Source organism: Sander lucioperca, chromosome 3 (genome assembly GCF_008315115.2).
Source record: "Sander lucioperca isolate FBNREF2018 chromosome 3, SLUC_FBN_1.2, whole genome shotgun sequence".
Classification (NCBI taxonomy): Eukaryota; Metazoa; Chordata; class Actinopteri; order Perciformes; family Percidae; genus Sander; species Sander lucioperca.
Window position 1 is genome coordinate 6,879,405 of NC_050175.1, and position 144,179 is coordinate 7,023,583.

The 144,179-nt window shown below is 40.5% G+C and overlaps 5 protein-coding genes across 7 annotated transcripts in view; 1 reads left to right on the forward strand and 4 right to left on the reverse strand.

Moving 5' to 3' along the window:
* Positions 1-20,488: 20,488 nt before the first annotated feature.
* On the reverse strand, positions 20,489-102,017 carry otog (otogelin). The gene is made up of 51 exons (XM_035999898.1): positions 101,967-102,017; positions 101,755-101,876; positions 100,804-101,012; positions 99,107-99,237; positions 98,896-99,002; positions 97,769-97,878; positions 96,411-96,536; positions 96,072-96,180; positions 95,590-95,636; positions 93,824-93,969; positions 90,277-90,409; positions 87,586-87,763; positions 85,728-85,852; positions 83,612-83,824; positions 81,461-81,626; positions 78,911-78,985; positions 78,141-78,184; positions 77,250-77,415; positions 66,596-66,703; positions 65,824-65,962; positions 65,101-65,235; positions 64,728-64,874; positions 60,141-60,260; positions 59,605-59,721; positions 58,777-58,933; positions 58,493-58,519; positions 57,362-57,538; positions 49,575-49,853; positions 47,616-47,733; positions 45,862-45,941; positions 42,631-45,452; positions 41,844-42,021; positions 41,430-41,581; positions 41,252-41,341; positions 40,953-41,139; positions 39,448-39,668; positions 38,907-39,045; positions 37,676-37,864; positions 37,108-37,317; positions 36,889-36,993; positions 34,501-34,605; positions 34,282-34,383; positions 32,367-32,465; positions 32,110-32,150; positions 31,637-31,712; positions 31,036-31,214; positions 30,603-30,707; positions 29,753-29,872; positions 28,028-28,073; positions 24,042-24,121; positions 20,489-22,063 (listed from the first exon to the last, which is right to left on the reverse strand). Exons 1-51 carry the CDS (start codon positions 102,015-102,017, stop codon positions 21,863-21,865), a joined length of 9,309 nt encoding a protein of 3,102 aa, XP_035855791.1. The 3' UTR covers positions 20,489-21,862.
* Positions 102,018-107,541: 5,524 nt separating this feature from the next.
* LOC118494781 (flocculation protein FLO11-like) lies at positions 107,542-112,330 on the reverse strand. The gene is made up of 3 exons (XM_035999899.1): positions 112,161-112,330; positions 110,767-110,824; positions 107,542-108,702 (listed from the first exon to the last, which is right to left on the reverse strand). Exons 1-3 carry the CDS (start codon positions 112,328-112,330, stop codon positions 107,542-107,544), a joined length of 1,389 nt encoding a protein of 462 aa, XP_035855792.1.
* Positions 112,331-116,965: 4,635 nt separating this feature from the next.
* Positions 116,966-125,147, reverse strand: aph1b (APH1B gamma secretase subunit). 2 transcript variants are annotated; one of them, XM_035999212.1, is made up of 8 exons: positions 124,854-125,147; positions 122,853-123,023; positions 121,793-121,866; positions 120,338-120,460; positions 119,580-119,707; positions 119,026-119,283; positions 118,899-118,983; positions 116,966-117,972 (listed from the first exon to the last, which is right to left on the reverse strand). In XM_035999212.1, the coding sequence occupies exons 1-6, from the start codon at positions 124,964-124,966 to the stop codon at positions 119,116-119,118; spliced, it is 777 nt and encodes a 258-aa protein (XP_035855105.1). In that variant the 5' UTR covers positions 124,967-125,147; the 3' UTR covers positions 116,966-117,972; positions 118,899-118,983; positions 119,026-119,115. The 2 variants fall into 2 exon arrangements, with proteins under 2 accessions (XP_035855105.1, XP_031179484.1); XM_031323624.2 differs by lacking the exon at positions 116,966-117,972 and having other exon boundaries at positions 118,904-118,983; positions 119,024-119,283.
* A 764-nt stretch (positions 125,148-125,911) lies between these two features.
* LOC116067254 (troponin I, fast skeletal muscle-like) lies at positions 125,912-133,106 on the reverse strand. Its single transcript, XM_031323626.2, has 6 exons — positions 132,977-133,106; positions 132,837-132,873; positions 130,986-131,114; positions 127,651-127,740; positions 126,674-126,850; positions 125,912-126,150 (listed from the first exon to the last, which is right to left on the reverse strand). Exons 1-6 carry the CDS (start codon positions 132,982-132,984, stop codon positions 126,064-126,066), a joined length of 528 nt encoding a protein of 175 aa, XP_031179486.1. The 5' UTR covers positions 132,985-133,106; the 3' UTR covers positions 125,912-126,063.
* A 2,969-nt stretch (positions 133,107-136,075) lies between these two features.
* The window catches only part of LOC116067232 (Golgi apparatus protein 1-like), a 32,284-nt gene continuing 24,180 nt past the window's right edge, over positions 136,076-144,179 (forward strand). For both annotated transcript variants that reach the window (XM_035999210.1, XM_035999211.1), the window contains exon 1: positions 136,076-136,434. In XM_035999210.1, coding sequence (XP_035855103.1) covers positions 136,105-136,434 — 330 coding nt within the window. In that variant the 5' untranslated portion in view covers positions 136,076-136,104. The remainder of the gene's footprint in view (positions 136,435-144,179) is intronic.

Genomic DNA, 144,179 nt, shown 5'->3' on the forward strand with positions numbered 1-144,179 from the left:
GTGTGGTAATGTGTGGATCCTATAAAGTAAAAGCAAAAAGCATGTCAAAATTGACATTACTGTATGACAGATTGATAAAACATCTGCATTACTGTAGACACAGTTTGTTCTGCTAACAGGGAAATACAGTAAAGCTGAAATACACAGTGGTATACATTACAGTAACACTGTGAATTACCTGTTCTCATTCCGAAAAAGCCTGACAATAGATGCCACAGTGCTCCGAGTCAGAATGGGCAGGACCCTTTGTCCAGCCTCTCTAAAGGACAAGCCATGATTGATGACATGGTCAATAATTGTTGCCCGAATTTCATTTGAAACTTGAGCTCGATTTTGTCCTCTTGCTGCTGCAGCTCCTCCACCACGCATACAGGCTCCTCTTCCTCTGGCCCCTCTGCCATGGCCTCTTACTCTATGACCTCTTTGATCCATGCTTGCAAATAGCAACACAGAGGTGGCATCTTTTATAGATGGATGAGGACTGATTGCTGATTGAAGAGTTGTGCAAATGAGTTTCACACAGGTGCATAGAGTTTTCTAATTATGCAAGTACTTTCTATCAGCTGTGAATAGATGTTTTCCTTTTGTTCACCACAGTGAATCCAATAGAGTTCGGGGTCTTTCAATGAGATCTGTGGTAACTGTTTTGACAAAGGGTGTGAAAAATGTGTGAAACAAATGAAAAAGTGTTAAAACATTTGCAAGAGAAGACTTCTGCTGTGCTAATAATGTGATGATGAAGATAAAGCGGATCCCAGTTTCATTTAGTGTGTCTTAGCAAATGAGAAAAACTGTAAATTAGAAACATAATACCCAGTAACAGAGAGTCAGAGAGTGTTGTGGGCGGGATATTGAGTCAGATTCAGTGGTGAGTGAAACCGAAGCACAGGGACAGACACAGATCTGTAGAAGAGCCAAAGTAGAACACTTTTTAATTCATTAACTTTATCGGTTATCAGGCAAGTAAAACGCTGACACAGATAATCTGCAAACTGCCAAAAAATGGCCCGATAATCGGTCTATCCCTAACGTGTCCACATATCCACTCGCTTGGCTCTTGACAGGGCCTGGCCAACAAGCCGCAGGCACAATACACACAAACATGCATAATCACACACACACACACACACACACACACACACACACACACACACATACAAACACACACACATAAATGCCCTTGGATGTTGAATTTGTTTTCCAGTCCAGAAAAGCGTAACTGACCATCAATCATTACTGAATCACAATGGTGCAATGTGGCTCTAAATATTGAGTTGTTGCGTTTTGTCTTTGGGCCCTCTGCAGTCTACTCAGCGGTTAGATTGAAGAGGGTTAAACAATGATTTATCAGTTCATAGTATGTTCAGCTGATCTTCCAACAGTGCTAACCCTAGGCTAACCTTCTGTTTCTATTCTGAAGTTTGAAGAAGAGTTTTGCTAAAGCAACACATTGCCTGGTAATCCCAGCTTCTTATTGGCTGCCTTATTGTGAACTTGACCCTGAAACCTGAAGCTGTTCCTGTTTAAATCTGCACACATTTAGATGCCGAGCTTCCTGTTTCTTTTACCAACGACTGTTGATTTCTTCTCTTCTTGTTCAGCTGTTGCTCAGAGGGATCTTTGTCTCTTTCTGCCCTTTCAGTTGTCCGTCTGGTTGAACCGTTGTACAGCGTTTTGTTCTCCATGTACAAAGCAAACCCTTCATACAAAATAACATCTATTTGTAAAGAGGACTTTCTGCAAAACTAAAAACATCAAAGACCATTCAGACATATAGAGTAGTCCTCTCAGACATCTGACTGCACCCAATCAAGCTTTGTGGCAAGAGATTATAAAACTTCTGAACGGTTGTTACAATTTCTATTTAATAAGTCAAAAATACAACATCAATGAGTTGCTCAAGTGGACTCTTCTTGTAAATACAACTGCACTCAAATGTGTAACTGTGCTCTTAATGTATTATATATAAAACAAATTGCAGTTATACCATTCTGTTAGAAAGTAACTTAAATTTGGTGATAACATACATTAGCTTGATTATAATGTATCCTAATCATTATGAAAATAGAACGTAAGCGTCTGTAGCCTTCGGCTATAAACACTTAAAGGAAACTCTATATATTGTATCTAGGGATGGATCTGGATATTTGACTATTAAGATATTTGTTCATTGGGCTCAGTTTTGAATTCTGGGATTTAGTTATTTCTTTATGTTTTCAATACTGTACAATAGGACTGAAACAATTCCTTGAGTAACTTGAATAATTCAATTACAGTAACTTCACTGTAACTATAATATAGTAATGTAGTTTGTTAAGCTGTATGGTAACTGCGCTATAAGTACTAGAGTAAGTGAGCAGGCAGCTGCGGTCTGATCTGTGTGACTCCTCGCTGCTCTGGGACTTTTCAGTCATTGTTCCTGACACTTCTCACGGTTTTCCCCTCTCTTATGAAACAACTCTGCAGTTATGAATCACCACGACTGAGAGAAAACCACAGGAATGTATTTCATCACTTGGTAACACAGAATTTGAGTGGGGGGATGGTCAGTCACAACAACAACCCAAGAAACAGAAAATTCCTTGTACATTTATTATTATAAGTAATTTCAGTGGTGGAATGTTTACTCATATACAGTACTTCAGTATTTAAATTTTCTGCACATTTCAGAAGGAAATATTGTATTTTTTACTCCACTACGTTTATCTGACTGCTTAAGTTATAGTTACTCTACAAATTATTCTACGTTTTTTTTAACCAGGATAGGTCCCATTGAGATAAAAAAAAAAATCAGGTCCTGGCCAAGATACACAAAACAGAAGAACAGACAATACTACAATAAAAAAACCATCCCTGAACAAAGTGCAGTACAAACCACGCATTCAAAATATCAGTTCAAGCACCGACACCCACGATTCTGTCTCCAGGCCTTTCAAAATGGATTTAAAAGTATTTAAAGGACAATTCCGGCGAAAAATGAACCTAGGGGTTAATAACACATGTGAACCTAGTTGACCGTTCTCTGGGATATGTTTTCATTCTAATCGAAAGTGTCTCTAGCTTGAAACAAGATAGTACAAACTGCTCATTAGCTTATAAAGCTAGTCGTCGGAGCATGAGTAAAGTAAAAAAAAATCACTATTTCTATACAACTGACAAGGCTCAAAATAGCACCACACTTCAACGGTAGCATAATGAGGGTCCCTACATGTAAACTGAAGGATTGAGAACTTTGTAAGTGTACAGACAGTTTGTTAAAAATATAGTTTAAAAAGACAGTACCGTTCGCGTATACAGGCAGGCGCCATCTTAGGAAAACAGTCATGACCAGTCGAACGACAAACGGCGTGCTTGAGCTGCTGGTTACTGGTTGCACGGCGTTCGTCGTTCAACTGATCGTGACAGTTTTCCCAAGATACTTTACCAGTGCCCCGACAACTAGCTTTATAAGCTAATTAGCAGTTTGCGCTAAAACTGGTCACATTCGATTAGCATTAAAACATATCCCAGAGAACGGTCAACTTGGTACAAATGTGTTATTAACCACTAGGTTCATTTTGCGCCGGAATTGTCCTTTAAGGAACTGGCGTGTTTATTCATAGGCTACGCCATTTGGTGATACCAGGCTGTTTTAGTACGTTTTGTTGCTAATATATCTGTAATTTCCTTATTCTTAAATTTTTACTTGTAAATGAGTATTTTTAGTGGGGTATTGGTAACTTTACTTAGAAGTAGAATATCTGAACACACCATTACAGAACATCATAATCATTTCCAAACTGTGATTTACAGTTTAAGGAAGCAGCAGCGTCTATCTCTCCGCCCACACTGGGCTCCTCCTCTGTGTTTTGGTTCTTGAGAACAGATCAGGTCAGCCTCTGTCTTCACTCCTCTCAGGGGTCAAAGGTTAAATCAGTTCAACCTGCTCTCTCTATCTGCTCCTGCTGTGACAAAGCCATCAGGTCACTTCCTGTAGAGGGGACAAATGTCCAGCGCTCTGTCCCATAACATTGTTGGGTCTGGCCTTGTCGTCAGCTGCCTCTGACGGCGGGATGTTTGTTCACTCCTCCTCCTTCTCCTCCTCCTAAATCAGAGCGACGCTGCTGTTCTGTTCAAAGCCGCAGTGACAAAAGGAGCACTGATTGAAGTGGTGACAGTGCTGACGTGAGTTATGAGCTTCTGACCTGAAACAGGAAGGAAAAGTGCACTCATCAGCATGTCGAAGTAAAAAAAACCCTGTAGTTTCTTTGATTGTATTCTTTTGGCCAAAGTTTGATCAGAAAAATGACTTGTTTCTTTTTTTTTTTTTCTTTTTTTTATATATATGTTTATTCAATTTTCAAAGGTAAAACAAGTATATATATGACAGAAACAAACATAACCTACATACAACATAAACATACATTTGGCTCACACATACATTTAAATTTGAATTTATACAGGCAGAAAAATTACTTGTTGAATTGTCATAAATTAGTGCTCGTTTTGGCTAATTAACTATTTCTATCTCAGTACAGGACATTTTTTCAAAGACTAGGGAAATCATATTTGCTCAACTTATCCAAAAACATAGGGTTTTTACTCTTTCTCTCTTACTACTACTACTACTACTACTACTACTACTAATAATAATAATAATAATAATAATAATTATTATTATTATTATTATTATTATTATTATTATTATGTATATATACATTTTATGACCTCAGTTATTATCCCATATGGCTAGTATGACACTATGACATAATATGCCTTTATTTCCACACAAAAATAACTGAATTGGGTTAAAGATCATTTTCTGTCAGAACTGGAGTAATCTGATTATTCTGGGAGACTTTTTTATTCAATATAAAAGGATTCATTTAAAACTTTCATAATCCATTCAACCAAAGACAAAGTGGTCACGTGAAAAAAGCTCTTTCTGATTGCTTCCTAACTTTGAATGGAAAGTATATTACATTGTCAGCAGGCTTTCATGACTTTCTGATGGGAGATTCCAAGTCATGCTGGGCGTTGCTTGCATGAGATTTGCGTGTCCGAATTCTTGGAGCACGGATACAGGACACCATGCTTCGTAGGAATCCTCATTCAGATTCATTTCAGTCACTGTAGATCATAAACTGTATCATATTACCGGGGAATGGCAAGGTTGCTTAAAAATTGTACTCAGATACAATTGCTAATCTTTTTTAAAGATTTTGTTTTGTGCATTTTCGGCCTTTATTTTTATAGGACAGCTGAAGACATGAAAGGGGAGAGAGAGGAGGAATGACATGCAGCAAAGGGCCGCAGATCGGAGTCAAACCCTGGCCCGCTGCATCGAGGAGTAAACCTCTATGTATTGCTCTACCAACTGAGCTATACGGGCACCCACAATTACTAATCTTTTGCATGAATGTGATCAGAAATGCAGAAAATCCTGCAGCAGCTGATTGCTGGCGATGACCAAATTACCTCAGCTCGTCTCCACCACGTGTCCCACGCTTGTGTTTCACTTGCACTGAAGAACCAGAGTCACACACACCAGCACAAGAGAGCAGGTGTGTGTGTGTGTGTGTGTGTGTGTGTGTGTGTGTGTGTGCGTGTGTGTGTGTGTGTGCGTGTGTGTGTGTGTGTGTGTGTGTGTGTGTGTGTGTGTGTGTGTGTGTGTGTGTTTGTGCAGCTGCTTTGAGCTCATCACTTTCCAGTAATGTCACTGTGAGTCTTTACCCACAATGCACCTCTCTCTGACTGGGTTTCTGCTGGCCAGCTCATTGCTGAGCTGACGATATGTTTTGGGAATCCCTACTGTATGGAGCATGTTGGCTGAGACAAATCCCCAAATCTTTACATTTTATTGGGTTGGATGTTCATGTTCATCCCAGAGGACAGTATGAGCTTTTCCTTTTCAGCCTTTAGCCTGTTTAGACATTTATTACAGCTGTGATAAAGCTTCTCAGTGGTTTTTACAGACGGCAACACATTACTCCAATCCAAGCTTCACTTCACTGGCTCCCTGTCCGTTTAACCCTCCTGTTGTCCTCGGGTCAAATTTGACCCATTTTTTAAAAGTTTCCATATCAGAAATGTGGGTTTCTTTCCACCATATTGTCAAAGAAACTAACGTGGATGGTTCCATACAGCCGTTACTCTTCACAGGTAAAATAAATGATCAGTTTACTACTTTTATTGAATTTGGGTGTTTTATTTAATTTAATAGCATTTGAAAAGAAAAATGACAAAAGAATTTTGAATTAAATCGACAAAAACGTCAGAAAAATCACTGGAAAAAATCGACAAAAACGTCAAATAGTGATAAAAAAAACCTGGAAAAAAATTCACTAAAACATCAGGAAAAGTGTCGAAAAACAAACAAAAGGTTGAAAAAAAAGTTTTCAAAAATTTGAACCCAGAAAAAACAAAAAGTTGCGTGGTCGACGGGAAGACAACACAAGGGTTAAGAATTGATTTTAAGATTTTACTGATCACTTTTAAGACTCGTCAGGGTCTGGCCCCCGACTATATCTCGGAGATGCTTGTCCCATACGAGCCTGTTCACAGCTGTAGGTCCTCTGGCGGGGCCCTTTTAACTGTCCCGAGGTCGAGGCTTGTAACCAGAGGTGATGGTGCCTTCTTGATCAGGGCGCCTCGGCTTTTGAACGACCTGCCTGAGGAGATAAGGCTTGCTGAATCAGTGACTTCTTTTAAATCACTTCTTAAAACACAATTTAATAGACTTGCTTTTATGTGATGCTGTCTTATCGTTTTATCCTTTTGCCTTTTCTCTGTTCATCGCCACTTACAGACTGTATGTCATCCTATAACTTGCTATTTCCACTTATTTTCGATCTACTTGTGAATTTTTGTTTCTTCCTGTCCTTTAGAGTTGTCCCATCTTTTGTTGTGTATGTATAGTTATGTGTATTGATGTACTGTGTATACTTATACTTGCTGTGTATACTTTTGTTTATGCTTTTGTTTCTTCTGTTAAAGCACGTTGTAAGCTGTTGTTTTTAAAGGCGCTATACAAATAGTTATTATTTGTATTATTATTATTAGTATTACTCTCATAACTATTAGTCCTTTTTATTTGTATTTTATGCTCTTATCTGACTGTGTTTGAAGCCACAGTTGCAAGGACGTAGTTACTAAAAAGGTATTATTTTGTTCATGTACCCGACATGCTGTACTTACTACTTTAAGCCATACTGTATTGTGGATTTGGTTTACCTCCTTCCCTTAACTACTACTAATGCAATTAACATTTTTGCAAGTAGCTTCTGGAACAAACTCTCAGAAGACTTCCCCAAATTCTCAGTTCTTTTAATTTGAGGCTGAAAACTTTTTGTTTGCCTTTTATTAAATTAAATTCATGGCTATTTCTTTCATACCTTGCTCTGCCCTTTATATTGCTTATGTCTTTATATTGCTTTGTGTTTCTTTTATACATTGTCTGAATGTACTTCAAAAGTTAACAATACATGCGGTAACACGTGCCAAATAGTAGCTGTCTAAAATGACTAATGAATACGAATCAGATTAATTGCCAAGCAACTTTGCAGTTGCAAGGAATTCTGTTCTGTTCTATTTTTTGGAAGCATTTCAATGCTATAACTTTGTTGACAAAATTAATATAAGCATGCTGCTGTTAAATGGTGGGAGAGTGGGGGTTTGGAGTTAGAGGGGGTGCAGCTGTTGGAGCCGGATTACCAGAGCAAGATGACCCTTCAGAAGCCCCCTCACACCCCCCACCCATAACACAACAACACCCAAGCAAACCCTCCATGCCAGCACACAGCAAAAATGGAAGATATGGGCATCAGTGGTACCTGAAAGCACTGACTGTTGGTTTAAAGTGATGACATTTGTTTCTGTATCATTCTCAGTAAATTGAGGGGCATTTAAGTTGTATTTTAATGTTTAAAAACTCAACATTTGCACTTTGTTTTCCCCAAGGTCTATGCCTTTTCTATTCCTCGTTCTTTTGATAAATTGAAGTTTAACTGGCGATCAGATGAGTGTTTTTTTCTTCATTCAACATCTCAACATCAACATCAATCAACAGTTGAACTGTTGTAGAGAATAAGAACAGAACATGACTTCATCTAGAAATCCAGGCTGTTTGAACATGATACTTGATGATAGTGGTGGTAGAAGTATTCAGATCCTTTACTGCAGTAAAAGTACTAACGCCACACTGTGGAAATACTCCACTAAAAGTAAAAGTCCTCCACTCAGAACCTTACTAAAGTAAAAGTATCATCAGAAAATTGTTGCATTTTTACTGCTGTAGACGTTTAAGGTTGTGCTCGTTTTAACTGTTGGGTACAGCAATACATCATATTCCATAATATCATCATATGTTTGTAGTGTCGCTGTCCTGTGAGAACCACGTATCGCTAAAAAGTCAACTTTTCACAGTGTCAGAAAAACAGCCCTGTATTCAGAATTGTGACGATGCATTTTCCAGCTGATCCAGGAGGCTTTTTAAAGACTTTATTTAGCTTAAGAAACAGAAGAATTCTCTCAACATAAAGCAACATTTCATCCTTCAGTTCATCACAAACATACATCAACACATCTGGAGATACCGGGTTTTCACTGGAGAAGACGGGGGATGAAAAACTTCATCTTCTGAAAAGTAACTAATGCTGTCAGACAAATTTAGTGGAGTAACAGTAAAAATGGTAACACTTTACTTGAAGGTATCAACATAAGAGTGACATGACACTGTCATGAATGTGTCATAAACATTATAAACAAGTCATAAACATTTATGACATAACGCTTCTTTTAGTAAGTGTCATTCGGTTTTTGTCAAAACAAGTTATGGTTAGAGTTAGGGTTAGGGTTATGGTTATGGTTAGGGTTAGGGTTATGGTTAGGGTTAGAGTTAGAGTTAGGGTTAGGGTTCATGTGTCATGACAGTGTCATGTGCTCATGACAGTGTCATGTCACTCTTATGTAGATACCTTCAAATAAAATGTTAACAGTAAAAAAGTACAGTAGGCTGCTTGAGTAAATGCACGTGTTTCCATGATTATTTGTGAATATTTATTATTGCTGTCCATCCCTGTCTGTCTGTTATTTATTGTATGTTAAAGTGTATTTTTATGTGCTGCCTTCTTGGCCAGGGCTCACTTGTAAAAGAGATTTTAATCTCAATGTGATTTTTCCCTGGTAAAATAAAGGTTTAAAAAAAAAAAAAAATGATGTTTCATTCCACTGACTGAACACACAAGCATCAGACGCCAGTTTGGCTCTCAGCAGTTCCATGTTTGGTGACACCAGTGAGTGTTTTGTCGTATCAGCTGCTGCTGCATCACTGCTTCACAACATCCAGGCCAATCAGAGGATCACTAGGTGCCCTTCTCAGGCCCTGCAGACTTCCAGGAGAGGTGTCACAACGCCAGCCAACTCTCAGTCACACATTCTTGTTTGCTTTTCTTGCCACACACAGTGGTGAAACAAGTACTCAGATATCTTAGTGATATATGTTTAGTCAAAGTATCAGTATGTGAAGAAATACTCCATTACACGTAAAGGTCCTGCATTAAAAAAATAATTAACCCTTGTGTTGTCTTCCCGTCGACTGTGCAACTTTTTATTTTTCTGGGTCATGTACTTCTTTTTTTCAACGTTGTCATCTTTTTCGACACTTCTGTCACTTTTCCCCAAAGTTTTTTATAATTTTTTTTTGTCACTTCTTACCGATGTTTTAGTCACATTTTTACTGCGCTTTCTTTGATGTTTTTTTTGTTTTTCCCCCACGTTTTTGAAGCTATTTCCAACATTTTAGTCACTCTTTTCAACGTTCTTTTATCAATTTTTTTTCTCCAAATACTATAAAATTGAATAAAACACCCAAATTCAATGAAAGTACTGAGCTAATCTTTTAATCCTGAAAGAGCTGTTTGTTTACATGTGTGTATATATGCATGTGTATGCATATGAATGTGCATATACACTCTTTATTTACAAACTTATACCTGTACATAGTAGTCAAGTGTTTATGTTAACCTTGTTCAGCTTTGTTGTCCTTGTTTTTAGCCGTATGTCTATTTCTGTTTATACTGTGAGAGTAACAAAAAGCCAAAGTCAAATTCCCTGTATGTGTTCACAATTACATGGCCATTAAAATGATTCTGATTCTGATCATTATTAAGTACATTTTTAATGAAGTACTATACTATGACGATTTGTATGACATACTATACTTTGACATTTTAATTACTTTTTGTGGCAATATACTATGACTTTATCATGACTTTTTATGACTTTTTTTACGACATACTATACTATGACTTTGTTATGATTTTTTAGAACATACTATACTACAACTTTTTTATGACATACTATACTATGACTTTGTTATGATTTTTTAGAACATACTATACTACAACTTTTTTATGACATACTATACTATGGCTTTTTTATGAATTTTTTACGACATACTATAGTATGACTTTTTTGACACACTCTACTATGACTTTTTATGACTTTTTATGACATACTACACTGCGACTTTTTATTACTTTTTATTACTTTTTTACAACATAGTATACTAGGACTTTTCTATGATGAACTATACTATGATTTTTTTTATTAATTTTCATAACATACTATAATATGACTTTTTCATGACTTTTTGCGACATAATATACTGCGACTTTATCATGATATTTTATGACATACTATACTATGACTTTTTATTACTTTTTTACAACATAGTATACTAGGACTTTTATATAATGAACTATACTAGGACTTTTTATGATTTTCCTGACATACTATAATATGACTTTTTCATGACTTTTTATGACATACTATACTATGACTTTTTTACTTTTTCCGACATACTATACTATGATTTTTTTCATTTTTTTTCGACATCTATACTATGAATTTTTTTATTTTTTTTCAACATGCTATACTATGACTTTTTTACTATTTTCGACATACTATAGGCTACTATGACTTTTTATGACATTTGTATGACCTACTATACTATGACATTCTATGACACTATACTATGACTTTATCATGACTCTTTATGACTTTTTTCGACATAATATACTATGACTTTTTATTACTTTTTTTTACAATACTATGACTTTTTTCTGACATACTATACTATGACTCTTTATTAATTTTTATTTTTTTTATAACATACTATACTATGACTTTTTATTACTTTTTAATTACTTTTTTACAACATACTATAATATGACTTTTTATGACATTTTTCCACATTCCATATTATGATTTTCTTTTACTTTTTTCGACTTTTTTTTTTTTGTCGTACTTTACTATGACTTTTTTTTTAAATGTTTTTCGACATCTATACAATGACTTTTTATGACTTTTTTTCTTCATACTATGATTTTTTTTCCATTATACTATACTATGACTTTTTTCGACATGCTATACTATGACTTTTTTACTATTTTCGACATACTATACGATGACTTTTTTGCTTTTTTCGACATACTATACGATGACTTTTTTACTATTTTTGACATGCTATACTATGACTTTTTTACTATTTTCGATATACTATAGTATGACTTTTTATGACATTTGTATGACATACTATACCCTGACATTTTTCGACATGCTATACAATGACTTTTTTCGACATACTATACTATGACTTTTTTACTATTTTTAACATACTATACTATGACTTTTTTGCTTTTATCAACATACTATACCAATAGTAATTTTTTTACCTTTTTTGGACGTACTATACTACATTCCAGGTCATCCCCTGAGTATGTACATAGGCCTTGTAAGTCTGGAAAAGCACGGCATGTAGGGGAGGAAGAAGAGACCTTCTGGACACAACTACAGGAGTATTCCTTTCACTGGGAAATTAGTCAAATGGTGGAGTCCTTCCTTAGCATGTGAGAGGTAGCGGGATCGATTTCCAGAGGACTTTGTAATCTTCTGTGTTTTTGACTTGTGACACCAATAAAACTAAATCCTGCAACAGTGTGTTGGTTTCTTGTTGACTTTCTTAACATACTATACTATTGCTTTTTTATGACAGTTTTTTTGTTTTTTTGTTACTTTTTTTGACATACTATACTATGACTTTTTTTGTGTTCCTCAGCATCTATACTATGACTTTTTTTTTCGTTTCTGCCGTACTTTACTTTGACTTTTTCCAACATACTACACTATGACTTTTTTCGACATACTATACCATGACTTTTTTCATTACAATACTAAGGAAACACAAACATTTCTGTGGGAGAAACTGATACTAGTGATCCATAGAGAGTTGTTAGAATGCAGATAGTTATATTCTTACCATGGAAACTGGTAAGAATAACACATTGCAGTGCAATTAGGATGGGGGACGAACCCACGCGTGCAGAGAACAATGGATTGCCAGTCCATCACTTTAACCACTCGGCTACGTCATCTGCTTTGAGCTGTTGTCATAGTAAAAGTCCGATCCAGGTCATCACCTGAGTACATACATAGGCCTGGTAAGTCTGGAAAAGCACGGCATGTAGGGGAGGAAGAAGAGACCTTCTGGACACAACTGCAGGGGTATTCCTTTCACTGGGAAATGAGCTCAAATGGTAGAGTCCTTCCTTAGCATGTGAGAGGTAGTGGGATTGATGCCAGCATTTTCCAGAGGACTTTATAATCTTCTGTGTTTTTGACTTGTGACACCAATTAAACTAAATCCTGCAACTGTGTGTTGGTTTCTGGTTACCTTTCTTAACATACTATACTATTGCTTTTTTAGTTTTTTTCGACATACAATACTATGACGTTTTTCGACATACTATACTATGACTTTTTAAACTTTTTTCGGACAAATTATACTATGACTTTTTATTACTTTTTATTACTTTTTTAAAATACTATGACTTTTTTGACGAACTATTAAATGACATTTTTATGACTTTTTATGACTTTTTTTCTTCATACTATGATTTTTTTTCCATTATACTATACTATGACTTTTTTCGACATGCTATACTATGACTTTTTTACTATTTTCGACATACTATACGATGACTTTTTTGCTTTTTTCGACATACTATACGATGACTTTTTTACTATTTTCGACATGCTATACTATGACTTTTTTACTATTTTCGATATACTATAGTATGACTTTTTATGACATTTGTATGACATACTATACCCTGACATTTTTCGACATGCTATACAATGACTTTTTTCGACATACTATACTATGACTTTTTTACTATTTTTAACATACTATACTATGACTTTTTTGCTTTTATCAACATACTATACCATGACTTTTTTACTATTTTTGATATACTCTACTATGACTTTTTATGACTTTTTATGACATACTACACTGCGACATTTTATTACTTTTTATTACTTTTTTACAACATAGTATACTAGGACTTTTATATGATGAACTATACTATGACTTTTTTATGAATTTTCATAACATACTATAATATGACTTTTTCATGACTTTTTGCGACATAATATACTGCGACTTTATCATGACATTTTATTACATACTATACTATGACTTTTTATGACATTTGTATGACATACTATACTATGACATTTTATGACACTATACTATGACTTTATCAAGACTTTTTATGACTTTTTTAACAACTTACTATACTATGATATTTTTTAAGACTTTTATGACATATAATGTGACTTTTTTATGATATTTTTATGACAAACTATGCTAAAACGTTTTTATGACATATTATACTATGCATTTTTAATGACTTTTTCATCACATCCTATACTTGTTTTATGACTTTTTTGACATACTCTACTATGACTTTTTCTGACTTTTTATGACATACTATACTATAACTTTTTTTACTTTTTTCGACATACTATACTATGACTTTTTCGACTTTTTTATAGTATACTATACTATGACTTTTTTATGACTTTTTAGGACATACTATACAGAGACTTTTTATGATATTTTAAAACATTTTTACCACTTAATATACTATGACTTTGTATTACTTTTTATTACTTTTTTACAACATAGTATACTATGACTTTTTTATGATTTTTCATGACATACTATAATATGACTTTTTCATAACTCTTTTGCAACATAATATGCTATGACTTTATTATGACATTTTATGACATACTATACTATGACTTTTGAGAACTTTTTTTATATACAATGCTATGATTTTTTTAATGTTTTTTGCCATATTATGACTTTTTGCTTTTTTCGACATACTATACTATGACTTTTTTGTTTTTTCAACATACTATACTATTTACTTTTTTTGACATACTATACTAAATTTTTTTACCTTTTTTGGACGTACTATACTACATTCCAGGTCATCCCCTGAGTATGTACATAGGCCTTGTAAGTCTGGAAAAGCACGGCATGTAGGGGAGGAAGAAGAGACCTTCTGGACACAACTACAGGAGTATTCCTTTCACTGGGAAATTAGTCAAATGGTGGAGTCCTTCCTTAGCATGTGAGAGGTAGCGGGATCGATTTCCAGAGGACTTTGTAATCTTCTGTGTTTTTGACTTGTGACACCAATAAAACTAAATCCTGCAACAGTGTGTTGGTTTCTTGTTGACTTTCTTAACATACTATACTATTGCTTTTTTATGACAGTTTTTTTGTTTTTTTGTTACTTTTTTTGACATACTATACTATGACTTTTTTTGTGTTCCTCAGCATCTATACTATGACTTTTTTTTTCGTTTCTGCCGTACTTTACTTTGACTTTTTCCAACATACTACACTATGACTTTTTTCGACATACTATACCATGACTTTTTTCATTACAATACTAAGGAAACACAAACATTTCTGTGGGAGAAACTGATACTAGTGATCCATAGAGAGTTGTTAGAATGCAGATAGTTATATTCTTACCATGGAAACTGGTAAGAATAACACATTGCAGTGCAATTAGGATGGGGGACGAACCCACGCGTGCAGAGAACAATGGATTGCCAGTCCATCACTTTAACCACTCGGCTACGTCATCTGCTTTGAGCTGTTGTCATAGTAAAAGTCCGATCCAGGTCATCACCTGAGTACATACATAGGCCTGGTAAGTCTGGAAAAGCACGGCATGTAGGGGAGGAAGAAGAGACCTTCTGGACACAACTGCAGGGGTATTCCTTTCACTGGGAAATGAGCTCAAATGGTAGAGTCCTTCCTTAGCATGTGAGAGGTAGTGGGATTGATGCCAGCATTTTCCAGAGGACTTTGTAATCTTCTGTGTTTTTGACTTGTGACACCAATTAAACTAAATCCTGCAACTGTGTGTTGGTTTCTGGTTACCTTTCTTAACATACTATACTATTGCTTTTTTAGTTTTTTTCGACATACAATACTATGACGTTTTTCGACATACTATACTATGACTTTTTAAACTTTTTTCGGACAAATTATACTATGACTTTTTATTACTTTTTATTACTTTTTTAAAATACTATGACTTTTTTGACGAACTATTAAATGACATTTTTATGACTTTTTATGACATACTATACTATAACTTTTTTTACTTTTTTCGACATACTATACTATGACTTTTTCGACTTTTTTATAGTATACTATACTATGACTTTTTTATGACTTTTTATGACATTGTATACTATGACTTTTTTTTACTTTTTTATGACATACTGTACTGTGACTTTTTATGCCTTTTTTGCTTTTTTACAACCTACTACATCATGACTTTTTAATGACGTTTTTATGACATACTATGAAAATGTAAGTTAAAGTGTGTCATTGATGTAACCGGTCACAACTAAAATCAACAGTGATCTCTTAAAATGAATGCAATACATTTTACTACAGCTTACCTGCACATACAGTAGATTCTTTATTGTCCTTTTCCATGGAAATATGTTACCACAGTCTATGCAAAGCCTCACATAAAATACATGAATAAATTATACACCCCAACATAACCACATGAAATACATCAAATACATCCACATTTAGACACACATACGTAATATGCACGACCATAAGATATCTTGCTCCTGGATAAGCTGTAAAATGTATCATCACAAAGCTGAAAACAGGGCTGTGTTTCTGACACTGTGAAAAGTTGACTTTTTAGAGATACGTGGTTCTCACAGGAAAGCTACGCTACAAACATATGATGATATTATAGAATATGATGCATTGCTCTAGATTAAACTACCCAACAGTATATAAAGGAGTTAAAATGAGCACAACCTTAAACATCTACAGCAGTGATATGCAACATAAACGTTAAGCAAGCAGTCATATTAATCAAAAAAACATCGGATAAAAGAGAAAAACACTGACATTGTACTGCACAATACATACTCTGATTTTAAGTACTTTAACCCTCTGGAGTCTGACCATGTTTTATTATCAATAACACAACTTCATATCATTTAGAGATATAAGTTTCATGGTTTGATTTCTCACATCATTCTATTGTCTTTGTGTGTATAAATAGTGAAACAACATTTTTCACAACCTACAAATGTTCTATAATAATATTTTGAGTGATCATCACTAAAGATTTGTGCATGTTTAGGGTTCCTGACAGCTTTATTATTTGTTCAATTGACATAATGAGATGCCAGACTTGTAGCTGAGTTTGTACTGATGCACTTGGGTTAAGGACAGTTTAAAAGGTGCTAAACAAAGACAAAAAGGAATGCAAGTTAAAATCAGGCTAGACTCCAGAGGGTTAAGTACATTTTGCTGATAATACTCTTACTTTAGTATTGTTTTGAATGCAGGTCATTTGCTTTTAGTGGAGTATTTCCACAGTATGATGTTAGTACTTTTACTGCAGTAAAGGATCTGAATACTTCTTTCACCACTATCATCAAGTATCACGTTCATACTACAGCCTGATTTTCTAGATGAAGTCATGTTCTGTTTTTCTGTTTTTTTCTGACAACATTTTATTTCACAATGAACACTTTTACTTTAAGTACATTTATACACACTAAAAGTTTTGAATGCAGTAATTGTACTTGTAGTGGAGAATATTCACAGTGTGATATTAGTACTTTTACTTAACTAAAGGATCTGAATACTACACAATAATACACCACTGTTCACCACTTCACCTGAACTCCAGCACACCTCAGCACTGTTCCTGACTTCATCACTTCGTTCCTAGTCTCGCTTTGCCAGATCCTCCTCCACAGCGCTGCGGAGGAGGGTCTGGCGAGTCCACACAGCATTCCGGGATGGGAGAAAAACGTGCTCTGGTTTATTGGCATTTCTTTAAACCAATCACAATCATCTTGGGCGGTGCTAACCTCCGGACGGAGCCACAGTGCCTCTGCAAAATAGCCTCTGGGAAGAAATTTGTTTTGGTGGAACATGTGTACGTAATACAGTTGTTTGAGCATCATGGCACCATGGTGGCCCAATGGTTAGCACTGTGGCCCCACAGCAAGAAGGTTCTGGGTTCAAATCCAGGTTGTTCTGGGCCTTTCTGCGTGGAGTTTGTATGCTCTCTCCATGTTTGCGTGGGTTTCCTCTGGGTGCTCCAATTTCCCCCACCATCAAAAAACATGTACTAGGTTCTCCAGTCAGTGCCCTTGATCAAGGCACTGGCTCAGATCTGGATCTGCTCCTTTGAGGGATGGGTTAAACACAGTGAATGAATTTCACTATGTGTCTGTGACAATAAAGTACCTTTACCTTTAGTCGTGCAACAGAAACTCAGGTTGGACAGATAGTCTAGCTAGCTGTCTGGATTTACCCTGCAGAGATCTGAGGAGCAGTTAACCATAGTCCTCAGAAATCCACTGGAGTTTAAAATGCCAACACAAAAAAGCCCTAGGCAACGGATATCCGTCCTAAATGAGTGAAATCCGGCGGAATTTCCGTCAGCAACGGAGCAATCCCTGAAGTGGAACGTCGAGGATATAGACTACTTCATTCTGGACTCCAGTCACCATCTGAGGTCTGTGTGATCTCCTCGCCTGGTCTTGGCAGCTCATTAGATATAAACTGGTGTGACCCCGGCTTACATGTCTGCTAAGAAATCCCTGGATTTTGCAGGTTCACGACTCTGTATCATTTTCCCGTCTGCCAGTGCCAGCATGCTGCAGCAGCATGTAATCGGCCTTGTGTTCAGACCAGCCAGCCAGTCTGGAGTCTGAGATACGAGAGGAGGAGAAGCAGATTTACTGGTCTGACTTCCTCTGAATATCCATCCTCACACAAACATCTGGTTTAGTATTTGATTGATACTGGACACTGAGTCTCTGAAATTAAAGAAGCAACTGCAGTGTTTTTTAATATGTTCTGAACAGTCCCAAGTGTTATTCTCTCACATCTGCTCAGGCGTAAACACTCCAGTGAAGTGGGAACAAAGATTTACATTTACAGATTAAGGTGTAACAGCAGGGAGTCTGACTACCTAATATGAAAGCATTAAAGCAGTTTCATACTAAAACAAAACTTTCATTGTGTTAACTAACTTTATTTTTATTTTTTCTTGATTAGATCTTACAAAAGTGAAGCCTCTCTTAATCAATATTAACACAATGGACAGGATGCCTGCAGGTACTAAAAATGTTTGAAGTCATTAGTTTATTATATAATTACAATATCAAAATACAAATTCATGGTTTCTAAGTTTCAAAGTGCATTTCATCCCACTTTCTTCTACAGCTTATGTTTAACCCACTGATATTACAGCCCTCACAGATAGTTTCTTTTTTCTTAATAATAACTCATCACCCATAACGTGTTGAAATAAGATAATAACTACCACAGCAGCAGAGACTGATCTTTTAAAGGTCCCATGGCATGAAAATGTCACTTTATGAGTTTTTTTAACATTAATATGAGTCCCCCAGCCTGCCTATGGTCCCCCAGTGGCTAGAAATGGTGATAGGTGTAAACCGAGCCCTGGGTATCCTGCTCTGCCTTTGAGAAAATGAAAGCTCAGATGGGCCGGTCTGGAATCTGCTCCTTATGATGTCATAAGGGGAAAGGTTACCTCCCATTTCTCTGCTTTGCCCGCCCAGAGAATTTGACCCGCCCATGAGAAAGAGAAAGAGAGAGACATCATGGCTTGAAAACAGGAGAAGCATGGCAGTTGGTCAAGGCCACACCCCCACCCTCCACCTTGCCCCCCCTCCTCCTCAATAGCTACAGACACAGAAATGGCACATACTAAGGAAAGCTCATTGTGGGACTGGCTCTAGTGGCTGTAATTCTGCACCAAGGCTGAATTTCGGGAAAGAGACTTCAGATACAGTATTAGGGGACCACTAAGGCCTATATAAAAGAGACTTCAGATACAGTATTAGGGGACCACTAAGGTCTATATAAAAGAGACTTCAGATACAGTATTAGGGGACCACTAAGGTCTATATAAAAGAGACTTCAGATACAGTATTAGGGGACCACTAAGGTCTATATAAAAGAGACTTCAGATACAGTATTAGGGGACCACTAAGGTCTATATAAAAGAGACTTCAGATACAGTATTAGGGGACCACTATGGTCTATATAACAGAGACTTCAGATACAGTATTAGGGGACCACTAAGGTCTATATAAAAGAGACTTCAGATACAGTATTAGGGGACCACTAAGGTCTATATAAAAGAGACTTCAGATACAGTATTAGGGGACCACTAAGGTCTATATAAAGAGACTTCAGATACAGTATTAGGGGACCACTAAGGTCTATATAAAAGAGACTTCAGATACAGTATTAGGGGACCACTAAGGTCTATATAAAAGAGACTTCAGATACAGTATTAGGAGACCACTAAGACCTATATAAAAGAGACTTCAGATACAGTATTAGGGGACCACTAAGACCTATATAAAAGAGACTTCAGATACAGTATTAGGGGACCACTATTGTCTATATAAAAGCATCCAAAAAGCAGCATAGGACCTTTAAAGCTAGGTTAATTGACATTTCACCACTAGAGGACAGAAACTGTTATGATAATGAATCTTTATCAATGTCTGGGCTATGGTCACTCTCTAACAGCCTATTCATTACACACTGCCCATATTGTATATAACTAGCATATTCATATATACTTATTTATATTACCATATACGTACATTACTCCGCACTGTTTTTTGCACTTCTGGTTAGATGTTATAACTGCATTTCATTGTCTCAGTACATGTACTCTGAATCTAATATTTATGTGCCACAAGTGTTAAAGTTATAGCGTGTAGTTTATGTTGCCCCCATGAGGAATTCTAAGTAATGACGACAAAATTGTCGGCGTGTCCACATGATATAAGCATTCCATGATGGGTGACTCAAATAAGTTTAGCTGCTGCCCCCGTCCACAGCAGTACATTGATTAGCTTCCATGTCGGTACTCCTGCCTGCTTTTCCAAACTTAGGGCTCGCAAACCACCCTCTCCTGTAGGTAATGCAAACAAAGAAGGGAAAATGTGAGCCTAATATTCAATATAACAATAATAGAAGAAACACTGTCCTGTTATCTAATATATATATATATATTATTAATAAAGAGAGAGATTTAGTTTTTCCAAAGGAAATATTTATTGAAAATGCAAATGTACATTTGTATGATACAAATCCTCTTTAACTCGACTATCCAGGTGGGTCTGTTTGAACAAACACATTAAGAATTTAGTCCACAGAGAAACATCTTTTACACAATGCCAAGCACTCCTAATATATTTCTTTCTGTAATCGGGAATAAAACCAAATCAAAGTGTTGCATCCTGTTAGGTCTTTTTGTTCTTTAGTTGGGCCGAATGCTTCTCTTCTCTCTGTGTTGTCGTCCATAAATATCAGAACGGCTGTGCTCTATCAATCTCCAATAAATAAATAAAGTGCTCCACGTACGGCTGGATTTAATCAGTTAATACACCTCACTAGTGTTGATTATATAAAGTATACTTCACATCACTGAATATACAGTTTATTGTCATCTTTCTAAAAGTGAAATATCTAAGAATTTGATTTTGCAAATCATTTTAAAAAGTTAAATTATTTACAAAAACAAGGCACGACATGAGACATTCTGGGTAAAATATGATCTCCAAATGATGATGATGATGATGATGATGATGCACTAAACTGAGAAGGTGTCACAGCTCCTCTCCTGATCGTCTGCATCACAACCTCGTTTTAAAATATATATTTGATTTTTTTTTTACTTTTCTGTCCTGGCTGCACAGGAGCGCTCTGAGGAGACGAGCAGAGAGATTAGCTCCCTCTCTCAAAAACAAAAGATTAACTTCCTTTTTTCCTTTGCTGAACATTTTCTTTTCTGTGTAGACTGGCGGGGAGGTGGCACTGCAGTAAAGCAGAGAGCTTTAGCCCTTTGCAGCGTGTTTCTAAAGGTGTTCATGTATCATTTGGATATCAAGTAGTTATTATACTCCATAAAACTGCCTCTGATTTGTATTTCACATCATAGGCAAGAAATCTGCTGGAGTTGTGACACAAAACAGGAGAGTTTCCGATGACAACAAAATTGCCGTCAAAAGAAAACGTTGACGTTTTCTGTGACTTCTATTTCTGTGCACTAACAATTTACCATCATGTTCAATTTACCTGCACCTTCAGTGCCCTGCATTACCACCTCCCTGCCAGCAGAGGCACCACGAAAACTGACTGGAAGAGGAAGAGCATCAGTCATGCAGTCCAGCCAATCACAGCACAGTATTCCACTCTCCCAACATCCTAAAGCAACATGGCTGAGGTTTCTTCTTCTTCCTTTTGTTCTTTGTTTTGTGGTTTTACAGGATGTAGATGTGAACACCGTGTGTGTGTGTGTGTGTGTGTGTGTGTGTGTGTGTGTGTGTGTGTGTGTGTGTGTGTGTGTGTGTGTGTGTGTGTGTGTGTGTACGTGTGTGTGTGTGTGTGCGTGTGTGTGTGTGTTTAGGACCACTGGCAGGAGCAGTCGGTGGGCTCCTGGATGGTGTAGCTGACCCAGGTGGCATTGCTGCTGCAGTAGAGCTGCACGGAGCGCCGCTGGAGCCCCGTCTCCCTGCAGCACTTGCAGAAGCGCGCGTACGTGTTGATGTTGTAGTTGTAGATGCTGGCGGACGGACACTTCCCGTCACATGACACGATGTTCACCTGCGGGACACAGACAGTCAGTAGAGGTACAGGTTCAGAAGGTGGCAGGGCTGCAAAACGAACCAGCAAATTAAAGTAGAAGTTAATCTTTATAAACGTCATCAAGGGCTATTTTGAAGTCACTGCTTTTTATGGTTGGTTGTTTTTGTCGGCTGTATGTCGAATGTCTGCTGTTCCACTACAAACTGTTTTTGACTTAAATTAAATTTAAAACTCTGGACTCTGCTGCTTTATCCTACAGGTGTGGTGTGAGGCTGAGTTGCCCACTGCCCATCTTACTGTGTATTCTGCCCGCTGAACCTTTAGCTGGAAAACACTGAATACAGTATGTGTATCTTCACGGGTACAATTTCAAGTTAAGTGTGTATGCAGATGATATATTGCTCTCCTACGGTCACTTTTTTTACCTATGATTAAAGTTACAATCTCAAAGATCTCCGTTTCGTTCTCTTATGGCGATAAGCGGTAACTGCAGGTGCGTTTTTGGATCTCACTATTACTTGTTTTTGAAGTTTCGCCGTCTGTACTTGTCGCTCTTTTCTTTGTTTGTTTGGCCATAGTAACGGTTTACTCGCAGTGCTGGCAGAGAACTCACAAGTGGGTTGAAGAGCAAGTCTGTTGCCTTAGCGCCGCCTACCCTCTCTGGCGGACCAACCACTGCTGGGTGATGCAAAAATAGTCACTAACTGTGCACCGCTTGTGATTTCTTCACAGACACCCAGTTATACTGTGGTGTTGCTACTTTTACTTAAAGGAACACGCCGACTTATTGGGACTTAAGCTTATTCACTGTATCCCCCAGAGTTAGATAAGTCCATACATACCCTTCTCATCTCCGTGCGTGTTGTAACTCTGTCCGACGGTTCCACCGGTAGCTCAGAAAGGCGAAGCATTGCTGATCTGCTCGGGGCTTCTCAGGTGCTGCAAGCATATCACTCCGCCCAAGTAGCAGAAGTAGCACTGCTTTGCCTTTCTGAGAATTGAGCGTCAGCGTCAGTTCTGGCAGGCCAGGTAGTCAAGACGCTGCTAACCGCTATTGGTCAACAACACGGTCTCATCAGCTGATCTGCATCAGCTAAGTTGCAGCAGCTGATCTGCATTAGCGCATCAGCTGGTCACTCCCCTCGCTGCTAAATGGCTACACTCAACAGGGCGCGCTACTTAAGCTGATTCAGTTGGCTCCTTCTGCTTGCTGCCTTAGCTGCTCCTAAATGCTGCTACTTTAGCTTGTTCCTACTGCTGCTTTAGTTTGCTCCAAATGCTTGCTGCTCGCTTTTTGCTACCCACCTCCTCCCCTGCTCCACCTTGTCCTGTATAACGTGGCATTTGCTTCTATGTCATTGTTGCTGCTCTGTTCATATGGGGGAATAGTTTAGCTCTCCCAGTATTAAACTGTGTGAGCGTCCCCTAATGCTGCTGCTGTCCCCTGACTCTCTGCTTTTTCATGGTGCTCATGAAAGGTCAGGGGACTCCTCTGAACAGAGCCATATCGCCAAATTTAATTCCTAATTTATTCAATAAATTCTTAAACCTTTCATTGTCTGTGTTGTTCTTGACATTATGGACCTGACAGAAATATAGTTCCCAGTTTATATACAGTTAGAAGATGGCTGTGTCTCATGTGACCTTGTTATTTGTACACGCTGTGACTATACAAATCACAACATGTAAATAGGAAAATGTTGGCGTTATTTTGTCACTTATTCGGAGCAGTAGGCTAGTTGAAGCCGGTTACCTCCAGGATCTGTGCTAGGCTAAGCTACCGGTGGAACCGTCGGACAGAGTTACAATACACACAGAGATGAGAAGGGTATGTATGGACTTATCTAACTCTGGGGGATACGGTGAATAAGTTAAAGTCCCAATAAGTTGGCGTGTTCCTTTAAGTAACATATGTGAGTACTTCCTCTACCACTGTGTGGAGTGTTTTCTTTGGAAAGCAGAACCAGCATCACATCACAACAGGCATGGAACATACCGGCCTGTTGCTACGACAGTCGTTCTTCCTGATCGTCATCCGCACCGTCACCTTCTGACACGACTTCCCGTCTTCTTTGCCTGTTCACACGACAAAAAAAAACAAATCAGTTGGAACACCGTTAACATGAGATGCTGAAAACAAAACATCGGACCTGCTGCACGTAGAGTCACAACAAACACCAGGGAGGAGAGGAGGATGTCGGAGGAGAAAGAGGCTGTAGATCATGCGCAAGCTGTTTAGTGGATGGATGAGTTAGATGAGGGATATAAATCACATATAAGAGCTTTAGAGTCAGAAAGCAAAAAAAGGAGGAAGCTTCGCAGTCAGGGAGCAAAGACAAATTAGGCTTCTTGCAAATAAGAGAAAAACAAGAATATTCCAAAAAATATAAAAGGGATGATGAGATCAATTCATGCATTTATCGTGTACACAAAATGGCGTCAAACTAATCTTTTCAATCATCTTTAGAAATGTGTAAATAAATAAATAAATTAAATACATGTTTAAAGACAGTTTCCGTAAACATGCTCCGTCAACTTTTGTGCCATTTAAAAAAAAAAAAACGAGCATAAACTTCAAGCTGCTGTGTCGCATTTAGTCTTTCTCCACATTAAGATCACAGTTTTTGTTAACTCTTTTCACCATTTGAGTGTGACACACAGTGAAATACTGTTTGCTCTCTCCAGCTGTTTTAGAGTAAGTTGTATATATCACAGTTTTATTTCGATAAAGAATCATTCATATTTATACAAAAATTATATTATAGTATTACAACTATTCTATTTAATGTCCCGTTTCACTTGTTAACTAATGTGAGGTAGTAGAGACCAACTCAAAAACAAATCAAAATACTATTTGAACATGATGAGTAAGCTAGAATTATTTACTTTGTTAGCATAACTAAATAAAATGGAACCAGCTGTCTTCTTCAGATCTTCCTCAACCATACAGCAGGTACAATGTGACTTTCTTTTCTTCACTATGACTGGTGGTCCTAATCTGGTTACAAGGACCAATCGGGTGAGAATATAGCAAAGTGGGAGCAAAGTAGCACATAAACTCAACATAAACATTTAAAGATTATACTTTTGGTTCTGTTATGGCAATTGGTTAGTTGCATGTTGAATTTTCTCCATCAGTTTGGTATGGTGACTGGCTCTAAATGCTAAAGATACCCATCAGCCTGAGAAGCCGTTGTTGTGGTAAGCACAGGCACGAATCTGATCGTCATTCAACAAATTGCAGATAAATGTGCAAGTCTTATCGAGCTCTCCCATGCTAATGCATGGATTGCAAGTGGGCTGTTTGTTTTGATTGGTGAAATGTGACAAATTAAGTGAGAGGAAATGATTTTATGTTGCAAAGAGTAGGTTGTATTTTGCAAATTTTGGGGAAAAGACGCTAGAGCTGTAGCCAATTAGAATACAAATGTTTGTGCAGTTAATTAAGAAGAAAACACAGAATCATAGTTGCAGAATTCTTCTAATATCGACCCAGAATACCAAAGTGAACTTATTTAAAATATGATGGTTTAAATATAAAATGTAATCTTTAGCTTCAGCTCTTCATTAGCAGTACAAGCTTGATAATTGGATGTTTCTTACCAAAATGCTCCTTGGGAGTCGCAGTTTGAATTCTTTCCCAGGCTTTTACAATTGAAAATGATGTTTTCTAAAACAGTTGTAGTCTTTGTCATCGTTTGTACTGAGAGGAGAGTTTTCATGTCCATCCAAACCTCAAGTTACCTACCGCTGTCTATGCAGAAGATTTTACTTCAAGAACTGTGGGTGCTCACAATAACTCCTTCCACTTCGCTACTCTATTATCAGAGTGCTTTCTAAATACATATACAGACAATTGTTGAAGTCAGGGTTTCTACAGGTTTCACCAAGTCAAATTTAAGACTTTTTAAGACCTTTTTTATAGTCTATATACACAACGTTCCATTTCCGAGGTTGCTCCAGTCCCGCCGGAAATTCCGCCAGATGTCCCTCATTTAGGCCGGATGTCCGTTTCCTTCCTCTTTCTTTGTGTTGGCATTCTAAAATCCGGTGGATTTCTGAGGACTATGGTTAACTGCTCCTCAGATCTCTGCAGGGTAAATCCAGACAGCTAGCTAGACTATCTGTCCAATCTGAGTTTTCTCTCGCACGACTAAAACTACTTTTGAACGTACACGTTCCACCAAAACAAGTTCCTTCCCGAGGCTGTTTTGCAGAGGCACCGTTGCTCCGCACAGCTGTTAGTGCCATCCATGACGGTTGTGATTGGTTTAAAGAAATGCCAGTAAACCAGAGCACGTTTTTCTCCCATCCTAGAATGCTGTGTGGACTCGCCAGACACTCCTCCGCAGCACCGCGTTGGAGGAAGATCTGGCAATGCGAGACTACCTTTTTTTTTTTAAAACCATTGTAAATGAAATTTTAGACCTTTATCACGACATCATTTGCATTGTAGGACTGGTGTCTAGATTGACTGCAATATAAGTTGCATGTTGGTCTCGATTGTAGTTGTAATACAGCGGATTATACTGTATTTGGAATATCAACAGAAAGAACTACAACACCACAGAATTTAAAAAATATATATTCTAAAGCGCTGCGCATTAGAGGTAGCGTTACATTGACGTAGGAAGATTAAGACCTGTTTAAAATTATTTAAGATCAAGAACACAAGACTTCAGTAAATTTAGGCCTAAATTTTGATTTTGAAATTTTAGACTTTTTTTTAGACTTTTTAAGACCCCGTGGAAACCTGTGAAGGGTTTTGCACTAATGATTCTTTGAGGGTAAAATGCCTCACATAGCAGCTTGAGTTTCCCACATAGCTCCTCGTGGTGGCGGAGCAGCACACAGATCTTCTACAGCAGCTACGTGTTGGGTGAAAAGACCCCCCCGACACCAACCCACATCAGTATCTAATGACACATGCAGACGTCTAAGCCCGACTAGTGGGCCACTACCAACAGTACATTGTTGGCAATCAACAATGCACTGCCCAGACAGTGCTAAATGGGGAAAGAGTTTGGCTGTCGTGTACAGTACATGTACGTGATCCACAGGGAGGGGGCGGGGGGTAAATTCTTTGTTTCTGTCCTCTCAAGTGTTGACATCATTTTTGGCCTACATAAAGGATTGTCTTCCCGCCTCCTTTAAGTCGCAAAAATCCCCTTTAATGACATCGTTGTGACATCTTTTCTAACTAAACTTACCAAAAAAAGGGAATTCACAAGCTTATTTAAGAATTTGACAGCTTCATTAAGAGATGAGAATGCAACATCTGCACCGTAAATGTAATTTTGGTGGCATGTTTTGATTTTGTTGCATATCATTTCTGCAGATTTGTTTTTCACTGAGACCTGAAATGAGACAGCAGTTGAGAGGACTGTTCTGCAGAGGGCAGTAGGTTGCAGTCAGACTTCCTGTGTGTTTAATGATCTTTTTTTTTTTTTTGGAGGGAGTACATTGTTGAATATCAACAATGGCACTGACAAGCCTTGTTGTTTTGGTACCTCGTTCACAGTTTGTGTTAACTGTGGGAGTCAGGGGGCTAACGGGAAAAGGGAAGAGAGGGAATCCAGTACCTGGTGGGATTGGTACATGATGGTAAGCTGCAGCACATAAACCACAAACCCACTTGCATGTGATGCTTTTCAGTGACTGCTACTTCTATCATCTGGCACTTTGAAAGGAGTTATCTGTTGCCAATATATATATATATATATATTTTTTTTTTTACTGAATTCACTGAAAAGCACACTGACATATCTCTCTAATCTGAATAAACAGCAGACAAATGTAACAGAAAACAATTGCTAGGATCCAATTCAGACAATGTGGTTGATGATTTTGGACTGAAACGGACAAACTGAAGGGCAAACATGTTGGAAACATGTTGAGCGGCAGGTGAAGGTGCTCTTCAGTGTCAGCCTACAGCTCTACGCTAACTACAGGACTGCTGCTACGCTCAGATCAGATACTCACATGTCTTGCAGCATCCGTCCATGTAACTTACGACAGTTCCACCGACCTGAGTGCAGAGGAGAGTCAAAATGTTAAGAGAGAAATAAAGAAAATCTCCTTCTTGAGAGAAACCCTCTGTCTTTGCATCTTCTGCCACAGCTTTTACCCCGCGTTTGTGCTGCATTCCGGCTGCGCCGCGGTTTTGTTCTGTCCTCCGCCACGCGCCATACCACATTGGGGGAGCATGTCTTGCCTGCCCTATTCACACATTTTATTGTCTCTACAAGTACTATCCAGAACAATCACATGTTTATTAAGCTAGTATCTTCCTTCCACTCCAAGCATTCCTGTAATTAAACTCCACGCCTTCTCTTTTGTGGGGTTGTCCTTATAAAAAGGATCTCTGTTGTATTATGTTTTTCCACCTCCAAGAATCTCTGTTGTCCATGGTGTAGTAGAGGGGACATTAGGATATTGGGGGGTGTATTTTGGTAAACTGACTGGATTCTCTCACTGCCCGGGTGTCCGAACGCCACGCTGCTCGTGTGAAAATAGACCTGGTGCGTATCTTCAGCGGAGCAGAGAGCTGCTTCACGCACGCTTTTGGGACGCCGCCGTGACGCAGCTGGGGGAATATCAAGCATTGACTTGAATTGCCACGATTGTTCGCAGGGGTCGCGGCACCTCCGGAACCAGCGCCGACGCGATCGGTGGAAAATATTGATTAGACACAAAAGAAACAAATATCTCCCGTTTTATTGATAAAGAACTCCAGAGTGAGATAGACCTTGTCATATTTCTTTTCTCTGTCTAGTACATGTTGCTGTTGGAATAAATCTTGCAAACCTGAATTCTTGATTACCTTGCAAGCATCGGGCACACTCTCGTGGTTACTGTTTTTTAATTAATCATATTTGTTCAACTTAACATGCTCTGAGAACACTGAGAACCACAGTTGTATACCACTGTAAAACAACTGAGTGCTTTCATGAACTGTTAATGTTAAAGATACGTTTTGGCTGTTTTAATGTTAAAACCACGCTCTTTCCTCTCTTTTTTTTTAAATGATTGTATAAAGTATGTAAAAAACAGTCCAATAACATGCAGCATTACATGTAAAAAATGCAGGAAAAGAGTAATTACTAGACTTAATTTAGCTATAAACATGTTTGTAAAATTGTGTATATAATGACAAAATTAAGCAACACCATTGTGAAACAAAAACAGTATCATTCGGCGTAAAAACTAAAACCAAAAAAAGCCTCAATCTTTTTAAATTTGCTAAATAGTATGTACCCATCAAACCACGGAAGAGAATAATGATTTAAAAGTAATTTAATTTGATCTTAAAGAATTAATTTCTGCCCTCTGGGAGGTGCTTTAGGATGCCAAGTTGCAGAAAAAAATCACTACAAGCGCTCCCTTGCTCTATAATACTGCTCAACCAAGCAAAAAGGAGTGCAAGGAAGTGTGTGTGTGTGTGTGTGTGTGTGTGTGTGTGTGTGTGTGTGTGTGTGTGTGTGACCGAAAGGTGTGTCAGATGTTTGTTGAGTGACCATACAGATGTACAGTTGTTGTGTTGTGTTTTTTAATGTTATCTGTTGATTGTTGGAGCAGACGATGCAAGAAAATTTGAACAGACAAAAGAGTTTTATCCTATCTTATCTTAATTTAATGAGATGTGTGACTCTGGTGTGCGTGTGTGCGTGCGTGCGTGCGTGCGTGCGTGCGTGCGTGCTGACAGACCTTCATACACTCTGTTTCATTGAATGGTGGGCAGCTATAGGAGTAGGAGATGAGCGTGGGTCCGGACAGAGTGTCTGCGCAATCAAACTTCATGCAGTTTGAAACCCAGGACTTCCCCGGCTGAAAACACAACGACAGCATTAAAAACATCAACTGCTACTACTACTGATGGCTTATCGGCTGAGTTACACCTACAGGGACTAAAACCACATTTAAGGATCGTCTAAGTCTCATTGAGCCAAGATTGTCGTTAATACAAACTGCAGTGCAGCATTTAGATTAAATTAACAAAGATGAGATTACTTTTTACTCTTATGGTTCATGTGTATTAAATTGGGACAACATGACCAACATGTGTTATTGAAAACCATCATATAGGGTAGTATAATCATCATTCATCTTATGGTAATTAATGCTAAATTAACAAAAATTAAATTGAATGAATCAATATTTTATAGGAATGAGTTACATTGTATATTGGATATATAACGACTAATGTCACATTGTTGACAAAGCCTGACAGCTGATTTCTTGAGCGTAAAAGTTCAGTCGTTGCCAAATTGATCTTCAAAACAAACAAGCAAACAAACAACACTCCTAACCAAGTCACAAGAAATTAGAAAGGAAAAAGAAATAAATTAAATTAAAGTCAGGAGTTCTTGATGAAGACTGTGAGATGCGATTGAAAGCTGTGGAAAAAAAGCTAGTAAGTGGAAGTTTTTCTTTTAAAGGACTCACTTTGGTAGAGCAGCTCAGTTGAAACTACACATTATACGACGTGTTTAAAGAATGCATGTTAAATATTCAGGGTTACTGTTAATATATAATTAACAATTAGTTGACTTCCTACCTTGTAGAGAACAGTTGTCCCGTTCTCGTGTTGGTAGAGGCAGGAAATATTTTGACAAACACCGCAGCATGTCCTCTGGTCCTTCGGGGGGACGTAGATCTGATTCTGAAACACAGACATCCAAGATTAGTTTTGTGGAAATATGAAGAAAAAAAAATTAGAAACATACAGAATTTGATCTTGATGCTGCAGATATTAGATATATGCATGTCGGTGTGTACGTGTGTGTGTGTGTGTGTGTGTGTGTGTGTGTGTGTGCGCGTGTGTACGTGTGTGTGTGTGTGTGTGTGCGTGTGTGTGTGTGTGTGCGCGTGTGTGCGTGTGTGTGTGCGCGTGTGTGTGTGCGTGCGTGCGTGCGTGCGTGCGCGTATGTGTGTGTGTGTGTGTGTGTGTGTGTGTGTGTGTGTGTGTGTGTGTGTGTGTGTGGTCTTACTGGTTGGCAGTGGGCGGAGCAGTTGATGCTGCTGGTGCGCAGCAGATAGAAGCCGCTGACCGGGTCCAGGCTGCGGCTGCACTGCCTGCTGTGACACACGCCGTCGTCAAGGTGCTCCACCAGAGCTTGACCTGGCCGCAACACGCCGCGCTCACCTAACACACATACCGCCTCGCGCACTGAACACCCACACAACCACACACACACAGAGCCGAGGTCAGAGGTCACAGTGTACACAAGGTTTTTTTTGCACTTTTTCTGATGGACTTTATTGTTTTTGGAAACTGGAAAAAAATCCATTTGATTAAAATCGTTTTTTGCTTTATTTTCCTATTAACTCTTGAGATTGTATTTGTCTGATTTTTTCTCTCTCTCTTTCTCCCTATATGATGTATGCCTGTGTTAGCCCATTGTTATTTAATTGTGTTTATCCCATTATAATTGTGAATCAGTTTCCATGTTTTTTTGAAAATATGAATTAAGTCCATGTGAAGTTCATGATTGTTGTATTGAGAGAAATTTGTGCAGCAGCTGTTGCAGGACGTGCAGCCTATGGAAGTCACTTGAGTTTGAACCAGCAACCCTCCCCAGCAGTTCTCACCACACTTGTATCTTTTGCAGGCGCACTGGTTCTGTGCGTCGGACATGTAGGCCCGGTCCAGCTGGGCGGCCTCTCCCTGCAGAAAAACAAAGACAACCGATAGAGTCACATAGAGTGTACACAGACTATACATGAAAACACAAAGAACCAGGGACACTGCTAAACAGAAAATGCACAGAAAATGAGATCAAAACAGTACATATAATGCATATAGTCAGTTTTAAGTTGTGTTGTCTTGTAGGATCTTCAAAATGTCTGCAGCTAAGATTAAAGCTTTGTTGGCATTTTCAGTGGCCTCTCTCAGCTGGCACATGATGGCCTTCTATTAATGTTAAAACATTAAGTCACTAAAACCCAGAGAGCGGGAGAATATATACATTAAACTGACTGACCCAGTTAGTTCTATACATCATTTAAAATATTTTAATTAGATGACCAAACAGACAGACTGAAAATTAAAAGTCACGACCTACCAGGCCACATTTTGGGGAGGCGATCTTTTCACAGGAACACTCTGAAAACAAATAAACATGAATCATCTTCACATTTCAACTGTGTTTAGGCTTCAAGACTTTAAACTGACAATACCAAAATGATGTATCATCATAAACCAAAGTGCCATGTCAGGCTCCCAAAAGCCAAAATGAAACCTATTCAAAACTGATTTAACCGCGCCTTTGAATTCATTTGAACATGTTCCTGCTGTGGGAGGTTTTTACGAGTATCGTACCGCATGTTTGGTTTGGACAGCAGCGGCCCGGACTGGACACGGACACCACCGACATCCCAACAGGACAACTAAGCAGAGGACACCTGTAGGGCTCACACACTGCACACACACACACACACACACACACACACACACACACACACACACACACACACACATACACACACACACACACACACACACACACACACACACACACAAAGCAAAACCAGTCATTTCACAGCTGTTAACAGCTGTGTGCATTAGGGCACAGGTGTCAAACTTAAGGCCCGCGGGCCAAATCAGGCCCCTCGCAAATTGTGATCCGGCCCGCATATCAATTTATGCATCCGGCGTTTTTTGTTAATTTTTTCCACTTTTTTGTCCCTTTTTTAATGTTTTTGTCACTTTGTTCTATGATAGCTGAGGAACTGTTTAGGGCTTTATGTCGACCAAACTGTGAAAGTTAGAAGACTATATGAGACATAGCAATAACACAGTCAAAGATATTTGACTTTTTCGATTAAATAAAAGTCTGTCAATAAACAATACATGTCTGGCCCTTGTGATTCATTTTTTTTAGTATGGCCCTTAGTGAAATTGAGTTTGACACCCCTGCATTAGAGCATAGTATATCAGTCAATTTTAACTTATCAATCATTATCTCATCATATCAGAATATTGTTATGGGCATATTTTAGTAAACTGCAGTAATCCCAAACATATGTTTCAATTTAGAAACAGAAAACAGGAATATTTAGAAACAGTGTCTCCATGATGTAGTTTGTAGAGCAATGGTGTTAAATATTCGTGTTTCTAGTTGTTATTGTCTTTAGTAATTTAAATGTCCTCGATTTTATCTTGATTCTTTTATTATTTATTTGATTCATACCCTTGGTTTTACAAAATTGGATTAGTGACTTGCATGTCCTTGTTTCTATTCCAGTCATTGTATTTTGCACTTTTTGCTCTGTTGGTGTATTGTGTTCTGAATTTTATTGTATTTGTATTTCTCTTGGCTACACCAAAAATGAGGCCTTGCCCTCATTTGTACCTCTGAGAACTAATGGCGTTTTTCCATTACATGGTACCTGCTCGACTCGCCTCGACTCTACTCGCCTCGACTCGACACACTGTGCGTCCGTTTTCCATTGCAGATTTTAGTACCGCCTCAGCGTGGCTGGTCGTTATGCCGTATCGATGCACACACCAGCGCACAAGTATAAACATCAGACCACTTGAGTTTGTTTTACAGTTCTGTGGAGGCTCCGCGCAGAGCTTTCGCCGTAGCCTGTGTAGCCTATGTAAAAGTGGCCTGATGTTTATACTTGTGCGCTGGTGTGTGCGTGGAGCCGGCCATGTGTGTGTGTAGTTAGGCCACGGCGAAAGCTCTGCCGGAGCCTCCGCAGAACTGTAAACAAGCGGCGCCGCAGTAAACTACTGTGACCTAACGCGACACACACACAGAACGTCCAAGATGTGTGTTGCCAGAAGACACATTTTGTTTCAAATTAAGCTGGAGGCAGCAAAAAAAAACAGCTGGCTAAACTGTTTAAAAATAGCGGGTTTGTTCAGGACACCCCCGTCTGTCGCTTTCACGTCACCTTTTCGGCTCGCCTCAGCTCGCTTGGAACCTCGACTGAGGAGGTACTAAAAAAAGTACCTGCTAGCAGGTACCAGGTACTTTTTTTCGTAATGGAAAACCAAAAAAGGCGAGTAGAGTCGAGGCGAATCGAGCAGGTACCATGTAATGGAAAAGCGCCATTAATAAAGGTTGATAATGGTGATAATATCATGGTCCCAATTCTTTGATAAACAAATGTAAGAGACCCTTATCAAAAAAGTAGTTTTTTTGTTATGCATCTATTTTAAAATCACATTTTTTTTAAATGTTGAAATATCCATCCTGTAAATGTAAAAATATAAGTTCTCTGACCACACTGGTAGGTGGGGCAGCAGCGGTCCGTGGTGTTAGCATCCACCGTCAGCACCTCGCCGCTCTGGCAGAGAGGGGGTGTCTCCGGACAGGAAGAACACACTGCAGAAAACACACACTTCACACATGAAGACACTGACGGCTTTAAGGAAACCTGCTGATGATTCGCCGACAGTTGAATGTGACACAGAAGATGGAGAAGTTAAGTTTTGAACTGACCGCAGATGTGAGCAAGGCAGCAGCTGCCATCGGCTCTGGTGGCGATCACAGTCTGGTCGTCTCTGCAGGTGGGAACGTCCGACTCACAGAGTTCAGGATCACACTCTGTAAACACAGAAACATTAAAGGAATAGCTCCACATCTTTAGCTTAGAAATCTAGATGCACCCTAGCAGCAGCAAATTTAATTTGCAGCCAGCTGGGTCTAGGCGCTCTCCGTTGGCTTGCGAGCTGGAAAAACCAAACTCTGGTCAGGCCAATCACATTGTGTATAGAGTCGGTGGGCGGGCTTATGGCTGCTGCTGCTGCTGGGAACAGCGGTCTTCTGGAAGACTTGGAGTTAAGATTTTCTTTGAGAAAAGAACAAAGAACGGCACAGAAATCATTCTTAAGAAAGGAAGATGTGTTCAGATTTTGCCGACCAGATATGGCAAAAGTTTAATCTATCAACTACCTTTGCTACCTTCTTCGTTGCTCTGCCTGGTTGTAGCGCTATCCTATTGTGTGCAGAGGGAATTTGAAAGACAACCGTTTATCCCGCCCCTCGGATTGAGCCCTGCCAATGGTGAGTGCCCAGACCCAAAATCTTGATGTGGGTCTGGCTTGTCAGGCTACCACATCTTAGGAAATATGCTTATTTGATTTTTTTGTCGAGAGTTAAACGAGAAAATATACCTTTGTCATATCTGTACGTTGAATATGAAGCAGGAGACGCTTAGAATAGAAACTGGGGGAAACAGCTAGCCTGTCTCCATCAGAAGGTTAAAGCTCACTAACATGTTATATATATACATTAGAACAAAGTGTAAAAACGAGTTGTGGTTTTTTATGGGGAGTAATGTGCCAAACAATTTCTTGGCCTGACACAATCCCCTCTTCTCATTATTCAGTTTATACATCCTTGATTCTTTTCCTCACTTCCTCCCCTCTCGTCTTAGTCCCTCCCGCCTGAGATGTGAGTGGAGGAGGCGAGGAAGAGACACGAGATGAAATGAAAGAGAAGTCGAGGCAACAGGCATTTAACAAAATTACATCAATTAAATGACGTGTGAAACAGCTGTTGGTTTGCATATTCCAGCTGTGTGTCACGCCTCTTTTATACATCACACATGTTGAAAAAGTCTTCCGCAAAGGATACACCTGTGCATCCTTTAAGATGGTGCGCTAAGATTGATTGAAATAGCAAATGCACCTGTGCCCATCTGTGCGCCCATGGGTGTGCTGGTCTTACAGGGAGGTGTGTTCAGGTGCATTCTTGGTATATTAGTATCTTGAGGCAGTGGAAAGTGATCGCGCCATTGACCAAAAACACCTATGAATTAAAGAAGACACTAAGTACAAACCTTTTGAACCATGCGCCTGGAGCACGGACCCTTTTGTGTGGATTTGTACACGCCCTAAACGCACCTGCCCTTAATCGTTAAAATAGGGCCCTAGACGTGTTATTTAGTGAGCTTTAGAGGTGCTGGTAGACACATTTTTGCTTTCGGTACAGTTACTACTGAAGCTGTGTATTCAAGAAAGGCACTAGTTTAGCCTGCCTCTCTTAGTTATGCTATTGCTGCTGGGGAAGTTCCTCCCTTCCAAGGACACAATGAGCTGCTCCCTCTTCTCTCTTTTCACTAGTCTCCTTTTGTGTGCACCTTAGTCCCAGAAATGCTTGTTACTAACCTATCTCTGGGGAGTTTTCTCCCCGGAGTCCCTATGTTTCTTCTTCACCCAGAATATCGCCTTGGAATAGGGTGGCACCTAGACCGGGGTCTCGGGTGCAGCTGTCGCTATGGACCTACTACACCCTGCTACGCTCTGCGATTCCCCGCAGTGTCCGACTGCGTCCTGCTGCGTCCAACCACATCCACCCAGGCTGCTGTGCCACACCACACCCCATAACGCCCTGCTGTGCCCTACTATGACATGAACTACTACGACTACCACTGTGGCCACTGTTCCACTATCTTTATTGTGACTATTATTGCCACCATTCAACCGGTGCCGTCAGACACCGCCTACCAAGAGTCTGGGTCTGTCCGAGGTTTCTTCCTAACAAAAAAGGGAGTTTTTCCTCGCCACTGTCGCACTAGCCACTGCTAATGCTTGCTCTTGAGGCAACCACTGTAATAGTTGGGGCTTCGTAAACTACAGAGTGTGGTCTAGACCTACTCTATCTGTAAAGTGTCTCGAGATAACTCTTGTTATGATTTGATACTATAAATAAAATTGAATTGAATAGTCACTGTGACAGTGGGTAAACTCCAACTGGTGGAAAGAAAGACACAAAATATCTTGTGCTGGTATCACAGTTGGTTGGTAACACAGTGCATCCCTTGTACAATAAAGAGAAGCCATAACTCTATTGATCAGAGTTTATTGATCAGAGAAGAAAACTCACCGCACACAAAGTCCGGACAGCAGGATTCCTGTCTGTAGTACGACACCAGCTTCTCCCCGTATTTACACTCAGGAGGGAGCAGGTCACACAGGCTCTGGTTACACACTGCACACAATAAAACAAAGAGTGAAACATGTAATGAGCCTCAGATATGCTGTTCTCTGATACATTTTAAATTAAAGAGCGCGTAGCAGGCTCAGGAACCCCCCGCGGCCTCACCGCAGACTTTATGCGGGCAGCAGCTGGTGTCGTCGGCCAGACTGATGATCATCTCCCCTGTTCGATGGCACGCCGGCGCCGCCATGCTGGAGCAGTTGTACTCCACGGGAACGATGGTGTCGTTGTCGCAGCGGTACATGCAGCAGGCGTCTTTCGAGGCTTTCCACACATCACCGTGTGCGCGAGGAACGCCGGAGCTGTCAGTGCAGGCTGCAGACACACACACACACAAACAGCCATGTTTCTAGTTCTGACGGTGCTGAAGCAGACTTTAAGCATTGATTATCTAGAACATTATCAACAGTTATTTTATAATTATGTCAATACGTTTGTGATTCTGCAACAAGAAGTTTAGGGTTTTGTACTTTCAAGAACCTACTATTCAACTACTTTGCACTTTTGTGTTAGAAAAAAAATGAAAAGCATCATTCAAAAAGATTAAAGACAGATAATTTGGAGATGTATTTTTTAGGTTCTCTAACAATCTAATGCCATCAATATCCAATGTTGTTGTCTCCAGTTCAAGACCTCCTGCTCTTTTGTACGGACAGGTAAACTGGTGTCTTACCACACTTCTCAGGTGAGATGCAGAGGGCGGTGTACGGTCGGTGGAGGAGCGTTCCCTCGGGGCACACGCAGCCCTCAGTCAGGCCTGAACACTGGTCCGGATCCGAGTCAAAGTCGTTGTTGGGGCAGGACTGAGACGTGCAGGCCGGCAGACAGGCCTGATACCGCAGACTGTCAGGACACACAAAGGCTGCAGGAAGAGACACAAACATGTCAGTGCCTCAAACACATCACTTTACCTTTAGTCTATTTAGTGAAAGGAGCAACTTTTGATGAAAATTCGGATCTTGCAATAAGGCAGGCCTGCTTGGTTCTTTCGGTGAATAATTGAAGATCTACAAAGAATATGTTTACGGCATTTCCTCTCTAACTGGGACGTTTTGGGAGCAATTGGTGGGATTGCTATGGACAAAGTACACACGGCGATACACTGGTAAGAGCAAATTACATTTCACCATGTAACCAAGCTAATTTAAATAGCTCACGTTACTGTATTGTGTGAACTGTTAACTTCATTTAATATTTTATTTGGCGTTTTCTTTTGCGGGGTGCAAATGTTCCACCAAAACAAGTTCCTTCCCGAGACTATTTTCAGAGCCACCATCGCTGCGTCAGGAGCTTAGCGCCGCCCAAGACGATTGTGATTGGTTTAAAGAAATGCAAACAACCAGAGCGTCTTTTTCTCCTATCATAGAATGTATCTGTGGTGTAGCCAGACTTATCTCCACAGCGCTGTGGAGAGAAGTCTGGCAACGTGAGACTACTTTACTTTAAACTTTACTTTAACAGATAATGGTGGAATGAATAGTTCTGAATTGTGCTGAGTGGAATCTAGAAAATGGACTCACCAATGCACACCATCACGTTTTGTTACATTTCAAGAACTACACACTGCCTTAAAGACTCTGCATAACTGACGAAACTGATCGCCTGTGTGGGTGACAGGCGATCAGTTTCGTCAGTTATTCTGGCTGATTCAACTTCTGCTCAGTTTCAAGTTGGTTGATGAACTCCATGTCTACTAATTACAATGATACCATGTACAAAGTCTGTCCCAACAGATGCAGGAGACCTAACAGGTGTGTGAAAGATATTTAACCAGATCTTGTAACTGCAGTCTTTCCTGGCAGAGTTGCAGTATTTTAAAGCTCTGTACACAGAAGAGTATCCCTCCTGCTCAAAGAGCAGCTGCGAGTGCTGATTAATGTTTTAACGGCAGACAGCAATCTTACGGCAGTAATCTGGACTCCTCCACTCAATGCAGATGTTGAATTTGTGGCAAGAAGCCGCGTAGGCAGCCAGCGCCACACACTGGTTGTTGACGTACTCTGCATCTCGTACCCAAATCTCACAGAAGGTGCTCGGCGGGACCTGGAAACAAAGAAACAATCAAATAAATTATTTTAAAAGCTACTGATTTTTATTATTACCACATTGTATGTTAAGCTAGAAGTTATATTGATGTTTACATCGTTAGCTCTTCTTCACCAATAATTCATAATTATAATTATTATAAGAGGTAATGTCATTTAACATGATCTCATTAATACACATCATTGACCTATTTGTCAAACATGTCTTTAACTGAAGAGAAGTGAGAGCAATAATGGTACAAAAGTGCTAGTAGGATTTTGAGGAACTGGTTGATATTCATTTAGACATTTGTTATCTTTTGTAATCCTGCCAAGAAATAAAACTTTGATAGCAGCCTTTCAAAGGTTTCAGACATTAAAAACACTGGCTCCTGTGTAAGGAGAGGATGGGTTAACGTACGAAGGCGTGGCAGGGGGAGAAAGCTGGGTTCTGCAGCATGAGCAGGCAGACGGAGCAGTCGCTGGTGGAGCAGTTGAGCTCGCGGCGGCGGCTGTGGCTGACGTAGCTGGTGGTGTTGGGAACCTGCCAGCTGTCGATGAAAATAGCCGGATCCTCGCCCGCACCCACCGTGGTGCCGTCGGCCAGAGTCAGGTCGTTTGTTGGGTCTCCATCACAGAAACCTGAGGTGGGTGGTGAGAGGCGGATCACAAAAACACTACATTTACTACAGCCATGATATACTGTATGAATCCCTCAATGTGACAAATGGATCCCAGGCAAGCTGGCAGTGTCACCTGGTCACATGGTGCAACACAGGGTGTATATTGACACCAGGGAGACGACATTGGTGCTCCTTGGTGTCCATATTCCAGGTTTCGCTCATCTTAACAAATGATCATTTGTAAATAAAATTACACTTTTTCTCCATCCCGAAGTGGTAACATTTATCTTTCATATAAAGGACAAAATACCTGAACTTGTGTTTCGCCCGATACCGAGTACTGATCTGATACTAGTGTGTCATATATTTTATTATGTTTTAAAAGCTGTATACTACTGTCCCTGTATGGATGTGATATGATTTCTATCATTGTTGTTCGGCCTGGCTGGTTAAACCTTTTGTGAAACCTGAACAAACACAAACGATGAAGACCGTAGAACTTTCTTTCATTATAAAGTTTGATAGTGAGTCATAACGGAAAAAGAACATAAATAAACTACTTTAACGTAGATTTTCTTCGGGGCTAAATTACGTGGTATCGGATTGGTGTATAGACCAGTACTTTTACGATACCGATACCAGCATTTTAGGCACAATCGGAGGCCTTTCCGATACTGGTATCGGTTTCGGAACATCTCTAATTTTTAGTGACTTGTTTCTGTGTGATCACTCTATTAAGATAAAACTGTGTGGAATACAAGCAAGACAGGTGTTTTAAAAGGAACTATTACAATGTAAATTGTGCGTGGCGTACGACTGCCTGAGTAAGACTACCCTAGTCTATATCCATGCCGTTCCGCTTCCGGGATTGCTCCGGTGCCGCAGGAAATTCCGCCGGATGCATGTCTTTTCGCTGATGTCCATTTTCTTCCGCTTTCTTTGTGTTGGAATTTTAAACTCCGGTGGATTTATGAAGACTATGGTTAACTGCTCCTCAGATCTCTGCAGGCTAAATCCAGACAGCTAGCTAGACTATCTGTCCAATCTGAGTTTTCTGTTGCACGACTAAAACAACTTTTGAATGTACACATGTTCCACCAAAACAAGTTCCTTGCCGAGGCTATTTTGCAGAGGCACGGTGCGGAGCTTAGCGCCGCCCATGACGATTGTTATTGGTTTAAAGAAATGCCAATAAACCAGAGCACGTTTTTCTCCTATCCCTGAATGCTATGTGGACGAGCCAGACCCTCCTCCGCAGCGTCTGGTGGATGGTCTGGCAAAGCGAGACTAAGACTACCCTTACCACAGAGACCCATGGTGTGAAGCTTGTTGTGGGAGCTGCCACTGTCGATCACCATCATGCCGGTGCTGTGGTACCACTGCAGCTTGAGACCAGCCGGGCTGCGGATCAGGTACATGTTGCCTGTGTCGTAGATCTCAAAGCCAAACTTTTTGAATCGAGGCTTAGCGTACCGCGAGTTGACGTAAAGCTGAAAGAGTGCATGTTGCATTAGACAGATTTTATCAGTTAGAAAGCTTTAATATGCCAATGTGACAGTTACAATACAAAGTAAAAAGGGATAAGAAGAGAGTGCTTCTAACCCTCCTCTGCAGCCTGTTGATGATGATTTGGTTGGATTTGTGCGTGATGTTGAGCGCCACCAAACACAGATTGGTGAAATTCCAGAGGAGCTTTGAAAAGAAAATCAGGTTAAAAAAAATCAAAAGTCAGTGACTTCTGTTCCAATCACTCTACCAGCTAAGTGTGATATTGACTTACTGGTGACTCTGAGTCAGCGGGACACTCCTGAACCAGGACACTGACAGTCTCATTGGGCAGCTGGGTCACTATATATGAGGCGGCCTTGTAGATGGCAACGCTGTTCCCATCAAATGTGATCACATTCAGATCCGGAAACATCGAGCAGCGACCTGGAACACACAGGTGAGATGACAATGAAAGCTGAAAGCAGCAAAAAAAAATAATAATTATCTGCCGCAGCCGTACATCTTAAGAAAACATCACTGGTCTGGAGAAATGTAAAAACAACATCAACATTTAGTCCAGTCAAATTTAAAAATGCAAAGCTATGGGCTGAGTCTGAAACTGCAAGTGTGTTTTCTTTGATTTTAAGTGACACAAGATTATAAATTCAAAAATGGAACATAGTGTCATTTTTAAGTTTTTCCTCACATGGACAGTCCCACTTTGGGCAGCACTTGTCTCCATTGACCAGGATGGCAAAGCCAAGCAGGCCGCAGTTCGGACGGTCGGAGGTGAATTGGCAGCTCTGAGATTTGTTGAACAAGACGAGCTGGTTGTTGACGCAAATGTACTTTGTGCATTCATCCACGATCTCTGCATACGGAGGCTGGACAAAAAAAAAATGAAAACCCAGAAGTCACAACAAAAAATAAAACACAGAGATGTTTGTAAGCAGGAAAGCAAACTAATATTTAGTGTGTCATAGAGACTGATACTCAACTCAAAATGTACCTAATCTCTATGTCAAATGTTGAGGTTCATTTCAGACCTTGGAAGCGTATCTGTGATAAAGTATTATACGACCACGTGAGACCGAAGTGTCCATTCAGTGGACCATGAATATGGTTGAATGCTACAAAAAAACTAGCAAGCGAACCATTTAGAATATTTCAACACAGATTAACTGTATGTTTTGCAAAATGCACATAGTACTTCTGTAAAATATAAATAAACATGTCTGCTGCTCTAGAGCAGAAGAAACACTAAAAGAACTTTAAGCTTGAAGCTGAAGTCGGTGCTCTTATTTTGAAATTTAGCTTTCCAAATGTTCCTGTATGGCTTTTTTTTGGTACAAATGTAAATATAAATGGGTCAGCTTTGACAATAAAGTGATGGAAATCATATATAAATTACAAATAAATCCATGATAGAAGTTGTCTTGTTACTAATTATGAATTATGTGAGTGAAATGAAAAGGTATAATAACTGGACCTACAGTGCACATCCTTGTAGATGATACAGCCAAGGATGTTATGCCCTCTGTGTGTATGGTCGTTTCCAGTGGTGTGTAAGGCAACGCCGGCTCACGAGGCGTCGTCGGACCTGGACTGGTGCGATCAACTCTGTCCTGCTCAGTTTGGACCGAGGTGGCTGCTGGGAGTGAGGTCGGAGTGGAAACACCAGGCGTCTGGGTGGAGATCAGGTGTGTGTCAGGTGGAGATGTCACCGGTTGGGACGTGGATGGTGACACTTCACTCTCTTTGGTTGTCAGGGTTTTTTCAGATGTGGCTGGCTCTCTGGCGGTTGTCGTGGGGACGGCTGAAGATACCGTGACTGCTGTTAAAGTAGGAATGGGTGCTGAAGCGGTTACGGTGGTCCGGCCGGTAACTGCTGCGCTTGTGTCGACGCGGTCAGTCGTGCTCGCTGTGGTGAACGACTCGGCGGACGTTGCGACAGTTGTAGGCGGCACTCCTGACGTTGTTGTCATGCCAGGGCTCGGTGTGACAGTCGGTGGGCCGAGAGTGGTTGATCTGGAGATTACTGTTGGGGGCCTTGTTGCTACGGTAACCCTTGCAGTGACCGGCCCGACGGTTGAGCTCTCAGTCGACGTGATTCTGGGGGTAACTCTTGTTGTGACGGGAACTCTGGGCGTCGTTCTGACGGTGGTCGTCCGTGCGACGGTTGTAGTTGTTGTAGCAGGTGTAGCTCTTGCGGTGGACACCAGCCGGGTGGTGACTTTCTCCTGGACAGCCGTTGGCCTCGGAGCTGCGGTGGAAGCAGTTGTGTGCAGCGGAGACCCAGACGGAGGCGCCGTGGTCGTAGCTCTCGTCGACACCTCCACTCTGCCAGTCACCGGATGTGTCGTCTCTGTAATGGGCTGCAGGATGACGGGTCTGAGCGTGGTGGTGACAACACCCGGTGGAGCTCTTGTAGGGATGGTCGTGAGAAGTGTCTCGGGAAAACCGGGTCCAGGTGGAGGCGGGGGTGTAGCCGGTCTCCTGGTTGTGGTGGTGACAATTTCTGCAGTTGAGATTTCAGGAGACGTTGTGGTTTTGGCTGTGGTGGCTGTGGCAGCAGCCGATGTCGCAGAGGTGACAATCGGCTTTGACGTTACGGGAAGGCGAGGCACTTCGGTAGTTTTCGTAGAAGTGACATCCTGGATGACAGTTTCAGAAGTGAGCCCTGCTGTAGTCTTCACTGTGGGGCTGTGGACCAGAGTGGAGGAGGTCTCCCAATGCCATGGCTCTGAGGTACGCACGGTCGACGCAGGATGGGTGGAGCTCTCTGTTTTCGGTAAACGTGGCACAGCGGTGGTTTCTGTAGGAAACACTGGCGTCACAGTTGCTTTCGTTGTGACAGGAGGACCTGTGGACATGGTGGACATTCCTGGAACCTCCGGAGGTCCTGAAGTTGTGGTCTGAGTGGTTTTCTCCACCGTTGGGACGGCGGCAGACCAGGAGGTTCTCTCGGCATAGGGTGTGGATTTGGACAAAGAAGAAGTTGTGGTGTCTGTAATCTTCGGAGATGGAGGTGCAGCCGTTGTTGTGGTTGCTACAGGTATTTCAGACACAGTGGATTCAAGTATGGTCACTTTCTTTGTTGTTGTTTTCCACTCTAGTCCAGCTGAGGTAGGAGCGGATGGTGCGGGTGTAGTAGGTGCAACATGGATCGGGGGTGACGTTGGTAACTCAGGAATGGTTGTTGTAGAAGTCTTCAGTTCAGCAGGAGTGGTGTGCAGAATCGTCTCTGTGGTAGCCGGCGGCGATGTTGTCTCTGGACTTATGTACGGTGTTGTTTTACTGGTGACGAAAGGTGCAACTGATGTGACTGATTCTGTGGTTTTAGCTGAAGTGACTGTAGGCAAAGACGCGGCTCCTGTTTCCACAGGAGCTGAGGTCGGGAGAGGCGGGGAGGTTGTGGAGGCTGTGCTTGGTAAACCGGGAGGGATGGGTGTAGTTGTCGTTGGGGGACGTCGCTCCACTGTTACAGGCGTTGTGCTGGTGTCTGTGTATGCAGTGGTAGCTGTGCTGGTTACAGTAGTCCTATCTGTAACTGTAGACGTCTCGGAGATTGGAGCAAGACTTGGACTAGAAGTGGTTACAATCGGAGTAACTGCTGCCGAATGTGTTGTAGCCTCTGTGGTCTCTTTGGTTGTTTGCGCGACAACAAGAGGAGGGGTTGTTATGGTGGTTGGCCCTTCGACAGAGCTTGTGGTCGGTGCTGCAGTTGGAGATGGCTGCAGGGTGGTGGCAGTGGTGGTGAAGAGCGGCTGCGGGAAGTGGGTGGGCTCGGTGGAGGAGGTGAGCCAGAACAGAGACGTGACGGCGAAGGGAGCGCTGCTCGGCCCGGACGTGCTGGGGCCGAAAGAGCCGGTGGTGGAGCTCACCGCTCTGGTCGTCCATGCTGTTGTACCTGCTACAGTGGTGGTGGACGACGCTTCAGTCACACTGACAGTGGACAGCGGCTCCTCCACCTCTGGCCTGACAGCAGGGGGCTCTGTTGGAGGAGATGGGGGTCCTGCTGTTCTGGAAAGTTCAGCCACTACGGAAGGAGAGACAGGGACTGGGCGGGTCGGCTGGTCAGGGGCGTGCGGCGCCTCAAATGAGGACGTCTGTGTGCTCACGGCAGGAGTAGTGGGGGTGATTTTAGCAGTAGGGCCAGTGTGTGGACGGGCTGAGGATGCCGTGGTGGTGATGGAGGTCTGGAGGGGTGTGGTGGAGACAGCAGTGCTTTCGGTGGTTGCAGAAGTGACAGCTGCAGAGGTCAGCTGAGCAGTGGAGGGTGTCACAGGCTGCACAGCAACTGGGATCTTAATGCCTGAATCCAAACAATAAAAAGTGTGTTAGAGAAGCGCCGAGCTCGACAGACACAGTTTATGAGACGGCTTAGACACACAGACAGCTTCCTTTGGGTCTTATTTCAATGGGGGTTAGGTATATATAAATATGTTTTTATTTTTTGAGTATGTTATTAATGTTGTGCTTTGTACACTGGAAAATGTGAAAGTCAGTCACTAGTGACAATTGTTGGTATCTAGTTCACTGGTATTCAGGACACCTCCCCCACCTCTTTCTGTACTATATGGCATGTATCGTATGCCTTGCTGTAAAGCCAATTACCCTCGGGGGACACAAATAAAATTGAAGTTAAGGCATCCTGGTTCCACTAAGAAAACAGTTTAATATCTGAAGCAAAACCCCACTGAAAGAAATCAGGGTATACTCACAGTCTTCAACAAAGACACACCGACGGGTGACCTCATCAAGGACCATGTGTGGGGGGCAGACAGGAAGGCAGCCCTCCACTCTGCACAGAGAGCAACACACAGACATGAATAAAAACCCGTACACAGTACAATAAACGTCAATTTTATAAACCGGTTATAAAACACATTGGTTGTGACTGAATCACAGTTAGGCTGGATTTAAACACAGGTCTTAATCATCTCAAACATCACCTCCACATCTTTTCGGTGCAGGCATGAAGACTTGAAGAGAAAATCACACAGAAAAACTACTAAAAATATGGTGCATGGATTATTTCAGTGAGTGAGAATTTCACTTTTCCTGCAGAGATTTTATTTTAGTTTAGAGCAAAGAGTAAAATGTGTGAGAGAAAGATTTAGTTTCCTATACACAGATGTTATAGCTTTATTTTCACCCTAAAACTACATCCTCTTAGTCTAGAAATCTAGACGCAGCCAGGGTCAGTCTAGCAACTCTCCGTTGGCTTGCGAGTTGAAAAAAACTAATTCTGGTCAGGCCAATCACATTGTGTATAGAGTCAGTGGGCGGGCTTAACATAATGACGGCAGAGTTGCGACGGTTCCGCGTGAATTCCCTGCTACTTGAAAAGAAAAACGATGGCTGCCGATGCTGGCGAACAGCGGTCTTTCGAATCGGCTTTAGCTGATTTACTTGGAATCGGCTTTAGCTGGAAGACTTGGAGACTTTTCTCTGCTTCTCTTTACAGTCATCAGATTTACCTATCGTATAATCAATAATATAGTGCCTCTCCTAGTTATGCTATTATAATTCTAGACTGCCGAGGAAGTTCCTTCTTATGACACGCTCTTTTCTTTTGTTTCCTTTTATGCACATCCTGTCTCAGAAGTGCTTGTTACTCACCTAGCTCTGGGGAGTTTACTCCCCGGAGTCCTTATGTTTCTTCTTCGCCCAGAACATCGCCTCGGATTAGGGCGACACCAAGACCTGGGTCTTGGGTGCAGCTGTGGCTATGGACCTGCTACACCCTGCTACGCTCTGCGATTCCCTGCAATGCCCGGCTACGTCCTGCTGCGTCCACCGCGTCCACCCATGCTCTGCTGTGCCACGCTACATCCTGTACCGTCATAACCCCAACCGTCAGACACCGCCCACCAAGAGTCTGGGTCTGCCGAGGTTTCTTCCTAAAAGGGAGTTTTTCCTCGCCACTGTCGCAATAGCCACTGCTAATGCTTGCTCTTGGGGGAACTATTGGAATTGTTGGGGCTTTATAGAGTGTGGTCTAGACCTACTCTATCTGTAAAGTGTCTCGAGATAACTCTTGTTATGATTTGATACTATAAATAAAATTGAATTGAATTGAATTGAAGTCATTCTTAAAAAAGGAAGATGTGTTCGTAGTTTTGCCGACCGGATACGGCAAAAGTTTAATCTATCAACTAGCGTTGCTCTGGTTGGCTATGAGTGCAGAGGGAATTTGAAAGACAACCGTTTATCCCGCCCCTCGGATTGAGCCCTGCCAATGGAGAGTTCCCAGACCCAACATCTTGATGTGGGTCTGGCTTGTCAGAATAACATCCTCCCTGCACTTAAAATAAATAAATAAACATATTTGAAGACCTACTTGGTAAAAGAAGCTCCATAAGATCAGAGATGGATGACATCAGATAATTAAAGGTCTGTACAGACGTAATCTATGTCTACAAACTGCTGTATGATTTGTCTTGAGAGTAATTGAAAAGGTCAAAGGTCTCACTGTGGGATGGTGACGCAGGCATCAGCTGACGGGTCGCTGCAGGTCTTGAAGCAGGGGATGACACAGGAATCGTACCGCCACTGACAACGTGGACCGGGCGGGGCATCCGGGCTGGGGCCTGATGAAAAACACACAACACTCAACGCTTTTACTTCAAGCTCCCAAGACTGTTAAGACCTTGTTGAAAGGTTGTTGAACAAGGTATACAACTCTTCAAGAAACAAGTCCAGCTCTGGTATCCCTGTGATCTTAAAGAAACAGTATTAACCTACTGAACCCTGAACATCCACATTTGCAGTAGCTTTAAAGTTAGCAGAGAAAAGACATTTTCTTTAAACATTATGATACCACATTTTCTTGTTTAAGCATTTAAGGTTGTATCATGATCACTTTCATGTTTCAATGGTTGCACCATTTCATCTAACGGAAAGGTTGTGTATCAATTTACACGCAACATATTTGGCAATTTTGGAAACTTGTGAACTTGATTGAAATTTGAAATAAAGTTCAAACAATACACGAGTGTAATAATGAAACCACTGGTGGTTGCAGCAGGGTCAAAAGTGTTAAAAAAAGGTGTATTTTTTAAACTGCTCATACAGTACTTAGACAAAATAAAAATAATTCTGATGTTACCTCAATATGCAGGAAAACCTATATAGGAAAAGTATATCAGGTTACTAATCTAGACTGCTTAAAGGGACCCTTAAATGTTTTCACAGACCAGTAATGTGATGAAGTTAGAAAGCCATTAGTGTGCATCTGAAGGCTGGACTTCTTCTGCATTCACTGCCGTCAGCAGGAAATCCAATCTGCTATTGGCTCCCAGGCTTTTTCCATTAACTAACACAAATGCTGCTGTATTTTTAGCATGAGTGATTAGCCTGGCTGCTTTGACCCCTGACAGCCAGCTGAACCCTGAGCAAAGCTTCTTGAATCCTCACTGAGGCTTAAAAATATAACTAGAACCTCGGCATCGGGACAACATGCCTTTTACTGTCCGTGTCTCCAACTCTTGTCAGATCAAAATCCAAATTTACCATAAAAAAGTTAATCAGGAAGCACATTGACATTAAAACTGGATACGTGTTCTCATAGTTATGACCAGGGGCGGGTCTAGAGGGGGGGCCCGGGGTGACACCTGCCCCCCTCTGAAATCCCCCCCCCCCCAATCCATTGGGCTAGAGTGGTGTAAATCTGACAAATTTGATTTCCAATGGATCAGAGTCACTCTGCTGCCTGTTCTGACAATCACTGCCTGTCCATTTGGTAAATGGATATATACTTTAAACACACATTGTATGGTAACTGTGTACTTTGTGAACTGTGAAATGTTGAGGCCAGTTTAGAAGTAGAAAAATATTGACCTCACTGTACTTGTTGCTGTAAGTAAGAAATAAATGTGCATTGCACTTTATTTATGTTCTGTTTCCTATTCTCTGAAAACTGTGTACAGCAAGATTTTCTTTGTTGAAGTCTGAGGCAAGTTTATTGTAAGTGTATTTCACTTTATTTTTATACGGTTCCGTGAAAAAATCCTCCCAGCCCTTATCACATGACCAATTAATGTTTCCATGAGGACTATCCAAATTTGTTGCATTAAGAGCCCATAGGAAATGTGTATTGTATTTGGATACACAATTTGTTCCCCCCCCCCGTGCCACCACACTTAAAAAATCCTGCAATCGCCCCTGGTTATGACTTCTGTAAATTATAATAATAACTTATTGCAATGAGCGTGCCAGAAAGCTAATTTGAGAAATGTAGGGGGAACTGAAATCCAAACAATCTGGTTGGAGCCTCTGTTTTTCTTTCCTATTTACCTATACATATTTCTCTGTATATTTTAGTTCCTGGAGGCAGCACAATAATTTGTTGATATAATGTGGTGTTTTCAGTGTGACCGCAGCCTTAGTAACCGTGACTTTCAGTGAGCGCTGTGTGTGTTGTGTTGCTGACCCGTCAGTCTGAACAGCGTGGCCTTGCGGAAGCTGTCGATGTGTCTGTACTTGAGCAGGTGGAGGCGGGCCAGCGTGACGTGCAGGAAGAAGCCGGGCTTTGCGTGGGACTCCAGCGAGTCGTAGCCGGGGATCCAGGTGTTCCTGTGGAGGACGAAGGTGGCTCCGTCCCAGAATGCCTCGCTCTCCTCCCACTTGGCCAGCCTCACCTGGCCGCTCAGGCTTGCGTGCAGAAAGTAGTTTGGTCGCTCGGCCGCCTCGAAGGAAACCCGCGATGTGTCTGTGGAGACGGAAACAAAATGATTCGTCAGTACACCAGGAACCAGGGGAGAGTACAGAAGGCAGATACTGAGATGTTTAAGGACACACAGGAAACACAAGCATCATCTGCATGATGTTATACATGTGAACATATAATAAATGGACTGCACTGATACAGCTCTGTTTAACCTGAGAGCTTTACAATCAGTGTATTGTTTTAGGACACTCTAACATGGACAGGGGGAGCTTTTGTTGTACAGCAACTCCTGAAAAAAAAACCCTCTTCAGCTGCTAAACGCTCCACTGTGTCAGCCTGCTAGGAGCTGCTTTGGAACACTCTGCCTCCTCCAATACGTTCTGCTGTCTCTGTGCACTCTTTTCAAAACCAGTTGAATACCTACTTTTTTAAACAGGCTTTTGGTTGACCTTTCTGCACTTTGTTTATTTAAACTTAGCACAAAAAGTAAGGAAATTTGACCTCAACCCCATTGAACATTGTGGGATCAGCTTGGGCGTGCTGTTCGTGCCAGAGTGACCAACATAACCACGTTGGCTGACTTGCGACAAATGCTGGTTGAAGAATGGGATGCCATCCCACAGCAGTGTGTGACCAGGCTGGTGACCAGCATGAGGAGGAGGTACCAGGCTGTTGTGGCTGTGTATGGTTCTTCCCCACGCTACTCACGCTCCTGTTTGTGAAATGAATAAATTGTTAAATTGCCAATATGTCTTGTTTCTTCAAACTTCAATCATCCAATCCACCAAACACCAAACGAGTCAATGGCAGAATAAGCTGTTTGGCGTTGGCAAATTCTTCATGGGCGCAACCCACATACTCAGCACTGCTGCTCATCCCACAAATGCATGTTCCTTACAAATGGGGCACCATTTGAAAGGGAACTAAACAGGCTTTCCAATGGTATAAGATTTATTGCCAAAAAGCATTGTTACCACAGAGAAATAATCTATCAAACACAAATTTCCTTACTTTTTGTGCTAAGTTTATTTTATGTATTACTTTGTGATTTAAATTGTGCACTGTGTTTTAATATGTATTGTTCGTTTTATATAAAGCACTTGATTTTGTATCTGTGAATAGCTCTATATAAATACATCTCACTTACTTAGTCTCTAACTGTTAGACTCTAACAGTAAACTCAGTCAAATTGTGAGCCATAAAAACCCAAACAATGAGTTGCAAGAAGCCAAAAAGCTATTATATTGTTAAATGCCACTATTACAATAAAAATATTGATTAGTGCAGCTTTATGATAGCTTTTCCACCTCATTTATTTCAACGATTCCCTCCAAAAAGCCTCCCCGTTTCTTGTCACCAACCATTTACAAGGGCAGCTGGATTAATGATTAGATAATGACCTGCATAAATGTAATAAAATCAATTTGATTAAACTCTTTAGTAAAAAAAAAAAACATACTGGAATAATGACCTACAAGGCCTGAAAAACATTTCACTGGGGAAACTCTTCTTCTCTGATTGAAAAGGGCTTAGAATTCAGGGACTGAATTCATTTTGTCAAAAAAATAAAAGCAAAACTTGGCTTGCTGACCGGCCTGTAGCTCAGGTTGCCATATTATCATTTGGCAATCTGATTTCAGAGCCCTTCTGCCACTAGAAGTCAAAGGAAGTCCATCTTCTCCCTCAGTGTTTTCACTGACATGCTCAAATCATCTAAAACACTGTCAAGCGCAGAGGAAACAGTGGAAGAGGAGAATGCTGACTGGATGGATTTCAGCCTCTCTGAAACTCTCAGATTCTGAGCTGAAGGAGGACAGACAGCGGTTGGATGTTTGATATCTACACCAGCATACTATAAAGCTGTTTTTAATACTTATTGTTAGTTTGGATGTGTATTGCAAAAAAGGGTAATAAGACATCAAGCTGTAGCTTCAGCCAACACATTTTTCATTTTTCAGACAGCAGAAATCTCTAAGGTGTGTTTTTGTGTTGTCTTGTTTTCAACTGTGGTATTTGAGTATCCATCTATCTCCATCCATCTTCATCCGTTGATCCGGCAGCAGCTCCAGCAGGGGACCCTAAACTTCCCTTTCCCGAGCCACATTAGCCAACTCTGACTGGGGGATCCCGAGGCGTTCCCAGGCCAGGGTGAAGATATAATCTCTCCACCTAGTCCTGGGTCTTCCCCGAGGCCTCCTCCCATCTGGACTTGCCTGGAGCACCTCCCTAGGGAGTCGCCCAGGGGGCATCCTTACCAGACGCCCAAACCACCTCAGGTGGCTCCTTTCGACGCAAAGGAGCAGCGGCTCTACTCCGAGCTCCTCACAGATAACTGAGCAGTAAGCATGATCTGTTCGCGTACAGTAAAAGCAATAAGTCTGTGTTACCTTATTTGACAGAAATATATGCATTTACATGGTATTTCTGACAGTTTGATAAACAAATGCCTATAATGCTTGAGTAAATGAAACCCAAATTAACAAAACTGCTTTAAAAAATAAAATAAATATTTAAATATTAGCGTTAAAATCATCGGGAGAGTCAGACTCTGGACGGTAAAACTGGACGGTAAAACTGAGATAAGCTGTAAGTTTATGTTCTGCTTGTCCAACAGTTGTTTGGTAAACTGCTATTAAACAAATACGGAGAGGATCTGAATTGCAATTTTTTTCTCTCAATTCTTATAATTTCGGCACTGGTGATTTTCCTTTGGTGCCGGCTAAAACCTCTTTGGGGAATGCCAAAAATTCCTCTATGCAGGAAAAAAACTGTTCTCACCCTATCTCTAAGGGAGACGCCAGCCATTATACTGAGAAAAACCCACTTCGGTCGCTTGTACCCGGGATCTCGTTCTTTTGGTCATGACCCAGCCTTCATGATCATAGATGAAGGTTGGAACGAAAATTGACCGATCGATTGAGAGCTTTGCCTTCCGGCTCAGCTCTCTTTTTTGTCACAGTCGTTGCCTTTTTTACAGTGTCAATTTAAAATAATTTCTATATTAACAAAGAATCAAATGTTTTGTGAAAAGGTTGTTAAGGAAAAACTCATTTCTCAGCAGCACAACTCATTTCACATACGTGAAGAAGGTTCGGGAGCCCTTGATGAATTACACAGAAGCATTTAATGAACACTCAATTGAGGAGACAATTAGGCAGGCAGTACAGTTTCAACACGATGTGTTATTGTGCAGTGGCGTCCCAACTCTCTGAGCCCCAACTATCAAGTGTGTGATATCTCAAGATATCCATGGCACCAAAGAAAAGATGGTCACCTTGAGCATAGTTCTGGGATGCATGAGAAACTATGTCACCTTGTTACACTGCTTCCACTGACCTCCAAAAGGAGATGGTCCTGAAACAAAACATTTTATCATGCAGCTGTCTACATAGGCTCCCTGATTAAGACAGGGAGGCAAGGACAGAACAGGTTTGGATATCAGGGACTGGATGAATACTCTGGTCCCCTGTCTTGTGACCTATGATCTGATCTGATGTCTAAGCTTTCCTTTTAGTCTCATCATACACTACATACGTTTCTGGAAATTCCACCACAGTGTCACTCGTAGTGACAAACCAAGAGAGAATTATAAACAGACTTTAAAACTGGACAACACGGTTCACATCCTGTCCCATGGGCTGAATCTCAGGTCTCTTATTTGATTGCTCCTTGCTCCTCGGTTGAACCGGAAGTTGTTCTGGCCCTCCGACTTGAAGGCCGTCTCAATGCTCTTATTCCTGCCTGAGGAGCAAGGAGCGAGGACCGAGGAGCTATGAGCGAGGAAACACAAGAGCAGCCTTCCCAGAAGCCGTGCAGCTAAAAGCCGTTGCTAACTCCGCCCACACAGCTGACAAATTCACGTGACGCTTCAGAGGAAAGGACGTCTTATCCCTCTAAAAACACATTTCCTCGTTACCTCTCTCCTCCGAGGATTTCCTCCGTCTCTCCGATGCTTCCTCGGTGGGACGGACTAAGCATGGAAGGGAAGGGAAGGGAAGCAAGTGGAGGAGCCGGGGATGCAATTTAAGGGAAGAGAGGTTCAGCCCTGGCTTATTCTAACAATGAAGACAATCTTTCTTTAAGCTTAGCCAAGGAGTTTTAGTTTGTTAACTAGACTAGAGGTGGCAGATCAGAAAACATTCATATGAGTTGTATGTGTGAACATTGTCATTAAAGGGTAAGTACCGTTTTTTTTCAAGCCTATTTTCCTATGTTTTTGTGTCTAAGTGATGGGAACAACAATCTTTGACATTGGTCCAGTATTAAGCAAGATCGCTGCAGTCAGCAGCGGCGAAACAAGCTACAATGTAAGTTAATAGGGCAATTGTCCAGCTTGTATTTACCTTCACAAAAGTGCTCACACAGGCTCAGATTAATATTCTAAGTGTCTGACAACATAATGGAAATGATTTCTAAGGAGGTCGGCCTGTCTGTTAAAGAGTAAGATCCTTTTTTTAAACATAAAAACATCCACCATAAAAAAAAAAACACCAGACTCCATGTAAATAAACAGTAATTTTAGCATCGTAAAATACACTTCATTAAAAGTCGACAGAAACAAAATAAAACTATGAAAAGCCATTTGGGGTCATCTTTCCACTTTTCCAACCATCACAACTAGTTTTGGTTGAAATAAACTAGGGCTGTCAATCGATTAAAAAAATTAATCTAATTAATTACATACTCTGTGATTAATTAATCTAAATTAATCGCATACATCATTTTTGCCCGGTGCCTTAACCAATACTTTTTAAGAAAGTAAAAAAAAAGAAAAAAAAAGAAGGGCACTAAACAACAATCGGCAACATTAAAGAACTTGTTTATTGCTAGGCCATATGGTCAAAATTAAATGATTTAATAATAATGTAATAACTATAACAACTTATTTCACTAGTAAATTGCTGTTGAATGAGAAAAACAACCACCAGATAGGAAAAGTGCATTTAACAACAACTTTGAATGCAACACAACACTGTAGGTTACCAGTTTCATTGAACGCACCATCTGTGTTTTTCCGACAACGGCAGCTGCAGATTGTTACATACCGGTGTTGAATCCTCTACAGTAAAATACAGACAAACTTTACACCGTTTAGCGTTAGCTGTCAGCATTTTAACCGTGTTTAATCCAGCTACTAGCTAGCGGTAGGCAAACGTTAGCTGCTGTTGCGTATAATGTTAACTAGTGTCACGTGCAGCGATGTTTCTGTTTCCTGTAATGTCTGTTTCAGAGCATCAGAGAGAAGCGCAGACATATCAGTGGCACCGAAATGAGGCGCCGAAATCGGCGTTGCTATTCGGTCCAGTAGATACAGGTCATGAAGGCACCTGTGCCGTATTAGCACCGGATTTCGATACCCAACCCTATTCAGGAAGAAGATTTTTATAAGTAAATGTTCCAATTAATGATCCAGGCACCACATTCTCGTCTCCCTCCTTCATTTTACAGACGAATGGTGGCTAGAACGGCTCTGGGGCAAAGTTCAATATGGAATGAATTAATCTGCGTTATTTTTATTAAAGCGTTATTTTTTCTCAGATAAATTAATCAACCCTAAAATAAACACATAGTTTACCGATTTACATGTGAAAATATGTTGGCTCTACACATGCTAAAAGTAAATATTTTTTAAGCTTTTTTGAATGGAGTCTGGTGGGTTTAACGCTAGCGACTTCAGAGCTGTTTCTGGTTAAACAGAAAGGTCTCAAAGAGGTTTTAAAGGTCTATCTCTGAAGGAATCCTTTCCATAATGTTGTCAGACACTTAGAATATTAATCAGAGTCTGTCAGCGACAAAGCAAGCACTTTTGTGAAGGTAAATACAAGCTAGACAATTGCCCTATTAACTTATATTGTAGCTTGTTTCGCCGCTGCCGCGATCTTGCTTAATACTGGACCAATGTCAAAGATTGTTGTTCCCATCACTTAGACACAAAAACATAGGAAAATAGGGTCCAGGTTGAAAAAAACGGTAGTTACCCTTTAAGATAAAAGGTTGGGTCTTGTGGTTAAATAGCGTCTTCCTGCTAATTTCTCACAGCCCAGCAGAAAAACAGTCTAGTTGTCTTGTGTGTCTTTCATTCAGCAGCACTCTGTATTCTGCTAACAGGAAAACATATCGCTGTGGTATCTACACACCGATCGACTTTCCCAAACCCCACTACAGAAGTTCCCTTTCATGCACTGATACTGCATCTACTGTATCCTCCATTAGTAACGCAGACACTTCTTTTTTGTTCTATGGTGACACAAAATGAGTGTAAAATAAAACTATAAAGCCTCTCAAATAGCCACAGGGTTCTCACAGTCACTCAGACACAAAATTCGAGGGTATTTCCCCGATTTTCAAGGTCTTGTTCGAGGAAATTCCTGCACACTGCTCTTGTAATTAGGTAGGAATGTTCAACTATCAGTTACATCTAGTATTTCTGTCCATGTCAACTTCTACAAAAGCAAGATGCATTTCTGATGCATATGGTTATGAAATATTTGTCATCTGCTGAATTTTCCTCAAAAACTAAAATGTTAGGGGGTAAAACAAGCCAAGGATCAGTGTTGCCTCAGTGTTTTTACTCCTGAGTCTTATCAAGTTAGGAAATGCTGATGAAATCCTCTTTTTAGATGCTTGCTATGGCAACACACAATCAATCTCCATGACCACAACACCAGGAGGTGTTCAGATACATAAGTAAATCCAGGGTCTGTTGTGTATTTAAAAAAACAATATTTTTTAAGAAAATTAATTATGAAACTTTTAAGGTTTTTTTTCTTCATTCTCACATAGATATCTATGCCTTCTGAAAAAAACAAATCCAAAACTGAAGGAGAAGACAGCAGAGAAAGACGCAGAGTGTGGCACAGAAGATGATATAAATAGGAATATATCAAGGGTTAAAGGTCTTTGGGAAAAACTTGTCCATGCTTTTACCTTCAGTAGACTGGACTACTGTAACAATGTCTTTACAGGTCTCCCTAAAGAATCGATCAGACAGCTGCAGCTGATTCAGAACGCTGCTGCTCGAGTCCTCACTAAGACCAAGAAAGAGGATCACATCACTCCAGTTCTAAAGTCTTTACTCTGGTTTCCTGTCCCTCCAAGAATTGATTTCAAAAATACTCCTGGTTTATAAAGCACTGAATGGTTCAGGGCCAAAATACATTTCTGATCTTCTGCTGCACTATGAACCAGGTCGTCTGGATCAGGTCTGCTTTCTGTCCCCAAAGGCAGAACTAAACATGGAGTTGCAGCGTTCAGTTTTTATGCTCCACATATTCAGAACAAACTCCCAGAAAACTGCAGGTCAGCTGCAAGTCTCCATTCTTTTAAATCAAGCCTAAATACTTTTCTGTTTGACACTGCCTTTACTCAAATCAAAGTAATTGTTGATTTCTTACACTGCATTGTATTGTATACCTGTCTTATTCTATTTTAGCTTGTTTTGTTTTTCTATTCTCCTTCTTAATTGCTTTTAATTGTTCTTTTAACATTTTATGTAAAGCACTTACATAATTGCCTTGAATTGCCTTGCAGTCTGAATAGAAGTCACTCACCGTGTGGTCGGGCTCTGCTGAGGCCCGGCGTCATCATGAACTGCGAGAGGACTCCAGGGGGGGCGGCGAAGCTGAGGTTGCCCCACTGCAGGAACACAGAGCCACTGGAGCTGCTGGCTGCCAGCAGCGTCGCCCGATCCCTGAAGGTGATCAGCCTGAAGGGACCTTTACCCAGAACTGCCGACAGGAGGCCATGTCAGTGCAGCAGGGATTATCGTTATAGAGCATTCAGGCAGTTTTATCTCATATATTCAACAGATCCTGTATACTGCACTGTACTGTACTTAGCAGCGACACATTTTGCAAACTATACTACTCGCTTTTGAATTTTCCAGATGTCTTTTTCCGTCAGTTCCAGGCAGCCACTGGTGTCACCATATAAAAATCAAGAGTTACACCATTGTGATTGGGTAATGTCGTGCATTACCCACGTCGTGATGTTTAAAATCAACCAGTGTCTGCCTGGAGCGGAAGCAAAAATACATCCAGTTAAGTAGCTCAAACTTGCATAAAACAGTAGTATGTTTCTTCTCACTTATGGTGAAACGGTGCACATGTGCAAGTGACCAAATGCCCACTTCCTCCAGTAGCCACGACTGGAGGTGGACACAATCCTATTTAACCTTTGACAAAAACACTATCGTAGATTGTATGGTTTTAAAGGTGTGTTGTGTTATATGCATTTTATTTACCTTTGCTGTACTTTGGGAGAAGCCAAAGACAAATTTTTACAATAAAGTCAATCGATCTCATCTAATCTATTCTAACAGCACCAGAGGCACTAAAAGAGCTTCTGTAACATTACACACTAACACATACGGTGAATGACAACAGCCTATTGATTGATCAAGTCTGACTGACTAAAAAACTCACAATTTGGAGCCATAAAAGTCTGAAAGGCTGTCATGAAACTCAAAATAAATCATTGTACAATTTCCTCTGACACCCCATCTCTGTATCACGCTCAACTCAGCCCAAGAACAACTTCTTATATTTCTGTGTGGAATGTGCTTCAGTCAGTAAGTAAAGGTGTGTGTGTGTGTGTGTGTGTGTGTGTGTGTGCGTGCATGCGTGCGTGCGTGCGTGCGTGCGTGCGTGCGTGTGTGTGTGTGTGATGTATATAGCTCATACCTTTGTTGTAGAATTCACAATCGTACGCTGCAAGATAGAGGCACAGAGAAGCACAGAGACAGTTAAAATCAACACTATTAATAATAGTAATAGAAGTTACAAAGTGCTTCATAATCAAGAGAAAAAGGTACCACTTTTTAATAAGGCATAAAGTACTTTTTATAAAGTATGTTTAAACTGTGACTAATGAATGTATTAATGGTTCATTATTACAAGAAGGAGAAGATCTGTATGAACTCTTGAAACAGATTTTCAGGTGTTTGGCTCGCTGCGTTCAGACTCACGGCACAGAGACGGGGAGCGCCAGTCCACAGGAACGCCCTGGTGGCAGCAGCGCTGGGCGTATGCCGCCACGCTGGTGCAGAAACACTCGCAGTCGCCTCCACGACTGCAGGCACACGTGTCTGCCAGGCAGTTCATGTAGAACCAGGTAACGTCCACCTGATCACGGAGAACAACAAACACCGAAATGTACCAAGATTAAAACTGACGATTTACCTTAAAAAATTCTTACCAAACCCTCACGTATGGGTCAGACTTATAACTAGGGGTGTAAATCATAAGTTTACATCACAATACAATATTATATAGATTCTTAGGACAACGATACAATATTTACTGATATCACAAAGTCTGCCACAATACGATTTCGATTCAATTCAATTCAGGGGCCTGCGACCGATACGAGACGCTAACATAAGCCCATTTAACACAATCAGTTACATTTATATATATTTACAAAAAGCAACTAAAATATGATTTGATAAGTTCATTACTGATCTCTTCCAGACATTTAAATTAAAAACAAACTACTCTTTTTAATAAAAAGAATAAATATAAAGTGGGAATTTCAAAATAAAGGTGCATCTTAAAGATGACAATACGTATTGATATTTCCACTTTGTTTGGGGACTGAAACAATATGTCAATCCAGATCGATATATCGTTACACCCCCACTCACGACGTACTGAGCTCGAGAAAAATTGTTTCTCGAGTTATACCCCACCTAACTTTTATTTAATGATCCATTTATTTAATTGTACACCTAACAAGCCTCCTAAGTGTTGCACACTCCAAAGAGATGGAGGGCTGTTGTTGCACTGTTACTCACCACCGGGTGGCAGGCCTGGAAAACCTCACTGAGCAGGATGCCACACTGCCGCTTTGCAAAAGGCTCTCTGAGTGGACTGAGGCTGCAGGGGTGTCTGATATCTGGACTGTTCACACACTGAACACACACATACAAACACACACACCCACCCACACACACACACACACACACACACACACACACACACACACACACACACACAGTGATGCTCAATTACAACTTTTTCTTAGAGGTTAAGTAGTCAAGTCTGAAAGTCTTGTTTACTGTAATTTGTCGGTTGAGGAAGTTTAGATGATGAATATAATCAGTTGTGAATAAATATTAAGGTGATGAGAATCTTTGTATCTGATTTAAGAAAAACAACGGTGATTATAACACATATATTGTTAATCACATTAATCATATCACATCATTCTTGTGTGAAGTGTTGGAACCGGATACATAATAAGAATTTCTTTTTTTCTGACATTAAAGCTACAATACTCAGTTGTAACATTTAACAAGTTTGATGATAATGCAGGCGACGTTTCTCTCACCTCTGCTGCAGTCCAGCTGTTTCCAAACTCCTGTGGAGTCGGGGAGTCGATGTTGTCAGGTGTCCGCATCTCGTTCACAGTCTTCATGTCAAAGTTCCCGCACAGCCCACTTAGCTTCCCCTGAACACATCACCAACATCCCTCTTTCATCCGATCTTTTTTATACATTAATATTCAAGTTATATCATCATGTCCTGAATCCAATATCCCCTTAAAAGGTTCCATAGGGTCAGAGTTTACCAAACAAAGTGAATCTCCCTGTCTGTTATTCTTATTGTGCTTTAAAGGTGCTCTAAGCAATGTCACGTGTTTTTTAGGCTACAACATTTTTTGTCACATACAGCAAACATCTCCTCACTATCCGCTAGCTGCCTGTCCCCTGAACACACTGTAAAAAAAATGCTGTCTCTGTAGACAGCCCAGGCTCCACAAATGGCAACAAAAACAAACTGCGCCAACCTGCACCACCAAACATAACAAACAGTCTTCCAGCGTTCCAGCCAATAACCAACAAGAAGGATTTGTTTATTTTTATTTTTCTGGGGGCTTTTTCCCTTTATTGTATAGTGACAGTGGATAGACAGGAAAGGGGGAGAGAGATGAGGAATGACACGCAGCAAAGGGCAGCAGGTCAGACCCGAACCCACGCGCGCTGCAGGACTCAGCCAACATGGGGCGAACGCTCCCATTGGGTGAGCCAGAGGCCACCCCCGACAAGAAGGATTAGGGGTTGAGGGGTTAGTGCGCGGAAGGGAGAGGGAGGGGACGGGATGAGGAGGAGGGAGGGGCGAGCTAGCCTCCGTTTTGTTTGAAAATACTTTGAACGTCAACAAGAAGTGACATCACCCAACATCGCTTAGAGAACCTTTAAGATTGGGAATAACAGTCAATGCAGCCTCTGACCACCAGTGGCAGCACTGAGCACACTGCTGCTGAGCAGTCCTCCAGTTGGTGAGCGAGGAAAAAATCATGCACCACGTTTGATTTAATGCTTTATGAATGTCTGTGTGACTAAAATGTTTTTCAAGGCATCGTAAACGCCAATATTTGGCAGAACAATCTCAACTCAAAGTCTGCTCACTTGCTTGTTCTGCAGCCATCTTTGACAGCTAGCTACGGCAACACCACTTGGACAAACTGCAAAAACTCAATACTTTCACCCAGGAAACGCGTGTTTGTTCCTCTGGAGTGATTTAATCCAAACCACAATCTTTTTTTCTAGACTTAACTTGTCGGTGCCTAAACTTAACTGTCGTGGCTGAATGACGCTCTTTTTCTGGCTCAACTCAACTACCATGGCCCCTGATAGGAGCGTCATCTGGCAGTGCCTGTGCCCGGCTCACAGTCACCTATTGGTGGCTGAACACAACTACCAGCTGCCGCTGATACGACGGAGCTCTGTACCCGGCGTCGCAGAGCTCTGTAGCGGCTAAACACAACTACCAACTGGCCACAAAAAATAAAAGGAAAATTATATATATAGTACTGTGCAAAAGTTTTAGGCAGGTATGAAAAAATGCTGTAAACTAAGAATGCTTTCAAAAATGGAAGTGTTAGTGAATGAACAGAAGAGAAATCTAAATCAAATCAATATTTGGTGTGACCACCCTTTGCCTTAAAGACAGCATCAATTCTTTTAGGTACACTTGCACAAAGTTTTTGAAGGAACTCGGCAGGTAGGTTATTCCAAACACCTTGGAGAACTAACCACAGATCTTCTATGGATGTAGGCTTCCTCAAATCCTTCTCTCTCTTCATGTAATCCCAGACAGATTCGATGATACTGAGATCAGGGCTCTGTGGGGGTCTTGCCATCACTTCCAGGACGTCTTGTTCTTCTTTACACTGAAGATAGTTCTTAATGACCTTGGCTGTATGTTTGGGGGCGTTGTCCTGCTGCAGAATAAATTTGGGGCCAATCATACGCCTCCCTGATGGTACTACATGATGGATAAGTATCTGCCTGTATTTCTCAGCATTGAGGACACCATTAATCCTGACCAAATCTCCAACTCCATTTGCAGAAATGCAGCCCCACACTTGCAAGGAACCTCCACCATGCTTCACTGTTGCCTGCAGACACTCATTATTGTAAAGCTCTACAGCCCTTCGGCGAACAACCTGCCTTCTGCTACAGCCAAATATTGTGTTTTCGTGCATAGTTGAGTCGCTTGGCCTTGTTTCTATGTTGGAGGTATGGCTTTTTGGCTGCAACTCTTCCATGAAGACCACTTCTGGCCAGACTTCTCCGGACAGTAGATGGGTGTACCTGGGTCCCACTGGTTTCTGCCAGTTCTGAGCTGATGGCACTGCTGGACATCTTCCGATTTCGAAGGGAAATAAGCTTGATGTGTTTTTCATCTCCTGCACTAAGTTTCCTTGGCCGACCACCGCGTCTACGATCCTGAACGTTGCCCGTTTCTTTGTGCTTTTTCAAAAGAGCTTGAACAGCACGGCCCTATTTCAGAAAGCAGGTTTAGTGAAAACTCTGCGTTTGTTAACCCTGAGATGAGGGAAACTCTGGGTTTTCTGTTTCAGAAAGAGAGGGAACTTAACCTCAGAGTCAGTTACTATGGAAACTGATCCTGTGAACCTAACCTGGTCGGGAGCAGCTTTTCTTCAATAAACCTCGAGTTTCTCTCAGTCTCCTCCCTCTGACACAGCGCTCTTTCATTTCCTCCTTCATTCATTCAGTCTGTATCAGGCGCATTTTAGCGCAGTTTGTTATCGGCATGAATGAAAAAAATGATGTTGGTTTATTAACGTTGATGAAGAAGCTGCTTTACTTCGCAGTCACAGTTATATGTCGGGAGATGATATTGAAACCCCGACATTTAAATTTTTAGATAACTTCCTATTTGTCCGGTATTGTTTTTCTTCCCAGTCAATCAGTTATGGAGCCTACATAACCTTATCCGTCCTCATATCACTAACGTCACCCATCTATGCTTTTACATCCCAGCACATTCTTTGTGTCGCATTACGTTTTTTTCAAACGGCAGTTTTCTTTACAACATTGGTGATGCGGAGCATTTTAGTAAAGCCACTATACCTGTCAGAAGAGTGTCACTCACTCTGAAACGTGTTTTAAACATTTTTAAAAGGAGTTCCACAGGACTGCAGGTGAATGATGTAAACCCTTTGAAATAAAAGATTATGGATTATAATTCTGTTAATGATGGTGCTGCAGCCTCAGAATGGGATTAGTAGGCCTAGTACTTTTTCGTCCGCAGTGTTGCACCTAAATGAAATAGATTATAGGTTCAATACCATTTCACCAGTAATATTAGGCTATCCTTATGATTAAATATGATATACACTATATTGGAATATACGCATTTACTCTAGCAGCAATTTTCTCCCACGCAAATTCTCTCTCTTTTGCAGCAGCCGCCGTTTTTTTTTTTTTTAACTCACTGTTTGTGCGCATGAGTATTTCCACCGACCCCTTTGTTTGTGGTTGTTACCATGGTGAATCGTAGTATCATGGCTCCATTCATGCTGCCTTTTTATAGTGGTGGTGCACGCGCATGAACCTACTCTGAATTGATTGAACCAACTCATATCAGCTGTTCTGAAACCGAAAGTTTCCATCTCAGGGTAAATCAACTCAGACATCAGGGTTAGACTCAGAGTTTGTTAAACCTCCTTCCTGAAATAGGGCCCACATCCTGAAACACCAGTCTGCTTTGAAATATTTGTCTGGGAGAGACCTTGCTGATGCAGTATAACTACCTATATACTATAATTGGTTGATCATACACCTGACTACAATCCTACAAAATCCCTGACTTTTTGCAAGTACCTATAAGAATTGATGCTGGTTTGAAGGCAAAGGGTAGTAACACCAAATATTGATGTGATTTAGATTTTTCTTTTGTTCGCTCACTTTGCATTTTGTAAATTGATAAAAATAAACAATCATTATTTATATTTTTGAAAGCATTCTTAGTTTACAGCATTTTTTCACACCTACCTAAGACTTTTGCACAGTACTGTATATATGTATATATATATATATATATATATATATATATATATATATATATATATATATATATATATGGACCTTTTCGCGTTTCGTATCGCGTCCATCGGTAACTTTGTGGTTTGACCAAGTAGTGTTGCTGTAGCTAGCTGTCAAAGATGGCGGCCGTTCTGCACATGCGCGACTCACATTGTGTATAGACAAGCTCAACTTTTAGATCAACATGGACAGGAAGTCATAAAAAGTTTGAACATCTTTTGTCTATGAAAACTGAGAACCCTCCATCTGCTGATGACGAGGTTGAAAGCTCCCGGACAAGTGAGTAAGAGGAGCTTGAGGTGAAATTGTTTTGTCACCTTCTGTTTCTAAACTGTTAACTTCAAATAGTATCTATTCTCTTCAGGGAGGACAAGGGGAGACAGGAATCTGATGGTAAACGCAGTCTGAATATGAAGGAACACATTTTTTTAACTGTATATATATATATATATATATATATATATTAAACTTTTAGTCACTCTAGATTGGAGCATCAGCTAAATGCAACCTAAAATCTAAACCCTGCACACTCCACTGAGTCAGAAAAACCAGCGTCCTACCTGCCAGCGAGGTCCGACCTGGATGTGGACGGTGGTCTTGCGGTCCCAGAGGACGGTGACGTCTTCCTCAGGGAAATGAACCACTGTGAAGTACCCGGCTGGCCAGATGAACATCCTCTGCTTCCTGTCAATCACACTGGATGGATTCTGCAACAGACAGAGAGTTTCATTTTACTGATATATTTTCAGATGTTATATTCGACTTGACTCGGCTATGATTAGCCAACAAAAAGAAGTGACAATGAGAATTCCTGCTAATGCCACATAATCCACTTCAAGGTGAAACGACCAAACCTTCACATTTTTCAGCAGCAGAAATTCGCGAAAATTCGCTGCTGGTAACCTTTAACACATATATGAAAATATATCTTACTGGCTTCCCAGAGTCATCATCAAATGCTATGAAGGATCTGCCGATGTTGATCAGCAGAGATTTCCTGCAGATGACTCCACTGTCGAAACAGTCGACGTTCTCGGCGGTTACACCGAGCATCACGTCAGCGTTGCTCTGTGGAGGAGAGAAAACACAAGCACAGGAACTATACCAAAATGCTGCTGACAATAAACTGAATACATATTTATACTTATAAATATAAATAAATATATTATCAGTTACTTCAGAGTTTGTTTTTTAGTTTGTTTATCAAAGCATGGCCATACATTTCCTTTTTTTTACCTCTGGTGAGGTGGTCTTCTATGAGTGGGTCCCTATTTTGTTTATACCATGCACACATATGCACGCCCACGGATGACACGATGCACATGTCTGCCACAATGGCACTATTAATGACAAAAATCCATAGTACTGTAAATAAATACAGAGGAAATGTTTGTTTTTTTTGTTTTGTTTTTTTACTTACTTTTTTTGAGCTGCCAATGTCACAAAAGGACTGTGTTTACCTTGTTTACTGGAAACTGCAGTGATCAACTTTAGTATCACTATTTTACAATTAATATTATAAAACCCCCAGTTTCAGGAAAAAAAAAAAAAGAAAAAAAAACTATATGCCTTAAGTGTACAGATGAATAATTAATGGGTTAAAATATGCAAAAACACATTTTTGGCTCTCTCACTATGAATAAATACGTTCAATACCTTTACAAGATAGACTTTGCATGCACCAACGTAGTCAAACAGCAGTCCATCAAACGTCCTGTAGTGGCGGTCACCGTAAGCCATGCACATGGATGGACACGGATGAAACACACACTGGAACGTCCCGTGCTGGCAAACACTACAAAGACAGCAAAGCTTCAGTGATTCGGCATCAACTTGTTCCCACTTAGTGCGAGGGCCTTTTTTTTTTTTTACGTCTAATGGCCTCCTTTTATCGAGAGCCTCGGGTTTACAGCAGGCAGAAAAGTGGCCAGTGAATTGTCAAAGGCTGAATCACCGCTCATTGCGCTATTAGGCTGTCATCTACATCTTCTTCCCTGGCTATGGCTTGAAGAAGAAATGGAAGGATGGGAGAATGACTGAGATCACTGGGAGAGTGTTTCCTTTCACCAGCTATGAACAGCCTGAAGCAGAGGGAATCAAAGAGTCATACAAGGGCCCGCTCTGTTTTCCCTGTGATAACAGAGAATTATGGATATCAAGTAGCCACTTTCGCTGCTCGGACAATCTCAGGACTTTACGCTTTCAGGCAAAAATCTGACTTTGAAAAATTAGCAGCGTTGTTGGAGATTTGTCTTAATTCTTACAGATATTGTTGGCGAATGATTGGTGGGGATAATGCAAAGTTGAGCGCCATGACAGAATGAATGAAGACCACCACAAGATGTGGAATCACCAGACATCATGTTTTCATGAACAAAGTTGTCTATAATAGCTTGATCTGATTTTATATGCGATGACATAAACTTACCACTGATGGCAGGGGGAGGAGACTCTGTCGCCGGGGTAATACTCCTTTCCTTTCCAAAGACAGGGGCAGGATGCAGGTTCAAAGCACTCGTCTCCATGTTTCAGCAAGCTGGGGGCAAACACAAACTTGTTAAAGGACAAAACATTCTAAAGCTCTTTATTTACTGCTATGGAAAATGGAGCTTGGATGTAGTGGTTTGAGATCAACAGATTCTGGTGATATCACAAATAGTTTACTTGGGTTGAACACTGCAACTATGGCCCCTCAAACACCCGTGAGAAAGTCGCTCACTTCAGTTTGCTTGGTTTGTCCATTGAGAATGATGGCATTCATCAATAAGATTCACCCATACGCCTACAAATATATGACCACTGTACCAAGAGAACTGCAGTAAGAATTTAATCCAAACAGCCACAGGAAACAAACTACAAAACACAAAGCCGTATTTAATCTTTTTGTGTATGGTCCGAACTATAATGAAAGAGACTGAACCCATCACAGGTACATTCTATACCCAGGGTCCCATTCTGACATGCCAAAACAGCAAAATAATGGGAATAAAGCTGCACTGAACATGCTGTAGCAGAGCATTTGGGACTTCCTGGAGTGTCTCGATAAATGTACAAAAGGACCTTAAAGGCTGCTGAAAAGCATTCAGAGGAAACTGTCGTTAAACCAGAAAAACCTTTCAACCAGTGCAAAATGTCTCCACGTGATGTCACGTCATTAAGTCTGCCCATTACAAGGCCATATTCAAATTGTTCGCTTTGTCTAACCAACAGTCCAAACCCCAAAGAGTAAAGCAGCAAACCTCACATTTAAAGCTTTAGTGCGTAGCTTCTTGATATTATTGAACGTCTGTTACGTTCAAGCCATTGCCAAATCAGTTGCTACAACAGCAACTCTCTCTGTATTTCTCACTATGACTATGTTCAGAAGATTGTGTTGTCCAGTGACTTTCCCGCGCAGAAGCTCGAGTGAAGATAATGACCTCTTCTGAAGAGTCCACCATGTTTTTTTTTTCTCTTTGGCTACTAGCAACTGCGTGGAGGAGGCGTGGGGATGTGTGCGCGATCACGGAAGGCTTGCATCATGTGGATGCGCCGACAGTGTTGTTGTCATTACTTAGAATTCCTCATGGGGGCGACAGAAACTACCGACTATAGCTTTAAGAAGCTGGAACTTTAGAATGTTTGCATTTTTTTTTTTCACTCAGAATGATTCATTGATTTTCCAAATAGTTGCTGATGTATTGTTGATCGCCTTATCAATTAATCGTTGCAGCTCTAAGCAGTATAAGATTCCTTATGTGTTCTTTGCTTGGCTATAAAATGCACAAAACAAAGCTGTAATGTTTAACCATTATTCGTTTTTGAAAAAGTTTTGACATAGATTGTGGCAATAAGTTTAAATGATACTATCATTATATTCTTATCCTTTTTTTCCTACCATGAAACCGACCAATCATTCCCTAACCTCAACCTTGAGTAGTTTTAGGTTTTTTAAAGCTAAATAGACTTTACCACAGTGGTGGCAGATCAGAAAACGTTTGTTGAAAGGGTTGTTCGGGACGCACTGACAACCTACATGACTTATGTCATCATTTAGGTGCAAGGCTGACCGTCTTGGTAATTTAACCCTTTTGTTTTGTCTTCCCGACGTCAACCATGCACTTGTTGTGCTGTTTTGCCTGTTTAGAAAGCACAAAGTATAAATTATCACCCATTTCTGTGTTACATGTTCATAGCCACTTCTTTTTGAAATTCATGGTCAATAGACCTTGTTTATATGAAATTATAGCCTACCTATTTTTTTAGTTAGGAAAAGCAGAAATTGTGAATTATTTTGACTAATAGTTAAGGAGCGCATGTTGATTACCACAGACTGGTATATGTCAAAGTTTAGTCAGGATACTGTTTTAAAACCATTTCATTTTTCCTTTTTGAATGGCAGCACATAATCAATCTAACTTGTTGTCAACAAATGCTATAAAATTGAATAAAACACCCAAAATTCAATGAAAGTAGTGATCATTACCTTTACTTGTGAGGAGCTTTGTATGGAACCATCCATGTAATTTTCGGGGGATTTGGATGAAAGAAACCCACATTTCTGATATAAAAACTTTGAAAACGGGTCAAATTTGTCGCGAGAAAAACATGAGTGTTAAACAAACTTCTCATCAATGGACAAAAGACGAGAAGTAGAGAAGTAGACAGCTAAAGATCTGTGATGTGAAGCCAACCACACTAAGAATAAGCTGATTGAAATGTTGACTGAAATCATCAATAGGCCAATAAAGGAGCCTCCTAAGTCAGTGCAGTCTAATTTGGAGTTCTTATTCAAAAACTGTGGGCTAACAAGATGCTATCATGTTATAACACAATCATGATTTCGGAGCTCCTGTGTTCATCTCTAACCCAAATATGAAGACTGTCCTTTGCCAAGAGAACGACAGAGGCAGAGCCAAAGCAGGTTGGCTTCCAGAGCGGAGCGATGCCAGGAAACAAGAGGGAGAGAGTTTCGGGGGTGGGCGACTATGGATGAAAAGCGGTAGCACTCGTTAGCTACATGAGAAAACCAGACAATTAGGATTCTCAGAGATAGAGAGAGAAACAGTCTTTGTCTGGATGCCTCCATTTGCTTTCCACTCTGCGAGACGAAGCTGATAAGTATCTTGTAATATCCAGGGTTGAGCTATATCCACTGGCGAGGCTGCAGACAATGAAGTGACATGCTGAATGGTCCCGCCACAAACCTCAGGTTCATCTGAGTAGAGTTACACCCCAGATAAAACGGTGTTAACAGCTTCCTTTATCCGCCCGCCAAGCTGCCGTATCAATTACTCTGATCAAAGATTCTACAATCATTCATTCTCCCGACCTACGTGCACATTATGAATAAATCCACATAAACACAGCCCTCATTTTCAATTTAATTTTATCAGACGATGTAAAAGTGGCTGAGGAAGATGTCGTTGCATAGAGTGGCGACAGGCGAGCCAGACGACGCAATGGGTTGACTGCAGTCTGTGATGCATCCAGTGTTGTGCACACCCTCTGAAGATCACAGGTTTAATTATACCAGATAACAAAAGCAGAAACTGTCACACATACTGTTAATAACCTTCAGTGTTCGGCTCATGAGTGATGGTGTGCAGGCTTCCGCCTACAGTATTTTATGAAAATCAAACCTACTAAACTATACATCATTTTCATGTGCCGATATCTTTATTGATTTTCTTTTCGTTCACATGAACATAAGGTACAACTTTAAATGCTGACAGAGAATCCAGAGCTCTCTCCTGGGGACAGAACAGGCCGGTCAGCGGCCCAAAATGGCATCCAGCCCATTCATCCACGTTGTAGTTTTTCCGTTTGCTCGACTGCATGCATTGTGTTCCTGTATCTTTTCTATAATCCAATTTCATTCTTGGCTGTGTGTGTTATCCCATTTCCGTAAGACGTTGAGACATCTCATGGTCCACTTTAACGTTTCCATCCACGGAGAGAGGCAATGGCCAAATCTCTGGCCAAAACAAAGTGTGAAGCCAGCTGTTGATATTTCACAACTCAACACAGTTCACAGTTGAGTCATGTCAGCTTTATCACCTGCCAAACTGCATCTTCACTGAGAGGTTTGAGGTTGGTTTGTGTCTTTATTCCATACCGTACGTAACACTCCGTATTAGTTTATAACACTGCCTCTCCAGGTTAGTCTACAGCAGGGATGGGCAACATTGATGATAAAGAGGGCAACAAAAATGTTATCCTCACTACCTTAGGGCCAGATTGTGACTGTGCACTTCCACCAGTAGGATACTGTAACCCTTATCATTCAATTAGCCAAGTATAGCTACCAAATGAAAATGACAAAATATATACCGGCAATCAAAGTTTATTTTACCAGCATCTCTCTTTTTCATATTCAAATGCATTTAATAATGCTTCTATTCATTTCATGAACTTAACACGGAAACAAAACATCCACATTCCTGAGTGATATAAATTATTTCAGTACAATGTCTCAAAAATCATCTTTCAATATTGGCACAAAAGTTACAAAAAATGAAAAAGATCTTTTACAGTTGTATGTACAGTATGTACGTACTGTAACCAAAACCAGATTGTGGTATGCTGCATGGTCCTGTGCTGCACCTGAAAGTCCAGGTTCATATGAGTGCAGCTGGGCTAATTGTCACAAAATGAGGAATGAATGAATGGTCTACATTTTGATCATAAACAAAGTGTGCCATTGTGAGCGAAAACACAATGGATTCTTCTGTCAGCACCTCAGCTAATTATTTCCCATTAGAGGTTTTTAAGTTCTGCTGCAGATGAATACCATGCAGTTGACTTTGAGTTGGGATTATTTTTTCCTGATGATATTCATCTAAGTGTAGTATTAATATGGCAGATGGAACACTAGCTTATCATCCGCTGTCTGGTTTTAGAAATGAAAACCAAAGCCAGCCAGTGGAAGACATGCGGCTGATGTGTAACAGTCCAACAAAGGCAATGTCTAAAAAAAAAAAAGTACTTCTTAAGTCAGGGAGGAATATGAGACTGAAGTATTGGCTTTGTGTTTTGTGATATTGTATTGGTCTTTGGCTCATGTTCACCATCATCCATGACAAAAACAAGGCACAGTCATCTTGTTATGTTCCTCACAGGATACAGGTTGTTTCACAAGAAAAGTAGCTCTCTGAATATGTCCATAACATTATCTTGCACTACAGGAGTTTTCAACCACTACACACAAGAGGACGCAGGCAACGCTACACACAGTTCTGCCTCTGGTTACACACTATTCCTCTGATGGAAAGGGTGGTTGTAGATTTTACAAAATTCTGCTTTGCAAATGTTTTTTGTGGAAGAATATGCATTCAACACGTTTCTTAGACCTCAAAGATTGCATTTCGGTGAAAAACTACAGAGCCCCCTAGGGGTCCTATGGTTGAAAATAAATATATTGATGTAGAAATATTTGCAAAAAGTACTACACGGTGGAAAGAGAATGCTAAACTGAGCGCACAACCGTGCCTGTGGATTCGACTTCATGACTGTAATTTACAGGGGGGATGGGGGTGTTACAACCCCCTCAATAATCAAACCTGGCCAGAGCAACCCCCCCAAAAACCTATTGTAATTTCCATTACATAAATAAAGACATAATGCGCCACAAATGAATGCAGAAAAGGCACAAATTGTTGCAGAAAGAATTCACCAGAATGCAGAAAATGAAGTGTTTGACGTTCAAAATTTCAATTCTGCTCAAAAGTGGAGATCTTAACCCCCCCCCCCCAATGTTGGACCCCAAATTATGCCCTTGTAATATGCCTTTATACAGACATGTGGACAGGAGATCAACCCGCCAACCTTGTGATTAAAGGACAACCCTCTCTACCTCCTGAGCCATAGCTGCCTCATAACATAACACTTGTAATACCTTTAATTTATAGGATATTTATGTGTAGCACCAAACTGAAAACAACTTAACATTTAAAAGACCTACTGTTGGAATTACAACAATAAACACTGCAGGGAAATCATTTCATCATCATCATTCTACTCTGCTGAAATAAATGGCCATAGATTGTAATGACTATTTCACACAACTTTCTGCTTCTGGTGTGGATGTAGCCAAGAGAAATGAAGTCAATAAACCATACCTGTCAAGTATCCCGTTTTGGCCGGGAAAGTCCCGTATTTTACCCTTCTTTCCCACCGTCTTCCCGTATTAGTATTTTCCCGTAAATCTCCCGTATTTTAACCTGCGTTATTAAAAAATGATAATACCCCGGTCCCGGGCAGAGTAAAAAAAACAAAAAAACATTCCCAATCTGAGCTCTGTCACTAGCCTCGCGATAACTGCCACCTGCAGTAGCCTACTACAGGTACTGTAGGTGGCAATTGTCGCGAGGTTAGTGTGTGAGGTCAGATGATGAGTTCAGAAAGGGTGTTTAGCATGGTACGAAAGATTGTTACAGAGAATAGGATGACGTTAGACAACAGAACTGTTTGCACTCTACTCTCAAGTAAAATTAACCACTCTGGCCAAGCCCACAAATACACTCCTTCCAAAACAGTCTTAAAGAATGCAAAGTCTGCATCAAATTTGTACAATAACTCACTAAAAGAGTAAAGAAAAGTTATGTGAAATGAAAAGAAAACTGTAAAAGAAAAGCAATATGAAATGAAAAGAATGTGTGGAATGAAAATAAAATGTAAATGTAAAGACAAGCAATGTTATAAATTGTAAATGTTTTCAGCATTCTGCATCAAGTGGTGATTTTAGCTTTCTTGTACACCTGTCTTAAAATGTAAGGGATACTGGAGCTTGGTTGGGGTGGTGGGACTGCTCCCAGGGAAAAGGGAATAAGGGAAAATTTCCCTTATTTTCAAATCCAAAACTTGACAGGTATGATAAACAAGTGGATGAAAACATACTGAAAGCACTGGAGCAACTATTGAAAAGACAAATCCCAACATAAGATGGTCAATAATCAACTTCATTCAGTTTTATTCACACAATGCCGTCCGATCTGAGCCACAAACTAAAAGTCTGCCGCTGTAAAAACAACTCCCTCGTTATTCTCAAAATTGTGGAAAACAAGTTTCGGAAAAACAGACTCATGCCTGAACCTTTAAACTGTCTAGTCATCACTGCACTCATTAATACAGCTGTCGTCAGGGAGCTGAAAGACATCTCTTTGTGTCCATATTTACCCTAAAATTAGCTCACAAACTATCAGGTTCCAGGGAGTTATTAAACACTTGTACCATGACTGGCAAGATGTGTGTCACTATAAAGGTCATCTTGTTAAAACAGGTTAGTAGGAATAAATGAATCACACCGGTGGGGTCAACAAAGGTACCAAAATGCCTCCAGGGTGTCTCTGCACCTGTCTAACCTTTTCTCTGTGTCACTGTGTTTAACGCTGTTAGATGACGCACAAACACAAACTGATGCTATGTATAGACCTGACCTGAGAAAATGGGGAAGGATGTACGTGTTTCACTTGTGTGGAAATTATTTGACGATGTTGAAACGCATATTCACCTTCATATTTAAAACTAGTATAGTGCGTAGTTTCTGTCTCCCCCATGATGAATTCTAAGCAATGACAACACTGTCGGTGCGTCCACATGATACAAGCCTTCCGTGATTGCGCGGTGTAACTAGATAATTTCAATTTGTATGTTGTTCAACTGGCCATAAATTAAATATGGCTGTATTTTTTTTTTGGTGTTAGAAAGTAGGTTTGACTTTTGTTTTGTTTTTTTTGTTAAATCTCCCAGCTTTTCAGTGTGGCTACACAGTTGTAATTAAACTCATCCCTGATCTACTGGTTCAAAGTAAAACGTGCCCGAAATTTTGGACCTCCTTTTTTCTCGGATCAACCTACCTGTCATATGTTTTCTTCTATATTTTATATTTTATCATTGGTTGTTTTAAGGTTCATAAGGTTACGTGTTTAAGGTTAGAACTAGCTCCGTATAAAACCAATAAAGATATAAAAAATGATATTTAACGTGGCCAGGATAGCTCAGTCAGTAGAGTGGGCGCACATATACAGAGGTTCATGCCTCGCAGAAGGTCCAGGGTTCGAGTCCGACCATGTCTTGCCCCTTTCATTGCTTTCCTATCATTAAAGGTGGAAATGCCCAAAAACTAATCTTTAAAAAAAAAAAAAAAGATATTTAACAACAACATATGGTGGTTTTACTGCTGTGTTGACTAGATTTTTCAACTGAGAAATGTCCCACTGAGTAGTAGTAGTATTATCGCAATTCTTTAATAACCAAATCCAAGGTATACTTATCAAAACACTTTGAGGTTGAAAAAAAGGTTGTTGGCGGATTTTTTAAATATCTCTGGTGTTGACCGACATTACTTGTGTTAAAAAAAACAACTAAAAGTATCAGAATTCATTTTGTGTAGTAAGGTTCAATTGTGGGTTACTTGTATTACCAAAAATAAACTTTTAACAATATCACTGATTGAGTGTTGTGCTTCTTCTTCTGCATTTAGAATATTATTAATTATATATCAAGTGTGTATTTGAGACCAGATCCTGCAGAACTCTTGGTTGATGTCACAGAATGAAACCACCTAACTCTCCTTTCAGGCCGACAGCCAGAGGGCATCACAGGGATCACATGATGTCTGTCCACCTCATCGGCTGGATGTAAGAACTTTTGTCTCGTACAGATGATCTAAGACTAGTCAAAAACATGTGGCTACTAGCAGTACAGAACATTACCACATCATAAAATACGTTGTCTCACTAAGCATTGGGACTGAGTTTAATTAATAAAAACTCAACAGAAGTTCCAGAAGTTACTTCACATCTTAACATATCAACACATTAGAATTGTAATTACTTTTGTCCTGACCTGTTTGTTTAAAAGAAGACCCCCGCTGAATGAACCTGACAAACTCTGTATTATTATGACCAGCAGCATGCAAGAAAGTTACATTTTTTTTGGAAAAATCTAAATAACGTGAGAAAAATGGCAATTGTGGCCACAGTTGGAAATGCAACTGGCCTAAAAAGAGTCTTTTCCACAATCAATAAAAAAAAAAAATGTGGGGGGGATTTACAAACACTCCAACATGACTCTTTGTATTATCAGAATAATCAAAGTATTCAATGGTAGCTGTGGTCCTGTGACACAGTCAGCCTGGTACACTCAGAGCTTTAGATTTCACCACACCTCAACAGTCATTTCTTAACCTTTAGTCTCCAGGAAAGGTCATGCTCTTTTGCCGAATCAACCTTTGTTGAAACTAATGGTGCATTCAACTTCACCTTCATACACATAACACACCGTCCTACAACAACAGCTGAGCGGGACAACTACGGTCTGCTACAATCCGGCCAATAAGCAAAGGAACATTTGGGGATTCAACTGCACATTATTTCAAAAATGTTAGCTCCTAGAAAAATCAACATAAGGGCCAGTCAACGACAAGCAGGGCTGCCCTGTGTAGGGAAAGTGTGTGCAATGTTTGATAACTTTGCAGGATATTGCTGCGGTGATTTGACCTGTGAGGAGGATTGACAAAGAATGTCATGGGTAGGGTTTGGGTATCGTTTGTTTTTTTTCCAATACCGGTGCTAAAGCGGTACTTTTAAAACGGTGCCGGTGCCTAAACGGTGCCTGAACCGATACTTTTTAAGAAAGTAAAAAAAAAAAAGAAGGGTACTAAACAACAGTCGGCGACATTTAACAACAACTTATTTATTACTACGGCCATATGGTCAATAGTAATGTAATAACTATAACTTATAATAAACAATAACTTATTTCACCAGTAAATTGCTGTTGAATGACAAAAACAACCACCAGATGGGAAAAGGGTATTTTGCAATAACTTTGAATGCATCTGCTGCGCTGCAGAGCAGACTGTTGCGTCCCGGTGTTGAAATACAGTCACACTTTACACTGTTTAACGTTAGCTGTCAGTAATCCAGCTGCTAGCTAAAGGTAGGCTAACGTTACCTGCTGTTGAGTGTAGTGTAAAGTCAGGCACCGAAATGAGGCACCGAAATTTTCGTTTTTATTCGATCTCGTTACTACCGTTTAGGTCAGAACCGGTGCCCTATTGGCACCGCGTTTCGGTACCCAACCCTAGTCATGGGTGTACAGTATGTGCTACAACTTAGGGTGTCACGATTCTTCAAATCAATGCCTCGATATGACTTTCGATTTCAAGGTGAGGATTTGATTACATTTTTAATTAATGGTAATGCCATAACAAGAGCCACTAGATAGCAGAAAGGTACTTTGCAACAACAGTTTAAGTTTCTCAGGTTTATCGGTGTTTTAAGCCCCCAACGTCTCCTTCAAGGCAGCGCTGCCTGGAAGGCACTAGGATTAGGCAATGGTTATGGTTATGGTTATGGTTAGGGTTAGGGTTAGGGTAAGGTTAGGGTTAGGTGCCTTGAAGTCAACGGTGGTAGAGCTGCCTGGAAGGAGACGTTGGGGGCTTAAAACACCATTCAGCGTTTCTCAGAGGTTTTCTTTGGCGCAGTTGAATGCACCATTAGTTTAACAACATGTACCTGAAGGCACCATGGAGTCCCGTGAGAACTCACATGCTTTACCTTCGTTGTTTGTTTCTATAACTCACTCACTTACATGGGCAAGTAGGCGAGGGTAGAGAGGGAAAAAATAATACTGGGGGAATCGCTGGTCCTGCTTTGGATTTCGATGGTCGCAATTTAAAGCTTTTTTCGATCAACTGTTTAGGGTTAATTGGAAATTGTGACAACCCTACATACAATAGATTGTGTTTGCTGAAATAAAAGTGTTAAATGGGCTGGCGATTGAATTTTCATAAAAGTAAAAAAAAACATTTGCAATTTTCTTTTCCATGTGCAAAGTCAATTTCACATTCTCTTTACTTATAATTGTGGCATCAGAAGTAAAGTTGGAAGGAAACCAAGAATGATTTAATGTTGCCAGCAGTGATGCATATGCAGACACTAAAATTAAAATATAATTTGTTTTATTTAAGATTTCTACAATGCATTATGCACGCTAAAAAGAGGCAAAATAAATGTGGCGCTCGATTAAATTGCTTCAATGTAATACTGACAGTCATGAACTTCCAGCAAAGTAACTTGGGACAAGGCGTCACTCACCCAGGAGGGCAGCTACATCCGGCCACGCAGGGCTCGTGTGTCGAGCAGGTAAGGTTGAGCAGGTAGGACTCGCAGGTGCGCTCGCATGCCACGCCCCTTCCCGACAGGAGGCCTTCGTCCCCCTCTGAGCAGTTCTGGTAGAGCTGACCAGCTGGACACAACATGTCTGCAAGAGGAGATAAAAACAAACTCAGTTGCTACAATGGAGAAGAGTTCTTCTCAGCTCTGAGGATCTTCGAGAAACAACATAAGATCCAGGAGCTCCAGTAGTATTCTCTACCACACTCTAACCATCCTCTTTCAATCAACCAATCAATCAATCAATCTTTATTTGTATAGCACCTTTCATACAAAAGTCATGCACCACAAAGTACTTCACATATTAAAACAGAGACAAAGTCACCCCATCCCTGTCACACACACACACGCACACACGCACACACGCACCCACGCAGCCACACACAGACACACACACACACACACAGATTTAATGTAAAAGGCTAAAAGGCAATTAAAGCATAAGGCGAGGAGACATTATCATGAACCAGCATAAAACAAGCAAAACCCAAACCTACAATGAGGAAACACTACAAAAAACATCCCTTCCCTCCTATGTTTTCTGTTGCTTCTTATAATTAATGTTGGCTAAATAGAAATATTAGTGTCATTTTTCCATGTTTATGTTTATTACTGTGATTGCCATGGTGTAAAAGACTGGGATAGAGAGGGAGAATGTTTGCCTGGTTTTCACTTTCACCCACTGAGCCACAAAGGCGCATACGAAAAAAGCACAGATTTTATAATCAGAATAGAATAAAAGACATTAATGTCCAACAAATGGATCTGACCACTTATTATCAGCTTAAGAAATAACTGATCAAAGCATCTTACCACCGTTTGCTGTTTGGGACACCAGTTTACCATTCAGGCAGAGTCTGCAAGGGAACACAGACAGGGCAGGATGATGGTGATGATACATGATGAAGGTAAACACAGAAACAACACAGAAGGTGTTATTATTAGCATAATATTACACATTAAATACAATAATCTCTTGAAGACAATTCGATTGTGATAACAGTTTCTACTCATTTCTTGTTTTTTTGCTTACAGTTTTCCACAGTCCTTTTAACTTTTTCCCTGCAAGACTAGTAGAACAACATTGTCGGTATATTAGTATTAGTCTAGTGTATTGTCCCGTTCTTACTGTCTAATATACTTCAGCTCTAAGGGCCGCACTGGTGAGGCTTCGGACTTTTACTTTTGTTCACTGTAAATATTCTGAATCAAGTTCCTCCTGTTAATACAGGAAGCAGCGCTGTGACTGACAGGAGGCGGAGCTTCATGTAACCACAAAGCCTTTTTAAGAGGAAACGTGAGGAGATCTGACCCACAGCAACAACAGACATCAACAGACAGCTCTGTCTCTGTCCTGATACATGTGTTCTGGTTGTAGCTTCTCATCCACGGTAATGAATTAGCATAACTAAATGAACTGCAGCCTCCAGTTGTCTTCGGTTTGCTAACTTAATTGCCTGAAGTCAGTGTTTCTTTAATCATCATCAAGTAACATTAAGTTAATGCTGAAATAGTCCTTCAAGATGTGGTAATGTTTTGAGGGTTAAGGTGCAGGAAGACAGAGACGGAGGAGAGGATCTTACTGAACACCTGCTGACGTCATGATCACGTCTCCTGGTTCGTAATCGGTTCCGAGGAAACTGCAGGGGCAGTCGCTCCTGAAAAAACACAACCAGTTAACAAAAACAGAGCATACACAAAATATCCCTGATGTAATTATGTGGCTTAAGCCTCTTTCCAACCAAGTAGTTACAGGAACGTAGTTATAGGAACAGTCCACTTCTAAACAGTTCTACTAACTACTCTCCCCCAAAACCGGTTTTGCCATTTATTCACACTGGCCAAGTGGCCATAGGAACTGGTAAGGGAGTGACGCAAGCACGGCAACGGTCTTTATAGCGTCGGCACTTGACTTTAGCGCCGCATACAACAACAAACCAGCATGGAGGAGGCCATCGGAATGTTTGTGCCTTGCCGGGATTTAAAGACTAGGCTGGAGTACTTAACAGAGAAACACAGAAGACAAAAGCTCCAGCGTAATATGATCCTAATTAATATGATGGAAGAAGATAGAAGAGCAGAGCGCAACAGGCAAACGAAACGACAGGTAAGTTTAACTAGCATTAACAATTAGCTGGTTGAATGCGTGATGTTTGACTTATGAGTTAGCATACGTAGGTGAATTGCAACAGACAGTGAAGAATATGTACTGTTTGTGTTTCAGACGTTGCTAGCTCACTATGGGTTCCTATTCGGAAAAAGGGAAAAGACCCTGCCCTGAAGTAGGAGCTGAAAGAGTTACAGGAACTGCAGTCAGAGGAACTAAATAATCCCCAAATTGGTCCAGTCGGAACACTAGAAAAAAAGGGTTCTAGGAACGTTATGTTCTAGGAACTGCAAAAATCCCTCCAGTCGGAAAGGGACTTTAGAGAGAGAAAACAGATGATTGAAACAAATGATTGAAGCTAAAACATCGCCCCCTGGTACCTGGCTGCAGTATAGATCATAATAAATCCCGCCCCCTTAACCAAAGTACATGTCAAATATCTGGTACGCTGCTGCCACTGCTAAGGACAAGGGCAGAGTGCAGCGTATCATCCGCTCTGCTGAGAAAGTGATTGGCTGCAATCTGCCGTCTCTCCAGGACCTGTACACCTCCAGGAAAGATTGTAGCCGATCCCTCTCACCCCAGACACAAACTGTTGAATCTCTCCCCTCATCAGGACCAAAACCCCACCCCCCATCCCTAGTCACTACACTTTGCACTAACCTTTGCACTAACTATACATCTGCCCATTGTGCATACTAATTTATATATTTCTCTGCATTCTGCACTAATCCCATTCAGCCTCCTTTCTCTTATACTAAACAGCTATTTTGTATATATTTGTTTCTGTATTTATTGTTTATTTCTTATTAATGTTTAATATGTTTGTTTGTGTATGTATGCACCTATCGCTAAGGCAAATTCCACATAGGGTAACTACTGTGGCAATAAACTCTTTTCTAATTCTGATTCAGATTTTTTGTCATTTTAGGTAGTCCTTATCGGCTGATGTTTGTTTAAGTGTTCATTCTTTAGATAAGTTTGTTTTTTATTATTTATTTGATGTTATAAAAACGGGGTGAAACGCCAAGATTTTCTTGGTGATGGACGGATCTTTGGTGATGTAAACCAGACACTGCTCAATTTGCTCATTACTGTGTAAAGAATTATGTTAAAGAGGGCTTTGTGTTACCTTAAACAGTGTATTACAGGTAAGTGGATAGGGGACAGATAAGCAGGCTTTAGTGGAGGAAATCAGTGCTCGAGGTGTCAAATCCACAACAAACCTTCAACAAACGTAATATTTTCAGACACACATATTATCAAAAAAAACCATCTGAAAATAACAGAGGATCTCCGTTGTGGTAAACTGTGTTTAGTTTAAGCTGAAAGCCTTGTAACATATAGGCCAGCGCCACACATCGGCCTCTGTACTAAAAATTCTTTCTCACTGGTTATCAGATATCTGTGTCGTCCCCAGCCCGAGCGGGAATGAAAGGGGGGTTTCACGGTGAATTCCTTGATGTAACTCTATCACAAGGTAAGTAAGGCACCGCGCAGCACTAGGATGTAAAAACCTGGGACATTTAAGTGGAATTAAGCTGCATGTCTTCTAAGGCAGAGCAGTCTGAAAGGGAGGGCACAATTACTGAGGTCCTCTGGCTCTGTAACGTCTGCAGGAAAGACACAAGGCTTTCCACTTAAAGGCTGACCTAAACTTCAGAGCAGATACAAATATCACTTTGAGAGGATTTGTTTGGTGGAGTGACTCCAGCCAGTTAGCCGTTTAACGGGCTTCACAACCTTCAACCACACTGCAGCAGGCAGCGCTGGAGCTGCTCCGATACACAAGGACACTTGGTCACTGATTCCTTCCTGCTTCCTGAATTTTAACACTAAAAGCTCAAAATACAGTTACAAAATATATTAAAAAAAATATATCATTATGGCATAAAAGCTCCTGTTACAGTGATACGCATTACATATATCTCCTTGTGTTTCTATTTTGTGCACAAAAGTGAAAGAAGGGTTGTTGTTTTTCTATTTATATTTTGTTCAGCAACCCCCACCACTTAGTCAGCCTCACCTGTGCACGCAGGTGTGTGTTCGATGGTTGTAGAAGGTTCCCTGGGGGCACACACAGCCCTCCTCACACTCCTCCCCACAGTGCTGTGGGACGGAGAGGGCGGAGCAGCGGCGCTGGCAGGACGACACACAGGTGCCGTACTGCATGCTGGCAGGACAGGTGACCGCTGCAGCGAGAGACAGTGTTAACGGGACGATTCAGATTTCCATATTACCTCAGGGCTCTACAGAGCAGGAAGCTACTCAGTGTGGCTTACAACACAGCATCCTTTGGATGTACAGTTCTAATGTGACAACATCATCACATTTAAACCTGCAATAACTTTTTTTTTTTAGGGCAGCGGAAACAAATTTTTAATAAGTTTTAATAGTTACCCCAATGTTTTTACTTTTGCTTCATTTATCTGCTTTTATTGTCTTGTGAAGCACTTTGTAATATTTGTTTTTTAAATGCTATGTAAATAAATGTATTATTATATTATCAGTTGAGGAGCAGGCTATACCGGTCTGATAAGCACACCTCTTTTTATATATATTGTACACCTCCAGACATTTTCATTTTCAAAGTTAGTCTTAGACTTAAAGCTATAGTGTGTAGTTTCTGCCGCCCGCATGAGGTAGTAACGACAACAAAACAGTCAGCGCGTCCACATGATAGAAGCCTTCCGTGACCGTGAACCCCCCCTCTTCCACACATTTGCTAGTAGCCAAGCAGGACACAGAGGATTAAAAAAAAACATGATGGACTCTTCAGAAGAGGTCACTATCTTCACTCGAGTTTCTGCGCGAGAAAGTCGCCGGACGCCACAATCTTCTGAACATAGCCATACTGAGAAATACAGAGAGAGTTGTAGCAACTCATTTGGCAATGGCTTGAATGTAATGGACGTTCATTAATATCAAAAAGGTACGCACTAAAGCTTTAGTGTTGCAGGGATAACATATTTTTGTAGGCCGGCCCCGGAAGTTAGCATTGCCCTGGTTCTCTCAACAAAAAGCCAATTGGATTTGTCCAATGGATTTTGGATCATAGCAGAAAAAAAGCTCTGTGGCAAACAAATGTTTATGATACTTACAAGTTTTGCTCAGCAAGATTATCTTCACAAATTAACTCCACTTTTATGATTTTTGAAACGTAAATGCAATCGGCAGAAGTAGAACGCTAACGTAAGGCCATAAACAAACTACACCACGATTGCATGACTACATTACCACCACTAAGCTTCCAACTGATTCCGCGTGTTGGGGGTTCTGACGTTTGTAGTCTCAGTTAGACACCTGTTAGCAAACGCTTTTTATAAGAAGCCTTAAATTTCACGAGTTGGGTATTTGCTGACGTATTTTAGAACAAAACGTTAACATTTCTTAAGCTTGTGTTAACCGCAGACCTTATTTGGGCATCTAAACAAAAACCCATCAAAAAATCCCATCAATTTCGAGACGAGGGAACTGTAGTGAAAAATGCTAACTCATTTCTGGGTTTTAGGACTCATTCCTGCAACACTCTTTTTGAGGCTGTTTATCAGATTTGTTGCACAAAAATCTTGTAAATGTAAATAGACTTTAATGCGTGAAAACGAAGTTCCCCTTTAACAGCTGTAACATTAAGCTACTGCAACAATGCATCCATAAAGCGTGGTATCAAACCCATTTTTGTTAATATATGTTTATGGGCAACACATCCTCCTCACGTAACACCTAATTTTCTCTCTAGGGATCCGAGATAAAGTGTTATTTTATCATAAACATTGCAACTTTACGTTTCAGAGACAGAAGATATGCTTTGTGATAGTTCTCCCAAATCCCAAAGGTTTATGTTCTGAAACTAAACACAGAGTGGGGTGGAAAGTTTGGGATTTGGATTAGATACAGTATTGGGCACTATATCGAGAAGAAAAGAAAGAAAAGTCTGAGAAGGATCATGGCCGGCCAATCAGATTTCAAGGATGGCATCCTTTGTTTTCGTGCCTTCCTTCAACGCATCATTATTATTCTAACGACCATTTTTTCTGCCGTTAAACTAGGAAAAGTAGATTTGTACACACCCTAAAAGCACTTGCACCAGGCGCTTCATGCCGTGCGCTTAGATTGTTACAATAGGGCCCAGCGTCTTTGACCTGTATGCATATGTGTCAGTATGCTGAATGCTCACCACAGTCGGATATCTGCGATCGAAAGTCAACGATGATGGAGAATCTGCGGCAGTGGCGAGCGTAGTGGGCCAGCGCAGAGCAGAGGCAAGGCGTCCCGCACTTACAGGTGTCCGAGCGACACTGCTGATGGAAGGATGTCGGGCTGAGGTACTCGTGGCAGGCAGAGAACAGATCCTGGTTCAGCACATCACACATCTCTGAGGCATAGGCCACTGAGCAGGAGAAGGAGCAGGTCGATCACACACATGAACATATTAAAACAGGGAAAGTTATTTGAAAATGTACAAATAGGTACAAACAAAAAGTGTTTTAATCAAAATTTTCATCGATTTTTTTATTTAGCAAAGACTTTGCAATCCAGTCTGATTGAAACATATCTGTGTTAATTCCTGTCTGCAGCTGCTTCACAGTAAAAGGCTCGCCATCTGATGAGAGCATGAAGCAATGAGACGTTTACTATGAAGCATCTGCAGACACACGATAAACACAGTTTAGCCTTGACAGACAACTTTTTGCTTCAAACTATTTTATATGACTTAAATATCGACCCTGAATAAATTATAAATGGACTATGTTTGTTTCTTGATGTACAATTATATCAAAAATAATTTCTAAATTCTTGTAATTTCCCCCCTGGTGATCAATAAAGTATCAGTCCCTCCAGAAAAACGTGATTATGCGATCGCATAATTCAATGCATAATCAGCCAAAGTCCGCATATTTATGCGGGGGCTGCATTTTTTCAAATACGCCGCACTTTCGCCGCATAAATTGCCGATTTCCGCGCAAAATATGCGGGACTTGCATGATTTCATAATCCCCGCATTTTCGTTGCAAAAAAGTCACATATATCTTAGCAGAAAGTTGAAAAATGTTGCGTTTACTTCACACAAGAGCAGCCATTTTCCCCTGTTGCCATGGGAACGTTATGAAGTGACGTACTTACGCGACGTGAACATCATCGAAAAGCTGCAACCCCCGCGATGAAGCCATGATGAAACCGCAGTTTTTGCAAGTTCCTGCAGTTTTTGCAAGTTCCCGCAATTTCATTGCATAAAATTGCATAAATATCCCGCATATTCCATCGCATTTTTTAAGAAAACGTGCCGCATAATCAAGGCTTTTTGCCCGCAACAATCACAAAAAAACTCCGCATTTTTCTGGAAGGACTGAAGTATGTCTTCTTGTTATTATTATTTTATTACTGGGAAAAATACAAATAAAAACTGATCTGCCTACAACAAAAGTAATAAAATAAAATGTTAAAATACAGATTGAGACCAAACTCATTCTTTAAAGGCAGAATGGGTAGGATCTGTCAGTTGTGGTTTGTAAAGACAACATTGAAAGTTGGATTACCAGGGTTACTGTGCCAGCGGGTGAAAGCCAATGACAGATTCACTATCGTTTTGGAACAAGCTTTGTCCGTTTGGCACTTCGCCTCGCTATATTTGCATTTTTTCGTCACTGTGTCCATCATTTAGTAGCTTCCTGTTGGATGCATGCATTAAGACATGGCACCTGGTCGTTACACTATTATAGAAGTTGACGCCCAGAAACACAGCAACGTAAGAAAGTACAGGCAGAGGGCAGTGTCTGCCGATACAGACACCACCACACACTTCTAGTGGCTCATAAGTGATTTTTGAGAGAGATTACTTTTGTATTAGTCTATAAATACTTTTTTAGGAAAATCCTACTCATTGTGCCATTACAGGAGGTAGAGCGAGCCGTCCTTTAACTACAAGGTTGGCGGTGCGCTGTCTGCATGTCCAAGTATCTTTGAGCAAGACACTGAACCCCAAGTTTGTCCCGATGGGCAGGCCAGCGTGGATGGCAGCTCCACCACCATCAGTGTATGAATGTGTGTGTGTGAATGGGCAAATGAGAGGCAAATTGTAAAGCACTTTAAAAAGGCGCTATATAAATGCAGTCCATTTACCATATCACCATCACAATATACATTTGCATATTTTGAGAGGCTTTTATATTTTTTACCTGATAACACACTGAATATTCAAAGATACAAGAGCATAACACATCATTTATAACATTGTGAATGTCCTGTTTCCCACTGCTGAAACAGAAAAGACTAAAGCAGAAAAGAAAACTGACCGGCCTGCTGGTGTGTGTCACAGGGGTCGAGCTGAGGCGCACTCAGGCTGGTCGAACAGGCTGACGAGACTCTCCAGGCGTTTCCAAACAGGTGAGGAGTGCTTTCTATCATACCTGATGGAGATCTGCCGGAAAACCAGAGCAAAGATCCATTAACAACAACATGGAGCGAGAAAACAGCAAACTCATTTTGTTTGGAGTTTGAGTTCCAAAGGCTTCAATGAGATGACTGGAATCATTTTTTTGTTGCACAAGAAATTTAAAGAAAAGCCAAGACATAAAGCAACTCTCTCTCTTTAACGCAGTGACAGATCAGCGTGGCCACGGAGTTAAAATGAAACATTTTGGTAACTTTCGAAGAGAAGGTGGAAGATTATGTACATTCGAACTTAGAGAACATTTGCTATCCAAATGTGAAATTTAATTTTGACGCCTAAGCGGCTCTGTCTGCAACGTGCTGGCTACAAGTGATTGACATGACTACAATGCTACATTTACATTGCTACGTTTAAAAACAAATATCTTTTGCTACATTTACAGCTCACATTCAGACTGCTCTGGCGTTTCAGAGCCCTTAAACCTGAGAAATTTGAAAACACTTCTGACCCCGTTTTGGTTTGGAATCTGCGGGTTGTGTTGCAGTCTCAACAGCCGCAAATGGAGACCTTTGGCAACACCGACACTGACGTCAACGTTCTCTGAGACTAAGCTAGTAATGTTACCATGGCAACTACCCGCAACAGGCAGAGTATACATGCTGCGTCGTGTTTACCCTGGCACGCGTATGCCCAGTATACGAGAATGTTGATGAGATATGCGGTTTGGGCGTGTTAGTTTAAACTGAGATTATTTCTTCTACTGGAGCTAAAAACACTTGTGTGCACGGAGATCCCTTTTGGCTCAAAACTGCTTAAAAACCAAAACGTAGCAATGTAAATGTAGCCTCAGCCTCCCACCCGATTGGTCAGATGGATCCATTTCGCTTTTGGAATCAGCATAACAGAGGACAGGAGCTACGGCTGTTTGAGTTTCTGACTTACTGTTCTGTTGGTTTCGGCCACTGAATGTGTCTGAAACAACCAATAATCCATAAAATGTTTTTTTTTTAAAGATTATTTTTTGGGGCTTTTCCGCCTTTAATTTTTGACAGGATAGCTAGGTGATGAAGGGGAGAGAGAGGGGGAAGACATGCAGGAAATTGTCACAGGTCAGATTCGAACCCTGGACCTCTGTGTCGAGGCATAAACCTCTAAATATATGTGCGCCTGCTCTACCACTGAGCAACCCGGACACTAATCCATACAATTTAACTACAGTAGTTTTAAGGCCAGTAAAACCAAAACAAAATGTTAAAAACACAACAGAAGTTCCCAAAGATAAAGACAAAATATAAAGTAGAGGATTGTGCAAGTCATCATTTTAACTGCAAAGTCTTTTCTGGAGAACTGTGGGCAAAGTGAGTTCCAGTTTTCTTTCTAGTAGCATGCGACCGCTTCAGTCACCAACTGTGATGTATATCCATTTACAGCTGTTAGACAACATCCGCCCTTTATGGTCGGCCATTACGCTGCGGCACAGTGGAGCCCCTATCCCACTAACAGTAAATTCCTTGTTGAAGTGGTGTGTCCAGTTGGGCGCTCATCTGGCCCGCCTAAAAGAGCTGATCAGAGAGCAGGGCTTTTGATGCCGAGCCGCCGAGCCAGTGTGCATTACTGAGAGAGAGTGTGAGAGAGAGAGCACTTCCCCATCGCCTCCCTCCCTGCCTCTGAAACAGGAGTATGCTCTCGCTTTTTATCATCGGAGGAGGGGGTTAAGGGAGGGCGCGGGAGGGGTCAGAGGTCGGTCAGCACACACTTACAGGAAGTCATCTTGGATGTTGCCGTTGAAGGTGCCGCACAGGCCCACTGTGTCGTCCTTCCACAGCTCGTCGGCCTGCAGATAGAGGCGAAACTCTGTCCAGCTGTACTGCAGACACAGGCCGAAGGCCGTCTTCACCTGGAGGAACATGGACGACAGCTCCTGGATGTGGAAGACGTCTGTGGGAGATGTGGGAGAACAACACTTAGGCTTTCAGGTGGCAGTAGATGAGATAATAAAAGCGCGCGATGCATTCACTTCTGCACAAAACATTTGCATTTCTATTAGGACTGTCAAAATGATCGTGATAATGCTTTTAACGCACTTATTTTTTCCACGCATAATTGACACACACGCATTTTGTGATTTTAGCCTCAGGCGGCTCCGTAGTTTGGGTAATCAGGAAGCGATGCAGCAGTAACGTTGTTGATGGCTCACAGAAAAAGATAAAGATAAAGAAATGGATAAAGAAAAGGGTTGTTTGAATGGCACGTTCAGTTTCAAAGCCCTTCCAGATAGTTCTCTCCACAAGACTAAAGTTATTTGCATGTACTGTCGATGTGAATAGAGTTACCACCGGAGTACGTTGAGTCTCAAATACCACTTGAATATTAAAAACTTTTCCAGAACCCAAACTGATGTCTTTAAATTTCTTGTTTTGTGCAACCAAATGCCCAAACCCCAAACATATATATCTATCTATCTTACTAAACTTAGCACAAAAAGTAAGGAAATTTGTGTTTGATAGATTATTTCTCTGTGGTAACAATGCTTTTTGGCAATAAATCTTATACCAATATAAACAGTGTTCCCTTATAAAGGGAACACTGTTTAGTTCCCTTTCAAATGGTGCCCCATTTGTAAGGAACATGCATTTGTGGGATGAGCAGCAGTGCTGAGTATGTGGGTTGCGCCCATGAAAAATTTGCCAATGCCAAACAGCTTATTCTGCCATTGACTCGTTTGGTGTTTGGTGGATTGGATGATTGAAGTTTGAAGAAACAAGACATATTGGGAATTTAACAATTTATTCATTTCACAAACAGGAGCCTGAGTAGCGTGTGGAGGAACCATACACAGCCACAACAGCCTGGCATCTCCTCCTCATGCTGGTCACCAGCCTGGTCACACACTGCTGTGGGATGGCATCCCGTTTTTCAACCAGCATTTGTTGCAAGTCAGCCAACGTGGTTGTGTTGGTCACTCTGGCACGAACAGCACGCCCAAGCTGATCCCACAATGTTCAATGGGGTTGAGGTCAGGACTGCTGGCAGGCCATTCCATCCTCTCCACTCCCACATTCTGGAGGTAGTCTCTGATAAACCCCGCCCTGTGGGGGAAAACGAGGCTTGTCATCATTGGAGGCAATCTCAATGCAGAGAGATATAGAGATGAGATTCTGCAACCAGTGGAAATCCCATATCTCCACAGTCTCGGACCGAAATCTATCCTCCAAGTTGACAACGCTCGCCCCCACAGGGCGGGGTTTATCAGAGACTACCTCCAGAATGTGGGAGTGGAGAGGATGGAATGGCCTGCCAGCAGTCCTGACCTCAACCCCATTTAACACTTGTGGGATCAGCTTGGGCGTGCTGTTCGTGCCAGAGTGACCAACATAACCATGTTGGCTGACTTGCGACAAATGCTGGTTGAAGAATGGGATGCCATCCCACAGCAGTGTGTGACCAGGCTGGTGACCAGCATGAGGAGGAGGTGCCAGGCTGTTGTGGCTGTGTATGGTTCTTCCACACACTACTCAGGCTCCTGTTTGTGAAATGAATAAATTGTTAAATTGCCAATATGTCTTGTTTCTTCAAACTTCAATCATCCAATCCACCAAACAAGTCAATGGCAGAATAAGCTGTTTGGCATTGGCAGAGAAGATTTGGCAAATATTTCATGGGCGCAACCCACATACTCAGTGCTGCTGCTCATCCCACAAATGCATGTTCCTTACAAAGGGGCATCTTTGCCAAAAATTGTTACCACAGAGAAATAATCTACCAAAAACAAATTTCCTTACTTTTTTGTGCTAAGTTTTATGATATAAAACAAAGAAATCCTCAGTACTGTAAATGTTTGGCATTTTTGCTTGATAAGTGAAAAATGATTTGATTGGCTAATCGTTTCAGCAATAGTTTTGGATCTGCCTGGGTTTGTACTTCAAGATTTCTTTTTTTCCCCCTTTATGTCTGGAGTTTATTGTAAGCACTTTGTATTTTAATTGTACATGAGAAGGCACATGACAAGATTCTACAATAACAAAGGCTGATTAATTGATTGAATGATTGACAGGAGGAACTGTTAAATAGAGTCAGGAATGCAAAGTACTCTGTCAGAACGTGTTTGTAACAGAACATAAAGTGTTCTAAGTGTTGTTTCTATCCCTTAAGGTACCAACATATCAGATCATTCTCACACAGTTCATCACAAAACACACTGAAGGCTGTTGACTCCATCAACAGAATGCCACAGTCATGAAAACACTGGGGTGAAAAGGGAGTAATACTCAGAGGGAAGGCATTTTGTGCAACACAATGCAAGCGCTAAACCCAGTAAAGTATTGTGAAAATGTACATTCAATAACACAGCTGTCATTCAATCCGTCTCTGCCGTGACCCGCAGAGTGCTGAAAGAAGTCTGGCGCTGGATGTGAACGATGTTGGAAGGTGATAAAAGGTGAGGAAGTTACCGTCAGAATACGGCAGGGAGATGCGGTACTGTCCGGCCATGAAGACCTCCCCGACGTGACTCAGTGTAATCTCCGTTCTTGGATCCTCATCAATAACCAGGTTAACTGATTGGATGCAGGCCCCATCCAAATTCTGCAATTGAGACAAGATGGCTTGATAATGCATGCTGGCATTCTCCCAAACAACAGCAGAAATTCAGATACACAACAGGACACACAATGAGAATGAAATAATGAGAAGAGAGAGAGAGAGAGAGAGAGAGAGAGAGAGAGAGAGAGAGAGAGAGAGAGAGAGAGGAAATTAAAAGCTTTTGTACTCTTAAAACACCCACCCCAATTTTAAGTGTTTTTATTTGTTGCGGTGGAGGTAAAGTACTCAAATCCTTAAATATGTAGTCTCGCTTTGCCAGACCATCCACACGCTGCAGAGCGGGGGAGGGTCTGGATAGTCCACACAGTATTACGGGATGGGAAAAAACAAGCTCTGGTTTATTGGCATTCCTTTAAACCAATCACAATCGCCATGGGCGGCACTAAGCACCGGACGGAGCTGCTGCAAAATAGTCGTGCAAGAGAAAACTCCGATTGAACAGATAGTCTAGCTAGCTGTCTGGATTTACCCTGCAGAGATCTGAGGAGCAGTTAACCATAGTCCTCAGAAATCCACCAGAGTTTAATTCCAACAAAAAACAAAGCAGAAGAAAACAGAAATTGCCGAAAAGACATGCATCTGGCGGAATTTCCTGCGGCACGGGAGCAATCCCGGAAGTGGAACGTCGAGGATATAGACTATTAAATATGTAACAAAAAAGTAATATATATTTAAGCTGATGAAAAGTGTAAAGCCCCACTAGCGGCCCCTAGAGGCTGCAATGTGCATTACAACCCACAACACAAAACTGTGATTTTGCACTTTACTTGTGATGATTCTTAAGGTGTGTTCAGACGGAAACTGTTTGTTTATTCGCCGTTAACAGCCAATGTAGTGTACCAACTGTACAGACGTTAGCTCGCTAGCTAGCAACGGTGCAACTGTGCGAGTGTGTCTGTTTGTGTTAAAGCTATAGTGCGTAGTTTTTGTCGCCCCCATGGGGAATTCTAAGGAATGACAACAACACTGTCAGTGCTTCCACATGACGCAAGCCTTCGGTGATCGCGCACCACCCCCACCCCTCCTCCACACAGTTGCTAGTAGCGTTTATTCCATCAAATCAAGGAGGACACGCAAGCTGACTGCTGCTGTTGTCCTTTCTCAGTGGGCTGCTGCGCGTGAAAGTCGCCAGACACCATTTCTTAAATATAGCCATACTGAGAAATACAGAGAGAGTTTTGTGGAGCTGATAGGCTTAATTGGCTTTGTATCACCTCAATTGGCAATGGCTTGAATGTAACGGACATTCATTACATTAAAGGTGCAGTAGGTAAGACTTATAAAACTAACTTTCTGTCATATTTGCTGAAACTGACCCTATGTTCCAGTAGAACTACATGAAGCAGGTAATTATAAAAAATCCGGCTCCTCTGGCACCACCTGCAGCCTGTAGTGCAATTTGTAAAAATCCACAGCTCCCTGTTCAGATGCACCAATCAGGGCCAGGGCCTGCATGTCAATCACTGCTCATGCACATGCATTCATCTCCCTTGTGGGGGAGGGGCTTAGGAGACCGTTTTGGGCTTTAGCAGAAAGGGGGGAGGGACTGAGAAGTTGTCGATGTTCAAATTTTTTTGGCTAAGTCCTGGATCTTCGCAATCCTACCTACAGCACCTTTAAAATAGTCGCGCAATATAGTTTTAAGCTGACCCTCTAACTGAACACAGAATTCAGCAGAAACTCTGGTGTTATTTCCTTCCAGTCCGTTTTTTTCCCTCTCGCTTCTGTTACAATGTGACGGAAATTCATGAAGCCCTGGAATACGCACAAAGTTTTTGCTCAAGTTGAAATATTTTCAACTCACACAGGCATTGATTTGTGCCACCGCAGGCGAATTTGCGTCCACTCAAATCTTTCCATAGATCCATCCAAGTATTTGGGTGCCAGCATTACCCTTAGCCAGGCTAATAATGAAAGTCTTGAGTGGTGCAAGAGGAGAGACCACGAGGTCATTTAGAGCTATGTGTTCAATGAACTGTACCCATTAGATTTTAATATTTCTTGTGTACGTCGTGTGATGTTATACTTGCTGCAAAACCTCTCGCAGGGCGTTGTGTTGATGTGGGCATGTTGTTTCAGATATTAGTGAGACAATGAAATATGACCCAGGAAGTCTAGGTTTGAATAACAGATCCACAAGTTTGAAAGCACTGTGTAGCCATTTATAACTTTTGTAATTTATAACTATGAGACGGTCAAGCAGTCATTTTCTCTTTCGTCACAACAAAGTTCAAAAAAAGTGAAACAAGTGATCCATTAAAAAATATTGATTATAGCCAATTTAGGGTGATCTAATCCTTTTCATAACTTAGTAGTTTTAGTTGCCTAAATTTAAGCAACTTATAAAATGAGCATTTGACTCAGGAACAGTCATGTGGGGAAGTAATTTTGGAGGACAGTGACAAAGGTGTCATGAGTATGGATACAAAAACTGTTTTCCAATCCATCCAGCAGTAACAACTGACAGACATTGCCATCATTAGGCCAACCATTATGAGAGCAAAAATTTTTTTTTAAAAGTGCATGATCAATGTGTGAGTGTATTGTACATTTTACATTTAAAACTGTACTTAAGTACATCACTTCAGTAAAAGTGCGATGAGTTGCTCTGCCGCTCTGATGTTTTTAAAGTAAGGAAGCCTGCGCGTCGCTGACAGTAAGCGATCTGCCTCTATGAATCGTCTCTTTCATAAGTGGCAGAGTCTCATAGCCAAAAGGTTTTAGAACCCCCCCCCCACCCCCTCCTCCTTTTACTCTTCCCATCATTCACCTCCTGTTTTCGCATAACCTTCTCTCTGTCCAAGTCTCCCACCCCATCCAGTGCCTCTCTTCACCTCCCTCCTCACTACAAAGCCGTCCACAGCTCTGTCAGTCAGGCCAGATAAGGTAATCCTGTTCAGTTGGCTGTTAGAGGTCTCGGGCCTCGGCTCTGATGAGTGGGACATCTTATATCTCGCCTCCTCCCCTCCATCGCTCCCTGTTTGCCGAGCAGCTCAAAGGCTGCTGGGAAACTGAAGGCTTGGAGAGAGGGGAGAGGAGAAGAAGCTCTCAGTCTATTGTTGCTTTTCGTGTTCATTATCTGCCCTGGTTAGATCGACGACGCTTCCTCAAGGCTTTCATTTCTCTAAGCGCAGCAAGGCTCTTTAACAAAAATGACCTGGACTCAGCAGGGATTATTGAGCACTTAAGTTATGATATGATCTACATGACAGACAAATTGCATAAACCTGTAAGCCGAGACAGCAGAACACTCGCAGAGGCTGATTGTGGAGGTGGAGGAGTTGTGCGAGAGTTTTCCAAGATGTAGAAACGTTTGTTTCAAAAGCATAGAAAGAAAAAAAAGAAGGGTATTATTTTTGAGATAAATATAAACAATTCAGATTAAACGTAACTCACGGCTCCACAGGGGGCGTTCTGGACGGTGACTGTGAACTTCCCCGAGTTGCGACTTTTGGCGAGGACATACTGACATGTTGCAGGGAAGGTGTAGATCCGCCCGTCAAAGGATTGAAAATACATATCGCCAGTCACCGAGCACTCCCCTGTAGAGAGAGAGTGAAACATTAACATCCTTTAACATGCACTAACGGAGAGATGTCAGAGTGAGTGGACTGCAACTGCTGATCAGGCGGCCAGTTCAGTGCCTTGCTCAAGGGTACCTTGGCAGTGTCCAGGAGGTGGACTGGCACCTCTCCTGCTACCTCTCTAGCTACCAGTCCACCTCTGTATTTCGGTCGTACGGGGACATGAACCAGCGACCCTCCGATTCCCAACCCAACTCCCTACGGACTGAGCTACTGCCACCCTAATTTATTTATTCATCTGAGGAAACTTTTAAGGTAGAACCACTGTCTGGTAGTCACAGGGCAGACACCTTACTCAATGGCACTTTCCATTCCACTAATTAGAAAGCTTCATCTTTCCTTGGGCCATAACTAGGGAACTTTCTCTATTCTTGTTGCCTTAATGAGATGCCTTCTCCTTCCGTGCCTTGGTTCCTTTTTCCTTATTTGTCAGTATGAATTTTCTTTTTTCTTTTCCAAACCTAGGAAGCCTCATTCCTTTCTCTTGAAATAGGAAGCTTCGGCCTCAACCTCATCCTTCATTGACCCCTACCTCGGAAGCATGCTACAGTTTGTCCTTGCCAAGTAGGAAACTATCACTTTCATCACCTTGTTATGATGCTTTCTCTTTCCTCCTTTTTGGTTCCTATCTAGTAAAGGTCCGCCATCATAACCCTTTCTTATAAGTCCTTTTTCCTCCCAAACTAGAAGCCTTCTCCTTCCTTTCCCTTCTCCTAACTAAGAAACGTTTCCTTGCACCATATCTAGGGACTATAATCTCCCTGACTGCAAAAGTAGGAGACATTTCCTTTTCTTGTCTTTTGCTACAATGGTTCTTCCTTTCTTGTTCCCTAACTAAGATGCCATCTTACTTTTTCTTCCCAAACTTGGAAGCTTCGTTCTTCCTTTCTCTTGAACACGGAAGCTTTGGCCTTCCTTGCTCTTTTACTTCCTGATTTATTGCTCTCAAAAACTAGAAAGCCTCATCTTTCATTGCCTTGAAGCATCCTCTGACCCTGCACCATATTTCTTCTTTTTCCTTGCCCTTTGTTATGATGCTTTCTTCTTCCTTCTTTCTTGCTCCATAACTAGGGAAGATCTGCCTTCCGTACGTTTATTACGACTCTTGTTCCAATTTTTCCTTTTTTCCTCCCTAACTAAATAGGCTCTTCCTTCCTTTCTTTCTCACGAACTAGGAAGCATTTCCTTGCACCATATCTAGGGACTTTCTTCTCCTTGACTAACAAAGTAGGAAACAAAGTAGGTACTTCCTTTCTTGTTTCCTAACTGAGATGCCATCTTCCTTGCCTTGTTCCCTTACTATGATGCTTTCTTTTCCTGGTTATTTACTAGAAAGCTCTCTTTTTTCTTACACCCTTCCTTTCTTCCAACCCCAAGCTAGGAATATTCTTTCTTTCTTGCTTCCTAATTAGAGATGTCTACATAGAATATAGAAGCTTGAAGAAAAGATAACTTTTCTTTTTTTCAGCATCTTTGGGCTGCAATTAAATTATCACCTACCATCAGCATTGAATTTGAATGTGACCTGCAGCACAGTTTGTGTTTAAATTCAACCACCCACAGAGGGAAGGCACAAACCTGGGCAGCTGTAGTCGGTGCAGTTCCACACTCCACCCACGCATGTGCTGAAACAGAAAGCAGAGACATCCACAGGTGGGGAACATGAAAGCCTGAGCTAATCGGCAGGATCACTGATAGAAACTGGACACACTGAGCCCAGGTGGTCAGATCTGAGAAGATTAAAAGGACTGTATGGAGTCTGCAGGACAATAACCCGTCTTTTTTTTTTTTTTTTTTAATACATGATGATGACATGTAATGCAACATGGTCTCACATGGTCTCACATGTGTCCATCTAGGCTTCATTTATGATCCAAAGGGAGTGAAAGAAGGTTATTAGGGAAAAAGGAGATGTCAGAGGTGTCATTTAAATACTATAAAAAGCATTAAGCTGGTTCTCCTCACACACAGTTTTATGGGATAATAGAACACTAATTGAACAGGTGAATCAAAGATGTTATCCAGTTACTTCCAGACCAGAGAGGTTAAACACTGCTCACCAGTTGTTGCATTCCTCCTGCAGTGTCTGTCCAGACGGATAAAACATGCCGTGGTACTCGCAGGGACAGTCAGAGGGTGTCACACAGCCTCCGTCCTCGTAGATCAGACCTGAGGAGAGACAACAGTGGAGAAAGATAGATAAGAGACACTGAAGATTACTGCTGTTTTTGTCTCATGTCTATAAAAGATGAGTAATTGGGTGCAAAAGAAAAGTGATGAACAATTAGGAGGAAAGGTAGTTTGTGACAAGACAGAAACTGTAATAAAAGGATTTGCAGGAAATCTTTTTAGGGGAAATAGACACTATGATAGATACTACATACGGAATAAAAACTCACCATCAGGACAGTAGCATCCATCCAGGCAGGCCAGCTTGCTGTCTATGCATGTTCGCTCCAGGTTGCAGGACGCAGGGCAGCAGCTGATGCATTCCCTGTACTGCAGACCAAGGGGACACTGCTTCGCTGGTCGCAAAAATGAAACACAACAAAATATGTCAAAAACTTTCCGCTGAAAAGACTGGGGGTTCTCCATGAAGCGGACAAATCAGACAAGCAGTGGGCAGCTTTAACAGATAACTTGCAGCGTCTGGAGATAACACCACAACTTAGCCTTAAAACTTGTTTTACAGTTGAATAAAAACCTCTGTTCCACTAGCTACCTTCTTTCTGCTGCAGTTGACTTTGGCAAGTTAACGGTTCTTTAGCTAACCTTAAGTGAGCTACGACAATGCAAACATCTGATTTCTAAAATAATTTAAATGGGTTTCTACCACTGAAATACCTGAAACCATGGGATGTGATTACATTTTGACAATTTTACGCAGAATATAAATGTTAAAATGGACATTTTATTGTATTCACTGTAAAAATTTGACTCCTTTATTATTTTAACTGTTAAAAGCCCTTCTAGGGACAGGTGTTGCGAATTAGCCATGGCTATAAACACTGTGATACGGGCATCGGATTGTTCTTTATGCAATAATCTATGTTTTTTGTATCTGTCCCTATTCAAATAAACAACAAATAAATAAAATGTGTGTTTTTAATTTTAATTTTAAGGCCCATCTATAAGTTAACACTGCTGCAGTTAATCTTAGCCACAGTTAGCTAACAGTTCTTTAGCTAACATATATTAGGTATCTACACGTATCCGTATGGCGTGACCGATATAAATTATTGTAGTGGGCAGTAATTATATTTTTTACATTGAATGGACTAAAATGTAAGAATTTGGGTTATTTTCACAGTTTTATGTTATGTGCTGTGCCTTATTATAGCCTCTGTTCCACTAGCTAGCTACCTTCAACTGCTTTAGCTTATGTTTATTTAGCTAATGTAGCTAGCTACATCAGGTAGGCTAGGGCAGTTTGATCCATATACATTTTTTCAGTGGGAAAGGTGATTAAATATTGACAATTTTTATATCAAAGAGACTAAAAATGTAAGAAATTGTGTTATTTTCACCATTTAATTTGATGTAATATGCCTATACATTAGTGAGCTAGCCACTGTATTCTATTTTAATTGAGTATCCTCTACACTGGATACCGTTAGTCCAGCCAAACAATACACCAGCTGAATTCCCTGATCTGCACACCATCAACCTACGAAAAGTTCACTGCATTCACCAAAGAAAAATGCAGCTTTTACGGTCCTCTGTGGCACACAGTTTAAAACACCTGGAAAAAACGTACCACATTGAGGAATGTGCTGCCTCCAGTCGTGCAGTGGGTGGTCAGCGTGGGCACAGGCCCGGGCGTACTCGCTCAACACCTGGCATACCACATCACCGTTGGGACCCGACCTTCAACAGAGAAACAGACAGAGAAGGACTCTTTGAAAGGAGCCAAGAGAGGTGTGGCCAAAGGATCCAGGTACGCTTAACTAATCAGACTGTGTGCAGCTCAAACAAATAACTACCCACCAGCTGTGTCTCCCTCATAGTTAATAAATGAGTAAATTGTCCAACTGGGCTTTAAATTGGAAGCTGTAGTATAGCTGAAGTTTGTTGTGGCTGTATCAATCATCTGATAAGGTACATTTGTGTCCGAACACGGTAAACAGTTTTGTCTTTATCTCCAGTCTCTGTTCCACATTACTATGAGTTAACAGTAACATACTTCCATGGCTAATGTTACTCACAGAAGGAAGATCAGACCTGAACAACCAAAAGATACAACTGAGGAAACTGAGTGGGATAAATTGGTTACTAAAGTACTTCTGTAAAAAAAATTATGTTTTTGATTATACAAAACTGTAAAAATTAGACAATCCAAATAAAAGTGGCTGTGGGCTATGCTGCTCTGAGCCAATGTCCCCAGTTCTGATCACAGGGTAGTGTACATTGCTGTCTCCCATTGTGCAAAATACTGCTAGGATGCACCAAAGTCAGAAATGTTCAAATCCTGCACCTAGAGGCTTTAAAAACTAACATGGAAATTGTCGGACAAGTATATATCTCAACTGACGATAAAAATGAAATGCAGAAATAGTCAGTAAATTGAAAACGTGTGACTAAAATAACCTTGGGATTTAGACCTACAGTATGGGGCGGCCTGAGAAGTATGAGTACCATTAATACTGCTGTAATTACTGCAAGACAACTGAATGACATTTCCATTTTGGACACTCGAAATCATCACAATATCTCAAAAACAAAGAGCTTATTTCCCATGAAAATTGCTAGGGATATTTATGGTACACAGCGAAATAATAAACTTCAGGATTTTGGTGACACCCTGACATTTCATCAAGGGCCACCATCAGGACGAAATTATCTGAATCAGATCTGAATGGGCAGATCTGAATCTGGTGCACTTACATGCAGAGGTCGTTGGAGCAGCTGGCCATGTAGGACAGCGGGCTGACAAAGTCATGGCAGCTCTGAAATGGTGGATCCAGCAGCATAGCACACACCTCCTCCACTTTCTGCAGCCACAAAACACACAAAGAGTTTTTTTTAACTCAGAACATATAAGCATAAACATTTGTCTGCAGCAAGGAAGCCTACACTTTTTTATTTGATATCTCACCAGCAGGACATGAGCTTCGACTGCAGCACAGGGTGAAGAGAAGCCAGAGAGCACCATGGGACATCGGGCCTCGTGTGGCTCCGTCTCCACCCAGCTATTCCCAAACATTTCTATTTCATGAGTCAGCACGCCTGGGAAAGACAGAAATAAGGATTTTTTTTTTTTTAAAGGCCTGGTTCTGCTGAAATGAAGTGAGGAGATCACAATTAAATTGCGTATACTTTTCATCACAGCTGACTACTGTGAACATTTGCTTGTAAAGACTTAAGTGATGCATTTATCTGACAGCTTTAGATATTTGACATACAAAACATATGTGAATTTATAAAATATGACAACAATGCATCATGTTTTAGATGTAAAATATATTAAACTACCAAACAGTATATAAAATATTTCAGATCAGCTCCACCTTGACCGAAATACAACAGTAAAATTTTAATTACACATGAATGCATCAGTAATATTAACACAATGTAATAGAGATTTGGGAACCAAATTCTACTTCACAGAATCAATGTTTCCTTATTGTCTGTGTCCTGCTTTTGATTTGCCCATAACTGTAATGGATAATCTTGCCACATCGAAGGTAGTCAATATCATAATCATAATATCGTAATGAGTATAAAGCTTATGCTTTTTAAAATGATGAACAGTTAAGTATATATCATTTGTTTTGACAGAGCTAAAACAAAGCCACATGGTCCTATTGTTCTGCTTCCTGTTTGATTCCAAATATTATACATTTATTTCTGTCATCGTCGCAAGGGCTTAACTATAGGGTTCAACATTGGGGGGGTTGAGATTGTCTATTAAATAAAGCGACGAAAAACTAAAAAAAAAACTCGAAATAAATCTCGAAAAACCAACAAAAGCCTTGAAATAATTATCGAAAAAAGCGACAAATGTCGTAAAATGCAGCAAAAATGTCGAAAAAAAATCAAAAAAGGCAACAAAAACGTCAATTAAAAAAAAATTAAAAACTCGAAAAAGGTGACAATAAGTCTGAAAAAAGCAACGAAAATGTGGAAAAAGCGGCAAAAATGTCGGAAAATGCAACAAAAACATTAAAAAGCAACAAAAACATTGAAAAAAGCTCAGTTTTGATTATTGGGGGGGGGGGGACGTAAAGGGGGTAAAAAACACAGCAGAGCCCGTCTTTTCAGGACTAATTTACTCAAGTCGGTAAAGTAGCCTCTAATGAGCAGATGTCTTATAGAAGTACTGACAGGTGGGACAAATACATGGAAAAATCGGGAAAAATATATGGTATATCTTTTTTATAATCCCTGCTTGTATTGGTAGCAAATTGGCCTTATATGTTACTTGGAAAATCTGGCATACTATAACAAAAGACTTGTTGGCCCATTTTGGCATTCTTTTTCATTGATTTAATTTACTGTATTTATCATCTTTCATTTCGTTTTTTCTTCTTTTTTTTGTAAAGAGTCGCTTGATGTTTTTGTCAGTACTGTGTTAAAAAAAACTTTGAAAACTGTCGCAGGGGACATTTTTATACTTTAAATACTATAAGTACATTTTTCTGCTTATACTTATACATTAAATGTACTTAAGTAAAAGATCTGAATACTTTTTCCAACACCGGATATTGAAATGCTGTAATGAACTAAATTTAGCCCAGTTATCACCCTGACATCTAGACTGCAAATAACTGCTTACAGACAAAATGATTGTACCATAACTGGTCTTCAGGTCGTCCTGGACGTCTGCGTTGAAGTTTCCACACAGGCCACAGGTTCGGCCCACAAACTCGGGGCTGAGTTTGATGTAGACAGAGCCGCTGTGTCCCTCCCAGGCCAGCGTGAAGCCGTGCTGCTGTGTCACCAGAACATACTGAGATATCTGCTCCAGCTGCAGGTCGTGGATGTGATTAGGCAGCTGCAAACTAAACACAGAGACAGGGAATACACCACAAATTCAGACACAGTCCTCCCTTCTATATGACGCTCACACTGACTGATATACGGCGCTAATCTTTCTACAGATTTATACAAATAAAATATAAAATTTAAATATACAAATACACTTTTATAACACATTTCATTCATGTCAAATAAAGCATATAAGGAGCAAGCAGCCTTAAATAAAATATAATGAAATAAATAATAAATCCCGATATTAGTCCATGGGCCAGACCAGATATCAGTACCATCGGAGTGGGCAAACTTTACCAATATGAAATAGTTTATAGGGTCAATCTGAGTAAATTAATATATGATAGACTTTCCACAGGAGCAGCTTTTCATATTTTTTGGACATTTTGTTATTTTCCCCTATTAGCACCTTTGCATAATTTCCAAAAACCACACAAACTGCCAATATCATATTAAAAGTGATGCAATCTTAAACCTAAGGCAACTAAGATACCTATAAAGGTTGTTTGTTCATCATATCAAAATATAGCCTAGGGATGTATAGCAATTTAAAAATCACAACTAGAATTTGCCCACCCAGATGGTACTGATACGTTAAGTTAAGTTTGGGTCTTGGCCCATGGAATATATATATATATATATATATAAGTATGTATATAAGGAATTCCTAAAACAGAGAAAGCGGAAATAGACACATAAATATGTATTTGGTATATGAAGATGTTCAGTTGTGTCTTGTGCTACACTGCTGACCTTTGGCCCTTGAACGTCACGTTGGTGGCGTGCAGCCGAACCTCCCCGTCCCACGGGAGGAAGAGGCTGACAGATCGTTGGCAGGTGTAAGGGGCAGAGCTGCAGCCCGGGTCATTGTGGACCTGCAAACAGCAAGATGCAACGTGGAAATAATATAATAATAATAATGTGCATTTCACATTTTAAGAGTTAATGCAGATTCATTTCTGTACATCATGAAGATTAACTTGCAAAGACTTGATTCTTGGAGAAGTAATATCCATCATAGTAAGTGACATATGCATGCAGCCTCCTCCACATTGAAGCCACTTGATGCAGTTTATCACTCTGCCCTAAGATTTATATCTGTTGATGGATTTAGTACCCACCACTGTCTCCAAAATGTAGGCTAGACCTCCTTGGCACTGCATTCTATTTATCTACAAAGCCTTGCTTAAAAAATTGCCTGTATATTTAACTAGCTTGCTGAATTTTAAATTGTATCACTATGGCACTCGCACTAGTGACTCCTTGGTCGTAAATATTCCATTTGTTAGGACAGAATTAGGCAAATCTGCATTTGAATATTATGCCCCATATAAATGGAATAGCCTGCAGTTTCTAATCAAATTGAACAGCCTAATTCCATTTAATCACTTTAAATGTCTTCTTTATGAAGCCATGTTTACTGAATGCACATGTGCATTTTGAGTTTAACATTCTGTAACTGTTTTATGTGTGTACTGTGTATTGCAACTGTCTAGTGTATATTAATTGCTATGTTCAGTGGTCTTGTTCGGTGGTATGTGTTGTAATTTTGTATGGCATGTAATCAGGGCGTCATTGGAAATGAGAGCTTGCTCTCAATTGACCTTCCCTGAATAAATAAAGGTGATATATATATATATATATATATATATATATATATATATATATATATATATATATATACATACATATATTTTACCGGTCAAAAGTTTGGGGTCACTTAGAAATTTCCATTCCACTCCATTACAGACAGAATACCAGCTGATCTGAGTGGGTGGCTGATCTTTAATGCAATATCTACATTGCCCATTATCAGCAACCATTCATCCAATGTTCCAAAGGCACATTCTGTTTACTAATCTGATATCATTTTAAAAGGCTAACTGAGAAAACATTGGAGAACAATTTTGCAATTATGTAAGCACATAATGTAATCTAAAAACTGCTGCCCTGGTTAAAAAAAACAATGCAACTGATCTGAGATCTGACAGTAGGCGGCTCAACAGCAACTTTTTCTATGTGCAAGAAAACATTCACTTCGCGGTCAGAGAATTGGTCCGATCGATCGTTATGGATACTGATTGTTCTTCAGTTTTGGAGTTAAAGAGAGTTATGTTGACGGAGAGTTTTATTTTGATCATGCCATGTCTGTGAAGACTTTCTTTGGACTTCAAATAGACCAGCAGATAATAGACCATTTACAGTAGAGCACAAATGAAGAAACAATGAACAATTTAAGCCCCAGCTCTAAAAGACTGGTTCAAACGCTGAAACTTGACCCTGAAAGTAACACGCATTCTTGAGCAAAGTGTGGGTTTGTCAAAGAAAATGTCATCTCCTTCTAACATGTTCTTGTTGTTGGATTTGCAGCAATGCAGCTACAGTATATATTCTTTTTGTTGATGAGATGCTGCTTATCATAAATACCGGTATTAATATACAATCAATAATCATAATGTGTTTGGATCTTTTCGTGTTCCCTGTTCAGTTTGGTTTTCCCATACACAGATATACTGTATCTGCTGCCTTTTCAGGGGAACAAAGTCCCAGTCTGTTGCAGATGCATTCAAGGCATAGTGGATAATTGCAGTATTTAATGGTAATTGACTCTAATAACCAGATAGCTTTCACTAGTCTTCAGAGCAAATCTTCTCCTCAGGCTGAGACTGAACCTCAGGAGTCAGAAAGGAGAGTGTGTTTTAGAGCAGGACGCCACCGAGTCCAAACTTTCCTCGAATGGAAGCAGGTGTCGGACCAGAACCTTCTGGGCAGCTTCTTGTCGGGAGGATTTATTTTGTTCTGTTGAGTCTGAACGAGTCTATATCGACGACGTTTCACAAATTCCACCGGATGTCCCTAATTTTGGCCGGATGTCCCGTCACCTTCCTCTTTCTTTGCGTTGGCATTTAAAACTCCGGTGGATTTCTGAAGACTATGGTTAACTGCTCCTCAGATCTCTGCAGGGTAAATCCAGACAGCTAGCTAGACTATCTGTCCAATCTGAGTTTTCTGTTGCACGACTAAAACAACTTTTGAACGTACACACGTTCCACCAAAACAAGTTCCTTCCCCAGGCTATTTTGCAGAGGCGCCGTGGCTTCGACCATCCCTTAGCGCCGCCCAAGACAATTGTGATTGGTTTAAAGAAATGCCAATAAACCAGAGGACGTTTCTCTCCCATCAATACTGTGTGGACTCGCCAGACCCTCCTCCGTGGCGCTGTGGAGGAAGGTCTGGCAATGAGAGACTAAATCTGAACTAACCTGGACGACGATGCTAGCCTGGGTGGTTTCCTCGCAGTCCTTCAGCAGAGTGTACGTGCATCGCCCGGGGAAATGGTAGTAGAGGCCGTCAAAGGTCTCAAAGTTGTACTGACCCCACGACCGACACGTCATCTCCCTCTCAAAGCCAGGATTCGGAACTGGGCGGATGATTAGAGGGATGAAAGAAATGATTATACCCTTCACTTAAGTTCAGTCTAAAGACACGCTCATTTTTCTTACACACAGGAGTCATGTCACTTATATGAATGAATATATGTCTTAACAAATCATTTAGTTCCATGCATCTTTCAAAATGCTTCATTAATACATTATAGCCATTAAGGGGCAGAAGAAAACGCTGAAAAGCTTTAAATATTAAAGCAGAAATATTGATTTATACAGATTTTTCTGCCAATTGTTCTCAGTGTCTTGAGACAAAGTTGTCGAAAAACTTGGGAAAAGAACTCGAAAAAAATCTCGAAAAACCAACAAAAGCCTTGAAAAAATTATCAAAAAAATATATTGTGTCGTAAAATGCGGCAAAAACATAGAGAGAAAAAATTCAAAAAAGGCGACAAAAACGTCAATTTCATTTTTTTTTTTTTTTTTTAAAACTCGAAAAACTTGTGAAAACGCAAAACGAAAAATGTCGGAAAACGCGACAAAAACATTAAAAAGCGACAAAAACATTGAAAAAAGCTGAGTTTTTTTATTATTGTAATTGATTATTACAAGACAGAATAAGGCGGATTACTGCACTAACATTTAAAAAAAAATAATAATGAAGTCGACTTGTATTGGAACCCTGCTGGTAGTTGTGTCCTGTTGCACAAAAATATGACTTTAGATCGACCAAAATCACTTGTTAATAAGAATGAGATATTTATAGTGTGACATATACGTTTGCAGTTGAGCAGTGATGAAAGGACTCAGGTCTTTTATTTAAGTAAAAGTAGCAAAACCACGAACCACAAATACTCTGTTTTTATACACCGTCCTGCATTCAAAATCTTACTTGAATGAAAGTACAAAAGTATTAGCATCAAAATATACTTAAGTACCAAAAGTAAAAGTACTCATTATGCACAATGGCCCATTTCAGAATAATATACATTATTTAAGTGGATGTGTTCATCACTTGTTGTAATGTTGCAGCTGGTAAAGGTGGAGATCATTTTAATTACTCTATATACTGCTGAGTAGCTTAATTTGTAATAATATATCATTATTTATTAGTTAATTTATATTTTGTATTAATAATCAGAATGTCTTTAGTTTAAAGGAACAATCAAAATGAATAACTCTACTTTTTTATTTTTATTTAGCCCGATTATGAGTCATAAAAGAGCTAAATGTGTTTTGCACAAGCCACACACACTGTTCATATTTGCAGTATGCCAAAATGAAATGAACTAAAAAGACAATAGTAATTCATTTTATATAGTTTAATCACCATCATATAATGTTGTGAAAATAAGCCTTCATTCTGTAGTTCTTATAATGTTATAATGGTTGATGGTGATTGTTTTTCTCATTTCAAACATTTATATACTCCAGTGGTTTACCTGTCTGACATCTGTGTCCAGTGGCCTGATACAAGCTGCAGTCACATGACTCCGGCTGAACGCACTGTCCTCCGTTCAGACATGGAAACACACATGGCTCTGCTGACAGAAAACAAACAATTACACACAAGGCACTTTGTTGTCTTTGGACATACAACGAAATTACGTTTGGTAACTTTTCAGTGCAAATCAGCAGCAATAAGGAACAAGGTAAACACAAGATAAGAAACAAGAGAGCAAGATTAAAACAACATAATAACAGGGTATTGCATAATAAACTAGGTGTGTATAATAAAGTGTTTGAGTGCTTTAGCAGCAGCTAAGAGGGGGTGGGGGGTGGGGGTTGCTGCTCATCTAACTCAGAACAGTGATGTTGCCACCAACGAATAATTTTTTTAACAAGGTGTTTCACTACAAATTTCACCTGAATCTTACCTGACATCAATCTTACCTGACTTAACATTATTACAAAAAAACAAAAAAAAGAAGAAATTGATTAAAAGTGTGACGGATTTCTGGTTTCTAATCATGTAGTATTTCACAGGTAAACAGTAAGGAAGAATAGACAGGATCATACATTTATAGAGCAGAAATACTGTATGTTTCTTTCACGTCAACCGCCGCTAAATTGTCTCTGTATATCCACGCTAAGAACCACGGAAACAGACGACAAACTATGCGTATCTGCAGGCTTCGGCTTTAAGGAGAAGTCGCCATCTGGGATTGCGGGGCCCCAACAAATGTTACAGTCACTGAACGCACCACCAAACACCAAACGATGGCTCCTCATCCTGCAGTAACACCATCTGCTCGGTGGGCTTACAGCTGTCTGTTCAGCCAGCCACGTCCCACGCAAGTAGGTACCATACAGGGGTTTGTAGGGGGCGGATCGGGGGTTGAATAATCAGATAAAAGCTATTTTCCTTTTGTTCACGCTGCGATGGGGAAGTAAAACAGAAGGATCACTTGTTGCTCTGTTTAAAGCCACATTACACAACTTGTTGACGCTCTAAAAAATGGCATCCGGAGGTTTGAAATATGTGGACCTCTTTAGCCAGAACACCTGTCAGGTCTGCAACAGATAAAACTGCTGATGTTGTGAGTGTTTCAGGACACAGGACTCACTGTTTATTGCAGCCCAATCACCCATTACGTTAGTATGACATGATTCTGCAACACACAATTTATGCCAAATATTCAGTTCTTATGCAGGTAATAGTGTGCAGCTTATGTGGTATGTTGACAAGTAAAGGTGTCATATTGTTAGACCGGTGGAGAATCATATCTCAGATCAACAATTAACACTTTCTTCTACTTTGCCATCAAGAGCTAGATGAGAGATCAATATCACTCTCATGTATGTGTGCTAGGTCTGGAGCTGGCTATTAGCTTAGCTTAGCATAACTAAGGAAGTGTTTCTTGGTGACCAGCAGGAACAGGCGCAGTTGTTTTTACTGTTATTTTTTACATTTCAGTTGGTAATCAGATTAAACAAATTAAACAGTTTTAGATATGTTGGTATATGTTTCTATCTTTAGACCTGGTTTCAGTCTTTAAATTAAGCTAAGCTAATAGCTCATTAGACATGAGAGTGGTATCTTTCTGTCCATCTAACTCCGAGCAAGAAAGCGAATAAGCATATTTCTCAAAATGTCAAACTATTCTGTTAAAGCCACATGTGTAGGGTTTAAAAATGTCAGACATTTGTGTCCTCAACCTGTAGTTTCATAAGGGACAGTAAAACCAATACCTCCTCCCCACAGATCTGAAGTGGGTGCTAAATTACGAACATGAACCTTTATAAACATACCTTGAATCCTACGAATCGATGACCTTAGGGCTTCCTTCGCCTGCCTGGCAAGCAGTGAAATGTTAACTGGACGCTCTTCTCCGCTGACTGTGTTTCCTGGTGAACCAGATGGTGATTGGTTTGATGGTACAGAGCTGGTCAGGGATTGGTTGTGTGATGTTAAGCTGGGTGATATGTGCTGTGATGTTTTCAAGCTGTTTGTGGATTGATTAGCTGCTATCAAAGGGGTTGGTGATTGATTGGAAGACGTTGCAGTGAGTGATGATTGGTTTGATGTTTTTGAGCCATTTGTTGATTGGCTCAATGGTGTTTGGCTGGATAATGATTGGCTAGGTTCGGTAGTACTGCCTGCTGAATGGTCAGATAAGGTCTTGGCTGGTGCATTGATGTCTGGTGATTGGCTGGCTGGCACTGTGTTGGTTGGTGATTGGCTGGATTTTGCTTTGCTGGTTGGTGACTGGCTAGGTTGTGCCTTCTTTGTTGGTGTTTGGCTGGCTTTTGTTGTATTGCCTAATGCCTTTCTGACTGATGCTGTGCTAGTTGGTGATTGGCTAGCTGGTACTTTTTTTGTTGGTGATTGGCTGGTTTGTGTTGTGCTGCCTGGTAATTGGCTGGTTTGTGTTGAGTTGCCTAGTGATTGGCTGGGTGATACTGTAGTGGTTGGTGATTGGCTGGTTTGTGTTGTGGTGATTGGTGATTCGCTGACTGGTACTGTTTTTGTTGGTGATTGGCTGGTTTGGGTTGTGCTGGCTGATGGTTGGCTGGCTGATGTTGTGCTGGTTGGTGATTGGCTGGTTTGTGTTATGGTGGTTGGTGGTTCGCTGGCTGATGCTGTGCTAGCTGGGGTTTTGCTGGTTCGTGTTGTGGTGGTTGGTGATTGGCTGGTTGCTTCTGTGGTTGCAGATGATTGGTCAGAGCTGAGGGTCCATGAGAAGGTTGGTGTACTTTCCCTGCTTGAGGACGTCAGGTTGGACGTCAGGTTGGACGCAGCAGTCTGGCTGACCAGTGAATGACTGGAGGAAGACGTGTTGGTTTCTAACGCAGCAGCTGCTGGCTGGAGGTCCTTCAAGGAGAGAAACTGTATCAACAGGTATTTTGTGCAACAGTTGCAACCATTCAGTCATTCAGCCATAATCTGATCCTACCTAACAATGTTTCAGAGCCTCTTCCAACCAAATATATTAAAATCTGATCATTTTCATATTGGGCATTGGCACTGTTTGGCAAAGAAAGCAAGGGCCCAATTTCCGCCTTGTCCTCGCAACGCAGTCTTATTCTTTTAATTAATTCCAAAAGTTTAATATAAAATCAAGCAAATCCGAAAAACAAGCTCAGCTCTCGGGTGACGGATTAATAAAGATTTGATTAAAGTGTAAGACACCCAAAGCTTTTACAATTCTATGTTTTGTTGGGGCACAAATTCCTCCCAGAATTACACTGGTTATTGCCAAACCAGAGTCCGGACTGGTGAGGATAGAGCCGAGGCAGCGCTGGGAAAAGAAGAGACTTGAGAGAAAAGAGCTGTCATCCACCCTTCATTAACGACTCCTCTGTGACTTCCAACCCAGCTTTCCCATCCCACTCTCTCCTCCACCAGCCACCACCTCTCCCCCTTGTGTTTCCCCATTTTGGATGATTTTTGTTATATGAGATATGCAGTGAGAGGTTTATCAAGTAGTTTGCTAAAGCTAAAATGTGAATTCTCCCGTAGTTTTCCATGCAGAGCTGCTGAAAATAAAATATTAGATTTTGAAAGATGCCTCAGAATAAAACTATGGGGAACACTGAATATCTGGAATATTTTGGCGTGAAAATGATCAGATTTTGGCGTTAAAAAACTATCAGATCTTGGCGGTCAGATATTGAACAGAAAATACACAGTGACAACAGCTTTGGTTTAAAAAAAAATATACTGGCATTCAGAAACCATCAGTCAAACATTGTTTCTACGCTTAGAGCCTCAACGGATACCTGAGCTCTCAAACTAAGGCTTTCATCTGAAAGAGCACAAACAAAGAGTGAAAGGTAGGGGGGCATGGGGGGTGTGTAACGATGAATTATTAATCACTGATTAGTATCAGAAGATATTGATACTGAGCAGGTCAAACACAAATACAAAGTATCTATCTATCTATCTATCTATCTATCTATCCATCTATCTATCTTTCTATCTATCTGTCTAAAAGACAGATCAGCTCTCTAAACCTGTGACCTGTGCTACTAATTGCTTTGTTCGTTTACTAACCCCCCATAGTTTGGACCGGATTCTCATGCCTGTCTGAGCCAAAAGGGAAGCCGGACAAAAGCAGCGACCACATTCAGGCTGATGGAGGCTCCGATAGCGAAAGAGCGAGACAACAGACCGGCTACTGTATATTCCTGCTGGGACTCCCTAACATGTCTGTTTCTGAGTAACAAACGTCACTGTGGAGCAGTTTAACTTTTGCGTGCTGAAGTGCACATCAGTAGGGAACAATACAGTGCATTTTCAGTTCATCTCTTTACGTGTCACCTTCAGTGTCAGCCTGATCTTAAGTGTACTTTGGACTTCTCTTTGTGCAGAAATACATGTATTTTAAAGACACTTAACGTGTATTTTTGTTTGGCTGTTTGGACTCAACCAGCGCAAGTTCTTGATGAAATGAAAATAACTCGAAAATACCACAATAAAACCACAAAAAATACTGTCAGTGACAAGACATTTTTGGTTTTGAATTAAAATCAATTTTTAGTAATCTTTAAAATAATGGCTGCCAGTTTTTTAAATCTATGATACAAAAACGCTGACAATCGGAATTTATAACTAGACCATCCCACATAAAATTGCCTATAGTGTTTATTTATATATTTACATCCTTGTGTATATTTAAATTGTATAACTTACTCCTGTGCATACATTGTCTGTGAATCTACATCTGTAAGCAAGTAGAGAAAATATTGGCAGTTTATTCTGGAGCGCTGTGTATAAATGATTGGGATAAAAGCCCTTCAAGGTGACGGTTTGTTCTTGTCTTTTCTCGGGCCCTGTGTTTTGGTGTGAGCGTTGCAGATTTTTCGGTGATCTCTGGCTGTGTGTTTGCCGCCTGAAGCAGCTCCATCAGTATCAATGATCAATGCGGCTGCCTACCTGCCCTCCCTGGGAAGCGGTGTCCCATTTCTGCTGCTTTATCCTGCTGCTCCCGCTGCTGGGACAGAAAGAACAAGGAGAGGTTTGTTCCCGCTGCAGTTTTCCCCCTGACACCACAAACCCACCACCAACCGGGAACCAATCAAACCACCAAAAAACCAAACAATCCAAGAAAAAAAAAAAAAAAAAACTACCAATCAATCAATCAATCAATCAAACAAACACAGCCTGCTCCACAAAATACTACTGACAAAGGGCTACCTAAAAGTTTAACTAGGGTTGCAACAAGTCAATTTGTTCTGTGGATCGTTTTCTCAATCAATTCATTGATCGGTTGGTCTATAAAATGGCAAAACTTTGTGAAAAATGCTCCTCGCAAATCCCAAGTTCACATATTTAGTTATATTTAGTGAGAGGATATTCAATATACTATCAGAGATGACTCAAATTTAAAAATAATCAAGTCTTCGTTCACTTTACTTTCATAGAGGACTAAAGAAAACGCATTTGAGAAGCAAACAACCAATGAATTTCTGCCAATTTTGCCAGCTAAGAAATCATTTCAACGAGGAATTGATTATCAGAATAGTTTCCGATTAATGTTCTGTCATCGACTAATTGATGAATCGGCCAATGATTTCAGCCCTAGCTCCAACAATGACATGCTTCGGATATTTTATTATTACTTTAAATTAGTATAAATTATAAATTATGGGAATAAAAACACATAATACCAAAACAATATATATATTGCAAATTAGGATATATATATATATATATATACTGTAGCCTATATATGCTATAATGCACCAAACTAAAAACATTTTAAATATAAAATAATACAATGAAAATATTAAGTAACTATAAATATATGACTCACTTATTAAATCCATTCCAGTTAGAAAGGTTCACTCTCTCAACACCCCAGGACAGATGCGCTGAAATAAAGGAAAAGAAATATGTTGAATAAAATAAATATTAATTAAGAAAGTCAGTGCGACTCCAATAAAATGTTATTTTAGTTAACTCAACTGAACAGTTAATCCAGATTAAGACAAGTGACAACAGTTTGGACACTGCTGAGCTGCTTAAAGCACACGTGGGAAGTCAATTCCATTTCCATTTTATTATACACACTCTTATAACAAGAACTGGAAAAACAAACACATTTGGTTGTTTGTTCTGTATGATCCCCCTTTCATTCAGAAATCACACTCCATCGCATGTGCTGTGTAAAACCCGCAGCTCACAGTCGCGTGTCTGGATGACTCACCTTGATAAATTAGGATAAAATACAAAGATAATGAGCGAAAAAGCCTTTTCCAGCTACGTCTTAAATAGGGATCCATTCGTGTTTCGCGGATCCGCAGTCAGTCGGGCTTGGACAGCATCACCTGGTGAAAACCCTCCGGCTGGACTCCCGCTGCTCCCTGCGCTGCTCCATCCGGATCATCCCCGAGCGACCAGCCGCGCGCCTCAAGAACCGCTGCACCTGCTCATTAGCATAAAATATGCGCAGGTGAGCGCGCAGGTGGGCGGGGCCGAGCCGGGGAGCCAAACACATGCATGGGAGCTCTCTGTCTGCTGTGGAGGGGATGATCTCAACCTGCCGACTGCAGAAAACTAATCTATAAGAGTAAAAATTCAATTAAATATATGTCAAATATAACTAACAAAACACCAAACCCAATGATAACATAATGCTCCCACCCCAGGGTGTTACTTTGGTTTGAGAATGAGGGGGGGTCTGGGTTTCCTCTGGCAAAAAAAAAAAAAAATTTCTGATTGAATTCCATTTCCTGCATTTTTTTACATAAGTTTAGGGACTATGGTGATACAAAATCCAGGAAGTAATTAAGTTGACCATAGTCTATATCCACGACGTTCCACTTCCGGGATTGCTCCATTGCCGGCGGAATTTCCGACGGATTTCGCTCATCTAGGCTGGATATCCGTTGCCTTCCGCTTTCTTTGTGTTGGCATTTTAACCTCTGGTGGATTTACGAGGACTATGGTTAACTGCTCCTCAGATCTCTGCAGGGTAAATCCAGACAGCTAGCTAGATTATCTGTCCAACCTGAGTTTCTGTTGCACGACTAAAACAACTTTTGAACATACACACGTTCCACCAAAACAAGTTCCTTCCCGAGGCTATTTTGCAGAGGCAACGATGCTACGTCCGTCGCTTAGCACCGCAGACGATTGTGATTGGTTTTAAGAAATGTCAATAAACCAGAGCATGTTCTTTTCCCATCCCGGAATGCTGTGTGGACTCGCCAGACCCTCCTCCGCTGCGCTGTGGAGGAGGGTCTGGCAATGCGAGACTAAGTTGATCATAATGATAAATTCTTCCAGAAAGAATAGTACTAAAATATATATAAGAAAAAGATGTCTTACTTTCTTTATTGTGTAAAATAGGGTCCGATCACAGAGAATTATAAATAAAATATCAAAAGAATTTCAAAGTGTAGGGGGGAAAACTGGACTTTGAAAAGTAGGGGGGACATGTCCCCCCTGTCCCCTGTGGAAATTTTGCCCTACCTCCCACAAGCCATCTGTGACACTGACTTTCTCCCCACATTAAAATCCTGTCTAAAAACCTACCTCTTCAAACTGGTATACTCACACTTTAAACTGGATAGTCTGTTGTGTTGTTCATTGCTTTGTAGTTATGTGTGGTCTTTGTTGTGCATCTGTTTTTATCTTTTACTATGTGTATATGTAAGGTGTCCTTGAGTATCAAAAAAGGTGCCCATGAATAAAATGTATTATTATTATTATAACATATACACCCCGAGTTGTGTTTATAGCACCACCAGACAGGTTTAACTGGATTTACAGAGAACAAGAGCCATGTGAACAGTGCCCCTTTGTGGTCCACAGTCAGTGGAGCATCACAGCAGCCTGTGGAGGGAATGGAAATAATCATGCAAAATGAAAATGTGTTTAAAAAAATAAGCTGCAGGGTAAAAACTGATTTCTGTAACTTATTCCTGAGCAGAATATCTGGTTCAGAAGTGGTGAATAAATGATAATTTGTAAAAAAAAAATGTATTAAGTCTAATACAAACACTCTCACTCTGGACTCACCCTGTACCTTTTAATTGTCTGATGCATTACTGCACTGTACAACTTTACAGTATACTTGCATTTATTTTTAGCTCATTTGCATGTCCACCTCACCAGGTTTTACTTGGTTACAGCTGCACTGCACAGCATTACACACAAACATTACACCACTTATTTTAAGTTATTGTTAAGTAGATTTTTGCTCTAAGCTGCTGTGATGGTATAATTCCCAGCTGAGATTAATAAAGTACAGCATCTACAAGTACAGTGCATTTGCATCACATTATAAAAGAAACTGAGCTAAATAAAAAAAAAAAAAAATCTACAATGCAGGAACAAAATGGACAGATTTGAACTACAAACATCAAAAAAAAAAGACTTAATTGTGGTTGCTCGTCTGACTTTTCCTCTACTGCCACCTGAAAGCTAAAATATCAACTCTTTATGCAGACTGTATGTGGAATTTGTTCAGTGAAAAAGTTCAATGAATCTTTTCAATTTTTAAAAATCTTTTTAGTCCCAGTTTATATGTTGTTTATTAAATCCAACATTTAAAACTGGGGCCATTAGGGTTAAAATATTTAAGGGAGCATTTCTCCAAAACCAGGCTGTTTCGAAGTGAACCCCTTTGTGTTGGATGGCCTCTCCTCTGGTTGCCGTTGGGACTGTGGCGACCTGATCTGAACCTGAACACACAACCTCCTAACACCCGACAGGAAACGGACACCTTTAATATTGCTGCGGTGACCCCAGTGTCACCAGCTGCTCAGATGAGTATTAGCATGTGAAATTCGGATTTTCAGCAGAGGAAATGCTTCCTTCGTCTGTCTGTCTGTCTGCCTGCTGTCTGGGTAAAAAAAAGGCCTTTGACTGACTGAAGCCCTCAGAGACCCCAACAGGCTTTGTGTCGCCCAGCCGGGAGGTGTCTGCTTTCATAAATGGAAACAAGACCAGGAGAGAGAGAGAGAAAGAGAGAACGGGGGACAGAGTGAAATGGGGGTTTAAGAAGCAACATTAAAAACAAACTGAGACATTTCGAAATTTGTTTGTGCGATTAGTCTCTTAGATCTCACACACCCCTACAGCTGCTCGTCTTTATGGATGTGAAAACTTAAGTACCTCCTGTAGCATACAAGGCGTTTGCCCCATCTCTCTCCACACACACACACACACACACACACACACAGTTTGTTTCACTATCTTTGTGGGGACCCGTCATTGATATAATGCATTCCCCAGCCCCTTACCCTAACCATCACAACTAAATGCCTAACCTTAACCCTTACCCTCACCCTAACCATAACCTAATTCTAACCCTAAAACCAAGTCTTAACCCTCAAACAGCCATTTAACCTTGTGGGGTCCAGCATTTTGGGCCCCACAAGTCATGAAATGACTGATTGTTTCCTGTAGATTTTCTATAAGTGTTTCTGTATGAAATTAGATGGTTGTGGGAGGAGATCAAGAATACAACTGATGTTATTTCTTCTCATTTCCTCACTTCTCTAACCTGTTTGCGGCACTCAGCTAACAGCTATAGCTGCTCTGTAAGGCTGTACGTAAAGCCCATAATGTTAACGTCAACATAATATGCTGATGTTTAGCAGGTACGTTTAGAATGTTTACCATGTTAGTTGACATGTTAGTAAGGGTGGGAATCACCAGAGGCTCCATGATAAGATATTATCACGATACTTTTGTCACGATACGATATATATTGCGATTTTAAACGTATTGTGACATTCTGTGATATAATGCAATTTATTACCTTTTTTCAACTTCAAATTATGTCCCCAAAGGAAAACTTTGTCAACATCTGTTTTTTCTAAACCGATACATTTCTCTTTTGGTTCATCTAACAATTGACTTCTCCCCCCCCGCCCCCCCACTTCTACAGGTTAGCATGCTAACATTAGCTAATTAAGATTTGAAAGTATTTAGTCAATTTAAACCAATTTTAAAAAGCGATCAGCAAAGTCATTACAATTCATCCTGAGGGGAACATGAATGTCCGTGTTGTACTGGCAGGTGTTTCTATTATTTTGTCCACCTCGTTTATATCAGCAAAGGTAGACTAAATAACAGAAACATCTCAGTTCAGCAGCACCACAGACTGCATCCTCCAAAATGATCATACAGATGAATGAACGATTCTTTTAAACAGTTTCAACAAAAAAACGACTTAGAACCTTGATTGGAGGAGTTTTGCAGGACTGTATAGCCTGCATTAGCTTTAGCTAGGTGTACCTAATAAACAGCCTTCTCTACCTGCGTGAACAAGCCAAATTTGATTCTGTCTGGAGTAAAGTGGCAGCATGATGCAAGAAAGCAACATGCTGAACGCAAAAGGTTCCAAGTTACATCTTTAACTAGTAGAAACACGGCAGACTGTCGTCTACACAAACTGTACAAGCAGATCAACATCCAAACTAAATCAGGTGCAAAAGGAAAACATTCATTGTTTGGAAACAGGGTACAAATCCACCATCCACCAGCCAAATGCTGGTCAAATATGCAAGTGGCTGGTAGCTTTGCTTCACTCACCAGTAGGGTTTGGCATCGAGAACCGATTCCTACTTTGAATCGTTTCAAAAATTACGATTCCAGTGGAATCGTTTCTTTATTGGAACCGTTTGGAGGATTTGGTTTCAAATCTGATCATGGATTCCAAATTTAACATGCGCAGTTTTGGTTTCTGTAGCGACCAGGCGCTTGTTGTGTTGCAGCCTTGGAGCACAGTAAGCGGCGCTCTAGTGTGGCTTTATTTTACGTTTAAAAAAGCTGTAAAACTGCAACCCACCATTGAATAAAAATAAAACTTTCCTCTTATTTGTGAAATAAGAATGTGACTCGTTTCAACTCCACCCCTCAAAGAACCGGAATCGAGAATTGATAAGAACCGGAATCTAAAGGAAGAATCGCAATTGGAATCAGAATCGTTAAAAAAATCCAAACGATGACCAACCCTACTCACCAGACAAAACAAACAATTGTTCTATTGAGTGGCTGGTAAAAATCTGAACATCCACTAGCCATTTGGTTGGTGGACCAAAAATGTATTTTACACCCTGTTTGGAACGTATCGGACACATTTTGCTGTAGCTCCAGCACTCGCTCACAAACATAAAAAAAAAACAAACAAAAAAACTGAACATTCAAAGATCCCAGAGCCAACACTTCCACCTGTTCATGGTGTATTTATGAATTTAGAATTGTGGGTTTGTGTACACAGGAGAGTGAGAAATAAAGTACATGAGCCGTCTGCTAATCTATATAGAAGCTGAGAGTTTTTATTTGACTCCAGTTACCTTCAGATAAGGACTTTAGTATCGTGGTACTCTGCGATATTAAACATTTTTCTTCTCAGGTTGCTGACAGCTGCTGCTGCCGGTACCAATTAAAATGTTCTAACTCCTGCGGGACAAAACTTGTGATATGTTAGAGCGATTTGGGATAACAAGAGGAGAAATAATAATGACCACACAACCACGCAAATGAAATTTGTTTAAATGAAATTGTTTGTGCATTTAGCCTTTAAATTAGTAACCGTTATCTTTGATGAAGAGCAAAATACTCAAGCATGAAATCAAACAACTAAAGGTCACGGTGACTTAATAAATATTTCCAACAGAAGTAATTAAGTCGTGACCTCAAGACAACTAATCACCAGTCCGTGTGTCCCCTCTCAGCTTCCGTAGATCATTCATTCAGTTGTCATTTCAAATCAAAGGCAAGTTCTTACACAGACTAAAGAGATCGCATCATGAAAAGGGGGTTAAAACTTCTCACTATCTACACATCAGGAAATTAAAAATGCATAAATATTTACACAAAGAGTTCACACGTCATTTGAAAGAAAGACAGCCGTCAGAAAAGTGGAAAACATTGGAATATGTACAGAATGTAAAGAGTGACGCCAACTTAAAATACCATTAGTCGGTTTGTTGTTTCTTTTAGAGTGTCGGGCGTCAAATGGGGAACACTATCAGCCAGATATCAGATTATACTGGAATTTTTGGACAGAACCTCATCATACAAACCAAAAAGCCTCTGGGCTGGAATCTAAATGATCATTTTTTTTGTTCCTTTCCTTCAAGGAACTTCCACTGCTTTTGCTTTTATGTTTGGTAACACTTTACTTGAAGGTATCTACTAGTGCTGTCAAACGATTCAAATATTTAATTGCAATTAATCGCATTAATGTCATAGTTAACTCGCAATTAATCGCACATTTTTATCTATTCTAAATGTCCCTAGATTTCTTTTTGTCCCATTATTTTTTCTCATTTTCATGCTCTTATCAACATGGAAAAGTGGATGGGCTTGCTTTGTGCTTTTGTCGCCTGGCTTTGATGAGGGGGCGGAGAATTTGCATCTAGCTGTGTGCTTGGCCATCAAGTGGTATTTCAGACTGGACGTGCTGCGATGATAGCTCAGTTCACAACGACCAAACACACAGATCACTTTGGTCTTGTCAATGGAACCATTTGGCAACTTTTTAAAAGTAAACTTTCCATTCAGAATCTTATTGGCATCCATTTCGGCGTCTCGCGCTCGTCATCCACTCAAAACGTAACGTTAGCCTACTACTCTTTGGTCGGCTCGCAAGCCCAAACAAGTGTGTGCGGCGTGCCTGTTGTTTAGTTTCCGGTCTAGCTAGATCCGGTGTGGTGTTGTAGTTTTTCTAACGTTAATAGTTGTTGCAACAGCATTTGAAAAAAACCACAAAGTTTGCTAGGCCAAAAAGAACGTTAATCTTGCGCTAAAAAAATTGATGCCGTTAAAATGGGTTCGCGTTAACGCCGTTAATAACGCGTTTAACTGACAGCACTAGTATCTACATATGTCATGACAGTGTCATGAACACATGACGCAGTCATGACACATGAACCCTAACCCTAACTCTGACCCTAACTCTAACTTGTCATGACAAAACCGAATGACATTTACTGGAAGAAGCGTTAGGTCATAAACGTTTAGGACTTGTTTATAATGTTTATGACACGTTCATGACAGTGTCACGTCACTCTTATGTAGATACCTTCAAGAAGTGTAACCTTGTGTTTTTTAGATTTAAGATGATGAAATGCCTCTTAAGTGAAACAGCAGATTAACAGGAGGTCAACACTGCTTCTTTGCTGTGTTCGGGGTGTGTGTGTGTGTGTGTGTGTGTGTGTGTGTGTGTGTGTGTGTGTGTGTGTGTGTGTGTGTGTGTGTGTGTGTGTCTGAACTCGGTGATCTTTGGATAGAGAGTCCTGCACACTGCCAGGGCATGCTGCGTTATCTGGGCCGGTGGTTGGCGAGCAGGAAGTCCCTGTCTTTGCAGGTGATGCAGAGTTTGAGGTTCCTGAGGGAGCCGCCGGCCGAGTAAAACGCCCAGACGCCCATCAGGAACAAGATGACGTAGGTGGGAACCAGGCTGCCGACATACTCGGGGTTCTGGAAGGTCTGTGCGAGAAGACGAGGAACGGATATCAACATTAAAAACAATACATAACATAATAATTTAGTTTGTGGTCTTGGTCGTGGCCTTGAACAATGCCACTAAAACAATTCTAATAAATTGGGGTGCTTTGCCTCGAGTTTTGAAGGGCTGCTATAGCTTTTAAAAGCCACCAGATCTCACTGCGTTTGCAGTGTTTAAAGCCACCGAAGCTTCGAGTCCTTTTGGCAGCACAAATGGAAAGAAAGAAAGAGAGCCCACCCAGCCCTCATCGCCCTCAACCCACCCCAGCAACACTCACCAGACAGGAAACGGTGAGGTGGCTGATGACGACAGCAGCCACCGCCCACCAACGCTGCTTCTCGCAGGCGTCAAAGAAGACGATGCCCCAGAACATGTGAAGCAGGATGATGGCCAGGGTCATGAAGGCTGAAAAAGGAAAAGTATTATGTGCACGATTGCGTAAACTCAAACTAAACCTCATCAAATGAATAGCATTAATGCACCCACTTTTCTTTAACTTTAGAGGAAAGAGGTGGGAACAACTTTACAGACTAAATACATGCTCATGACATCAAGTCCTCTATGTTTGGGTGGGACAAAGACACACACACACACACAGACCAAACAAGAAAAGTACACACTAGGGGGTATCGTCATTGCGATATCAACTGTCGCAATGAACATAACGCAAAAGGCTGCGACATATCGCAAAAGACACTAAAGAGAGTTTTTGTGTTTAGTTGAAAGAAAATATCAGTAGAGAACTGCACTTTAAAATGTAACTGTCACTTTTTTAGTGGTTCCTTTTATATTCAATGTTCAATTTGTGAAATAAAAGAATGTTGGAAATTATTCCCTTTTTGTTTGCTTTAAACTCAACAAGCAATTTGTTGCAGAACTGAGTACACTTAAATATCTGTTTATTTATCGCAAGTAATGTCGTTATCGCATATCGCATGTTTTCCTCAAATCGTGAAGCCCTAGGACACACTGTAGCTGACAGCTGTTGAATTTGGGTTTTGTCCAAAAACTGGAAATGTCTGCGTGCATTGGTACCTGAGGACAGGAAGTAGTGCTGCGAGTCTCCATGGATCCCGACAGTCCCCGGTCCCACAGAGTCCGCCAGGATGTTCACCACCGAGAACGCTCCACTCATGAAGCCGAAGCCGAGTCCGGACACTGAGGCAAAAACAACAAAGACATAGGAGTGTTTAGAATAAGAGGAAAACTTGGCTTCAACAACCGTTTCAAGGTACTTATAAATGTGGCCTTTGCAACTATTGTGCTAATATAAAGTGCAACCAATTCAGACGTCATAACTCATAAGGTGTATGACATCAAAACAGTACACATACAAGTATGCCATCAGAAAAGCAAATTTGGATTATCCGACGGCTAAACATTTTTTCAACGTACATAACAGCGACCCAGATAGCCGTATGGTTGAAGGCCTTGAAGTCATACATAAGAACATTCGGGGTGGTGATCGGTTAAAACTATTATTGCAGAGAGAAACCTTTTATATATTTAATACGCAGGCCACAATTTATCCAGGACTCAACGAAGAGATTGATTACAGTCCTTTTTTGTAGTTGTCCTCACTCATATTCTCCTATGTTTTTGTGGGGGGAAAAATCCTGTAAATTTGTAAATGCACATTTAGTCATACTTAGTTTTGTTCTCTTTTTCCTTTTTCTGCTTTGCACACCCATGTGTGTTTTGTTTTTTGTTTTTACTTTGCATTTGTCACCTTTGAGATCCCTGGCTGTGTGCTCAGGTGTTTGTAATCATGATGTGTACTAAAACTCGCTGTTTCCCTTACTGCCCGGCTGTCAGAACACCCCGCGGCTCGCATGAAAATAGACCTGCCGCGTATCTTTAGCCGAGCCGAGCCGAGAGCCGCTTCACGCACGCTTCTGGGACGCGCCGTGACGCGGCTGGTGGATTATCAAACCTTGACTTGAATGGCCACAATTGCTCGCGGGGCACGCAAGGCGCCCGGAGCGCAGCGCGGACGCACCTGGTGGAAATTAGGGGTTATAGAAGAAAGGACGACTGGACTACAACCCTCTACTGTGGATGCTGTGTTTTTTTCCTCCATGATGCTTTGTAAGAGACTGTGCTTCTGGCTGTAGCGTGGACTCGTTTAGATTGTAACGGCCCGTTTGTTTTTCCGCACATCACTGCGAGCAGCAGCAGCCTGCCTCCGCTTGTCAAAAATGCCTTCTTACTCTGCTGGTCCTGATAATAAACTAACATTGTGATATGCTTGAAAGGTTTTACATCTATGGATTTTATTGCAGGAAAATCAGGTGTTGATTTGAGAGGCTGAATTGATCAAACATGTGGTCAACTCACTGTCGGCATGCTGGTCAATTAGTCCACACTTTTAAAAAAAAAAACATCTTAAGTTAATTTACAATTTTTCCAAAGCATCATGCAAACACAGTCAGCGTTGAGTAAAATAAAAATAAGAGACAGATAGTGATGTGAAGTGCAGACTAACTGTACCGTAGGCCAGCTGTCGTATGGAGATCGGCATGGTTTCCTCCTGACTGAGAGTGAGGAGGCCTTCATTAGCTTTCCTGAAGGAAACACACACACACACACACACACACACACACACACACACACACGCATTTTAGCTCCTAATGTCACTGTGTGCTGCTGTAAACAGGAACATCAAGAAGTAAATATGTATGTTAGTTAGAGAAGGATAACCTTTAATAGAAAAAGACGAAAAGGTGAGAAAATGAAACAAACTGGGACGCCAGAGGGGACAAACACGCTGGGAAACTAAAAATCAGGGTGGAATGATGATGATAAAAGTGCAGAGGTTTTCTACACAAGTTGAAAGTTGACTTCATGTTAAAAAAAAAAAGTCTCAAACTATTGTCTACTGTTAATTTTCTTTTACCCAGTCTGTCAGATTTGTTTGTTTATCTATACAATTTGATATCATTGTGCAATCTTGTGTATCTTGTCTCGGTTTTCTTATAGACTTGTGTTAAGGGCTATTTGTTGTTTTGTCTTTTCTTTCTGTTAAAAAACCATAAAAACTAGCGATTGCACGTGGCATCATGATTTTGCGTAAACATACACGCCACTTTCCTAAAGCCAAATGGCGTGTTATCTGTAGGCATTTTGAGCTATCCACGTGTATGTCTACGCTGTATACAGCGGACATAAACATACATGTTATTTGTGTTAGCTGTGTATTTGTGTTATTACTTTATCTGGGTCACATAATTGGGATATAACTCAAAGATGAAGTCACTCAAAACTTGAATTTGTTCAAAAAGTAATAAGTAAATAAATATTCTTTTTAAATTTGACTGAAAGAGACAATTTCTGAGACAATTCATTGTAGAGCAAAATTTGGAATTGTTACAGCTCTACTCTTACAATGAAGAATGAGATGGAAATGTGATAACAATCATAACAGTAAACAGCTCCGGACCAGTTGAAATGAGTCACACTGAATATAATCAGCATGAGACTGTCCGTGTTATAACAAAGACTGTGTCGAGAACATCAGACTCAGGCTGTGAACTACGTGGCAGCGACTTACTTCAGCAGCTTGTAGTAAGCGAAGCGGAAGGTTTCCTGCAGCAGGACGGAGAGCACCACGCCGAAGATGAGGAGACCTTTCTGCTGTGTCGCGCTGTCCTTATTACTGATCTGAACCGAGATGAACCACACAAGAGAGGCCAGCAGCAGAGACACCAGCCAGAAAAAAGCTCTGAGATGAAAAATGAACAGATTCACAGTTACTTATAAGAATGAAAAAGCTCTGTAACATGCAGCTGTGACAATAAGTCAATTATGGCAACTGAAAAGGGCTGGGTACTGAATTCAATACTTTTTAGGCACCGACCGAATTGCCTCCTTAGTATCGAGTATCGAAAAATGCCTCGTCATTCAATATCCAATTTTAAAGTGCTCATATTATGCTCATTTTCAGGTTCATAATTGTTTACATGGTTTAATTTTTAAAAAACACCATATTTTTGTTGTACTGCACATTGCTGCAGCTCCTCTTTTCACCCTGTGTGTTGAGCTCTCTGTTTTAGCTACAGAGTGAGGCATCACACTTCTGTTCCATCTTTGTTGGGAGTCGCACATGCGCAGTACCTAGGTAAGGACTACTAGCCAGTCAGAAGCAGAGTATGAGGGCGTGCCCTGACAGTACCTAGGTAAGGACTACTAGCCAGTCAGAAGCAGAGTATGAGGGCGTGCCACGCTAGCAGCTAGGTGAGCATTATAACGTGTTACAAAGTGACCACGTTTGTCTCTGAAGTAAAGGCTGGACTACAATAGAGCTGTTTGGAGCAGTTTGTGAACAGTGTTTTCTGTTGGAGATGGTAAGTCCCTTTGGGGTGGACTTTTTCACTTTGTAAACCTAGAACATGCACAAAAAAGATATATAACACAATAAAGGAAAGGGAAAAAGCCAAAAAGCATAATATGAGCACTTTAATACCTAAGGAGTAAATCTCATCAGCATCAGTGAGCCAATACGCATGCAGCATGCTTCAACGAAGATCTAATAATGTTGGTTATTGGCTGTCATAACTACACATCACAGAAATGCACAGAAAAAACGTACGTACTAGAAGCTAAAAAAAAAAAGAAATAAAAAGATTTGTGCCTTAATGTGTAATGTAATTTCTTTTTGTTAAATTGGATTTCATAAAATTGGTATCGGAAAAAAATCTATGGTTTAGGAACAGGTATTGGTATTGAAAACCTTTGAACGATACCCATCATTATACCTGAATGTATTCTTTAGTTTGATCTCAGTCCAGTAACTGTCACTTCTCTGTATATGTCAAGATGTTGCCAAACATCTATATTGAGGTGACCCGTTTATGTTTTATTAAGCCTTCCTTAGTAGTCACAAATGGCTGTGAATGTGGATGCAGACGTGTGGCTTTTTGGTCTGTAAAGTAGGCTATTCCCACAGGGTATTCACTTCGCCATTTTTGGCACGACAACAGTATGGATCGGGTACAAAACCAGACTGAAATGTCCTTTAAGGATGCTAAGCAAGAGACAGCAGGACATGAACGTTCATTTTTTTGTCATTGAAATTATTAATGGCAGGCCACTGCATTCAGCACTGACATAAGATAAACCTTTAGTGAACCCTAGAGCGGAAGTTCGGTGGTTGAAACAGATGTAAAACCGAATGAGGATCTGAGCATTTAAACAAAAAGGGCATTTACAAGTAGCGTTACTGGGAAACGGAGAAACGAAAAGATAAGCTCATGTTTGGAATCTACAGTTACCGTATCTGTTGTTTATTAGTGTACATGTGTGAGAACAAGCCTGGAAAAGCCTAGTATTTAACCTAGCACTTAATGCTTTAAGAATAAGAAAGAAACTAGCAAGATGTCCGAAAATGGAAGCTAATAGTAGCAGCTAGCTAATGAAGCGGTCTGTCTGTTAGCTAGCAAGCTAGCTCTGGTAAATCCTGTGTTTTATCTAAATAAACACGACAGTATCCCCCTGCTATGATGACGATACGTTAACTAGTCTCCATCTTTGATAAATACAGATTAAGTCTCACCCTGCTATGAGGAAAATGACCCTCAGTGGATCCCGGGCGATTGTAAACAGGAACAGAGAGATGGCTGGGCCGAAGGCGATGAAAGTGCAGCCGAAAAATACCGCCGCCGTCATTTTTGTTTTTTTTGTGTGGGAAATTAGCGGCCAGCAGCGCCTTGTCTTATTCCTTTAAACGGTGGTTTACAGATGTATGCCTTTAAATGTTAATATTCGCAGCCTAATGGTATAGTTGATGGGACACTAGCTAGTTCATTCTGCTTCCACCAGCTAGCGTATCACATGACGTCTCTTCTTCTTTAAAGGTTTATTCAATAGATTTGGTGCATTACCGCCACCAACTGGAATATCTAATATTTACATAAATAAATGATAATGACAATAATAAATCAATTGTTTGGCTTATTTTACTCTACTTAAACAGAGTTTTAAGGAGTAGGTCTCCACTCCCAACTTGGCCACTGCCTCTAACAAGATCTTCTTGTATTATTTAAAGTGCTCATATTATGCTCATTTTCAGGTTCATAATTGTATTTAGAGGTTATATCAGAATAGGTTTACATGGTTTAATTTTCAAAAACACCATATTTTTGTTGTACTGCACATTGCTGCAGCTCCTCTTTTCACCCTGTGTGTTGAGCTCTCTGTTTTAGCTACAGAGTGAGACCTCTCACTTCTGTTCCATCTTTGTTGGGAGTCGCACATGCTCAGTAGCTAGGTAAGGACTACTAGCCAGTCAGAAGAAGAGTATGAGGGCGTGCCACACTAGCAGCTAGGCGAGCATTATAACGTGTGTTAGGGTTAGTGTGTGTGTTAGGTGTTTTCTCTTGGAGATGGTAAGTTCCTTTGGGGTGGACTTTGGGCTTTTTCACTTTGTAAACCTATAACAACATAACACAATAAAGGAAAGGGGAAAAGCCCAAAAGCATAATATGAACGCTTTAATTTTCATCACACACAAAAAAGTAACATCTACAAACAAACTTACAAACACACCCAACCCACATGCAAACACACCACAAAAATAAAAAGACAACAAACACAAAATGTTGACAGTTTAGCACCCATTTATATTTCATGATTTATGAAATTATTGCCATGAAACACACAAGAGCACCACGTTTTTTTTTCTTCATACACAGTTCCAACAAAATGGAATCACATGATACAAGAAATGAATAATTATAGTTAACAGAAGAACAACACACTGCTGTTTAAGCCTCTGTCTCGAACATCTTCTTCCTACCACCCATCCCAGCCTTGTCTTCGATGTTCTTCCTCCAGTCGCCTGTTTGCTTCTCCTGCAAGGAAAAACATGCAAAGAGCAGCAGCACACAGATTCAAATCATGTCTAAGGTAGGCAATAGGTAAGGTAGTCACTAAGGTAGCCATCCACAGATACAGTTAAGGACTCACTGTGCTGTGTGTATTGTAATGTATTTTTAACATTAAAACATGATTTATAAAATCATGCCAGCAATTATTATTTTAATAGCTTAGTATTCTATGCACTAAAAAGGTATGTATAACCCACACGTTATTGTAGGCTCAGTTTAATATGTAACTTCATTTTATACAATATATGTGTTGTAGTAGGGGGTCCCTGCTCCGTCTCTCTCAGTTAAGTGTTCCTTGGTTTATAAAACATTGAAGATCCCTGATCTAAAATCCTCTCTGTTGTAATTGTTTTGCTGGGTGAGCTAAAGTTTGAAGATGAAACCACAGAAATCAAGAGGAGCAAGAGGATTCAATTAAACCAAAATTAAATGTAACTGTGCTGTGTACTGTCCTTGAGTGTCTAATGTTAAAATCCAAAGCACGCACCTCCTCTTTGACTTCCTTCTTAACCTGCTTCAGGTTGGCTCTCAGGTCCATGGACACTTTATGTTTGGAGCCCAGCAGAGCGGCCAGCAAGGCGTCGGCCGACATCCGCACCTTCTTCAGGGCCGGCTTCTTAAACTTCCCATTCAGATCCTGAATCTTCACCTTCAGGTCGTCAATCTGACAGAGAAGACAGTCACTCAGACCTTCTGGACGTGTGGTGTGTCTATATTTAAAAACCTACATTGCTGTTTCAATGGAAAGTGTTTGGTGTGGGTTTTCTTGAAGATGCATATAAACTTGTTTACAATATTTTCTATTGTGCATTGTTTCTGTGGACAATGACAGAGTTGGAATAAAAAAATTTGACAATGATTGTTGCCTCTGATTCAAGGGATTACATTTAAAGGACTAGCCCAGTACGTCTAAAATATGATGTAGTGGCTATTAATTATTATGGACTGTCCATATTATCATGACTTAAGATTCAAATTTAACAAAGTTGAAGTAAAAGAGATGAGGCAGGATAACTATCTGTCAGTTTGTTTTTTTGAACAATTTGCAAACTTTTTAGAGCAAACATGGGTTAAAACGAAGACTGCTTTGCATCGATGATTCTCTGTCTGGAAGTGACATTCCCAGTTAGTTATTTATTTTTCAGTGGCTATAGTTTTGTTTTATGTACAAAATGTTTAGTTCTAGTTGGACAATTGATGGGTTGTGGCTGCTGTAATACTCTGTAATCTCTTTATTCTTTATTTTGTGCAAAGTAGAGAATGTTGTGTGTGGTCATTGGACTGAAAGCTGTGGATGAAATGACCCATGTATTGGTGTCATGTAATTCCGTGTGGGATGGGTCAGTTAGTGGCATGACACATAAATGAAATATCATATGTAAATTAAAAAAAAAAAACATTAGTTAAAAAAATAACTGTGGCAGGAAGTCAAACTTGAAAAAAAAATAAATAAATCAAATCTACCTCCTTGTTGGTCTTGTTTACTTTGAGCTCCATGTCGTATCGCTCGTCGTCCACCAAATCAATCTGCTTGTGAAGTTTCCGGCACAGCTCCTGATTGTTGTAATAGACAGGAAGAGGGGGGGAGGGTGAGCCTTCAATAGAAACATTTTTGTCTGTTTAATTTTTATGTGTTTGAATATAATAGGTAACACAAATGTGAAAAAAATAAACCCTTGCACAAATCCACAGTGTCCCAGACAGGATTTAGGTGTTTCAAAATGAAAGCTGCATTACTACCTCAGAAAAAAAAAAAAACAGTACGGGAGACCAGGGACGGTTGTAACACTTTTGCAATTTTCCCAATAAATCAAGACTGCAATTCACACTGCAATAGCCAATTTGCTATATTATACACTTCACTGTGTCACCTACTGAAAAAAATGTGTTTAAGTGGTTTTATGAAATATGTACAGGATGGAAAATTGATTTGAATACAGTTACTCCCCCGTTACAAGTGTCCCAGTGTTCAGGGACGGTTGTAACATGTATGAAATACATCAAATTAATCTATCAAATACTCAAAATGAGAGCTTATTTATCATTCACAATTGTGTAACTAGTTATTTTTATATCATATATATACACATCGATTCATAAAACTACAGCACTGAGCACATGGCACTTCCTGAATGTGCAAAACATAACAGAATATGTAAACAGAAATGTTGTTAAGCCTACATTAAATTGTAAACAGAAATAATCGATTATGGCCCAGCCGATTATTGATGCAGCATCGTCCATGTCCACGATTCGATGCATCGATTATTTGATTAATTTCAACACCTCTATTATATATACAGTAGTTGCTTCGAATAAAACGTCAGCTACAGTAAATGAAATTTACTACGCCGCTTCACACACAAGTGAGTTGAAGAGCGAGTCTGTTGCGTTAGCTCCGCCTACCCTCTGTGGCAGACCAACCACTGCTGGGTGATCGAAAGTGCGTCACTAACTGATCGCCGCTTGTGATTTTCCCCGGGAATGTCGCCACAGACACCCGGTTCGTAATACTGCAAATGCAAGGGCTTTCATCAGTGGGCCAATCAAAATTGTGTTATTGTACTAGCCTGGCTCCGGCCTCCTACGTACTTCCGCTCAATTTTCATTTTCCTTCAGTACACCGTCTGGGTTTGCGGTATATTCTTGGGTTTTCCCCTGTCAAATCTTTACCGGTCCAATCAGCGAACAGAGGGAGTGGCTGAGAACAATGACGTTGAGGTCGTGCGCTAGTTTGAGTTGTAGTTCCGTAATGGCGGTGGGGAAAGATGCGAATGCCAAATATCCAGAAGTTAAAGCCCGAGCAAGAACAATCTTTGCTGAGTTGTGTTGGTGGCCGTGATGTTGTGGCCCTCCTCCCCACGGGGTTCGGGAACAGTTTGATTTTCCAGCTCACTCCGTTAGTGGTGAAGGAGTTGGCTAAGGCTAGCGCTAGGGATGCTAAACCGACGTCACGACCAAACGTTAGCGACTGGTTATGGCAGATCCAGAGTGGCTCTGGGCAGATCCAATAGTTTTAAACTTCAACAGAGTACCCGCCTTCAAGGAAGTTAACACTTGTCAATGGAGAGTGGCCAGACTCTCTGGACAAATGAAATGTACCAGAGTCTGGTAGGACCAGGCTATTATTGTACCTCATTCAGCGATTAAAGTGACTTAACAGACATTTATTTAAAGTGACTACATGTTACTTTCTGAAACTGTGTAATGTTCCATCTGATGACCATAAATGACCTATAACAGCAAACAAGACTAACAGTGAAAAGAATGCTATTTTTATATAATTTTTATTAATGCTTCTGCCCGGGTCCGATTTTTTCCCGCGAAGTCACAAAATAATTTACAGCAGGTAGACGGCGCTACAGAGCACACAATCTGACGGGTCACAGATTTCGGCTGAACACCGGAAACCTGTTTTCAGTATTCAGCCAGGTAAAAGGTAGCAGGAGATTTCTTTATATAGGCCTTATTGTATTTTATTACAATTACAATAATTATTGCCACTTTAATTGAAAATCTTCAAGATATATACCTTAAAATTGTGAGCCGTTAAACCAAGACAACGAGCTAAAAAGGTGCTAAAAAAAACAACCTCTGTAGAGCTGACGAGAACTGCATGTAGTCATTTTATTATTATTTTATTTAAAAATGAATGAATGCAGCTTTAAATCAATAATCGCACATAAGTATGGTTTCTGCCTTGGGTTTGGCTTATTTATTGTGACATGGAAATAAACGTTTTAGACTAAAGCCCAGGAGGAGGAAGTAGAGATATGTGATTTATGCCCTCCCCGCTGCCCATAATGTAATACTTGTGGCACTTCCAAATGAGCAAACCTCAGATGAGTTACTGAATTCTTTATTTCTCTCTTGGCCATGACAGTAGGGGTGGGGGGAAAAAAACGATACAGCATAGCATTGCAATATTTTCCGTGGCAATACTGTATCGATAAACAGACGCCAAGTATCGATCTATTATTATATATGTGTTGGTCAGTTTGTCTGCTTGGCAATGCCATTTTGCAGCAATACACTTGAAGTAAGATGAACAAACAGAGAAATGTATCTCTCCAGTGGATTTTACTGGTCTGCGGGTCCCAATTAACACGCAACTTTATTGAACAGTATAACAACAATTGTGTTTTTTTGGTTGCGGTTTTTGTAGTGTTCAACAGTACAAAGACGCATGGGAGCGGTTGTTGAATGAAGAGAAAAAGAATCAATATGTGTTTGTTAAAATAATGTGTGTTCAAATGTCACAGGTCGAATTGGGTATTGAGAACCGATTCCAGCTTCCCAGTGGAATCGTTCTTCATTGGAAGATTTGGTTTCAAATCCGATCATCGGTTCCAAATTTAACACACGCAAGTTTGGGTTTCCATAGCAGCCAGGGGCTTGTTGTGTTGCAGCCGTAGAGCACAGTATGCTGTAGTGTGGCTTTATTTTACGTTGAAAAAGCCCGGTAAAACTGTAAATCGAATCAAAATAAAATGTTCCTCTTATCTGTACAATAGGCGTGGACCCGTTTCAACTCCAACCCTCAAAGACTCGGTATCGAGAATCGATAAGAACCGGAATCGAAAGGAAGAATCGCAATTGGAATCAGAATCGTTAAAATCAAAACGACGCCCAACCCTAGTTGTGGGCCAAGTGCAGCAATACATACCCATTTAGCTCTACAGCCTCTACAGTACAGTCCTATTAACCTGCTAAGACTAGCCTAACATCTGTCATGTCGGTCCTGTTTGTTTCTGGCCTCCACCCAGCGCATCTAAGCTAAGGCGATGGAGGACGTTTACCTGGAGCTCCTGCATGCATCCAGGGATGGAGAGGGGGGGGCAGTTCTCCTCCATGTGCTTCATCTTCTCCTCCTCGGCCTCCTTGGCCTCCTTCTCCAGCCACACCTGACCAATCAGCAGCAGCAAGCTCTGAGAGGGAGAGGAGGAGGAGGAAGAGGAGAAGAGAGTTCAGAGCACCACAGCAACAGGCTAACGCTGAAGGACCACCATGACGAGTTCAAGTTAAAGTTAATTGTGTGCCACTTGTTTGTGTGTCTTACTCCCTTTTGCTTAGGCATGCTGCCATTATAGGTGTAATGTTATTTATTTTATTTGAATTTTCTTTAACCATTAGGATGCCTATTGTCAACTGGCCGGGGACTACAGCTGGAAATTAGCCATAGAGGCTAAAGCTGCTCCTTTTATTGTACAGTTTATTAAAAGGGGACTGTGCACGACATTATAAGCTTAAAAAAATTAAAGTCTTAATCAAGACTTTATGTTTATTAGGTGGATAGAAGCTGCTTTTCAACTCATGTTCTTTCTTTATTACATGTAGTCTAAATGTCTTAGTCCAATGTTTGTTATTCACAGAACAGAAATACCCGTATTCCATTGCTTCTACTGTAGTGCAGCTACCCTTTTAGATTATTTCTTGGGGCTTTTCCCTTTATTTGATAGTAACAGTGGATAGACAGGAAAGGGGGGAGAGAGAGAGAGAGAGGGGGGATGACATGCAGCACAGGGCCGCAGGTCAGGTTCAAACCCCGCCCCAGTGCAGCTACTGTAATGTCTAGCTTTTTTTTCTTTTCTTTTTTAAAACTGCAAATGTTATCCAGCCATTTATTTTTTCTTCTCTTCCTATCTTCCTTTTCCTGCAAATGTTGATTCTGTGTTCATGTTACAATTGTTCTGCCGTTCTTCATCAACATCCTGGTTCAACAAAGAAATAATATAAGAAATTGTGATATTTTCCTTACCAGTTTAAAAGGACTACAAATATGTATTTTGTTCTAAGGATGACCATGCATTCATTAACATCATGGAGCATGAATGTCCTCAGCAAATTTCATTAAGTAAGTCTGAAATATACAATCTATATGGGCTGCAAAATCTTCATTATCAGGTAATCTGTTGGTTATTTTTATACCATACGATTAATAGATTCATTGTTAGGTTTGTAAAATGTCATAGCATATTCAAGCATACCCGACACATTTTCCTGTCCCCAAATGTCCAAAACCTCCAAATAATATTCAGTTTTAACCCTCCTGTTGTCCTCGGGTCAAATTTGGCCCATTTTCAAATTCGCTCTTCACAAGTTTTATTCAATTTCATAGCATTTGAATGTTTTTTTTTTTTTTTTTTAAAAGAACGTTGAAAAAAGTGACAAAAATGTTGGTGGAAAAACAACAAAAGTTTCGAAAAAGACGTCCAAAATGTTGAAAAAAAGTTTAAATTTTGACCCAGAAAATCAAAAAGTTGCATGGTTGAAGCGAAGACAACACAAGGGTTAAATAAAAATGTAAATCAGAGAAAAGCAATTGTTGTTGAGAATTTTTAGTGAATGAATAGCCACAATACATTGGTTGTCAGTCAGCTCTCCTTACATTAATAGATTGCACTCTACTCTCAACCTAAAAACTTAAATCTTGTGTGCGCAAACAAAAGGGGTGATATTTTACATCAAGCAATTATACTGTATTACTGTTGTATTTTCCCATAAAACACTTATTATTAAAACGGCTTTGACAGTACTGTAGGTAATTGCCTATGAAAATGTATGATTGCGATGATTAAAACACTGTCTCACAAATTTTAAAGATTTTGGAAAAGAAACTTCAGGAAAATATCAGCACCATCTGACTCTACCTTGAGCTGATTCCTCCGGCTCAACGACATCTTTTTCCTTTAGAGAAAACAGAAAAAGGAAGAAGAAGAAAGATGATTAATAGGGATTCTGGAGTTTTGTAGATTCTGAAAAAGTCTCCTGAGTTCAGACCAGGACTTACTCTGCCATCCTGACTGCAGCCGATTCCTGAGAGATGAAAATACCGCAGCTCAGCTTTCCAGTCTCTTTATAAGAGTGAGTGAGTGAGTGAGTGAGTGAGTGAGTGTGTGTGTGCGCGCACGTGTGTTATGGACCAGTTGTCTTCAGAAGCTGCCGGTTAAATTCCAGACAGAGGGGTCGATGGCAGCAGCTGAGCCTGGAACAAACGCTTTAGGATTTTTTTTTTCTTTTGTAAGCATCTTTAGACAGTGTGGGACCATGATGAGGACTCTACACAGAATTGGTTCAGGTTGTAAGGGTTAGGTTTACCTTAAATTATCTCAAATTAAATGATACGGCTGGTGATGTTCTATAGTTTTCTTATTGTCAACAAATCTAACGAAAAGATGTGTATCCAAAGACAAAGATACATCTTCTTCCTCTGTGCCATAGAGCTCCATTGTTGTCCAAAAACTATTAAAACATCAGTGATCCACACTGTTGCACTGGCTGACATGTTCCTTCATTACCATTTAGACACACACACACACACACACACACACACACACACACACACACACACACACACACGTTTATTTTGACTCAATCCCACACACACCGTCCTGCTGCCACAAATACTACCTAAAGCACCAAATGTGGATTAATCCCCTGCTGTAAATAGTCCCCAACAAATTCCTTCTGTTTGTTTGATAAAACTACAGTGTACAGCTGTTTTAGGAAATTACTTTGAGACTTTTTTAAATGTATATGTATGTATATGTGTATGCATGTGAAACTACAGGCCTACTGTATATGAAGATTTACGTCTTCAGCAGGAACCAATGAGCTTTATGCTGACTGGCACAGACAGAGGAATTTGGTAAGTATCGAGGGACGGGCTTACACATTTTGGTCTTTGGATTTGTAAAAAAGTCAGAGTAAAACCTTAAGAGGGAACTGTAAGTGGCTTGATTAAATAATTCAGCCAGTAGACTGATTGTGATTCATCACTGAAGTCTGCCTTCAGGAGACAAAGTCAGATATTTATAGAGAACTGTCTGTGATATTTGAAGAGATGATCTTCTACAAAGACAATGAAAGCTCAGTTTCCTAAACTGTGGAGGGATTTCCCTGCTGTCCTTGGTTTCCTCCGAGTCAGCTCAGCTGTACAACAGCTGATTTCTCCTTTCATCTCTCTGTCTGTTTGTGTCATTTCTGCTATTTCACAGACAGTAATGGGAACTGAGCCGAGAATTATTCCGAATAAATACAAAGACAAATTAGGATAGGGACTCGTGTAAAGTCAAGCATTACAATAAAAGTACACAATTGTAATCAAGTTTTCTATTGTAAAAGAAAGATGTGCTTAATGTAAAGAGAGATGACAAAGCAGTAAATAGATATTATTTATACAGCCTACTTTATTTATCTCAGGGAGGAATTTGAAATTTGTATAATGAGAAAAATTATAGACCCTTTTTCATAAATATAAAAGACCAAATTTAAAGAAGCCAGCTGAGAGTGATAAAAAAAGATAGCTGTTTGGAGATATATCCACCAGTTAAAATGAAGATTAAAAAACTCCCACAGGCAATTAAAGTTATTGTTTACCAAAAGAAACCATCTACCGGTCTAACTTTTCATTTTTTTTTTTTTTTTCATTTGGTATTAAGTCACAATATGCTTCTTCCATTACACTTCTATTGAACAGCTTTCAAAGATGTTCTACTGATATAACTTAATATATCAAAACCCAAATGTAGCTTAATAAGAGAAGTGTGTGACTCAAGGATTACCTTCAAAATAAAACAACTAACTCTGGTAGCAGGATTGACGTTTGACTGGTGGTGAACCAGAACAAGCCCAGCAGCTGTCAGCTCTAAACTGGGAGGATTTATTGCTCTGACTGGTTCCCATTATACCCAGCTGCTCAAACACACTGGGAGGGAAGGACACACACACACACACACACACACACACACACACACACACACACACACACACACACACACACACACACACACACTCACACACTTTTTGATACTCAGTGAAATGGCCGTATTGTAAATTAATACATACACATGCATATTTATTCAACATGTATATTTAATCACTTTACAGGCCCCTATGTATCTTTAGGGTGAAATTGGGAATATTGTAGAGTCTCACAAACTCACTCATTCATGTTTACCAGGGGCACGTTCAAGCTCAAAAAGGTGTGCACCGTTTCCCACGCAACAGCAGAAGTATTCCTGGGACTGGTTGGGAGTCACTGTATACAGAACTATGTGAATTCCAAAATGTTATAGGCTAATATTACAGGTGAGGAAAATATAGACTGTTGTGTATAGGCCTATACATAATTGAAAGTTCTGAACACATAAAGGCATCAATAATTATAATCCAATAATATAATATATAGGCTAATGATCCTGAAATGGGCCATTCGTCATAATAAGTACTTTTACATTTGGTACTTTAATTACATGTTGATGCTAATTCTAATTCTTTATGTGAGTGTAGGTAGGTAGATATACGGTGCATGTGTATGTAAACATGTATAAATAAGTGAAGCATCAAATAGTTTTGTTTAACTAAAGGATGAAAGTAGAAAAAGGGGATAGGACCAGAAAAGTTTTTTTGAACTTCTTCCTACTCCTTTTTGAACATGGCATTTTCTTATTTGAGTCATTTACAATAATTTTGAAAGATTGTGCTGAAATGTGCATGTCCTTATTTATCTGTTATTTTAATTTTATTATATATATTATTATTTTTTTTTACATCTGCAAAATAAACTACTACTACTTTCTTGTACTGTATTCAATAAATTGAATATTGAATGCTTGCAACAAAGTAGGCTATTTCTATACTGTGGTTAACTAATTTTACAAGATATGAGTAGCCTACTTCTCCCAAGTCATACATATATTTTTATATATTGAGGATTTTTTTTTTAACAATGTAGGTTATACACAAGCGGCAAACTATGGCTGATTTGTTTAATTAAAAAATACATCCCGAAAAGCTTTTATTTTTGATAAAATTACCGGAAATTGTGTTTTTAGGCTGGTCAAAATGCTTTTATTATGAACAAGCTGACCGGAAATTACGCAGTCTCTTAACGACTAGCTTGACAGTGGTGTGAAGATGGCGGCGTACAGTTACCCTCAGCTGCTGCCGCTGCTGTTATCGTGCGTGTGTCTCTGCGGTTTCGGCTCCGTCCTCGGCTTGAAGGCTGTCAGTGGCCCGGCCGAGTCGCCCAACCCGCCCAACCCGCCCGTCCTCAGAGCGGTTGATCCCCCGGCCAAGGATGCACCTGCCGCCGCTGCTGCCGCTGGGGCCTCTCAGCCTCGAAGGGCGACCAGTTGGAAGCTGTCGGAGGAGGCGGCCTGCCGCGAGGACCTGTCCCGCCTCTGCCCCAAACACACCTGGACCAACAACCTGGCCGTGCTGGAGTGCCTGCAGGACCGCAGAGAGGTAAGCGACTCCCGGTAGAGCTAGCAAGGGTGCACACCCGCCCCCGTTAGGTGATGGGCATCTCCTGGGTGTGTCGCCCCGGTGGTTTAGATCCACACCGGCTGTCAGCATGAAGAGCTGATAGAGAGATAAACATCTACACCTGCGTCAGTGTCCGAGCAGCTGCGCTCACGCACACACACACACACACACACACACACACACACACACACACACACACACACACACACACACACACACACACACACACACACGTGCGCTCGCAACTAGGTTAATTTAGGACAATAGAAAGCCATGTTTTCCTTCTAATGTTATACCTCCAGAAACTACAAATATTTTTACCACAAACAAACTAATTGTGCAAGATTATGTTGTGGTAACTGTGCGTACACCTTTTACAGATGTAGCTATGTTTTGTGTATTTCCATTTATTGGGGCCACTGTACTTTTACTGCAGCACATTTATCAGGCAGCTGTAACTTTGCAAAACATGGCTTTACATACACATTTACAAACGCTACAATAAATGATGCATTATTGGAGTCAAATCAACATTTTGTCAGCCCATAAATGACAGGTAGCCTATATTCACATACTACTCGCCTACTGAATATAAGAAGAGTAAAGTCCTATAGTATTATAGTCCTGTTTTACTGCTTAGTTACTGATGTTAAAAAAAACATTAACAGTAAAGTAAGACTTTGATATTTAAGGTTCAGATGTTGTCTGGTGTTAGTTCATGTATTAAAAGACCTGTCAACCACCCCATGCCACCAAAAGATTTAGTTTATTTAAGCAGCAGTTAACTGTTTAATTACATTATATGTCAAAATAAAGGACTTAATGCTGTTTCACAGTCGTTTCCACACTGTCACTGTCATCTTTTAAGTCTGGCTCCAGCTTCTTAAATGTGACGATTTGGCTGCTTTTTCTCTGTTTTATATCAACATAAATTGAATCTCTTGATTTTGGACTGTTGGTCGAACAAAATCAGCTGTTTGAGGACTGCACCTTGGCCTCTGGGAACTTGTGATTGTCACATTTGTCACTATTTTCTGACATTTTATAATCTATAATGAAAATCGTTCTAAGTTGCTGGTTTAGAATCCTCATTCGGGTGTTTGTTTATGTACTCCCCACCTGTGCAACTGGCAAACTGTTTGTCTTAAGGGAAAGTGTTGATGTGTGCACACTCCACAGTACAGCTGCTGACTGCGACCTCAGTGAGGTAATTATCAACCTGAGTGTGGTGTAAAGTGAGTGCATGTGTGTGTGCAGTCAGCTGACTTAAAGGGTGAAGTTGAACCGCACAGACTCTGCCTGCTTCTCTTGTGTCTCTTTGTGATGAAAAATCCAAATATATCACAATCTGCATCAAGGCATGGGCCTTTGGCTCCGGTAGGCAGAAGGCTAATATTAGTAACATTTTCTCTCCCGTCTCTGGAATGCTTCGACGATATTGACACGCGTTTCATTGTGTTTATTGTCAGACTCTATTTAGACTCTCTTTGAGAAGTCTGTCTTCCTTTTTCCGGGTCGCTTTCCAGTGAAGGCAGTTTTTGCCAATGCTGGATTAGGCAACGTTTTCTGCAGGTTTTTCCGTCATTGAATCAGGCTTTAACCATCTGAAGGGACATGCACGCATCTGAATTGTAGAACAAACGCCAATAGGAACGCTTTCTCTTTCTGAAATGACTTGTGAGTGGCCAAAGTCTCCCATCACGGATTACTTGAATTACAATATGCTGAAAGGTTATTATTAGGGATGTAGCAAATCCAGATTTTTGGGGTTCGGCCAAATACCGAATCCACTAGTTAAGATTCTGCCGAATCCGAAACCGAATAGCGAATCCTACTCCAATCCTCAGTCCATTAACACAGTAAACACATTAATGAAGTAAACAACGCCCACTGCAGTGTATTTTTTAGGGCTGTGCTCGATTGAAGAAATTCTTAGTCGACTAACACTCATTCAATTGTATCGATTAGTTGATTTAATCGACAGAGCTGTAAATCTGAGTTTCTCCGCAAAGAGTCATGCAAAAGCACCACTTTAATTCTTGTGTTTACCAGAGATGTGCTCGTATGTTTCTTGGAAATAAGTCATTCAGCATGAAAAAAAGCATAAAACATGACTAATCGACTAAAGAAATCTTAGTTTACTAAGACCAAAACGACCGATTAGTCGACTAATCGACTAAGAGGGAGCAGCCCTAGTATTTTTGTCCTTTTCTGTCCTTCCTTTGCCGTACCTGAAGTTGCTGCATTTTGGCTGCTGTCTGTAGATTCCTTCATGCACAACTCATATTCTTTCAGATGTTTCATACCAGATGTTGTAACAGCGGTGATGTTGTGTATTGTTTAGGGTCCTCGCCACCACGAGACAAATCAGCATTGCAAATTGAACATGTAGCTGGACTTGAATGGCCTTCATTTGACTGAAAGTGCTGCCAAACATCACTTTTTCTGCTCACGAGTTCCATTTTCACTTTCTCACAGCCTACTGCATTGAACGCTCCACCTACGTAAACACCTTCCCGTAATCAACGGGAGTCATTACGTCGACCAGCGCAGTGCAAGCGTAGGGTTCGATTCGGTGGAAAAAAAACTCTAAGGTTCAGCAGAAACCGAACCCCGTCAAAAAGCTCAATATTGGGCCGGATCCTGGATTCGGTGCATCTCTGGTTATTATAGAATTTTTGCCCAATGATGCCAAAAACACAGCCAACCCCAAAATCATTGTGTTTTTTTTTTTTTTTTTGTGGGAGATATTTTGATAATCGTTGAATTGTTTAAGTCATTTCTTAAGCAAAAATGCTGGTTCCAGTTGTTAAAACCAGCAGCTTGATGAGCTTTAGGAACTTGTGCTAATTGTTGTTCACTCTTTTCTGACATTTTAAAGACCAAAAGTTGATCCATTAATTGAGAAAATATTTTTCAGATGAAGTGATAATGAAAAGAGTTGTTAGCTGCAGCCCTAGATTCAACAAATAATCATATAGTGATATTCTGTTGAAAATGCAGTTGTTGTTTTTTTTCTCTACTCCCTTCGGATTTTTGGACTCAGATGTGATGTTGGCAAGTCTGGTGACCCAATTTAATCTGTCCAGTTTTCTCTCTCTCTCTCTCACTATCACTCTCTCTTACACACACACACACACACACACACACACACACACACACACACACACACACACACACACACATATATTAACAGTTGGATTACTCCTCAAACTACGCCAAAAAGGAAACAACTATTCTGTGAAGCTAACTGTCCTACAGAACTACCTAATTTTGAAATGTAACCACTTCTTAATGTTGAAATTTAAATGTCACCGAATTCATAGCACTGAAATATTTTATTTATTTATAAAAAACAAACATTTAAACATTAAAGTAAAAAATAAAAATAAAATCAGGTTTCTCAAATGGGAGTGGTTCAATTCAGACATATCAACATTTTATGATTTATATTATTTATTTTATTGATTTAATGCATTTACTGTCAGTCATAGGATCCAAACATACAACCTGTCTAAAATACAAGAGGAAGAAGTCTCAGATCGGCTTTTGAATGTTGCTTGACTTTAATGTTTAGATCAGAATTTGAGCAACTTGAATTTATTCTTTTTACTTACAGGCTGCAGGGTTAAAGTAAACATGTAAACATATCAAATGGATGTACATGTCTGTGAAAAACTATTGTCCCTGTTAACGTCACCCCCTGCATCTCCACTATGCTGACGTCTCACACACACACACACACACACACACACACACACACACACACACACACACACACACACACACACACACACACCTTCCTGAGTAATGTCCTCTTTGCGGAGATAATTACATTGCTTCAACTCTATAACAGCTGTGGCCTCCTGAAGAGGTAAATGGCTCTTATAAATCTGCCTCTTCTCCAGAGAATGCCACCCCTGACACACACACGCACACACCCACAGCCTAGCTGCACAGTTTGGTTACAGTTCAGTTTGAGTATCTATTTGTGGTGGTTTAAGCCCTGAAAATCTGACAGTTGAGAGACGTCTGAGAAACGGCACCACACACAGTGATAAACTACCTGCTGGACAGGAAGTCACTTCTGCAGCACAAACAGGCCTGTGGCCATCACAGACATTTCCAACCGTGGTCATTGAGTCAGTCTGGCCCAGATAAACTGTGCACTGACAGGGTGTAAGGAAGTAGATTATGTCCTTTTTTAAAATGGAGACTTTTTGTTCTCCACCAACTAAATATCTGTCCTGTTAGCTATTAAATGTTCCACTATTGGTTCCCCAGCTCGTCTCTAACTGTGTCTGTCTGCGGTGTGGTGCTGAGCAAGAAGTGTATGGTGGGTTTATCAGAGGGCTGAGACTAGGGCTGGGACGGTTACCGCATTACTGCAATACCACGGTCACGTGACGCCATGGGTCTGAGCTCGTCACCGTCAGCATCGCTCTCCTTGCGCAACCACACGGGCGCTGATGTCACTCACTTCAGGCACGCTGCCATTCTCGCTCTAACTTACGCTACTCTCGTAAGGGGGTTGCGGTATACCGTGATACCGCAGGAATTTCTTGCTTTTCAACCGTGGTAAGAAAAAAATCCATACCGTCCCAGCCCTAGCTGAGACTGAACCTAACAGTAAATGTGCCGTAAAAACCGAAACAATGATCTAAAAGACGCTAAAGATAGATAATAGTAGATCATTCTCTGTGTGTTAATCACTTCAGTCACTTTTATTAACCGATGAAAGAAACCTGGTACAGTCTGGTGCTTGCAGAGCACAAAGTAAATCTGTTCCTCTGCTACTGTAAATCTTACAACAAAGCTTCTGTTAGCTTTAATGTACAGAGGTTGGTTTCACACTGTGAACGAGACGTATAAGGTTTTCTGTGATATAAAGGGAGTTTGGTCACATTACTCCCCTCACTTCACCCAGACACAATTAGCCTCTGTTACCACTTCAGTTGGATCAGTCTAGTTGATTAATCTGGGCTTGTTTCAGAAGCCTTTGAAGTGAATGGAACGGCTCCTTCATTAATTAATAACTCCTAGTTTAACTAATTGGTACTTCTAATCTTGGAGGCCACTGAGGGTCCGTTTCCTCGTTACATTCGTCCCTCTGTCTGTGAAACATTTAGTGGAAATGAGGGTTTAAAGAAGGAGTTTTTGTCTCTGTTCCCGTGAGCCAAGGCAGATTTAACATGAAGTGCTTTCATGTCTTTTTGACTGCGAAATAACACGAAGCTGTAACAAAAGCTTCTCCTGCTGTGTTTCGTGTGATAGTCAAGGATGTTGTGGGAGAGTCTCTTGAAGAGCTGCTGCTGCTTTGTTCACATTAACTTTGGCTTTAAATATTGGAAGGGACATTTTTTTGTGGGAGGATGTGTCATAGGCACAAAAAGAGCTTTATTCTTCAGAACTGTTGCTTTATGCAGTATGTATTTGTATGTACGTGTACTGTATACTAGGGCTGAAAATATCTAATTGCCATTATTTTGACTGGTATCGAATTGCGATATGATTCACGATATTGGAGGAAATGATCATGTGTGTATACTTATTCTCATTGAAAAATATTCAAATTAAAAAAAATTGTAAATGATCATAGTGTGATTTTTTTTTTTTTTTTTTTGGCGAGGATCTGTTCCAAACAAAGATGTTTTCTTCAGTTTGTAGGATACGTTTTGTCGGCCAGGACGTCTCTGCTGCACCACAATACTTAATTCAGAATGGTTTGACACATATTTTGCCTTAAACAAATATTACGCCCCCCCCCTGCAATATTGCACCCCCGACCCCCCCCCCCCTGCGATTTGGATACTGCAGCATTCCATATTGCGATTTGGATATAATTGCGATTTATTATGCAGCCCTACTGTATACCGTAATTTGCCCAAAACAAGACTTGTATCATGTGGATTTTTTTTTTCAGATTCATTAAATAATACAGCTAATATGTAGCATTTCTGCATTAAAGGTGCAATAATACTGACAGCTAGTGTTTAAAATAGTTACTGCACTACAAAGTCAAAATAGTGGAGAGAGTCGTCTCCCCCCGCCCCCTCCTCCCCAGACTCGAAGTTCACGGAGGTTTCCAGGCTGAGCAGGCGCACATATACTGAGAGGTTTATGCCTCGACGCAGAGGTCCAGGGTTTGAATCCGACCTGTGATGATTTCCTGCATGTCTTCCCCCTCTCTTTCACCTAGCTGTCCTATCATTAATCAATTAATTATCAATTAAAGGCGGAAAAGCCCCAAAAAAAGAAATTACGGGAACAATCGCATAAACACACTGCAAACTCACGGTCCTCTCTTCCCGATTTACAGTCCCCCTCTCGTGGCTTAAAATAACTCACCTTTGTCGGCTACGGCCGCTGGACTACACGTTGTAAACAACCTTTGCGCCGCAGTTAGCAGGGTTAGCAGGGTTAGCATGGCGGCGTTAGCCAGGACCAGTCTGGATCACTTTACTGGCTGTGTCTCAATTTGTTTTTGCAAGTAACCAACTCAGGTATTCTAGCTATATAATTAAATGTGAGTACACAAATGTTGAAATGACATAAAATGCCCGTCCCTTGTAGCCGTGATAAATTAGCCTGAAGCTAATGCTTACCAAGAGGAAATTAGCCAACTCTGCATCCTTTTGGGCTCTAAGCTGTCTCCATCTTTCAAATACATCTGCAATATTTACCCGGGGTTTGTAACGTCTCTGGTCACGCAACTGTTAGAAACATGCCGTTTTTTTAGGTCTGGTGGAATTTATCTTCGTTATCCCGTTCGTTTAATGGCTGTACTAACGTTACAGCTGTAGCGTGCTGGGTTTATGTTTTTACATGTATATCTGCCAACCCGGCCTGGCTGTCAAACTGGGCAGTTGATAACAACACACAGGCCAAAACACAAACAGAAATTCCGTCACGGAACGGAAATTTCAAAAGGAGAAAATACTGGCATTAGTATTGTTGTCAGAAAAGATAGTATTTCAACTTAGCATGTTTCCTTAATATCTGATGACACATTGGGGTCATTTTTGGATTTATTACAGTAAATATATTACATATTGGACCTTTTAAAATGTCTAAAAACAACTAGACCTATGTTCTATATTTTATTTATTTGTTATTTTGAGTTGTGTACTTACATTATCCCAAATTGTTTCCAACAATGTTCAAATCCAGAGACGTCTGTAGTTTTAACAATGACCAAATGACACGATCCATGCCATTTGGTCGCCTGTTGATGGCGTCATATCCGCTTTGCACATCCGTCAGACACCAGATACCACAACCCCAGTATACTGAGAAATACAGAGAGCTTTCCCTGGCAACAATAGGCTTAATCCGCATTGTGTGAACTTGCATCATTTATGTATATGTAAAAATTCCACACTCAGTTGACTGAAGCTAACCTATAGCCCTTGCGTAGCTTCCCCTGGCTGTGGGTCCGTCCAAAGTTCAAAAATAAACCCACTAATTAACCATATTATATCTTGCTTGTTTAATCCGTACACATACAAAAATGTAAAAAATGTATAAAAAAAAAAAATATATATATACATACACACACACACACACACACACACACACACAATGGCTTGAACGTAACGGACATTCACTAATATCAAAAAGTTACACACTAAAGCTTTAAGCACACAGTGCACTCTAATACTAGACACACCACATACATAACTCCGTTTGAGTATTAAATAAAGAGATGTAATATCTTAACTGCT

Excerpts from the sequence above, each read along its gene's own strand:
- otog (XM_035999898.1), bottom strand. The coding sequence starts at position 102,017 with ATGGATATTACTTCTCCAAGAATCAAGTCTTTGCAAGTTAATCTTCAT. Across the intron at positions 95,637-96,071 it reads CAGGAGGAATGCAACAACTG|CACATGCGTGGGTGGAGTGT; the intron begins GTGAGCAGTGTT and ends TTTCTGTTTCAG. Across the intron at positions 34,606-36,888 it reads CTGTCCGGACTTTGTGTGCG|AGTGTGATCCTGAACTCTGT; the intron begins GTGAGTTTTCTT and ends CTGTGTTTACAG.
- LOC118494781 (XM_035999899.1), bottom strand. The coding sequence starts at position 112,330 with ATGTGTTTGGCTCCCCGGCTCGGCCCCGCCCACCTGCGCGCTCACCTG. Across the intron at positions 110,825-112,160 it reads AGCCGGAGGGTTTTCACCAG|CAGCGGGAGCAGCAGGATAA; the intron begins GTGATGCTGTCC and ends TTTCTGTCCCAG. Across the intron at positions 108,703-110,766 it reads CCGCTTCCCAGGGAGGGCAG|GACCTCCAGCCAGCAGCTGC; the intron begins GTAGGCAGCCGC and ends CTCTCCTTGAAG.
- aph1b (XM_035999212.1), bottom strand. The coding sequence starts at position 124,966 with ATGACGGCGGCGGTATTTTTCGGCTGCACTTTCATCGCCTTCGGCCCA. Across the intron at positions 119,708-120,337 it reads GCACTACTTCCTGTCCTCAG|CCTTCATGACCCTGGCCATC; the intron begins GTACCAATGCAC and ends TTCCTTTTTCAG. Across the intron at positions 119,284-119,579 it reads ACCTCACCGTTTCCTGTCTG|ACCTTCCAGAACCCCGAGTA; the intron begins GTGAGTGTTGCT and ends CTTCTCGCACAG.
- LOC116067254 (XM_031323626.2), bottom strand. Across the intron at positions 127,741-130,985 it reads GATGCATGCAGGAGCTCCAG|GAGCTGTGCCGGAAACTTCA; the intron begins GTAAACGTCCTC and ends TACAACAATCAG. Across the intron at positions 126,851-127,650 it reads TAAACAAGACCAACAAGGAG|ATTGACGACCTGAAGGTGAA; the intron begins GTAGATTTGATT and ends CTTCTCTGTCAG.